The 118960-nt window shown below is 49.5% G+C and overlaps 2 protein-coding genes and 3 long non-coding RNA genes across 12 annotated transcripts; 2 read left to right on the top strand and 3 right to left on the bottom strand.

Moving 5' to 3' along the window:
• Positions 1–4281: 4281 nt before the first annotated feature.
• Positions 4282–64941, bottom strand: F5 (coagulation factor V). 3 transcript variants are annotated; one of them, XM_073221537.1, is made up of 25 exons: positions 64786–64941; positions 61203–61294; positions 54826–54948; positions 45119–45331; positions 43731–43886; positions 41549–41770; positions 40146–40311; positions 38918–39095; positions 34785–34884; positions 34191–34402; positions 32949–33099; positions 30939–31151; positions 27137–29807; positions 22503–22677; positions 21538–21774; positions 20530–20746; positions 19421–19600; positions 17547–17663; positions 16615–16686; positions 15613–15716; positions 15010–15165; positions 12064–12208; positions 9989–10140; positions 7165–7347; positions 4282–5538 (listed from the first exon to the last, which is right to left on the bottom strand). In XM_073221537.1, exons 1-25 carry the CDS (start codon positions 64935–64937, stop codon positions 5392–5394), a joined length of 6534 nt encoding a protein of 2177 aa, XP_073077638.1. In that variant the 5' UTR covers positions 64938–64941; the 3' UTR covers positions 4282–5391. The 3 variants fall into 3 exon arrangements, with proteins under 3 accessions (XP_073077638.1, XP_073077639.1, XP_073077640.1); XM_073221538.1 differs by lacking the exon at positions 43731–43886; XM_073221539.1 differs by lacking the exons at positions 45119–45331; positions 54826–54948; positions 61203–61294; positions 64786–64941 and having other exon boundaries at positions 41549–41685; positions 43731–43870.
• LOC140846105 (uncharacterized) lies at positions 4681–6029 on the top strand. Its single transcript, XR_012125002.1, has 2 exons — positions 4681–4815; positions 5624–6029. It is a non-coding gene; the product is annotated as an uncharacterized lncRNA (long non-coding RNA).
• LOC140846107 (uncharacterized) lies at positions 62648–64408 on the bottom strand. The gene is made up of 2 exons (XR_012125005.1): positions 63509–64408; positions 62648–63366 (listed from the first exon to the last, which is right to left on the bottom strand). It is a non-coding gene; the product is annotated as an uncharacterized lncRNA (long non-coding RNA).
• A 359-nt stretch (positions 64942–65300) lies between the features above and the next one.
• On the top strand, positions 65301–71875 carry LOC140846104 (uncharacterized). 4 transcript variants are annotated; one of them, XR_012124999.1, is made up of 4 exons: positions 65301–65678; positions 66685–66787; positions 67121–67273; positions 71477–71875. It is a non-coding gene; the product is annotated as an uncharacterized lncRNA (long non-coding RNA). The 4 variants fall into 4 exon arrangements; XR_012124997.1 differs by having other exon boundaries at positions 71474–71875; XR_012124998.1 differs by lacking the exon at positions 71477–71875 and adding an exon at positions 68210–69240.
• On the bottom strand, positions 66893–101477 carry SELP (selectin P). 3 transcript variants are annotated; one of them, XM_017679353.3, is made up of 15 exons: positions 101357–101477; positions 92856–92946; positions 90865–91251; positions 87974–88081; positions 87388–87573; positions 84895–85080; positions 82637–82822; positions 79565–79750; positions 75085–75270; positions 73999–74208; positions 72416–72601; positions 71449–71568; positions 69248–69278; positions 68158–68213; positions 66893–67631 (listed from the first exon to the last, which is right to left on the bottom strand). In XM_017679353.3, exons 1-14 carry the CDS (start codon positions 101438–101440, stop codon positions 68159–68161), a joined length of 2202 nt encoding a protein of 733 aa, XP_017534842.3. In that variant the 5' UTR covers positions 101441–101477; the 3' UTR covers positions 66893–67631; position 68158. The 3 variants fall into 3 exon arrangements, with proteins under 3 accessions (XP_017534842.3, XP_017534843.3, XP_073077641.1); XM_017679354.3 differs by lacking the exon at positions 90865–91251; XM_073221540.1 differs by lacking the exons at positions 66893–67631; positions 68158–68213; positions 69248–69278; ... (2 more) ...; positions 73999–74208; positions 75085–75270 and adding an exon at positions 77875–78239.
• Between the last annotated feature and the right edge of the window lie 17483 nt (positions 101478–118960).

The following is a 118960-nucleotide window of genomic DNA, read 5'->3' as shown; positions in this document are numbered from 1 at the left end:
CCAGTAATTCTTAAAGCCCTGTCTGGCCTCCATAAGACGACCTAGCGTGCTGACACTTCGTAGTTTAGTTTCTGGCGCCACCTACTTAAATCCCCGTTTCAAACCTCCTTCCTACACAACCAGTTGTTTTTTCTTGTAAATTTTTACTAAATTTTGCTCACCCATTTTGCCTGTGGGTAGATTACAGTGACTTCTGAGTCAGAGAGAGGCCTGTGGCCTCAGGCTGTAAACAAATGTTTAATAGTCTCGGTCCCTGAGCGAAACGTAGGTAGGTCGGTCAAATCCACAGCAAATGTCAGGGCGAGCTGTCCAGTTCTTTGCTCAGCCTGGATGACTAAGGCTCGCCTCTGTGCTGACGTCCTCGGGACCCTGACTAGCCTCTGGGAAAAGCGTGGAGTTACAGTAGCAAAAACAGAGGCCATAAAAATAATGACGGTTGTACAGTAGTGTGAATGTACTTACTGCCACTGGACTGCACACTCACACATAACAAAGTGGTTGACATGGTAAATTTTATATTTTACCACAACTTAAAAAACGTAATGAGTTGCATAAAACAAGGTATTCAACACAGCAGAAATCAATAACAATTTTTATAATACCATTATGTTGATGTTATAGTATATCATGTTTATATTCGTTGTTAATAATCATACTAATCAATACCTGTATGCTGCTTAGTATGTGCTGAGTATTAATGTAAGCACTTTATATAGAAATAAAGCCTTTGTCTCTGTTTCCCTGTGCCTACTCAGAAAACAGTCACAGTCTTGAATGTCGCGGTGAAGCCGGTCGTCCCCCAGGCTTCGGGAACACCTCCTTAGTCAGCCAAGAGGCGCTTCAGGAGGCAGTCAGGTAGAAGCGGCGTCCGCACTGCCAGGCCTCACGCCAGAGAAAGCGGGGAGGGTGTGAGGTTGCCTGCACGTCACTGCTGGGGGGGGAGAAGCAGCCCCTTGGGGTACAACACGGACATGCAGGCGGCCCAGGTGTGGTCTGCCAGCGACACAAGGACGAGGCGGAACACTGACCTCAGGGTCCCCATGTGGCGGACTCCCCTTGCGAGGGCTTCCTGCCCCCTGCAGGTCCCCCTGCTCCAGCGCCATCCGCTCTGATCAGCAGGCCCTGTGCTCTCCCCCCGAGCATGTCAGAATCCTGTCCGACGTCGGCCTCCCAGGGACAGTCCCAAAGGTGACCGTTTAGTACGATGACCACCATCCCCGTTTGGTTCGCAGTAGGGGTATCGCTCACATCTGTGTGTGTCTCCCGGGCCCTCAGAAAGGCCCTTCAAGTGGCTCTCGTTTACATTTCTGTTGCTCTTGTGAACACGCTGGACTGATGGGCGTGGCGCAGGGTGGCGGGAGGTAGACGGGTCAGCCCCAGACTGTACCAAGGGAGTAGGGAGAACAGGTGGGTGTGCGGGGGAAAGCTCCCAGAGCCCTGGATTTAAGTATAAGCTCTCATACATCCTTGATTTTTTTGGACGTTAACCCTAATCTGGGATTCTGCACAGATTGCCCTAATACACACGCAGTATCTCCAAAATCTGGGATAAATCACCTCTAAAAGCTCTCACCGTCTGACTCATCCCACAGGGTCCTCCTCTGACCGGCTCTTTCCTACTCGGGGTGCAGTCTACCCATGGTCTGTATTCGCTTCTTCTGTTTGTGTTCCTTGTCCAACTGGATGAGTCTTCAAAGAGCCAAACATTCGCTTTTATTTTCTCTGTATACTCTCCCCTAGAAGGTCTACCACGGTGCATTGTTGTATAGGTTGTGCTCAATAAATATTTTTTAAGAACAAATAAAATGCTGGTCCATCTGGGGAGGTTAATATTATTTTTTCTTTCCATATTCCAAATGCAAAAGACATATATGTCTTGGTGAGGCCGTTTCATGTAACAGAGACATTACATTTTGAAGCTCTCTGGTCTCAGCACAGCCTCTGGGTAGGAAACACATTCTGGCTCCTGGGCACTGACAATGCGAATGTCCCCCCACACAAGTCACTGGCCGCTCTCCCTACCTCTTGTCTACAAGAATGTAAGAACTTGGGAGAATCAGGCATTGAGAACTTTACATAAAATAACTCTCTATTAGGAAAAAAAAAAAGTCAAGAAAAATGGTAGCATGGAAATCACAGGCTTTTCTTTCTTCATTTCAAGCATGTTCATTCCATTTTGCAGCTCTGGTTGCTGAGGTCCAGAGCGCCCTAGAGGAAGGCCGCCAGTGTGGTTGAGTAGATGAAGTGATTGCGTGAAGCTGCACACCTGGCCCACTGCCCAGCACCCAGCAGGGGCACAGGAGTCCACCGTTCTTCCCTTCTTTGGAAAAACTCTCATCACCAGTCCAAAGCTTTGTCATGTGTGAGGGGCATATCCAACCCTCAACCAAACTGGCACTCTCTCCATTCCACTGGGGGTTCTTTTTCCTTCTTTCTAAAGTGAAACATCGTTGATACACTGTAATGTTGGTTTCAGGTGTGCAGCCCAGGCACCCAGCGAGTATGCGCATGATGAAGTGCTCACCAGGATGAGCCGGAGTCCCTGTCTGTCACCCTCCCATGTTACCACGATATCATTGACTCTGTTCCCTGCGCTGAACTTCCCTTCCCATGACTAACTCACTTCATCATTGGAAGTTTGTCCCTCTTTATGCCCCCTCCTATTTCACCCACCCTGCCACCCCTCCCGTGTGGCAACCACCAGTCTGTTCTCTGTGTGAGTCTGTTTCTCAGGTACTTTGAAGTGTGCGTTTCAGGGCATGTGCCAGTCGCAGAACAAAATCCGCGGCCCCATGAATCGCTCCTTCTCGGCTCATCTGGAGAAGTGACAGTGAAACAGCTGTGGCTTTCTGGGGGCTCCCAGCTGTTCGGGCAATGCTTTACCCCGAGTTTGCCAAGGTGGTCGTGAGCTCAGGTAACAGTGATTCTTCAGCGTTATCTTGAAAAGTGGCAATGTTTGTCGTTTAATAACTCAAAAAAACCCTGGAAAAGTAATTGTTTCTCCTGACCCCTTCATGTTTATGATACAGTCACAGCCCCTGTTTGCCAGCTCTTAATTACAATGACTAACAATGTTTAGCATTTGACCTGTTGCTATTCAAGTCCTGGCTCTCCCGGGGGTCATTCAACTCCTCTGCATGGCAACCGATCATGACAGAGTGAATGGTGGGTCATGTTGCCAGTGGAGGATACATGCAATGGAAGTCGTAGTCATTTCCTTTGAATGACCTCAAAGAGTGCTTTTTATTTCAAAATAAGAGGGGCTTTACTATTTCTGAACACCATCAGATATAACCCAACCATCTCACCCCCGAACAAGTATTTTTCAGATCAATTAACAGTCATTATTATTAACATTCATGCCTACCGGTCTGGGGGTATGGTTAGTAAGTGTTCCGTTTCATGGAAGAGAAACTAGATCGCAAAAGAGGCTGGGAGTCTAATCGACTGGTTTCTGGTTTCAGCTTTGATGCAAATAAGCAACAGCCTCAGGCAATTTGTTTGGCCTTCAGGACCTTATTCTTCTCATACGGAGGAGATCTTATTTTGTCCTCTTCTGTTCCCCTACGTGTCACTCCACATTTCTGGTCCCTTTTATACTCTAGCAGATTCTAGATGAAGAGAGCTTCTGCTCGCTTCTTCAGTAGAGGGACTCGGGGTCTAATGTAGACGATAGCTGATGGAAATTTGCTGAGAGTATCTCAAGCATTCTTATAAAAAAGTGAGGTGATAATGCTTTCATTGATAGTAGGAACCCTTTCACAATGTGTGCACATATATGAAATCAAGTTGTATACTTTAAATATATTAGTTTTATATCTCCGTAAGCTGGGAGGAAATAAATGCCAATGTTTTGTGGATTTCTGAAGCTCCAGGAAGCATTCTCAGGGCTCACCCCACCCACAGCACAGTGGGTGCCTGCAGGGAGTAGCCAGAGATGCTCCCAGTACCTGGGATGCACAGCCTTGTGTCAGGTGTCCTGCGCTGAATTTAGGCTGGCCCGGGACGTGCATCAGCCTGTAGAACCCTGCAGGAGGGAGGCTGCCCAGCTCAGAGGCCGGCCTTCAGAAGTACCGCCACTCCCCACCTCCTGAGCTCTTGCTTTGGGGAGCCTGGACCTCATCCTGAGTTCACCCCTGTTGGAGACACCAAGCGGACAGGCCACGTGGGCGCGGGGTAGTGGGGAGGGGCAGCTGTCCCAGCATCCAGCTGGGCCTTCTTGTGCGTCTGGCTACAGCCGTGGACTGAACCCTCGCTGCAGACCCCATATGAGGCCAACGGTGAAGCCACCCGGCTGAGCGCAGACATCCCACAGAATCACGAGAGAGCATAAATGTATTGTGATTTTAAGCACTAAGATCTGGCGCGGTTTGTTCCACAAGAATAGATGGCCTCCCCAGTGACTGTCCCTCCCCTGTGACCTGCAGGAGCCAGAGCTCCCCAGTCTCACAGGGCCTGTAGGATCGCTGGGCACCAAGTCCCCAGGGGAGGGGAGCGCTGACAGGGAGGCTGGGGCCGGAAGAGGACCGTACCGCTGGGTGGATGGCCAGCTCAGTGTGGGGGCACCAGGGGTTCCGATCCTGTCTCACAGGTTTTAGCCTTGGCGTAGGCGAACCTGTGTTTTGCAAGAGTGCGTTACAGTGTCAGTGGATCAAAGCCCAGCTGACGTGTCCAGTTCTCCTGCGTATTTTGGGACACTTTGTTCCCTGTCTAATGACCCCAACACTGAATGTCAAAGCAGGCGATCACTCCCAAGGGAGACAGGCTGGACTCACAAGCCCAGCGGGGCTGCTGACACCTGCTCACTCACGGAAGGTCAGTACAACCAATGCCACGTAGGCAAGACCTCATTTTAAGCACGCTTGGTTTCCTGCAGTAAGACTGTTTTCCTCTCACTGTTGAGAAAAATGAACCGCTTAAAAATCAAAATGTTTCCTTTTCTCTTGAATCTTGTTTCCTTTTCTCTTAAATCACAGTTCTTTTAAAGAAAAATATAGGAGTGAAAGCTCTCCACTCCTTACAAATTGCTTAAAAAAGTATTCTCTCTTTTATTGATGTGTATGGGGTTTAAAATATTATAACAAAGCATGTTAACTACAGGAATATTACCTTATATAGCATTTTTAATAACTGGGCAGCATTAGCCATTTTCTTATTAGTTCCTGATAATTTCCCATATATATTTGAATTAATGCAAAAATAATAGCCACCTTAATCACAGAAAGGAGTTAGTTATATTATGAAAGTCTCATATAAAAATTCTATTCTCTAATCAAACAAAAGGGAAATAGCAGAAAATTATTAATGCTGAAAATACCTATAAAGTACATTGCCCAGTCTAAATGGTTTGATATCTTTAAGAGTCCCTCCTTTCTCCTTGAATATTCAGTTTTAGTAAATATCACAGCCAAAGAGTTCTAGGCGAAGTGCTATACTTTGATTCCATGTTTTAGGAATGATGCGGATAAACCTGGAAATAATCGGCGGGTTGAAAAAGTTCTTCACATGTCCTTTGGTGTTATCATTTCCTTCGAAAATCTGAAAATGAAATATAAGAAAATCTTTGATGATGGTATAGTGGGTATAAACATCCACAGATTTTTTTCTATCCTTTCCGTTCAAGCTGAGGACATCGAAGAACACATACAGCATTACCGGGTGATCCCCAGTGAGTCATGAGATCACAGGCCAGACAGACTGCCTTAGGGACCTCGCCTGACCAGCGATCTGCGCTGAGTCGGGGAGAAAGAGCCGTGTGCCGCGGTGCTGTGGGGCGCCTGCCAACCGCCTCTGCTTCAGCTCCTCATCAGCCGTGTGACACTGAGCGAATGACTTTTATTCTCTGGTTCTCCGTTTCCTCATTGGCAAAATGGGAATAATAACATTTTGCCCAACAAAATTGTTTGGAAAGATTTAAGAAATGCATGTAAACATAGGACAGGTGCCTAGGAAGTGCCAGACAGTGGGCACCATAAATGGCTTGCTATTGTTAGCATTTAAAATAAAATGCAACCATGTGTTTGTATTTATCCTTTCTGGAATATGCCTTATAGCCTTCACCAAACTGTTTTATACCTTTTTTTTTTTTTTATCTTTGTCAAGCTCCCCAAGGTTTACACACAGCAGAAGCTAAATCACCATTTGTTGTTTCCCACGATGCTCCCCCAGCTACGAGGCTGTCCTGGGACAGTGAGAGACAGACCAAGGCAAACAGCCAGACGGACAGCCCGCGGGTTTAAAAAGAGAGAGGTTCAATTTCGTGGGTAAACGTCCATCCCTTTCTCCCGCACCGCCTTCCTGCTGGCTTGCTGGCTGCCGCCTAATCCCCATTCCTGGACTATCAGGCTCATCTCCTTAGTTCTGACGCTGGTTGCATTTTAAAGCCACGTCACTAGGAATTAAGAAGTGTAACAGAGTAGTTCGCCTTGCGGGAAATTAGCCTCCCCACCAGCAAAGGCTAACACCGGCTTCTAACAAGACAGCTGTGTGGCCGTGGGTACCTGATGGGTCCTGAGTCGTGACCAGTGTACCCAGCGACATGGGTGCAATGCTATTTCACGGCGGAAGGCTTGCCGGGGCCGTTAGAGACCGCATGTTTGTGTCCCGCTCAAATTCCTCTGCTGAAGCCCCCACTGGAGGGGGATGAGGAGGCGGGGCTTTGGGAGGGGATCAGGATTAATTATGCCTCGAGGGCTGGGCCCCCACCAAGGGATCAATACACTTAGAAACAGAGGCGACACCAGGTCTGTCTCTGCGGGCGCCAGGGAAGGCCATCTGAGGACACCACTGGTAGGAGGGCCCTCATCAGGAACCTGCCCGCGCTGGCACCCTGATCTGGGACCCCAGCCTCCCCCGCCGTGAGGACCGGGGCTCGCTGTTTCAGGCAGGCGGTCTGCGGTGATTTACCGGCAGAAGCCCACCGCAACACGCCCTCCACCATCGTCCTCAGCCAGAGCTAGTGAGGCTGGGCCCCCGCCCCCAGGGCTCGGCTCCGGTTCCCACTGGCCCAGCCAGACCAGGAAGAGAACGTGCGCGCGGTCCCTGCCCCAAGGGAAGTGTCTAAGGGCTGGAGGGTCACAGGCAGACTATTCGCGAATGCAAGACAGTGCCCCCAGCAGAACATGGCTTTCAAGTCACTCTCTTTGGGCTGAAGCCAGCCTGTACCTTGTCCGTCATGGAGGGCCCCTCCCTGTAGGGCTTCCATTCCGCCCCCTGGTCGCTGTAGTGGATGGCGAAGCTCTTCACGTACATCTCAGAGGACAGAGACTTGCAGCCCTGAGTTACAATTGCAGTTATCTTCTTGATTTTGAGCAGATCGATCTGCAACCATTGCTTGTTGTTGTTCGACTGGAAATGATGAGAACATGCAGAGAAGGCAAATGTTAAACCGCCGCTTTTTTAGATCCAGATACTGAGAGATGCACAGCGCTGAGAGGGATTTCTTTTCTGTCTCAGCCCTTGAGATGCCCCGTCTCCTACAGGCCTGCCCCCCCTGTTTGTCCTCCTCTGCGGTCACAGCACATATATAAACTCACTCTTTCAGTTTTCACACATTGGACGACAGTTATTTGTTAACGAGTTTGTATGCCTGTCTCCTGGAGGGCACAGACCTACTTGATTTTGTCTCCAGGTACTTACCATTATGCATGGCACACAGTTGGTGTTCAACAAGTATTTGTTGAATGAATAAATGAATGCATTTTACTCAAGAAAAAGCAAATGGCTAAATCATCGGTAAATAGTATTCTCTTAACCAAGCTTTAGATGCTATAATGATACTGCTGATTATCTGGGAAAGGACTGGATAGCATTCTCTCTCTCTAAATAACTTGTTTCAGAAAAGCCCCACTTCCCGTTGCTTATGTCAAATACAAGAAATAGTCCAATTTCTTCTTCTCTGTCATTTCAAATACATGTAACTGACAGGCCTGATAAAGCCATCCTTAGGGCTTGACACGGCAAAGTGCCCGTCCTGTCTCCAGCCACGTTGGCGGTACGCCCTCGGAGGAAGGACACTGAAACGACTGAGGGTCCTGGGATGAACCTTTACCCCTGGGAGATTCATCATGCCCCAGGGTCTCATTCAGTTCATGCAAAGTCATGAATATTAATGGGTTTCCTCACCATCACTCATAGGTGTGGGTCTGTACATGTGTATACATGTATACACATAGGTGTGTATGTTCACGTGCCATATGTATTTTCAAAGCAAATTAACTTAAAATTATTGTACTGGATACTTTTTGTTGATTTTGTAACACCCTCGGGTGGTCTCCTGGTGTATCTTCAAATTGGGTATATCCAGAAATGTGCTGGTGATCAGAGGACAGACGGCGAGAGGGTCTCTGTGGGCACAAACACTTCGGCAGCGTCAACAAGGAGAGGCCCTGCGGTCCGCATGCAGCCTGAGCGCCTCGGGCTTGGTTTTTCAGCCTCTGTAAATAGCCCCTATAAACACATCTGATGCTAGTAGCTTAAGTGACACAAACGGTTCTGATGTAGTTAGAATTCCAGATTTTAAGGGACAACATTAAAAATGAAAATTTGCATTTCATCTCTGGAGTTTTTACTACATCACAAAGACTAAGAGCAGATGTATACAGAACACGTTTCTTTTAAGGCTATAAAATAGAGGGCAGGGTGACAAGACTGGACCCATGAGCAGGTCCAAGGGCCACGTGTGGAAGAATTGGGTGACATCCTCTCTCTTTAACTTCTTTCTTTTTCATTTCATTTGTGCTGTTATATCAGTTACATAAATATAACATTAGAATCATTACTTTTACTTTTATTATTTTAACTTCTCTGGGTCTCAGTGTGCCCCTCTGCAAGACTGCAAACTGAGGCATTTGGGTTCCCACTGACCTGTTTGTCGGGAGAATGGGGGTCCCGATTCATGCCTAGACTCAGCCACAGGGGTTCAGTCTCCTTCGGGTCTGGGCCTGAAGGGGGAAGGCTGGATGCTCTGTGGGACCCCTTCCTGTTTTATCCTGTGATGCTAAGATGGGCCAGAAATGAGCTCCGAGGCCCAGCCGTCAGTTCCCAGAACCATCAGCATGGGGCCACATTCTTCTCATTTCTGGTGGCCTGACTGAAGGACAGGACCTGGGATTCCGCAGAGAATCCAGGGGTTTGGGGTGTAGATATCGTGAGAGAGGGATGGGGGAGTAAAGAAAACGGGGGACTTGGAGCAGGTTGGCTGACCAACCATTTTGATTTCTCAGGTCATTTGAAGGGTGTGACAACAATGAGTCAAGTTACTCAGGTATTGCAAAACTAAGTCACCTGAACAACTCAGTGGGCTGATATCAGGGGCACTATAACTCTCCAGAAGTTGTTTATTAAACTTATACCACTGATTTATAACCCGGTTTTGCAGCATTTTATTGTGCCTCCAGTTGCTTAAGGGAACGTCACAAAGTTCTCAAAACAACAGGCGCAACAAAGTTTAAATGGCACTATTAAGGAGAGGGAGAGTATCACTAATTTGTGGGGTGGGGAGGGGGAGTGGTGCGAATCTAAATCGTTGTCACTAATGCAAGTTTTCTCAACTAGGAGTTGCTGAACTGCAGCCAAGGGCCCAATTCGGCCCCGTCTGTGTTTGTAAATGAACTTTTACTGGAACACAGCCACCATCATTCATTGACATACTGCTTATGGCCACTTCCCTGCTACAGAGGCTGAGCTTAGTAGTTATGCTCACAAAGCTTAAGATATTTACCATCTGGCCCTTTGCAGAAAACTTTTGCCCACCCCTGTTCTAAATCAAGAGCAAGAACCACAGAGATGATAGGTAACTTCTCTCCCAGCCAAAAGGTTAGAGCTAAAGCTCTCCAGGCGACAGACTTCCTAGACTCTCAGGTGGAGGCTCATGACCTGCAGAAACCGGAGATGATACTCCGGCCACCCCTGCTCCCTGCAGAGAGGGCCTCTGCTTTCCCCTGAAAGGCCGAGAGAACTCCGCTCCGGGGGGCGGGGGGCACCTCACCTTGGCTTGCCAGGCGTTCACGCGTCCCTGGGCGTTAAGACGGGCACGGAAGGGTTCCCAGTAATCTCCCCACCAAGACTTTCTGAATGAGGAAGCCGAGATTTGCCTGTTTTCTATCTTCCCACTTTCCATACCAAGTGGTGTGGAGCATCCTGTCAAGAGAGAAGTGATGTGATTGTGCATCACCAGGATTGCCTGCGAGGCACTTTGCACTGCAGGGGACACAGGGTATGATATTACCACTAAGTAACAACAAGACAACCGTCACAACAGTGCCATTTATTGTCCCCATGCCAAACCCTGTTTTCAAGCTTTCTGGGTATTATTAATGCTAACTTTCTCCAGTCTGCAAATGAGAAAACAGAAGTGCAGCAAAGAGAGAGCAGCTTGCCCGAGGTGACGGCGCTGGACAAGCCGGAGACTGAGTCCGAGCCCGGGGAGGCTGGTACCAAATACCTCATCCAAACGCATCTCCCCCCTGTGGAGACCCGCAGCATCTGCGGTCTTCACCTTGAGCCAGACAATAGTCCTACGCTGTCTATGACTGTAAAAATATACTCTCTTCTTCTACCCAAAGCCACAAAGGAGAAGGTGTGCTGGACCCTGGGTAGTCACATTTTCTGTTTTATTTTCAACTGAATTTGAATGTCATGGGCATCAAGGCTGATCTGTGAATGTAAGAAATGCGGCTGCGCATGTGTGCCTGGCTGACAGCCCTTCATCTGTCACACTGAGCTTGTCAGTAAATCATGCAGATGTTTTCTTGAGATAGCTGACCCCCTCCATGAAAATAAGGAAGGCTTAAGAAGAAGAAAGCCTGCTAATTATACCGCGATAGTGAAGAAATGTTTTAAAAGCAATGCTTCTTGTATAGAAAACAGATGCTTTCAATAGATAACAGTTAAATGTCACATTTTGGAGGAGCCTGAACTCTGTAGCCTGCACGAGCTGCTTTTTACATCACACACTGTATGGAAAGAAGAAACAGTGATTTTCAGAGCTGTTTCAGGGGCGCTCCTGCCCGGACAAAATGCGCGTGGAGTTGCACGTGGAGTCGTACACACTTGCTAACTGGGCATCGGCAAACCACCGTGCCCATATCCCTCATGAGTATCAAGTACATATGGCACCATTATCTGCTCAGGTAGGAGTCTCATTCTGAGGTTCAGTTGCTTTCTGCACTGTGAGCCGTAGCTCCTCCCTCCACACTGAGCCCGTGAGCCAGTGAGCAGGTGCCGTGCCCAACAGGTGTGCCACAGCAAGTGAAAGCGGGCCTCTACCTCGATCGCCCTCCCCGCTCAGCCCGTGAGCAGCCAGGGGTGCCTGGATCAGCCAGGCCCTGGGTCGATGGCTTCATTCTTTTACCCCAGGCTGCTGGACAGATATTATTTTGTATATGTGCTTCAAAGTGACAGACTTTTGGAAAGCACTACTTGAAGAGTCAGAGAAGAATAACTGATAAGACCCTTAAACATCCTTGTTACATATTTATTATATATATTAAATATCCTTGTAGAATTTTAGTGAGACTGTTTTTGATTAGCTAATTGATTTATACCATGGGTCGTATCTTATCTCCCAGAAGACAGCAGCTCAGAGAGAAGGCCTGGGTGCTTACAGAGGGTGCAAACAGGACATAGAGTGCAAGGTTTCAGGAAGTTCAGAAGCAGAAACAGATTTCAAAAGCATTCACTGAACGCCTAATAAGTGCCAGGACTGGAGGCTCTCACCGCACTAAACGTGAGTGGCCTGCTGGACTTCGGGAGAGTCGGGCCCAGTTTGAATCTCAGTTTTTATTGAGTTTGGGCTGATGGGGTGGGGGCGGCCATTCTAAGCTAGGGCCCCTCCCTGGGAGGGTCAGGTGGTGTCCACATCACCCAGGCACTGTTCAGAGAGATGGGACCTGCCCCTGTCTTCCAGGAACGGTCTTGGTCTGAATGACAGCGAGGTTTTACCTGAGTGGAACCCATTTCACAGACATTTTCCCAGGAGCCTAAGAAATCGACGTGAGCTAACATCTCCCCATATTCCTGTACCTCCCAAATCCCGGCTCTCTACGCGTCTCAGCTCCTTACCGTTAACCTCGCAGCCTAGCAGCTCCAGTCGAAGCGCAGGTTTGTTATAGAACTGCGTTGGAGAGATCCTGACGTACCTAGCCACGATAGGTGGGTCAAACTGGTTCTCTTTTACTGTGGAGGCATCCGAATTGCCGTTAAAATACTACAGGGAAAGAGGGAAACTTGGTTACATAACAATTCTCTGTAAAATGGTTTTACAACAAAATTTTGGCCCATTTGAGTATTTTAGTATTGTTTGCATGTGCCCTGAACCAAATCAATTTGATCTTAAAAAATAAAAGTGGATATTTCTACTCAAGAAGGTGGTACTTTCCCCTATTCCGCCTCCTCAGAAGCCTGAGGGTGGGGAGGGGAAGGCAGCCTGTCCGGGCTCCCCGGGACCCCAGGGACAACACGCTGGACCCCCTGGGTTTTCTCTCACTTCATGTGTCTCAGACTTGGAAGTGAAGAAGCCAGCGGCCAGGAAACGCAATGGGCACAGATGAGCCCCAGCAAAAGCCTCCCCACGCTCAGCAAAGGCCAAGCAGAAGGATTTCGTGCCCTGAGGCTGTAGTGAGGCACCCAGTGCCCTCACCAGGTTGGGTCCCGGAGGCCAGAGAGCACCCCAGGCTTTCACCCCCCACAGGCCTCAGTAAGATGCCCACCCTGCGGTGTCGGCCGAGAGCATCCCACCTGCCCACTGGCGAGGAGGACCAGCCCCCGGGCGGGTGGGGCCCCGGCCTTGGCCTCCCCACTGCCGTCCCCAGGCTGTGTGCCGTCCCCTCCGCCCGCCCGAGCAGCCCAGGCAGGAGCAGACATCAAAGAGGCTGAAAACAGAAAACCTGTAAATAAAAGCAAGGAGACGGCCAGTTCTTTGAAAAGATTTTTTTTGAAATGGCGCATCTCTAGGCAAGACTTAGAAAGCACACAGAGAAGAGACACAGATTCCCAGGGTCAGACATGGAATAGGCGCTGCCACGGTGACACCGGGGGTGACAAGGGCCCTGCAGATGGCGCCACATGACACTGAGCCGCGCACAGGAGACGACGGATTCTCTGTGAGCCACCAGCCCTCCCAGCATGAAGCAGGGATTCAGACAGCCTGGAGCTATTTAAAAAATTGAATTTGTAATTTTACAACTCCTGGAAAAGAAATCTCCAGACCCACATGGTTTCACTGGTGAATTCTACCAAATGTGTAAAGAATTCACACCAACTCTAGGAAACCTCTTCCAGAAATAGAAGAGCACATTTCCTAATTCATCTTACGAAGTATAGGTAACAGTCTGGAAGAATATATCTGTAAATGATACATCCAATCAGGGTCTAATACCCAAAATACAGAAAGAACTCATCAATTTGACACCAAAAAATAAAAAAGCAAATAATCTGACTATCAGGTGGGCAGAGATCCTGAATAGACATTTTTCCAAAGAAGATATACAGATGGCAGACACATGGAAAGATGCTTCACATCACTAATCTCTGGGAAAATGCAAACCAAAACCACAGTGAGACATCACCCCACACCAGTCAGAATAACTGATATCAAGAAATGACAAGTGTAGGTGAGGATGTGAAGGAAAGGGGACCCTCTGCACTGCTGGTGGGATTGCAAATCGATCCAGCCTCTATGGAAAGCAGTGTGGAGGTTCCTCAAAAAACTAAAAATACCATATAACCAATCAGTGCTGTTTCTGAGAATTTGCCCAAAGAAAACAAAATCACTTCTCCAAAAAGATATATGCACTCCTATGTTTATGACAGCATTATTTACAGTAGCCAAGATACAGAAACAACCTAAATGTTCATCAATAGATGAATGAATAAAGGGCATGTGGTACATACACAATGGAAAAACAGGTGTAAAAAGAATGAAATCTTGACATTTGTGACAACATGGAGGGAGCTAGAGGGTATATGCTGAGCAAAATAAGATAAAGACAAGTACCGTATGAGTTCATTTATATGTGGATTCTAAAAATACAGAGCAAACGCAACTGTAATAGAAGCCTGGTGGTTGCCACAGGGGAGGCAGATAAGTGGATGAATGAAATAGGTGAAGGGGGGGGAAAGTAGAATGTTTTTTTTTAAAAAAAAGTACCAAAATAATACAAAAACCAAAAGTACACACCTATATCCCTCATGAGCATAGATGCAAAAGTCTTTAAACTCTGGACTCTAATCTGTGTTCTCTCTCCCATACTGATTAGTAAGAGCCACAATTTAAGGTTTTCATGATCTGTTCTAAGGAATAGTGCAAATAATTAGAAATAGCTGAAAGATAGAAAGAATAAAATATGTAATGATTTATGGGAAAGATGGAACTGACTCGAGGTCATCAGCACAGTAGCGGCAGACTGACCCCTTGCACCCCGACAGCTTTCCTTGGGGCCGGGGCCGGGGCCAAGGGAGGAGGGGAGAGTCCTGGCTGGCACAGTTGGGACCCTGGGAATGACCCTGGCTGAGCACCTGCAGATCCGGCGGGACGGGCACTCCTCGGCACGGCCGCAGCACATGCCTGAGAACCACACTGCCTCAGAGCGTCACCAGTATTAACACTACGACTTCCTCCAGGGACAGTGAGGTAAAGGGCAAAATAAAACACAGACATTAGTGAAATCAGAACTCTTGGTTTTAGCACAAGCTCCTCAAGGCCCAGGAGCAGGTCGTCTGCTCCGCTGTACACCATCTGCCAAGCTGAGAAGTGTGGGTGTTTAGTTTGAGGACAAAGTGATGTTTTAAAGTTTTGTGAAGTTTTGAAATTCTGAAGTCTGGCTTTTCCTTTTTCATTCGTAATATACTGACTTATCATTTTACCAGATGCCTCCATTAGACCCCAAGAAAGCCACTCATATTTCTAACACCCAGAGAAAGGCACTTCTAAAGAAGACCCAGCCACAGACACGGTCACAGTCACATCGGCGCAGGTCTCGAGACTGGGAAGGGGCGACGCGCACAGACCATCACGCTCCTGGAGCCGCTCCCCTTGAAGATGTGCCAGTTTGTCCGGTCGGAGCTGTAGGCGACGGAGAACTCGGTGGTGTAGTAGGACTTCAGGTAGTGCTTGGCACCTTGGGTCTGGACCCCCGTGACTACGACTTCCCTTTGCATGTCCACCTGCAAACCAGCAAAGCCGTCACACACCTGTCCTCGTCAGCGAGCCGCACACTGCCTTCGTGCCGGCTGTCCCTGGACCTGAAGGGCCGGCACCTGAGGAAACCGATGAACCGGCTCTTTGCGGTTCACAGGTGGGCACAGACACCTGGGCTGCATCCAGGCTCAGCCCCTGACCGGCTGCGTCCGGCTTTGGGCAGCCGAGGAGCCCCTCTGTGCGAGTCTGTACAGTATGGAGCACCTGGCACCTAGCAGGTGCTCTTTCCCTTTGTAGCATTGCAGGAACAACAAGAGAAATGATCAAATCACAGCCTTTTTCCCTGTTATTGACTATACTCCTTAATGCTATAATTTTCATCCCCATGACTTGTTAATTTTATAGCTAGAAGTCTGCACTGTCATTTTTATTATTACGATAGCAGTAAATATTAACAGGGTAGTAAAACATACCTGTATCCAAGGTTTAGAGCTGAATTCTGTTGGGACTTTTTCTGTGATCCAAGCATTATATGATCCGCCGTTGTTTAATCTTGCTAAATGCGGCTCCCAATAACCTACATCCAAAGGAAGAAAAACAATTATTCTGAATTTTAACAGTGTGCAATTACGTATTTCCCAAGTAACCTTCATCTCCATGGAAAATCAGGTCCCTGGAGGACCTTGTGTCGCAGTCAGGAGGCCGAGCGCTGCCGTGGGCCTCGGCTGCTGCATCCGCCCCCGGGGATGAAATGCTGGTTCGGGGGTCTGGCTGGTCAGCTCTCAGCCACCGCTCACCTCCTCTCCTGCACACACGTTGTGTTTATCTTTTCTCGGTTACACTGTTGCTGCTGAGAGCGCCTGCCTAACAGGAAGACATGGAGGGATTTATGGGGGCCCCACGACCCCTCACATTGACCTCTTGACCTTGGGAGGGGCTTTGAGGCAGCGTAAGGAAACTCAGAGGTGTTCCTGACACACAGTAGGTGATCAGCAAGGCCTCCTGAGGGCTGGCATAGCAAAAGGCCCTCTTAATGGGGCATGTGATCCTTGGCCGGTGTGGTACAGTGACACTGGGGGGAATATTACCTGTGTGACCGGACCCAGCATGGGGATGCAGCAGGGGAGGCTTGGACACGGGCATGTGGCTGAGAGAGTGTTATTCAGCCTCTGCCCAGGGCCTGCCGTGAGGACCGACCGCCTGCGTGGACGTTCTGAGGACATGTGGCTCTCGGTCCACAGGGGAAAGAACTCTCTGGGCACATTTTACTCTCAGAGGGCAGAGGGGCCAGGGGGTGCCACCATGCTCATTCCCCTACCAGGGGAACACCCCAGATACAGCTGGTGTATGGGGTAGAGAGGGCCAATGGCAGGTTGCTAAGCGTGGTTTTGTGGCCCACGGATGCGGGCGGGGTTGCCATGCGGGGTTTTGCAGCGGGAGGAGGTGCCTTCACGGAACCTGAGGCTGCCACTCACGCATGTGCTCAGAAGCCTTGATCTGTGCATCAGCGATCACACCAGTGCTTAGTCCCATTGGCATCTTGCATTCTATAAAAAGAGAACACGTAAGTTTTGTTTAGAAAATACATCTAAGAAGTGAAAGCTCTCTGGCCAGAGATGATATACCTCTGGTGGGTCAGTCATCAGGCATTTGCACCTACCTTGCATGGCACTGACTTAAATATGTCGATCATGAAATGGTAAATGCACTAGAAAGACTGGTGCTTTATAGAAACGGACACTCTGGAGGATGACAGCTGAAATTCTGAAACGCAGTCTGTTTTTAAACTGATTTTCATCTGCTTGTATTCTAAAATAAGCCATTTTACAACATTAAGTACCACTGCTCATAAGACTACATTCCCAAAAGTTGACCTACAAGGTACAGGCTGCTGTGCATCCGATCACAGTCACAGGAGTGGTGCCAGCCTGGCAGCCAGGGACGTCCACGTGTTGACACAGTGCTTGTTACTCAGCAGCTGCTTAATAAATGCTGGCTGGCCGGCTGGCCGGACAGATGGGAACTGTCTCTCTTGCATGGTGAAATGTGACTATCTCGGTCATTGTGGAATTCCTGGGAACTTTTCCCTCCTCCATTTCAGGAGTCTGGAGAATTCCTTACATGCACTTTCCCACGGATTGTGCATCCTGAAGGAGGATTGTTGTGTGTAGGTTCCCCAGTTGAGAGGAAGGCCTTTGGGCTGAGCTGTCTGGTGTACGTTTCCTAGGTGACTGGTGTTTGCAGTATAATCAGACGATAGGACAGAATAAAAGCAATGACAGCTGCAGATTATGCCTCTGGCCTCTGGCCTGCAGCGTTCTTAGCTCGGGTATTTCCAGTGTAAGGCTGCGAATGCCCTGGCAGCAGGCCCTCTCTGCTAGCGGTGTCTGTGGCTCTGAGACGGTACCTCTGTCAATGATGAGAAATGGAGTCTGCATCCCTGCTTGCTGGCTTTCTCCGACCTCTGAGTCTAGGAGCCACCAACCAGGTTTGGATGCCTTCATTTCCAGAGTTTTAAATGTACCTAAAATAGAGCGTGAAGGACAGCGTTACACACCCAAAGGCTGATGAATCAATATTGGGTGATAGCCGTCCCAGAATCCTAAAGGGCTCTCAACTCCAAACCCACAGGAGGCGTTCGAGTTGCACATTTCCCTTTGGCAGGACTGGAGGTGCCACAGGTCACAGGGCAGAGCAGCCACCGTGCACACGCGTCACTAACATAGATCGTCCCGGGATTTTAAAATATCTCCAGCACTCTTTACTAGAGAGAAACTTTCATTTGTCTAAACACAGCGTTGACAAGTTCACCCACGCACACACAGACGCTTCACCGTCCCGGCACCAGAGCAGCCTTGGGTAGCCTGTCATTGGAGCTCAAAAACATTGTCTGTTTCCTTTTTCTCTCTTCATTTCGCTCATTTTTTGTTTTTATATAAGAAAACATCCCCTGTGTTTTCACATTTTCTAGAAAGTTCACATGTTTGGATAGACACTACATGAGCTGTTTCAGAAAATCATGGAAAGAATGAGATTTCAGAAACCTCTGGTCATCCATTCTGGTGTTTAACATCGCCCCACTGCCAGCTGATACTTAAATTCTACTGCCTGTGAGTTGTGGCCGTTTCCCAGGTTGTGAGTAAACCTTAATCGCGGATGCTCATCCTCCCCGAACGCGCTAGAACAGTCCCCCCGCCTTCCACCCTCCAGGGCAGATGTTCAGGGCGGAAGGTTCAGATGGGCCGGCCTGGCCCAGCTTCTCAGGGACTCTCCCAGGCGCGTGGGAAGGATGACTGACCTGGAAACACTGGGTAACAAGTACGGCGTGACTTTGACCTGATGCCCTCTGCTCCTGATTTTAATAGGGCGGTGCTATTACCATGTTAGTAGTGAGTCACTGGCGTGTTTAAACAAACAGGAACACTCTTTCCCGTCCCAGCCAAACCGGGCCATCTGGACCCGATGCCAACATCGAGGCTGGCTCCCAGAGCCCCTGCCCCACCCGACGTCCTGGCAGGCCTGCCCTCACCGGCCTCCAGAGCATTAGGAGGAGATAGGCTCATTGAACATGCAGACTCCCGGGCCCCTGCCCCAGATCTACCAAGTCCAGGCCTCTGAGAGCAGAATCTGTGCGTGTGTGGCGTCTGCATTTTAACCGGGTTCATTACACCCACTGCAATTTGAGAATCAGTGGCATCTGGCCCTCAAACTCCCATCCCCACACACAGCCAGCCCTGCAAACCACGGGTGCACAAAGACCCCCCTTTTTGATGTTTGTAGTTTGTTTAAACCTTACTGTTTTGCACATGAGAAGCTCTAAATACCGTTGTTATTCTTCAGCTTTTATTATCATTAAAAACAGTCTTTTTTCATGAGTCAGCTTCAGATTTCTGTAGCCACTGGCCCAGAGATATCAGGCTGGGACTAGAGTGAGGAGTAAAGGGCAGGAACTCAGGAGTCCCAGCACACCAGTGAGTTTCCGAGCTCTCTGCGGAGGGCAAGCCTTAGCTGCCCGAGCCCGGAGGGGTTGGTCCTGTGATCTGCACACCTGGCCTGTGTGTAGCACAGGCTGGAGGAAGCGGGCCGCGTGTTTAGCCTGTGTGGTGCGGCAGACAGCACGCCCACGGCTGGCACTGGGCCCTGTGTGCAGTCTGGGGATCCAGAGCCCATGCCCGGCCCCTTAGGAAGCAAACACGCAAGGAGGGAGGGAGTCACCCACGCTAAGATCGCCTTTTCTGGCCTCTTCTCCGCAGACCCCTCTTCTCGCCGCCCAGGCCTTACCAGGCAGAAGCGGCCAGACCCCGAGCTGGTGCTGCTGCGTGCCGTTCTCCAGCAGGGTCTGGCCGTGGAAGCGCACCACGTGCATGTCCTGGGGGCCGCCCACGTTCAGCAGGTGCAGCCGCACCCACTCCTGCCCGTACATGCTCAGGCCGGGCAAGCTGTAGATCATCCCATTAATGGCTGGAAGGACAGAGTCGCAGTCAGTTAAAAACCTGTGTCCACTGGGAGGGAGGCTGGTAGGGAAACCGAGGGGCCGCCACCCACTCATGCCCAGGCCAGTCCCGCACGGTAAGGGTGCCCCGTGGGTCACAGTGGATGCGAGGCTGGGACGGTGCCACCTGCCTCTCCTGCCCCCGTGCACCGCAGTGGGGGTCAGCTCCCTCTCCAAGCTGTGCGCGCCTCTCTACCCCGGACTTACACCTGCTCTGTGCTTGCCGTGCACCCTGTATGTTTATGGCATGAAGTTTCCTGTGCTATGAAAGGATAAAGGCTTATACGGGCCAGGTAATGAGCTCCAGCGGTTAGAGGAGAGAGTGTACATTGGGGGGTGTACCGCAGGCCATGCTGAGGGCTCCTAAATCCAGAGAGCTTCCCCACATTGCCCACCAAGGGCTCTCTGGCCACTGTCCCGTTATCTACCCACCCAGTGCCCCACCTTAGCTGGTTCTCCCGCACTGTGGACGCCCCTGGGAGCTGCTGAAGGCTAGAACGGCTGCCAACACTCTTATTTTGGAAGGTCAGGTGGGTGGCCACTTCTGCAGAACTAATTGTTCCTTGAGAGGTCAAGAAACAGCTCTCTTAGCTGTTGAAATTGTAAATAATGCTAATTCCTTTGCAAGCTGTGTGGCAGTGGAAGCCCTCCGCCTCTGTGCTTGTGGGTGGGAGTGGGTCCCCTCTGCCCTGGCCGTGGGGCTTCCTCGACTGTCTCGACAGCCCTTCCCTCCCCGCGTCCCTGCTTCACCCCAGCAGCCCTCCGGGACCCTTAGGGGCCTGGTTTTAGTGGCAGCTCCTGGCTCCTCAGAAGCACCTCAAGTCCGATCTTGTGAGGCCCTAAGGGCAGGAATCCCCCGTGTGGTCTGGCTCAGAGATCAGATCATAAAGGAAAATACCGGGAAACTTGTGCGCGTTCTTCGTTTCTGAGGATGCGGGCGTCCAAAGCCTAGGAGACTGATGCTTCCTTTGGTAGTACCAGCTCTTCCTTTCATCAAAAACCATGAAAAGTAAGACGAACTCCCTCATGTCCACAGGCATGCTGCTCTCCGCGTGGAGCGTCCCTTTCTGGCAGATGAGGAGGGGGCCTACCAGGCCCGAGTGGATGTCCTTCTCCTGGAGGACAGAGCAGACAGCTCGCAGGCCCTCGGTCTCTTTGCTCCGACAACCACTCATCCCATGGAAAAGAGACCTTCCTAGAGGCTCTGAATGTGAAGGTGATGATGGACAGCTTCATGATCCCAGATACTCGTCATCTAAGCTGTAGCATTCATGTTCCCTACCTCTGATGAATCCCTTCCTCAGCGCAAGGATAACAGTGATACTATAACGCCATTTATTGAGCATTTACTACTGTTTGCCTGTAGTATCTTACGTAATTCTAAGAGATGCCCCACATGGTAAAAATAAATCCATTCATTGGACATATACTACCAAGTGCCTACTATGTGCTACCACTGTCATCTCATCCTTCTCTTTGGAACCGGAGCTGAGCAGGGCCTGGTAGCTCCCCTAGCCATGCCCGAGGGGACAGGATGGGAGCTGACACCTGGCCTGTACCCTGTCCACAAGCACGCCCAGGAGGAAGGCGACTCGACTTTGTGGTTCAAGAACAGGAGGAAGCTGGGACTTGCTTGGATGTCTGCCTCTGCACAGGCATCACTCCAGCCGGGGCCGACCTTTTAAGGGATCCTCACTCCCCGCCGAGGGGCAAACATGTCTCCCTTGCAGTCCCAGGAGGAACTACGAGGCGAGCCCCTGCTTATGGCAGCTGCTGGCTGTCAACCATGGGCCTCACACATTCCTCGCAGACAGCAAGACAGGCATTCAACAGGGAAGCAGCCGGGCCTTCTGTTGGGAATACATACAGCCTAGGCAAAGACAGACCTTTACACGCGTGTGCCTACCGGGTTCACGGCCGAGTAGTAGGCCCAGGCCCGGCAGGCGGAGCCGGGGCTCTCGGGCCCTGCCCGCTCAGTGACGTGCCACACATACGTGTAGCTGCTGTTTGGCTGGACGGCGTTGTCTTCCTGGAACCACTCGGGAGACTCATCTTCGTATGTCTTTCCCTCTGATGATTTTTCATAGAAAAGCCCGTGGGCATGAAGAGAATATGGTCTGGATGCTAAATTTTTGAAACGAACCTAGAAAAGAGAATAACCCATAGACGTACATAAGCACAGCAAAAGCCCAGACCGAACCCTCAGCATTTTGGGCTAAAGTAGATGGTATTACAGGAGGCCCTGTGGCACAGGCTGCCTCCTGCTGCAAAGGGGCTTAGGTATGTCACTTCATCTGACTCTATGACTGCCCTGGGAGATGGGGCCCCAGTCACTCACCCCAGAAACACCAAAACACATTTGTTCTTAGGCTCAAAGCAAAAGTATTGACATTATCTACAAATGAAATGACAGTGGTAAGTGCAGCCGCTGGGAGGAGGACTGAGGATTGCCTCGTGCCCCCAGGAAGCTTCCAGACCGCTGGCAAAGAGACCTGTGCCCGCGTGGATTCGGGTTAAAAATCTGGAGACTCAAGGTGCTGTAGGTAAAGTGTGACCCAGGTAGACGGGAACGCCTGGGAGGCGCGAGCTGGGTGAATGTCTAGAAGTTGGGGAATTAAGAAAGTTTCCTCGGGGAATGGAATTGGCCCTGAAAGAAAGAACGGTGCTCAGCAGAGAGGAATATGAGCATGAGATCATTTTTTTCTTGAAGATGGTTAAATGACTTGGTTTTCAATCTCTGAAAAGAAATGTAATTATTTGTTAATATGGGCAAATAAGCCGTGGAGAGCTGTCCTGCCCCTCCGCCGTTACAGCCCCCTGGGGCTGGGGAAACTCGGCTGCCAATCCTAGGACGCCGGAAGGGCGACTTACTTGGATGACATCGCCCACTTCCGCTCTGATGACAGGACCCAGGAGGCCCAGGTGCTCCTCACACTCCCCCCGAGGGTCACGTGTGGAAAAAGTGCTGTCGAGGTACTTTCGAAACACGACTTTCTTGTAGACGGTGTCCTCCGGAACATCATGATGGTCTTCACTATCCATTTCACTGCAACGATAATACGGCGACCCCTGAGCAAGGGTGTTAGGAGAACCGACTCCCCGCACAGTGGGAAGTCCATGTCTGACCTTTGAATCTCCCAGAAGCAACTGCTAACAGCCTACTGTTGACCGGAAGCCATACTGATAACATAGACTGTTGATTAACACAAATTTTGTATATGTGTTAACATAGTGTATTCCTATAATAAAGTGAGTTAGAGAAAAGAAAAGGTTTTTTGCAAATTATTGCACATCTCCAAAAGATTTTCCAACAGTCATTGAAAAATATCTGCTGCTAAGCGGACCTGTGCAGTTCAAACCCATATTGTTCAAGGGTCAATTATAATAGAATTTGTTAAAAAAAAAAAAAAAAAGACCATTCAAAGAATTTAGGACATCATCTCTGCTTCTGAAGATAGTATCCAGCATAGATATTTAATAAATATTTGATGAACAAATGAATGAAAATATAAATGATTAAAAGCACAAGCCAGCAAATAGCTTGCATATCATTTCTTAGGTAAATCCTCTGATCCTTTAATTAGGCCAAATCTCTGTATCTTTCCTTATTTCTATAGTATATATAGTAAATTATATGTCACTTATTTGTGAGATTATTGATTAATAACTGACTGTGCTGCCAGAGTGAAGGCCCTGTGAGGTCATGGGTTATACCCAATTTGATCGTAATTTTATTTCCAGTGACTAGCAAGTTATCTGGCACATAGTAGGCACTTAATCCATTTTTGTTTAATGTATTAACAATCCATGATCAAATACAATCACATCCAAACATAGCGGATCTCAGTCTTGCCTATGCTGAGATCACATTATCCCTCTTACAGTTCACCAGCTCAGTCTGAGGCCAGAGCACATCAGATGTCTCCCACTGACCCTTAAATTTCCCAAGCCCATGGATATAGGCCAAAAGCTCGTCTGTCAGTCTCGGTGTTTGTCATTTACCACAGACCATTAAAAGAGAACCCCATTCCGCCTCCGTCCGGTCTTTCTACCCTACTAACCCCACCCCTCCAGACTCTAAGCATAACATGCAGCCCCACAGAACACACGGGGACAGGCAAAAAAAAACCCACTTTGCCTGGCATAAGAGTTGGTTGCATATCTGGAATGAGATTCAAGATTCTGAAGGAACTGACTCCATCCCATTGCATCCTGGGAAGGCCCGACATTCCTGCTCCTGCAGGACCTCGCTTAGAAATCCCCAGCTAGGATCCAGCCCCATAGGGGGCACCGCGGCCCTGGGCATGTGCCCTGGGAAGACAAGCCACCACAATGTCTGGCTTTGGAAACCAGCAGGCTTAACTTGGGAGAGAGGGAGGCTCCAGGAAACGGCCTCTCCACTCCTGAACGGCTGGTGTGCCGTGTCGATCGGTCTGAGACCCGGTACGGAGGCAGCAGTTTGAAGAACACCTGGGTCATATGTGAAGGAGATCTACTGGCCCATCCTAGGACCTGCGCTGGGGGGGCAGGGGTGAGAGGAGGGCTCTCCAGGAGCAAGTGAGCCGCCAGGTGCCGCTGTCCTTACCCACCTTCAGCCGTGTGGGCCAGCGTCCCCGGGACGCAGCTCTGACACCGTTGATCTACTGGGCCAGCACCACTTGCCCCTCCATGCTGCTCCCCTGCAGACCTGCCCTACTCAACGCACCTGCCCAGTGGACTTCCCTCCAAAGTGACTCCTGCCCCACCGACCCGGAGGACAGCCTTGGTTGGGGCTGGGGTCTCACCAGAGGGAGTCTCACCCCACCCTGCCTGGCAGGCAGCCCTGGTGGGAGGTCGCCCCTGCAGAGCCGCTGCTGCCCCGGTGGTGGGGGGCAGTATCCCCTCACCAGCACACCCGCAGAAAGTCCCCCGGGCCTGTCAGGGAGCCGGGAGTAGCATCCCCATCAGGGCACCCACGGGACTAGTGGCTGGTTACTGCTGACAGCTGGACTGAAGGCTGGCCTCACCAGCACCCCTGCAGCCGTGCTGGCCCAGCCACAGGAGGGTGTGTGCAGCCACACAGGGGACTGGAGTGCCTGGTTCTGGCAGCCAGCAGGTGTTGTCCGTCTGCGCATCACAGGACACCTACTACATAAGGCCGCTGCTTCCAAGACCAGGTGACAGAGCTGAGCTCCCTAACACAGAGGAACAAAGAGAACCAGATAAAGTGGGGAAGCAGAGGAATAGGTTCCAAACAAAAGAACAACACAAAACACCAGAAAAGGAGCTAAATGAAACACATAAGCAATGATAAAGAAGTCCAAGTGATGGCCTAAATGTATTAGACTTGAGAGAAGAGTGGATGAACTCACTGAAATCTTCAACAAAGAGATAGCAAATACACAAAACAAATAACAGAGCTGAATAGTACAACAGATGAAATGAAGACTACCCTAGCGGTCATCAGCAGCAAATCAGAGGACACAGAACTGTCGATCAGCGATCTAGAATACAGGATAGTGGGAAGCGCCCAAGCTGAATAGCAAAAAGAAAAAAAGTCCAAGAAATGATGATAGGTTGAGTACAGACAGCCTCGGGTGTACTGGCATCTGCACTGTGACGGTCCCGGAAGGAGAAGAGAGGTAGGGGCCAGAAAGCTCATTTGAAGAAAGAATAGCTGAAAACTTCCCTAACCTGAGGAGAGAAGCAGGTATCCGGAGACAGAGGCACAGAGAGCCCTAAGCAAAAGGTACACCCCAAGACATAGGATAATTAAAATGGCAAAGATTAAAGACAAAATCTTAAGCAAACAATTATGTATAAGGGAATACCCCTAGGCTGTCAGCTGAATTCCCAGCAGAAACCTTGTGGGCAGAAGGACATGGCGTGACATATTCAGAGTTCAGAAAGGAAAAAAAACTACAACCAAGGACACTCTACTTGGCAAAGTTACCCAGAATTGGAGGAGAGAGGGGGAATTTTCCAGTCAGGCAAACAAAAGCCATAGGAGTTCACCACCACTAAACCAGCCTTATAAGAAATGTTAAAAGATCTTATTTAAGAGAAAGGGAAAAGCCTGTAACTAGAAGCAAGAAAATCAGGAAAAGTAAAAAAATTTGGTAAAAGCAAATATACAGTATAGTAGCTCAGTCACATAAAGCTGGGATGAAGTTCCAAAGACGAAAGTATTAAAATCAACTGTAAACACAAATATTTGTCATGGAATAACAAAATAAAAATGTAAATTATGATATCATACATAAAACAGGAATGGGGAATAAAAAAGTAGTGCTTTTAGAAAGTATTTTAAATTAAGCAGCCATCAACCTAATATAGACTGCTATGTCCGAACCTTAGGGCAATCAGAAACCAAAAACCTATAACAAGCAAAAAATAGAGAAATCCAAGCATAACACTAAAACAAGTCATCAAATGGCAAGTGAAAAGAGAGAAAAAAAGAACAGAGAAGAGAGCTACAAAAACAACCAGAAAACAGGTAACAAAGTGGCAATAAATACATACGTATTGATAATTACTGTAAATGTACCAATTAAAGACATAGGGTGACTGAATGGATAAAAATACGAGACCCATCTATACGCTGCCTACCAGACTCACTTCAGACCTAAACACATAGACAGACTCAAAGTGAAGGGATGGAAAAAGGCATTCCATGCGAAAGGAAGTGAATAAAAGCACGAGTAGCAATACTTACATCATTATGTAAAGAAGGGCGTTACATTATGGTAATTACGGATGAGTATGGACCAGTCTAACAAGAGGATATAACAATTATAAATATCTATGCAGTCACACAGGAGCCCCTAAATAGAGCCAATTTCAATAGATGTGCAGAGAGAATTTGACAGTAATACAAAAATAGTAACGAACGCCAACCCCTCACTTTCGTCAAGGGCCTTCTCATCTGGACAGGAAAAGAGTGAAACAGTGCCTTCAAAAACACAATAACCAGACGGATTTGAGTTACATACAGAACATTCCATCCAAAATAGCAGAACACACATCCTCGTCCGGTGCACACGGAGCCTTCTCCGGGATCGATCACATGGAGGCCACAACACACGTTTCAATAAATTTAAGAAGGTTGAAATCATTCATCTTTTCTGACCACACAGGTGTGAACCTAGAGCCAGCAGTGTACAACCTGCTGCTAAATGACCAGCGTGTCAATGAACAAACCGAAGAGGAGATAAAAAAAAAAAAAAAGAACCTGGAATCAAATGAAAGCAAACCACAGTTCAAACATGTGGCCAGAAGAGAGGGGAGGGGGCTTTTTCATGATAGGCTGTCACAGACGACTTGTAGGGATTGTTCCCATATCCCCCAGGTGTCACCTCCAGCAGGAACACTGGCCTTGGAAGGGACAAAGGAAAGAGTACAGGGCAGGCTGCAATAGGGCAGTTAAATCATACTTAATATGGTTTGCCCAAATTTATCTCCTTGGATTGCTGTAATTACCTTTTTAGCACTAGTGGAAAAAGAATATAAAAGAAAACCGGCCGAACCTTTTTGCAAGTTTTGCATAATCCCAGGATACCTCTTCAGCAGCAAGGTAGTAGTGTTTTCTGTTCCCGCTGTTGCTGCGGAGGTACCAGGCCGCGATGCTGTCTGGGTTTCTGGACAAGCTGATGTCTGTCCTGATGTCGGTCTGGTAGGGGTCGTCATAGGCCACGTAATCGACTTCGAAAGAGTATTCTTCACTGGGCTCCTCCTTCGGACTCGGAATGATCTCAATGTAGTCCCCATCATTTCCACTGAGGCCAACGACAACTGGCGGATTGAATTCCCTCGGTATAAGAGTGTTATTTAATGGAGGAGTGTTCTTTAACGGCCTCTGACCACGGTCTGCATAAGGGAAGGTCGGACCAAATTCTGGAGGAGGCACTGAGTGATTAGATTCAGCAGCAAAGGATGTCTGGTCAAGGTCTGGAGGAGGTGATGTCTGCCTGAGATCAGGAGGAGAGGTTGTCCGACTGACTTCTGGGGAGAGGGGCCTCTGGCCAAAGTCTAGGGTTGGGGGAGCCTCTTGGGTCCCATCTGGGGAGAGGGGCCTCTGGCCAAGGTCTGGGGATGGGGGAGACTCCTGGGTGCCATCTGGGGAGAGGGGCCTCTGGCCAAAGTCTAGGGTTGGGGGAGCCTCTTGGGTTCCATCTGGAAAGAGGGGCCTCTGGCCAAGGTCTGGGGATGGGGGAGCCTCTTGGGTGCCATCTGGGGAGAGGGGCCTCTGGCCAAAGTCTAGGGTTGGGGGAGCCTCTTGGGTCCCATCTGGGAAGAGGGGCCTCTGGCCGCGGTCTGGGGATGGGGGAGCCTCTTGGGTCCCATCTGGGGAGAGGGGCCTCTGGCCGAGGTCTGGGGATGGGGGGGTCTCCTGGGTGACATTTTGGGAGAGGGGCCTCTGGCCAAGGTCTGGGGATGGGGGAGAATCCTGGGTGCTGTCTGGGGAGAGGGGCCTCTGGCCGAGGTCTGGGGATGGGGGAGCCTCTTGGGTGCCGTCTGGGGAGAGGGGCCTCTGGCTGAGGTCTGGGGATGGGGGGGTCTCCTGGGTGACATCTGGGGAGAGGGGCCTCTGTCCGAGGTCTGGGGATGGGGGAACCTCTTGGGTGCCATCTGGGGAGAGGGGCCTCTGGCCGAGGTCTGGGGATGGGGGAGCCTCCTGACTGAGGTCTGGGGAGATGGTTGTCTTCCGGACTGCAAGTTCCAAGAAAGGGAACATCTGACCAGTGTCCGCAGGGAAGGACTCATTTCTTAGCTCATGGCCCAACACGTGGCCAGGCCCTGCAGGGAGAGATCCGTGCCTGGGGTCCGGGGTGGAATGCAGTTGATCAGAGCCTTGAACGGGGAGTGTCTGATAGCGCTCCTCTGGGGACACTGTCTGAGAAAGACGTGGCGGGGGGCTTGTTCGACTGGTGTCATTTGGAGGATTCTGAGCATGGTCAGGAGGCGAGGCCGTCACAGGGGGAGCCACAGAGGGGGATGTCCAACCCAGGCCTGTGGGAAGGGAAGCTCCACTGGAATTGTGCAGCGACAAGGAGTGATCTGGTCTCCTGTCTGAAAACGCGGTGTTGTGTCCCCGAACGGGGTGGAAGCCCCGTGGAGAGAGAGAACCACGGTGTACAAACTTCTCCTCCTTTTTCTTTTTTCGTGTCCTAATGAAAAAAGAGCTTTTCTTCAATTGACCACTTCTTCCATCCTGGCTAATGCCAGAGAATGTCGGGTGGCCGCTCTGCCCTCCATGCCTGTCTGTAAGAGGGGTGCTGTCCCCCCAAGTCCTTGAGGAGTTCTGGGTGCCATTCAGTTCATGAACAGTCATGTCTCTATCAGCATCTTGGATTATTTCATAACTTCCTTTCTCAGAAACCAAATGCCATTTCCCATTCAAAATCTTAGATGGATTCTTTTGTTTAAAGAGCAACGGATTGCTGGGAGGATGCTGCCAGCGCCCCATTCTGGAAGGAGGAGATTTGCCTTGGCTGAAACGCCTCCCGGTTTGCCGTGCCGGCGAGTCCATCCGAGGGGACCTGTGCTTTGCCGCTCTGTCTCGTCCTCCCTTGAATCCCTCACGCGTGGCCCGTCCTTGACTTCTGAGTCCTGCATTGAGCGGGAGCAGATGTATCGCTGTGACATCTGACTGCATAGCATCCTCTGTAGGGTCTTCAGAATAGGGACTGGAATGCTCTGCTGTGGACAGGTTGAGAATTGAGTTCTCGTCTAAGCCAGCATGTCCCAGTGGGGCACCAGCTGTGGTGGCTTCAGGGTGAGAAAGAGTTTTCTTGGGTTCTGCAAAGTCATTGGTGGTAAGCCTGCTCGTGTTGTTTAGGGGAGAAGAGTTTGGACCAACAGTGGCAGCGACACTTGCAGGGGTGGATTCGGGGTCGCTCTCCAGAGCCAGGGCGGTAAGATTGAACCCGTCTTCCTCCCCATTGAGCGACGCGTTTCTGAAGGACCTGATTCCCAGTGAGGAGGCCAGCGTGTCCTGGTACTCGTACTCATCGTCCCCTACACTGTCTTCGGAAGAATCACGCATTTTCCGTGTCGTCATAGCCGTGGGTGCTGCAGGCTCATATATGATCTCGTACGAGTCCTCGTCGTCGTCACGGATGCACTTAACATCCCTGAATCTCAGCCTTAGCTTTTTGCTTCTTGGATTAGAATTCATGGTAGTCAGCATCCAAGTTCCTACAGAGGAGAGAAAACAGAGCTGTAAGTCCAGGGAAAGATACGGAAACCCTGGGGCCCCCTGTGGCAGGTGGTTGCCAAGGTTACTCAGGTGTGGCCTGTGGGCCGCTGCTGGTCTGTGAACTGTTGATTATCATTCTGGTGATGTAAGGAGAGAAACTGAGAGTAAAGTGCTTGGGAAACGTTTTAGCAACCTGACATCCAAACATGTGATCAGCACATTCTTCTCGTTAAACAACATAGATCAGAGTATTGGCCAGTGAAGACCAGGGAGAAAAATAATTTTAGCAAAGATAGTTGCAGAGGCACTGCTGTAGGATATATTTTAAGAACAATGAATCAAGAATAAAATAGACCTTGAATATGATAACTATCTTGTTAGCTGCCCGTGGTGTCTGAGCACTGGGGCTGGGGAGGATGGCGTTGTTTGCCCCACTAGAGACATGTGGCTATTTCTGAGTGACAGATAATCTGGTGGGGCCAGGGCTGCTTTGAGTCTCTCTGGCATGGCCTGACGATCCCCTGGGAAGTCGCCATGGGTCCCTGCTTGCTCTGTGTCTGCCCACTGCCCTGTGCAATCTGCGATAAATGTGACTCTGTAAGGTGGTGTGACTCTGTTTATCAGATGAACAAATGGAGGCTCTATGGGGTCGGGTGACCGGTTCAAGGTCATACGGATTTGAGTGGCAGAGCAGGATTTGAACCCAGGTCTGATGGACTCCAAAGCCCACGTGCTTTCCATGGCTGCAGGCTGTCTCTGCAGCCGGCCTCGGAGGCACCGCAGCCGATGACCACCGGCTCTAGGGCACAGCTATCTTAAAATGGAAAAGGGCGTCTCAGAAAAAGAAATGCCCTTTTGTGGGTGAATGCTCAAGCGTCCGTCTCAAAGTCACACTGCCTCTTTCTGCTGTGTGGGTCTTTACTTCTCAGTTAGCCCAGAGAAGGTAAATGGAACCTGCGTTAAGCTCTGAACCCTTTTAAGTGATTCATTCCCCAGATAGAAACCATGAGAGGTACTGAAGGGAGAGCCTGCAGGGGTCAGGGAGAGAAGCCCAGGAGCCACGGTGGTCTGGCGAGCCGCAGCGGCCCCGGGCGGACCCCAGCTTCCTCCGCAGGCGTCCAGGCCCTTACCGACGTTGTCCATGGTGACGGTCACAGACTCCCCACGCATGGGGAAGAGGGTCAGGGTGTCCTCGTGCCTCTTCCCGTAGATGAACGAGTGCCCCGTGAAGTGAACGGTCAGAATGTCGTCCTGGGTACCCACGCTGCAGAAGTGCCACTGCACGGTGTCATCGAAGCAGAAACCCAGTGTGGCTATGCTCTCGGGCACGTAGCCATTGATAGCTGGAAGGGTAAGGTCTGTTCAAATGCCAGGTCTGGGCCGAGAGAGGGCACAGACTTAGTCAGACCCGAGATAAATGTTAATTTGGTTGCTCAAAGCACCGATTATCTGGGATTGGCTTTACCCGGTCTAACATGTGACTAGATCCAGAGCTCTTTCTGCGGTTAGCCGAGGCGCTGTGTCAGCGTCACACAGCCTTATGACCACATCGCTCCGTTCACTCATTCATCAGATGTCTATTCAATATTCTGTGCTGTACATTTCTGCTTTTAAAGATACTCTGAAGACCAATTTAGAATATTATCTAGAAATGATTCTTCCTGGAGGAAAAACATAATCTAAGAAATTCATCTTCTCGACACATGAGTTATTAAGAAGTAATGTCCCTAAAAATGGAGCATACTTAGCACATTTTGTACCTTTTATTCCTCCTTCTTAGCATTTATATAGTCCATACTGTTCATTCCCATATCAAGGTCATGTCAAGTACACACATTTGCACTGTGTTTCAAAGGGCCGCACGCAGTTCTAGGCGGTATCTTTATTTACTTATGTACTAAGCATGGTAGTAATGTCACAGTAGGACTCCTGCGAGGGTGGGGCTCACGTGACCACTGCAGCCCTAATCCTGGGGCAATCCTGGCACTAGGGAGGCCTGACTTACAACTGACATAATGTGCTTCCAGTCTGTGCCTCACTGAGGAGGCTCCTCTAGATAAATGGTCCATAGCTGCATGACCGTGGTGGCCACCGGCTCCTGGCTCTGGGGCACTTTAAATGCGGGTGATCCGGAGCGAGACATCTTGTAAGCACGAAATTCACACCAGGTTCCAAAGACTCAGTAAGAAATAGATCTCACTAATTTTTTATATTGATCATACATCAAAATGGCAATGTTTAGGATAACTGTATCAAGTAAAAGACATTATTAAAGTTAATTTCACCTATTTCTCTTTTAGTACGGCCACTAAAATTTTTTAAATTACGTTTGTGGCTCCTACAGAATTTCTGATGGACAGCATTGTTCTAGAACTATGACAGCATCACTGCCAAAATGAAATTATGCAAAGATGGCTGAGAATAACTCCCTGTTCGCAACGATTTCCAGGGTGCCCACGGCTGTGATCGTCCTCATCTGAAGCTACAGGGACAGACCGTGGAGGAGTCACCCCCTGTGTGACCACCTGTCAGGGGAGGTGATCGCGGGGGCTCTTCTCTCTGGGGAGCAGGGCAGGCACCCACCATGGGGCAGTGTCCCCCACCCGCTCCGTGCGGTTTCTCTCTCACGTCCTGTAGCCAGAACCCGAAACCTGCAGCAGCGCCCGGACCTCGGCTCAGGGAATCCCTTCCGAGCTTGCTGCCAGGGCAGTTGCTCCCTCTAAGCATTTTGCCTTCCTTTGATTTGATAATCCAGGTTCCTAACCATGTCTCTGCCCTGGCTATAAAGAGATTCACCTTGCACCTGGTCTGAATCCCCAGATGCCCCTGACTGGGGCCTGCAGCCCCTCCCTGCATGGGGCTCCCGCCTGTACACACACACACACACACACGCACGCACGCACACACCACCCACCCCCAACACGTCTGGAGCAAGAGACCAAGATCTCCGAGGCTAACGGGCCCTGACCCCTCGCTGGGAGAGGGCTGCTCCGGTGTCGCCCAGCGAGTCCCTCACCCAGGCCCAGCCCGCAGACGACGGCAAGGGCTGAGGGGCCGGTGGCTGCCGCCGCCTCTAGGCGACCCACTTCACAGGCGTGAGAAGCCGGTGGGCAGGAACAGTGCCCCGCGCCCCCACTTACTGCTCATGACGTTTGATTCATAAAACTTGGGGTCATCGCGTTTCACCTCGTCGGGGTTCTCGCAGAACTTGCTGATGTTGTCCTCGATGTACCAGCTCTTGTTCTCGTCAAACACAGCGAACACAGCCTGCTGCTCGATGTCCGCGGCCCTCTGGTGGGTGAAAGCGCGGTGCTCGGCGACGGAGGCCCCAGCCGACGGCCTGCAGCACCGAGTTCCCGGAAAGCGAGGGGCACAGGCCCCAGGCCACCCGAGCCGCAGATTCAGGCGTTTCCGAGAGCCCATTGTGTGTGACACCCTCGTTAGAGCCAAAGGTGACACGCAGACAGGGCAGGAAGGGTCAGGGAAGTCAGGGACTGAACCGTCCTACCAGGAAAATCCCATTTCCTCGCGGCAGCTCTAATTCTGTTTCTCTCTCTCACTGGCCGCCTTTCAGCCTGAAGGCCGGACTGGCTGGGCTCCAGAGAGTCGCGGAGGCTGGCACAGGAGGTGGCAGAAGGAAAGCCCCCTACCTGCTGCTCCCCTCCTCAGCTCAATAAATCAGGGCTTTCCAAATGTCAGTTTAGGATTTTTCTAGGCACATATTTATTTTGTATGCCTTGGGGTAAGACTGCCCTTGACTATCGCTTAGCCTAGTAGTCTGGGAACTTCGAGTTAATAATAGGACATTATTATTCTTCAGTGACGATACAGCCGGAGGGCCCATGTCTTAGTTCACGCTCCTCTGTGTGAGGGAGCCTCGCTAGAGGTGGACCGCTGTCCAGGTCCAGCTTCGCCAGAACCGGTGCCCCCGAGCGTCTCTTATCGCTTCCTAGTATAGGTCTCTGAAAGTAGTAAGGATTGGATTGGCACAGAGCTTCCCACTTCCGCTCGGGGGCATCTCACTGAGCCCCAAGACAGCCCTGTGCGGTTTTAGGAGGGGTGTTACCCTTTTGATAAAAGGAAGAAGAGGGGCTGAGCTCATCCTACAGCCAAGCAGACCTGGAGCAGGAAACTGAAACAGAATCCGGTACCACCCCGTAGACCCGCCTTCTGCAGCCGGAGTCCAGATGAAGGCAGACAAGACAAAGAAGTAACCAAAGGAACAAACATTATCACATTCATGCCAAATGTTGCTTCATATTAAATATGAGTATTTTCTGTTCTCTAGAAGGAAAGCCCCGTTAGTTAGCAAGGAGACCTAGTCTTTTCTTGGCAGGAGGAAGTCCTGGAATTTCTGAAAGCTTGCTTCAGGGGCCCGTTACCTGTATGCCTCGCTTATCCAGGGATCTGCTCTTGCAAATGAGCAGGAGCCCGATGAGCCCGGAGGCGGTGTCCCTGGTGACGTCCACGTTGCTGTAGTAGGGCCTGGTTAAGCACTGGGCGTCGTTCTCCGTGGGCTCGTCCGACTCCAGGATGTTCCACTTGTACGTGTGCGTTTCCCCTGGCTGCACTGCCCTGATCATGGCGCTGTTGCCTGAAGGGAAACATGCTGAAAATGGTTTTCACTTTCAAAATGATTTCATGAAAATAAATGAAATTGAGCTCTCCCTGGAGCCAGTGAGCTTGGGGAAGGGAGACTCTTCCTCTGTGGAGCCCCACTTCAGAGGGCCCCGGGAGCCTGCGGACCATGCACCGCAGATGCCAACAACCGGGCTGTGCCATTGCCAGGGGAGCCGCGTCCCTGAGGTGCGCAGGGCGTGGCTGTGGCTTTTCGGGGACCCCCACGTGTCTACCAGGCAGGGAGGCAGCGCAGAGGCGTGGCAGCCTCCCAGAGGTCAGGATCTTCATTCAGACACCATGATCAGAAGAGATAAGAGACACTTGGAGACACTTAGAGGAAAGTGGGAGATGCAGACCTGAGGCGGAGGAAGCGTTGGCGTCGTCGTCATAAGGCGAGAAGGTCACTCCATGGGGGTAGATGCTGTACGTGCGGCTGGCCATGTTTTTGAACACAATCTGCAAAGTCAACTCGAATTCATTATTTCAGGACTTACAGTCCATCCCGAGAATCAGTACAGGACGGCAGCCTTGGATGTCCTCTCGCTGGGGGGGCAGGTGTGTGTGCGGACTTGTCTGTGTATCTGAGCAGCAGCCTCTCCCATCACCTGATGGGGCCTCTGAGGGGGTCTCACCCCCCAGTGGGGTGGACAGGGAAGAAGCCTGAGCCGAGGGGCAGCACCCTCCTCATGGTATCACCCTCTCGGAGCCTTCCCCACCTGCCCCACCCTGTCAGCTGGCACCACACCCACCCTCCCGCCTGCCCCCTCTCCCAGCCTGCCAGGCCTCCTGGAAGCCGTCTCCTCGGGGGTGTGACGAGCAGCCAGATCCTGACTCACCAAGAGGCATATTCCCACTTGTTAAGAGCCCTTAAAAGGGGTCCGAGTGGGGAAGGGAAAGAGGAACAGACAGAGGCTCCTTTCTGTCCTTTGGTTCTTCTTGAACAAACAGAGCTGCCTTGTCTGCAGGTACCCTCCCAGGTGAGCCCCCTGAACCGTGCAGAGAGGAGCTGGCGGGTCCAGGGGTCCTGGCGAGGCTCCTCGATCCTCCAAGGAGAGCCTCCATCCTATCTCCGTCTTGGCTGGTTGCCAGAGCACCGGGACCACCCCTAACCTGGGGGCTGCCTGCGCGCTGGACTCTTGCCAAACATCACAACCTTCATTTCTCTGCTGCCCAGTTCTTATTAGAAGCTCAATGATGTGACGCAACATTTAAAGAAAACTGTCCGAAAAGACTCAGCGCTCTTGATACACACGGGAGTTTGCCTTGATCAGAGACCAATCAGAGGGCTGTATACTGAGAACACATCGAAGAATTCTTTTTACTCAGTTGTGTTCACTGTTATGTTCTCAGCTATAACAGGAAACATTATTTTAAAAAGCTATGCAACTTGTTAAACTTATTGTGCCAGCGGTAGGGATTTTATCAAAGACTCCACCCACCGCATCCCCTTTTTAAGGATCCATGGATAACTTCCTCTCAGGTCTGGTATCAGGGGAACCTGCTTTTTTTCTTTTTTTAATTGAAGCATAGTTGATACATAGTACTATATTGGTTTCAAGCATACAACATAGTGATTCATCAATAATACATATTACTAAATGCTGACTGCAAAAATTATAGTTAGCCTCTGTCAACACACAAAGATATGACAATAATATTGACTATATTCCCTATTCTGTACTTTCATCCCCATGATTTATTTTATAATCAAAAGTTTGTACCTTTTGATCTCCTTCAACTATTTGGTGCACCCCCCTCCCCACCTCCTTCCCGACAGGAAGCACCTGTCTGTTCTCAAGAAAAGAGAGTCTTTTCTTTTGTATGTTCATTTGTTTTTTATGTTCCACATATAAGTGAGATCATATGTTATTTGTCTTTCTCTGTCTTGACATATTTCAAGTAATGTAAAGCCCTCTAGGCCCATCCATATTGTCACAGATCACAAGATTTCATTATTTTTATGCCTGAATAATAATCCATTGGAGTAATAATTCAGTATTTTTATGTCTGACTAATAACCCTAAGATGGACCACATCTTCTTGGTCTGTTCATCTATTGATGGGCACTTACGATGCTTCCATATCTTGGCTATTGTAAATAATGCTGCAATATACACAGGGTTGCATGTAACTATTTGAATTAGTGTTTTTATTTTCTTTCAGTAAATACCCAGAAGTGGAATTACTGGGCCATATGGTATTTCTATTTTTGATGTTTTGAAGAACCTCCATACTGCTTACATTCCCACCAGCATTGCCCGAGGCTTCCCTTTCCTCACCAACACTTGTTATTTCTCTTCTATCTGGCATAGGCCATTCTGACTGGTGTGAGGTGACACATCATTGTGGTTTTGATATGTGTTCCCCTGGTGAGTGATGTGGAGCATCTTTCATGTGCCTGTTGGCATCTGTATTTCTTTTTTGGAACAATATCTATTCAGGTGCCCTGCCCATTTTTTAATTAGATTATTTGGGGGTTTTTTTGGTGTTGAGTTGTTTGAGTTCTTTATGCATGTTGGATATTAATTCCTTATTGGATAGATCTCGTGCAAATACATTCTCCCATTCAGGAGGTTGCCTTTACATTTTGTTGATGGTGTCCTTTGCTGTGTAGAAGCTTTTTGGTTTGATGTGGTCTCATTTGCTTATTTTTGCTTTGGTTTCCCTTGGCTGGGGAGACATCTAGAAAAATAGCTAAAGCTGATGTTTTAAGAGTTTACAGCCTGTCTTTTCTTCTGGGAGCTTTATGGTTTCAGATCTTACATTTAGATCTTTAATCCATTTAAAATTTATTTTTGTATATGGGATGAGACAGTGAGCCAGTTTCATTCTTTTGCATGTAGCATCATTTTTTTCCAGTGTCATTTATTGAACAAGCTGTCTTTTCCCCACTGTATATTCTTTCCTCTTTTGTCATATACTAACTGATCATATAAATGCAAGATTATTTCTGGGCTCTCTATTCTGTTCCATTAATCTATGTGTCTGCTTTTGTGCCAGTACCGTGCTGTTATATCACTGCAGCTTTGTAGTGTAGTTCAGAATCAAGGAGCATGATACCTCCAGATTTGTTCTTTCTCAAGATAGCTTTGGCTACACTGTGTCTTCTGAGGTCTCATACAAACTTTCAGATTTTTTTGTTTGGGTTTTGTGAAAAATGCCATTGGTATATTGATAGGGTTTGCAGTGAATCTGTAGATTGCTTTGGGCAGGATAGCCATTTTACATTAATTCTTACTTTCCATGAGCATGGAATAGTTTTCCATCTATTTGTTTCATCTTCAGTTTCTTTCATCAGTGCCTTAAAGTTTTCAGAGTATAGGTCTTTCATCTCTTTGGTTAGATTGATTGCCAGGTATTATATTCTTTTTGATGCAATTGTAAGTGGGATTGTTCTCTTAATTTCTCTTCCTGCTAGTTTGTTATTTGTATATAGAAATTGAATGGATTTTGGTATATTGTTTTGTATCCTATGACTTTACTAAATTCATTTATTAGTTCTAATAGTTTTTTGGTGGAGCCTTTAGGGTTTTCTGCAAATACAGTATCATGTCATCTGCAAATAGTGAGAGTTTTACTCCTTCCTTACCTATCTGGATGCCTTTTATTTCTTTTTCTTGTCTGATTGCCATGGCTGGCACTTCCAGGACTATGTTGAATAAAAGTGGTAAGAGTGGGCATCCTTGATCCTCATCTTAGAGGAAAAGCTTTTAGCTTTTTAGCTTTTCACCGTTCAGTGTGATGCTGGCTGTGGGATTTTCAAAGCCAGACACTATGGGGGCTCACCTTCCTGGCACAGATCCCAAGACGAGGCATGCCAGGCGCAAGGGTTCATCCATCTCCACTCTGTTTCTCATTCCCTCCTGCTTATGGGTTGAGATGGGGAAGCTTTTAGATGCCAGCTGACTGCAGCTCTGCCCCTTTACCCTTCTCAGTGTGGCCTTCTCTGTTCTGTTAGCTGAGGGAGGTCTGTTCTGCAATCTTCAGGTTATTTCCAGAGTTAGTTGTATTGGATGTACCTGCTGCCTTGGTTTGTACACGAGAAGATGGTACCACAGTGACCTCCTATATTCCATCATCATCCCAGAATTTTAAACTATGCTTTTTTTTTTTTTATGACTGTGAATCTTCCCCTGACATATTTCCTTTTTACTTTGGCTGCTAGGGAGCTTAAGGTAAAATTTGCAAGCAACCTTAAAGGAGCATATGGTATGTGTTTCATACTTATCCTTGATTTTCTTTCCTTTGTCCCCATAGTATCTTTCACCCAATTACATTGACTCTTTGTTTATTCCTTTATAATTCAACAAACTCTCAGATTCTTTGTATTATGAGGCAAGCTATAAATAAGCACAAATGCTAAATAAAAAATAAAACTATTTGAATGTAAAATGATATGAGCACATTTTTCTTTTTAAAACAAACAACCAGTAATTATAATCTGTCTTTCACCATTAATTTCCTCCACGGTTCTGTATTTCTTACTTACTTTGAGTGTGTCTCTGACCTGGGCTCTGATAATGGGGCCCAAGATCCCATCTTCTTCAATATCGGAATTCTCCAGGCGTTTGGTGAAGGACCCATCTTGATACTGTTTATAGACAACCTTCTTGTAATGTTTTCCAATTTGGTTTGAGAAATTATCCAAATGCAGAGATCTGTATTTTCTTAAAGTGAAATGAAATTTAAAAAAAAATTAAGCCATTTTTCTCAAGTAGCCCCCCCCAGAAGGATAGGGAAACCCTTTGCTTAGAATTTCTCCTCTTGGATTAGCTAAAATGCTAGTTTTCTAAAAAAAATTCTTTAGGTGACTTGCCAAGTCCCAATATCCTCTTTCTAGTTGGAAAACTGAAACCTCTGCTCTGTCTCTTCCACCATTAATAAAATTGTTAGAAACAGCTGTTTAGATCTTCTGGCCACTCTGGTTGCTGGAGTTGACGTTCGATTATCTCTGGGAAAAGGTCTACTTGGATGAAAGGATAAGATGCATTATGAATTTTCTTAAGTGTTTCTTATCACTCAATTTATGGTGCCATATTGGCTTTCTGGTTATTTCTCAATCTCTAAAAACATTTTCCCACTCCCGGAGGCTTTTACTGTGTTTTACTATATTGGACGTATTGTATTGAATACCAATACAAACGATTTTGATTACAGTGAAGTTCTCTTTCACATACCATATCCCTTCAACCCCACCTCTCTAGCCCCCCTGCATTTTCTAAATATTCAGTTATATTAATTTAGACATAGTTCAGTGCTGTTGGGCCGTCCCTTCTACCATTCTTCAATAAATCTTGTCATCTGGAAAGTAACCACCTCCGCCCATCTTCGGTAGCCACTACAGTAAAGGATTTGGAGGCAGCTTTGCCCCTTGGTCCTCTTCATCGCCTTAGTTCGCAAAAGCAGAAGCTCAGTGAGAGTTTGTCCATTTATGTATTTATTTTACACAATAAAAAGCACTGATTATTGCCAGAGAGACCTGGGATCCTATTTCAGTTCTGTCAGTTATTATTAGATACACAAAAGAGAAGGGGCTAAGGCACAGCACAAAAAAGATGGACTTTATTGCTCACTCAGTGAGTTTGGACTAATTCCAGATTGATCTGGACAAGAAGATCTGAATGGGATCCTACACATGACATTTGCCCCGTGCATCTAGGACCCCTCTGGGGCATACCTGAACCTTTGCTCAATAGTAAGAGCCCCCAAAAACTCACTTGTCTATATTTGCTGGTATTACAGGCGCATAATCCCAGATGACTTCCTCTGCAGCGATGAAATATTCCCACCTCTTAATGTGCCGCCTCTGGTCCCGAGTTAATGTCTTCGGATTTCTGGTTTTCTTTGCACAGTTTTTAATGTCTATGTAAGCCTGTATCCCAGCTGAGTTAGGACAAAAAGACAGTGAAAGCATTTGAGAGAAAAATTTAAGGCTGATAAAAGTGCGTATCTTTTAAATACATTTATGGGAACATCAAAGAATAACAATGAAAGTAATGCTGAGGCAATTTTAAAACATTTTCGTTTGGAGCTTTTTTAGTGCAGTAGAGAAGGGGTAAGAATAAAATGCCAGAGAGGATGGGCTGGAGGGATTTCCTTTGTTTCTTTCAGAGAAGGAAAATTCTTCCAATTTCCAGATACTTAAAACCTTATGCCTAAGGTCTGTGGATTTTTCATTTTTCCTGCCCTCTGTTCCTTTATTTGTTCAATGGAGCTCATACTAGTACTTACTGTATTAAATTGCTGTTAAAAATTAAAGTTAATACACAAAATACTTAACCTTAATAATATTAGTTTTGTTCTTTGTGTCCATTTTATTTTTATTTGGGACTGGGTCTTTCAGGGATATTGTGACAGTTTTCATTGCCTCAGATATAATTTTGACTGTTCACTGTGAACAGAAAGAAGTGATCCCATAAAAGTGTCTTGCTTTTATACTCATTATTTTGGTATGTTATTTTCTATAGTGATATCATTCGCTTATATTTTAGTCTGTTTACACAAACCCTGCTTCCAGCAGTTTTAAAGCAACAATGTGTAATAGAATAATACATTTTTTTATTTATGATACCATGTAACAACCCAGGCTGCACCTATGTTCTCTAGAGCCTACCACTCAGCTGCTTAGGTGCGATGTTGTTCCCACTGGACACCCATCCACTGGACTCCTCTTTGTACCAGGCTTTGCTCATCTTGTAAAAGACAATCTTCATGTTAAAACTTTTACTCATCCTGTAACTTAGAGCTTCTACGATCGGTGGGTATTTGGCTTGTTCGACCACTCGGTCTTTCCCTTCGGCTGCATCTTAAATACCCCAAGAAAAAACACTTCTATGTATCATCAGTTTCCTTCCACCTTTCACCTTTTGAGGAAGGAGAGACCACCCCAGCTTTTACTTCATTTTGAAAGGTTTTTGTCAATTCCCCCACTTCCTCATCCTCAATTAATGGGTTATAAGTATCTCACTCTTTTGAAATTCTAAACAGCAGAGTATCTAAATTCTGATCTCAGGGACCAAGGCATGCAGTGTGGGTGGCTTGAAAGGGAGAATGAGGAGGTCAGTCCCCAGGAAGAAAGGACCCCACATCCGTAAGCAAGACCGTTGGGAGAATCTCTTGCCTTGAAAGTGCCTTGGGATGAGGGACGACACGCTCCACCTGCCCTCCGGGCTCACGGTCATGTTCGCGGTCGTGGACGTGGCACTGACAAGGGTGACGGCGGAGATCTTATGTTGGTTCTGCTCCAAGACTTGGCCACTGAAATGAATGGAGAAGAGTTCTGGCCCAGAGCTCATCCCGATCAGATGCCAGCTGACTTGGTCATAGGCACAAACCGTAATATCTGAGGAGAGGGAGAGATGGGGGTCACAATGGGCAGTTGGCACTGTGATAAAAAGTCCTCTCACCCACATATGTACTGGGCACTTGCCATGCATCAGGCATTGTGCAAGGCTCAGGTGGCACAGACACGCCAACTGTGGCTCCTGCCCTGGGAAAGCAGACACCCAAGTGGCAGGTAAACACCAGTCACAACTCATTGCAGTAAGTGGGACTGTCGAGGTGAGAACAGAGCCCAGAGCGGGGGCTGTTAGTCCAGAAACACAGGGAATGCAAAGGTTTACCCCAAGGAGGGAGCCGAGTAGGTAGCCAGCCATCCTGGCTTCCCCAGGACCGAGGGTTTTCTCAGGACACAGGACTTTCAGTGTTAGAACCAGGGAAGTCCTGAGAAGGCTTGGGTGGTTGGTCAGTGTAGACCTGATCTGGGCTCAGGTGGTCTTCTTAAAATGCGGTGGACAGGTCCTCATTATGCTGGGCCTCTGGGAGCATTTTCTGGATGGAGTGATGAGAACTGGGAACAAAAGTGGAGGTGTGTGCCCTGTGCCCGCAGTGACTGCCCTGTGCCCGCAGTGACTGGAAAATGCTAGTTTGTTCCATGGGTGAGTCCAACCCTGGCTTCTATCCTTGGCTTGGTTCTTAAATTTCAGATCCATGGTCACTAGGTACTGGATCGTAGGGCTAAGAGCCTGTCCTTTTCCCTCAGAGGGGCTGGGCTGAGGGTCTTGTATTCTGGGGGATGGTCGTATCATGGCAGGGATTCCTGGTGTCATGGTGGGAACAAGAAGCCACAAGGTAGGAGGCTTTGTTGGAAGCATTTATTCACCCCAAAGAAACGCTCACATTGAGTTGAGCACGAATACATCTGTATTGGCATTTATAACACTTGTTTGGTTCATACTGCTCTATAAGGCAGTTTACAAGCGTTAACGTTTCTCAGTTCCCACTAACGGTGTTTCCCAGCCCCGTCTATCTTAAGCCCCAACAACTCTTTTTCAACTATTAACTCACAAACTCTGTGCCCTGATCAGCTATTACTTTCTGGTTTTTGCATATTTGGCGGGGGTGCATTTTATATATTTACACAGATGATTCCCTCTGCTAGGGCACAGGTACAACTTTTCTTTCAACCACTCTCCTGAGGCCCACAGCACTAGACATGCAATCGTACACGTGAAAAATTCTCACACACCCTCTGCACCCAGACAGAAGATAAATCCAAGTTTGTAAATAAGCACATTTAAGACAGCCAGCTGTCGTGGACCACATAAGGTAGGGAAGCGAGCGAGGTTCGAACTCAGATCTCATTAAGGTGAGCGTTTTGAAGTATGGCTTATTGAAAAAGTGATATTTCCATTTCTTCATTTTTCTCCCTCAGGATCTTTGGCTCTAAGTAATTTCTATCAGAGAAGTGGAGAGAGCCTAGGTGGGAGTCAGTATTTATTTTCTCTCTTAACGGTTGCTATGATTTTGCTTTTTCGCAATAGCGCTCATGCAAATAGAAAGAGCTAACCTCGCCGGCGTATTGGATATCCCTCACTTGAGATGCTGGCGGCACTTCTGCATGTGGGTGTTTCTCCTAGTCTCTGTTCACCCTCACCACGAGTGTCCTCGCTGCATTCCTCCTGTTGACCATTCCTGCTGCTGGGTGGGGTTCCTGTCCTGCAGGGCTCCCTCTACGGGCAGAGCTCCCTGGAGGAAGCTGGGCTGACGTCCTGGCGTCCACCCCGCAGGTGCAGCCAGAGTGCCCTGCTCAGCGCACGCAGCTAGGAAGGCTGCACACACCTTCCCTTAGGGGCTTCCGACTTGTCCGTTGTACTTACTGGTTAAGAAAAAAGATGATAAAGTCGAGAACCACTGAACTACATCACGCTGCCTTGCCTATCGGCAGTTGGAAGCCGCGAGCATGGATGGTCAGCTCCCCTAACGCCTTGAGACAGTGGCGGGACCCCAGGGCCGCGAGTTACCTGGCATCGTGCCATTCACGTAGCCGTTGACGGTGTACATGAGGGAGGGTGACGGCGACGATGGCCGCCTCCAGCTCTTGCTTTCATCAAACACAGCGAACATCAGCACGTATTGCCTGTCAAACATCTTCTGAATGCCGTCCTCGGTGAGGGTGCCTGTGAGGGAGAGGCATGCATTCCCAGCACCCCGGACAGAAGACTCTCGTGAGCTGTTCCTGGACAGCCGAGAGTGTCAGGCAGGCCACCAGTCATAAAGATGTCAACTTGGAGAGGTTCTCATCTTAAAAAACAGTGACTTTATCAAGTTGTGTGACATGGGACTTACTCACATCCTGCTGCCACATGAAACATGTTCTCTGGCAGCTCAGGAACTGGGGGAATTCCTTGAGGAATGGGGCTTTCAAGGTAAATTTGATCTGGCACAGAGAGAAAAGGTTTTGTGGCTGTGTAACACAAGGCTTTGGTAAAAGTGTTCATCTCCTCCAGTGCTGCTGGGGCAGCACACGGGTACACCCCAAGTTTGACACAGCCACCTTGCTTGTGCGTGTGATGGGGTGCCAGAGAATTGGCTGAGGGGGTCAAGATGAAGCCATTCTCTTATGAAGAAAAAAATGCAGCTGATAGCAAAATGAAAGAAGAGCTTTTGGTAAGTTTAAATTGTTTTCAACGCCATCATACTATCTTCACATACCTGGTGATGAAAACACGGACCTGTAGAGTGAATAATGAATTAGGAGAGAGAGAGAGAGAGAGAGTGAGTGTGTGTGTGTGTGTGTGTGTGTGGAGACGGGTGGCGAGTCCGTCACACTACCCCTCTCAGTGCCGTCACTGCAGTTCGCTGGTTGTTTTCACACAAGATGAGCTAATTCTCTTGGGGCGAAAGGAAGGCTTGAAGCCTGCCCGCAGAAGCCCAGCTGAGGAAGTTTCCTATAACGTTAAACCGACTTTGTTTGGAACCGATGCCCCGAAGTGTCTGGCTTGCTTATAAGAAAGGAAGTTGGAGTTTTGTGTGTTTGGAGACAAAAATTACCGACCCAAACCTCAGGTGTTGGTGCAAGTGCTGCCCAAGCACTCCCGGCAGAGAGCGGGCTGCTGTGTATGTTCAGAAAGGGCTCCCCCAGGGGGCGTGCTGCAGAGCTTAGGGCACTGCACCAGGGCGTCTCACACGGGTTTGCTGAGGAGGGGCTCCCGGGACTGAGCGGAAGGGGGGATCAGAGGAGACAGAGGCAGAATCCAGACCCTAGACGCCAACGTCAAGCAGCCATCTGGCTTCCCCCCCTTCTCCTTCCGCTTGCTCTCCCATGGGTGCCGAGACTCCCCCTGGCTTATTCTACCCTAGTGCTTCTTGCCTCCCTAACATCTTTGTTGCTGTGGATTTTTTTGCTTACCTTTCTTACAAATAAGCAGAGGTCCGATCAGCCCAGAGTTGAAGTCCTGTATCAGGTTTTCATAGGAGTAGTAGATGTGCGTGAGGCACGAGGGGTCCTGGTCCGTGGGCCCGCTGTCCTCGGTGATGACCCACTCGTAGGTGTACTCGTGACCGGGGGCTACTGCGCCGTCCATCCTCTCTGCAGGGAATGTGTGGTCGGAGTAAGAAGCCCCTGGAAGAGTGGAGGCCATTCAGCATCTGGAAGCTCCCGAGGGCCTCCTCACCACCCCCAGGCCCGTGGGGGCACCGTCTCTACAGAGACCAGAATGCCTTTCCACGGTGAGCTTTCATCGCCTGGAAAGACTCCCTGGTCTATGTCATTATAAAGCTTTCAGTCCTTGGCGACCTGGGTGAATAAGACACGTTCTAGTGCATTAGTTACAGGTGAGCAAGTTAATTTCCCAGGGTGTCCGAATGATTATTATTTAAATATAGTCAGAGAACTGAATCAGCTTTGATCACTAAGTCATCTCAGGACGTGGGTTGTATTTTCTCTATGGTGCTTGACGAGACATCTTCTATTTAACCGCCTGCTGCGCAGGGCGTAAGAACCCTCAGAACTGCTTACGTGTTGCTCTGTTTCGCTCTGTCTTTCATATCTTCTTTCCAGCTGCTGTCGCCATCAGCTCTGTTTTTTGCTCTGTCACCACCTGATCATCCCGCTCTTCCTAGAGTCTTGGGGTCCAGCTCCCGTGCGCTGTCCAGCTTTCCTTGTGGGTATGCACTGTGTCCACCCTCTGAACTGTAGATGTATCCCTTCCGCCCTCTGTGTGCCCAGAGGGCCTGTTAACATTTTCCTCTACGTGCAGTTTCCCTGCAGGTGGGGGGCTGGGAGGATGAAGAAAGTGGCCTTACTTACAGAAGAGAGGGGACAGTCATGCTGGTGGTGTGGGGCTTTCAACAACAGAAGGAAGACGTTGTGAGCGATGGAGCGAGCGAGGCCAGGAAGGGGAGGGAGAGGGCAGCGCCGCAGAGGGTAGGGTGGGGGGCAGTTCTCCTGCCTGAGGCCCCCCTCAATCAGGGGAGCACCCCAGTGTCCTCAGCTGGTGCCAGGTTTCTCTGGGGGATACACTTCTGTCTGTTCACACCAAGGCTTGATAGATTCCTTGGGGTGGCAGGGGAGGCCATGGGGTGTAGACGCAGGCAGACAACGAGATCAGGGCGTGGGGCCTAAAGAGCAGGTCGGCACGGAGGCGCCTGGAGACTGTTCTTACTGAAGCGACTCTGCTTTCTGGAAACAGAAGTGGCTCCTTCCTTCCCTTCCCTCGTCCTGTCCCTTTTCTCCTCACTGTTCCTCCCCCACACCCCCTCTCTCATCCTCTTTATTGATGTATAGATTGCATACAATAAAATCCGCCAATTTTAAGTATACTCTGTGCTGAGCTTTGACAGATGTGTGGAGTTCTACAGCTGCCATCACAATCAAGGCTCAGAGCGGTTCCCTCACCCCTAAAAAGGGTCCTGCAGTCTCCAGGGGGGCAGAGCTCCCCTTCCTGGGCATGGGAGAGAATACAGCCAGACTTGAAGTAATAGTGCCGTGGAGACTTAACTGCCTGACAGAGGATGAAGGCGGATTTCAATACTCTCAGATGCCAGCAGTTCGTTGTTGCCAATCAAGCTGGTGGCACAGGGTAAAGAAGTCTGGTTATGGTTGAATCATAAAGTCTTGACTGAAGACAGGAGACTGAATCAGTCATTAGCTCAACACAAATTCACCCATGTCAGCTGCTTCCCTGTGCCTTCCAGGGCTCTGTCTCACCCACGGGGTGAAGCCCCAGCTCATGGCACGGCAGCCGAAGCCGTGCATGTCTGCCGTCCGCCGCCACCCCTCTCTGCCACGTGCATTCTGTACTCCAACAGCGACGTACGACCTCCAAAATCTACCCCAGGTCTGCACTCTTCTCTGTATCTCTGCTGCCACCACTCGGACAAATCCAGTGCCCAGAATTAGCCCATTAGCTGGTCCACGGGATTCTGGCACAGAACGGCCTCCCCGTCCATTTCCCAGGCTGGAAGCAGAATGACCCCTGCAAACCCCAGACCTCACTACTTTGCAGGGTTTCTGCCCACAACCCTGACAAGGGCTTCTTACTTCACAAAAAGCCCTAACGTGGACCCCAGGCCCAAATGTGACCCACCCCTATGTCCATGTGGGACTTTCCCCTTGTTCACATGCGTCATTCACTTGAGCCACCTTTTAGTTCCCCAGACATGCCGAGTTCGGCTCCAGCTCGGGGTCTTGGCAGACGCCACCCCCTCTGCCCGGGGGCTCCTGTTCTTCCTCCGAGCCAACGGGTGCGCACCCTTCAGAGGCCAGCCTACTTGCACGCTTATTCCTCCTCTGAGCTCTAATTTTGCTATGCATTTTTTTCTTTTACCGCACTCATCACAACACCTCATTAAATATGTGTGTGATTATGCAATTAATCCCATTTTCCCCACTAGATAATCATGACTCCATCATGCATATCTGTCGCCAGCATGGGGGCCCCTCAGAAGCAGGTGCTGGGCTGTCGCGGTTTCTCCCGCAACTTCCTCGGCGCCTGGAAGGAGGAGGTGCTCGGTGCCCGGGGGTGTTCCCTGAGCTCTTAGGGCTGCAGGTTCTGTGGGCTAGACCCAAGGTCAAGGCTTAGCTCCTGGGCGCATCCTGTGAGTACTGCACGGCGTTTAAACAGACTAAATGCCAATGCTAACACAGAGATATGCAAAGAACCAGTATTGCCAGCTTCTCTTCAAAAATCAAAGCCTGGAGATCTGGGGTCATTGGATCAAAATCCTGCCTGGACCTGAGTCCTGGCCGCCCCTTCGGACAGGACACTGGCTGGCTGATCACCAGCCCCTCTGGACTCCATTCTCATGGACTCGCCCTCCTGGCTGCTGCAGGCACTGGGTCTGTGACCCATGTACTAGTGAAAAGCTTACATGGGGCTCTGTTGTACACCTCCCCCCCCACCAAAATAGAAGATAGTTTGACACTGACAGCCAATGTTTGCCATAGGTGACCTTTCACCCTGTTGATCAAAGGGATTTGAGTGTTAAAATTATCAAGAGCCGAGAAATGTTAAAAGCTTAAATAACTGGAACAATATTATTCCAGTCTAAATCAAAAGAGATAAAGGAGTTTATGAGGAAGCGTCTTTGCCAGTCAGGAACCGTCATCTCCGGAGTTACACAACGGCCTTGTCGGACGCACAGACAGGACTGACGAGGATCGCTGCCCGGCAGCCCGGCCTCCCCTGCCGATGGGCACCCGCAGGCCAGGCTGCGGGCTGGGGCTCTGGAGAGCCGAGCCCCGGCCCCCGCTCGGCGCTTCGTGCCTCCTGGCCTCACCAGGTTAAAAACAGATGTTTCTGGACACGGATCTTCCACTGTTCCGACTGCTAACACATCCCAGGGGATTCCTAGAGTAGAAAGTGGCATTCTTTCCATTGCCTCGCAAGCTCTCAAAAGGACACGTGTATCATTCTGTGGAGAGTGAGAACTAACTTTTGAAGTTCTTCCTCTTTTTTTGGATAAATCCATTCTCACCTGTCAGACACCAGCCTAGATGTCAGCACTCATTCCCTGATCCGCAATCCTGAGCTACATGAGAGAAAAGCATTGCTAACTACATGTAAATTACAGTATTCACAACCTTTAATCAGACATTTGTGAGACTATGCAACCATGACCCTTGTCCTGCCGCCTGTGGGGGAAAGTACATGAGTCTGGTGGTCGGAACTGAGATTTCTTGGTTGTATCGCTTGTTGACAGTGTGAATACGGGAGTTTCTTTACCTTCCTGTTGGCCTCTTTTCGCATTTGTAACAAAGAGGATATCATCCTTTTACCAGCGGTAATGTAATGATGTACCATTTCTGTGGTTGTGAGGGCTGGAGAAGATATGTGGCCTGTCTGGCACCTGCGCAGTGCCATGCAGCCCGTGGAAACGTGGACACGCACCCTAGAGCTTCAGCCGTGTCCTCTCCCAGCCGTGCTGTGGCTGATCCAGCCTCTTTCCTTCACATTTCAATTCTGACGAGATGTACCTGGCGTTCTCTCAACACCCGTGGGACAGTGAAGGTGGCGACGTATCTGTTCTAAAGGTGGTAAAACTGGTAACACGATTAGGTAACTGCTCACGGTCACCAGCAAAATTGACACATTTCAGAGCGAGGGAAGATCACGTGCAGTCTCCTTCCAGCCTGTCCCTCAGCCCCTCAGTCGAGTTCAGTGATGACGGTGATGCCGCCTCATTCCCATTGTGTCCGGGGCTCTGGGCCAGGTGCACGTACAGCCCAAGACCCTGTAGGGCTCACAGCCCAGCGGACTGGGGTCCGTGCTGGTGCCCTAGGTGTGATGAATCTCACCTCTGAGTTTCTTCTGGGCCCACGTCAGTGGAGAAGCGACAGCCAGAGCACATTGTTCATCCACACTGAGAACCAACCAGGATAAACATCTAAGAATCACTGAGTGGCTGTAATGCCGGCTGGATATAACAGTGAGACTGCTAATATCTAATAGTATCGAACTCATTTTTAAATGGCCAGCACTTCATATCCAGATGTATTTGAGCACATAGGGGTTTTTAAATGTCCACTGAGCTGACCAAAGTAAATTGAGAGTCTCACATTCTTATGTGAGTTAATTATAAATTTCAAATTATTAAATGAATGTTTTTAATTAAGTTTATGCCACAAAAAGATGAATTATGGGCATCTTGAAACAAGTAGTGTACAATACAGATTTGCACATGGGGATATATTCTGTAACATACGAAGTGAAGATTACCAATGAGATAGTTTGGGGATGATTTATCAAGGTTTTTATTCTTTTCACCTTGAAGCATTTTATTTTGCATTCAGTCTGGAATAAAATAGGCATGTTGTATCTTTGACCGGTGGCCTACATAATATGAGGTATGATATATAAACAGTTATCTAGAGGAAGAAAGCATTAATGAATGCATTTTTTTTTTGGTGAACCCAATTTTGGCTTTGTAATCAAAATAAAAAGGTAAAACTTAAAAAAAAAATTGAAGTATAGTTGATATACAAAAAGCTAGAAGCCTTAACTGAGAAGAGGAGAAACGGCCAGAAAAGGTGATTGTACGGAGCACAGAAAGCCCCTGTTCAGCTTCTCAGCGGAGCAAATGCTTAACACAGCACGGCCTTCATCGTACATTTACTTAATTCCGTTCACTTCCTGCTCCGTCCACAGTGGGCTCTGTAATTCATTTACTCTTGTCACGATGAACTAATTAATTGCCAAAAGGGTCTCAGTACTTTTGTTCAAATGTAAAATGGTGCGTGGCAGCCTTGGGAAAGGGGACTTGATCCCGGGCGGTTCTGCTCAACCCTTAGGACGCCGTCTGGGAAATCCTCCCCCGGGACGTTCTTTGAACAGCTCTTTTCCTCTCCATTTAGTAAACTTAGTGAATGTTTCAGTGTGGATTCAGAGATTCAGAACATTCCTTCAGAAGCTGTACTTGGGCAAATTAGAAGCCCAGTGTTTTGTGAAGAGCCGGCTGTACGGCATAAGGCGTGTGAACCCCTGGAAGGAAGGCTCACATTTTTGAGATTTATGAGAATTATTATATTAGCTATTACAGTTTATTTCAGGTGTTTCTCATACACTCAAAGAAGTACTTATATAAAGTCAAAATATTCAGATGAGAAGAAAAATGTAACTGCCTACATTATGTCAAGCACTGGAATATTTTGGAAAAACCTGGAAGACTAAGTTCTCATAGAGAATTTGCAACACCACTTCGATGCAAAGAACAGTCTCGGGTGGGAATTTCATTTATTTTTTTATTCAGAGGCGGCTTGCTTCCCAGCAGACACCTAAATATCACAGAACCGATTTGGGGATGTAGTATTCAAAATGCAACTCACATTTAAAATGCAAGACTATAAACCAAATTAGAGAAAAATATTAAAATTCACCGGGAGACAAACTTTTAAAGGTAATTGACCAGAACAGCTTCAAAAATCTTAGTGAACCACAAAATTTGCTCAAAATCAACACTACAAACAGGAAGCGCATGCTGGGTTCAGAGTTTCTGAAATTTTAGCCTCAGATTGAAGCTCTTCTTGTGATAGATGTTTGTGACAGTTCCGTTGCAGATTTTTATTTCCTGCTTTAAAAACATCCTATTATATACATTTCTAAAGGAAATGTTCTCGTAAGCATTTTTACAAGTCACAATTTGTCCAGTGTGCTGAAAGGGTCACTTACACTCCCTGGCCCTCTGTGCGATTAAAGTTTTGCTCACGCACACCTGGGGAGGTCCTGCAAACTGGGAGGAGGCTGGAAACACCAGGCCACAGCTTGGCGTTTACGTCAGATGCTGTCAGATTGTGGGGACAAGGCCAGCATAGGGCTTCACAGTAGGACAGTTATGTCTTTCCTGGCCAGAACTCAGATTTCCAACCATCTCCTAACGACAGCATGACCAAGAATTAAGAAAGTGAGAAGGTTCCTGGATGACCAGTGTAGGTGTCACAAATCCACGCGTGAAGGCTCAGCGTCTTCCCCTGCAGACGATATCGTACACCTCATAGGCCTTCATTTAGAGTGTTTGCTCGCACACTACACACAATGCTGACGCTGTAGACGCTTGTAAAATCTCACAGTGGATTGGAAATAAAGGTGTAGAAATGGTTTAGGAAGACTTACTTCTCAGCTCCTGTTTTTAAAAGGGCCTGGAGAAGTTATAATGTTCAGAAAGATTTACATCCAAAGTGATTAAAAGAAAATAGCTTAGACACTTAAAGAAGAAAACCTAAAATGTAATTATTCAAAATGACTTATTCCTTCTGCGCTCTGGATAACAGACTTTTCTTTGCCATTTTAGTTTCTTTTGGCATCTATATCCTATGGGAGAGTTGATTTCATCTGAGCAGAAATAAAATGATGAGCGCTCCCCAGGGCCGAGGCTTTCACTCAACCTGAGCTTCTGGAAACAACATCTAATGCCTGCACTACAAACGGCCACAAAGTAACCATGGCAACAGCTATCGTTACCGTGTGCCAGCTTTGTGCCAGGAACTTTACACGTGTTAGGATTAATCCTCACAGTGCCCTCAGAAGGAATTACTTTGCCCACTTTGTGGATATAAAACCGAAGGTTAGTGGCAAAGGAAATCGCCCAGGTCCCCCCAGGGTTCAGAGGCAGGCCCCCCACCACCGGCCCTGAGGCCTGCACTCCCCCAGAGCTTCCTTTTCCTTCAGGCTGATGGGAGGGGGTCTGCAAATCCTAGGTGGGCTCAGGCTTCATTCCCAGATAAGGGCTGCAGGCTGGGCTGGCCGTTCACTGGTTAGAGCAAGCGGCCACTGGGCAGGGGCGGAGCCCTCTCCCCAGCCCTGTATCGGCCTCAGCCCGCAACCATCACCCCTGCTCTCCCCCTCCGACATAAGGGCAGCTGGACTCTGTGAAGCTGGCTCAGCATGGGGTCAGTTTATCTCCACTCCTGGAAAACTAGCTCAAACCACGGAAGGAAACACGGGCAAGGGTGCATTTCAGACACGAGAAGGTGGTGTTTTAGTCTAACACAGAGGCACAGTAAAATGGACAGAAGGCCTGCCTTTTACCGTGAAGGACGCTCTATCTACTTGATTGATTGGCATCTCCTTTTCGAGATCAAATGAACTCCCCCACGGACCTGCGTTTCATGGGTTTTCTCGGTTTCATGGGACCTGGGGCAGTAACCAGGTGACCAGTGGAAGCGGTGGGAGCGTTTTAAACAGTTGCTCATGAATGACTGCTGGCTGTGGGGAAGCACAGAAAACAAGTGCAACAGGAAGGGGGACGAGGTCGCAAGGTTCAGTCCCTCTGCAAACAGCCAGCAGGGGCACAAAGTCCACAGCACCCACCTCCGCCCATGATTAGAACGGAGCTTTCTGAGGGGTCTGTCCTGCACTGTGCGCCGGGCTCGTGCGGCAGCCTTCTGCAAGTGCCGTAGCAGGGGAAGGGGTTGTTTGCAAGTCACTGTACGATTCAGGAGCGACCCCAAGCATATCACCTCGCTCAGCGTCTTGCCCAGCTGGCCCTTTAAGATGCCTGAATTTCAGTTATCATTTCAATGTTTTCCTCAAGCCGAAGACGAACGCCGATACTGACACCCTCAGGCAGGACAGTCCACTGACCTGCTTTCAGCCACTTACACCTCGGTCAGAATGAGTCTGACAATTTACACGGGCAATAATACATGTGAAAGTCACTTTCTAGCCCACAAATTATCAGATAAATATTAAATTATTTGAACCCATTTTTAAGAAATGTTAACTGAGATATAACTGACATAAAACATAATCTAAACACATTTAGATGGAAGAACCGCCTTTACCATTACAGTTAACACTTATCGGTCTATTGCATGCCAGGCACTGTCCTGCGATTCCATGACAACTGAACTGTATGAGGTGGGAATGATTATCACACCTTCATACAAATGAGAGAGACGAGGCACAGACTTTCCAAAGGTAACACCCGGAAAGCGTCTGAGCCCAGATTTGCACCAGGCAGTCTAGGTCCAGAACCTGCATTATAAACCACTCTTATTACTCTCATCAAGGGTATGGTGGCTGGGACATGGGGAAGGAAGAAGAAGACGTGTGAACTATTAAAAGTCTGAAGTCACTTTTAAATGTTATTATACCAACATCCATTGCGATACAGGTATACTTCCCTTTTATCAGTTCCTGACAGAACTCTACTCTGCTTATTATGGTGGGAGCGTCAGCCTAATGGAGACAGTCAGACCAGAATCAGTAGGTACTTACCACCCTCTAGCAGAAGTGAGCACGCCTACCCCATCACCTTCATGATCTGACCCATCCATCCCTGTCATTGCTACCATCATCATTTCCTTCCAGGTTCCAGGAACCATGTTTAGTACATTGCCTAAAGGATCTCACATAACCTTCAAAGCAGAATCTCATGCAAAATCTCATTTTTGAGATGAGAAAACCGAAGCTCCAAGCTGCTGAAGTCATGGAGCCCGAAATGACGCAGCTGAAGCTTGGACTTAAGTCTGCCTTCAAAGCTTGTGACCAGAACCCTTCACCATGTCCAAAATGTAGCACTACTTCTAGTACGACCACTGCCACAAAATGCCACTTATTAAGTGTCATCTCTGTGTCAGGCTATCCTTAGGTCAGCCTCGTCCTGCGTCACTATTTCAAGCAATGGCTCGTGGGCCAAATCCAGCCCGCTGCCTGGTTTTGTAAATAAAGTTTTATTGGGACACAGCCATGCCCATTCATTTACAAATAGTCTCTAGCCATTTTTGTACTAAAGATAGAGTTAAATACTTTTGATCCATGGCCCACAAATAGTTACTATCTGGGTCTTCACAGGAAAGTTTGTGGACCCCGACCTCCAACCATTTTGCAATGTGCATATTGTTTTTCTCATTTTACAGATGAAAATATTGGAATTCAGAAAGATTAGGTAACTTGCCTATCCAACTATCCAAGAATAAGAACTCAGCCAAAAAACCGAGGTCTAGATAACTCCGGAAAATTTTCATTTTCCTCTCTGAAACTTACAAAGGCACCAATTTTTATAATTACCCATTGCAGGAAAGGAGATTTCACTTAACAATGTGGTCTTACGTGTTTGACACTGGTGTTAAAGAAGAAAACATTTTCCTTTATCAGAGGGATATTACATTCCTCTTACCTTCTGCAAATTTACTGTATTTGATTCCTTGAGGATGGATGCTCAAGGGCTTGCTTGCCTTGTTCTTAAAATGAACTTTCATGGTGTCTCCAACCTCAGCGTATAGAGTAGGCCCAAGAAGTCCTGTGGAAACAAGGATTTACAATAGGCTGTGGTCAGGATTTCCAAAGGCAGGGCTGCTAAGCAAGGAAAACAGGCAAGAGACCCCCCACACACCCGCCGTCCTTCCTTCTGGTCCTGAGGCTGACCTGCTGGCCTTCCATCAGAAAGGCCCGCCAGCCCATTAGCTCCACACGCATGTGGTCAGGTCAGGACGGGGAGGCGGCACCAGTTGGCTTGGGCCCAGAGCAGATCAGAGACTGGGAGTAACAGTTCCAGCCACGTCCACCCCACGTCCACTGTCATTTCTCAGGGACTGCCATCTCTGGTCAGCAAAGCCAGGGGTCCGATTTCAGTGATACAGAGAGATGTGGGGGGCAGGTGGGAGACCTCAGAGACCAGCTGAAGTGAGGGAGCAGGTCATCCAGCTCCCCAGCCCTGAGGCAGGGGTGAGCCTGACGGCTCCAGAGGCCAGCACACAAGCGGGGTGGGCGGAGCGGGAAGGGGCGTGTAGATTGTGAGGGACCCGGGGGTCACGGCGAGGACTTCAGCTTTCCTCCTAAGTGAAACGGGAAGTCCCTGGACATTTGGGCAAGAAACACAGGGCCAGGAATGTTTTAAAAGTTCCCCCAGCTCTGTGTAGGCAGCAGTCTGGTGGCAAGGGTGGAGGCAGGGGGCCGGGAGGTACAGACAGGAGGCGGTGGGCCGTGTGCGTGGCCGCAGAGTGGTCAGAGGTGGTGAGAAGGGAGAGAGCCAGGAGAATTTGCTGACGGGCTTGTGTGGCACGAGAGAGAGAGTGGGGACAGGGTGTCCCTGAGGGTTTGGGGCTGAGCAGCTGCGTAAATAATACCAGTTGCTTCAGTAGGGCACACAGCAGGGACAGCAGGGTAGGGGGGCAGAAGTCAAGAGTGAGGAGTCCCTTACTACACGTCAGGAGCTGTGCCAAGTTTGGAGATGGAGACGTGGCGGCAGGGGCCGAAGGGCCAGCTCTGCCTGGGAGAGAGGGTGGAGCTGCTGTCGGAGGCGGGGTCCTGTAGGGTCACCCTAGAGTTTCCCAAGTGTGGTCCGAGGTGCCAGGCCTCAGGACCACCCAGCGCCTAAGGAAAGGTTCATCCCAAGTCCTGGCTGAGCCCCGGTGACTCCAGAGGCTGAAGTTTGGGAAGCTGAATCTTAACATGTGCTGCTGCCTGAATCTGAGTCCTGTAAAGCCTGAGAACCTGTCACCGGAAGCCCTATTTCAGACAAGTGACCGGAACTGACTGCCCTCACTTCCAAGCCCTCCCCAAGCCGGTGGGGGGTTGTACCTACCCGCTGGGGCCACAGGAGCTGGAGAAGCGAGGGCAGCCATGCCCAGGGCACTCGCTGGCAGCGGTGAGGACTAACGGGCCTCCCACTTAGCGTCCCCGATGAACGGAGCCCTCGAAGTCCCTGCTTAACCCTCCCAGCATTCCTTAAGGTAGATATGAAGATCCTTATTTCACAGATGAGGAAGTAGCTTCAGAGGGTTTAAAAATCTTTCTCAATACTCTACAGTTGATTTGAGGCAGATCCATGACTGAAATGTAAATCTGACTCCAGATCTGAGCCTCACCCACACCCCTTTATATTACACCCCCACCTCATTCAGTCAGCAAACGTTTAGAGGGCCCACATCATCCCAGGTGCCAGAACTGCAATGGCGAGCAGAGGAGAGGCACTGCCCGCCTTCAGAGAGCCTACAAAGTAGTGGGAAACGCAAACTTTCAACAAATGATCACCCGAATATCTAACCACAAAGCGCAGTATGACGGAGAAGCGCAGGACTCTGACGTGCATTTGACGGGGGATCTACCGACTGTGGAGCCAGGGAGGGGGTCACGATGGAAGTGCTTCCCGGAGGAAGTGGTTCTTTAACACCCAGAAGCAACGGGTGGGCAAGGGCGTTCCAGGGAGCAGGCTGAGCCCTGCAAAGGCCCTAAGGTGCCAGAAAATGACTATTCAGGAAACTGACAGACCCGTGGGGAGGGGAGAGCTTAGTGGGCAAGAGAGGCGGCAAGTGAGGCCGAAGCCATGACACCGAGCAGGCACGGACGCTTTGTCGGCCTCCTGCAGTTCTTCTGCCTTTAACCTGAGCGCGTCCCAACGCCATTAAAGAGCTTCTAGCAGGGGTGCAACCTGGACCCGATTCTGGTTTTTACATCTCTGGCTGCATTTGTGCAGGATGGTCCGGGGAGAACGCAGAGTGGACGCTGAGAGCACAGAGGGGGGTCCTGGAGGGACACAGTGGTGAGTCAGTGTAAGGGCTCGGCAGTGGGGGTAAGCAGGGGATGAGTTGGACATGGGCAGAGGCGGGAGGTCAGGGTGCTGCGGATGGCTGGTGGGGGTCCGGCCCGGGGGGCTTGGGGCACAAGGCTGCCGTGCTCTGACATGGGGGACACTGCGGCAGGTTTCGTTTGGCGGGTGTGGTGGCAGAGCGATGGCCCCCCAGCGGCATCGGTGTCCTGATCCCTGGGCCGGCCGATACGCTGCGTCATGTGGGAAAGGGGGGCTCTGCCAGTGTGAATGGCACTGAGATGGAGAAAGCCTCCTGGCTTACCCAGGCGGGCGCAGAGCCATCACGGGGTCCTTACGAAAGGGGTGCAGGAGAATCTGAATTAGGTTGGAAGATGCTGCCCTCGGCATGGCAGGTGAAGGGGCCATGAGCCCACGAGTGCAAGTGGCCTTTAGTAACCGGAAAAGGAAAGGTTGTCCCCTAGAACTCCCGGGGAATGGAGCTCTGTCAACACCTTGACTAACCCACCGGGACCCACTCTGGACTTCTGACCTCAAGAACCGTGAGGGAATAGATCTGTGTGGCTTGAAGCCATGACACAAACAGGAAACCAACTTCCCATCAGCAACAGGCAGACATGGTCCCTGGGACAGAGGGCCTGTCTGTCCGCTCACCATGGTCTTTATCCTGCCACTGAACCCCGTCACGCGTGTATGCTTGTGCTGTTCCCGACGCTGTTTGAAGTCCGCTCTGCACGGGACCATGGAAGTCACACCGTTCAGCCCTCATTTTAGAGGTGGTCACAAAGCCCAGGAGTGGAGGCAGAGAGGGCGGCTTACCCAAGGCCAGGGGCTACTGGGCGGCATTGCTGGGCCTGGAACCCAGTTCCCAGGACCCCGGGGCCAGAGCTCTCTCTGCACCTCCCACAGCGCAGGCTCAGACCCCCGCCTTCCTGGAACAGCTCCAGGTCTACACCACATGGGACTTCCGGCCACCCTCCACTGGCTGCCCCCTGTGTGCCAGATGCCACCCTCATCCTTGCTCCCGTTGGAAGCCCCCACAGGCTGGGACACCGAGAAGCCCATGGGGCACAGGTGACGCTGTCACCTCGTCCACAGCATCTCGTCGCCGTGGCTCCTTGCAGGAGGCTTTGTCTGTCAGCGTCCACGGCTGCAAATGCCAGACGCCCACAGTGAGTCTCCTAAGCCATTTACCCTAAGACAGCCTTTCACTGCAATAAATGGCGTGTTTATTCAGCCTCCCTGTCCACTTCTTAGAATTAAGGCAAAACAAAGGGCTGTTTTCATAAACACAAGCCAAGTGCCTTTGCACATGCAAGCAAATCACGGCTTACGGTGGATTCACTGCTTGGTTCTTCCCCAGCCAGATGGCCTGAGACCCTCCCAGCCCTCTCAGGGGTCCAAAGCCAAACGGGGGGAGGGAGTGGCCCACCGGGGTCCCAGGAACACAGCAGCATGTGCCCAGTTGCAGGCGGTTTGGAGCTGGAAAGGACGCCCGAGGTCGGCTAATCTAACCCCTGCCTTCAGGTGAAGGACGCATCACAGAGCACAGGGAGGCCCATTGTTGCAGCTATTTTAAAACACCTCTGGGGACAAACATTTCGCAATCTTCCTTGAGAAGATGCAGAGACTCAAAACTAGCCATTTTAAAGCCCAGGAGAGGATCTGAAAAGAAGCCTGGGCCCTCCACCTGCCCACATATCTGCGAACCTCACTGGATGGGCACCTGCAGACCTCCAGGCCTGCAGCCAGACCCGTTCCGTCCTCAGCCCAAATCTTACTCCAAGTCCAAGCCTTTTCCTTGACCCCAGATTTGCCCCCTCTGTCAGCTACCACAGGGACCAGATAGGTGAGTAAGCTCTCACCCCTGCCCTCCAGGGGTTCCTAGTCACGCAACAGTAGGAGTTCTGGTACAGGCTGCATAAAGATGGATGTTAATGCCTCAGAGTTCACGTAATACAAATATGTTAGGAGACACCCGGGAGTAGAAAAGCAATGTTTTAAGTGCACAAGGCTTAAACCTAAATCAGCCATCGAGGTCTACTTTGGGAATTCCCCACAGAAAACCATCTCAAAGGATTTTGCTCATAATACTCTGGTCTTCAAAAACCGACCAATGCCTCCTTACTGCTTGGGAGCAGCCTCGGCCTGGCACGGAGCCCTCTTCTTGGCCTCAGCACAGTGGCTTATGCGGTGCCGACCTCCAGCACCGGTCAGCTTGGCAAAAGCCGCAAAGAGCAGGGCTCCCCCTCCCTGCCCGGCCTTCCTTCCCGGGCCCAAGGAGCGTGTTTCCCAGTGCGTTTTCCTTTCGCCCACCTACGCTTTGATCTAATTAAGTAGTTCTTAAATATCAACCGTACACCCTGAGCTTGGGGAAGGAGCTATGGAAGTGAACAGCCTCTGGGACAGAGGACGGGAATCCTTTAGCCTCCTGCCCACGGCTACAAATGTAACTTCATTGGTGACCTTACTGCCCAGCCCTCCCAGCCCCGGGGGAGGAAGCCTCTCTCCTGCCCCAGGCTGACCCAGCCCAAGCCTAGAATCCCACCCCTTCCCATTTCTTCTGAGTCTGGCTGTTGATTAGCTTCTTTTCTCTCCTTATCTATTGGGTTTTTCTCTTGAGCACTTAGGTGTTTTTAGCTGTGGGATTCTCTTTTTTATACAGCTTCAAGATGTCCTGACGCCCCTCCTTCCCTTCCAGAGCCAGCCTGTCTCTCCCCCCACTGAGCCAGGCATGGGGGAGGCATTCTCTCCCAGGCCCCCTGCCCCATCCTCTCATCTTACATCTGCACTTTGTTCCTTGGGAGGGGCTCCGAGGGGCCAGGTAGAGAGTCTCAAGAAGGGGGAGATCAAAGTCCTGCTCGTGGGAAGTGGGAATGAGGCATGGCTGTGGGACCTGGGGTCACAGGTGCCCTTCGCTGGGAGTGGTGTCAGTGGATACATACGAGAGCGCATTACGGAAGGAGAGGACACCGTGTCACAGAGAATGGGGGGCTGCTCGCAAGGGAACCGGCCATGAAGGGAACCAGAGGAAAGGCAGAGACAGGAGAGCGGGGGCGGGGGGAGACTCGACAGGATGGCCCGGACACAGCTGTGGTCTGTGTTATGGCTGATGACTGACTGCGCGCAAGGCTCTAGGAGGGAAACTGAAGATAAAGGGAGCTCTGAGGAGGCAGGGCAAGTGGGGAGAGTGAGAGAGGTGGGGGTTGACCCTGGTTAGGGGGAAGGACGGAGACCTCCTGACCGCAGTCCTGCGGGAGGAAGTTCTCCATGGCCCCTGTCATCCCTGTGAAATACGGCCCCATGTTTTAGATTCCAGAAACGCACCCAACCTACTTTCCTTGACTGAAGAAGAGAGGAGGAGAAATATTTTTCTTTAAAAATGATAGCTCTCTTGTGCCAAATAAAACAGGAGGGATGAGAAAGGTGGATGCAAGAGCGTCAGCCACAGACACACCGACCGGGCCTGGGAAGCACGGTGGAAGCAGAAGCTATTTGCTAAGCCTGACCTGCAAGCGTAAAGCAGACCGCAAGCTCTGGGAAGGCGGCGCACGGCCTGTCTTGTCCACTGTGCACCCAGGGCACCTGGTTCAGTGCCCGGCCCGGATCAGGCGCTCAATGATAGTGTGTTAGAGGATGAATAAAAACTCAAACACTTAAAGGTTTTGTTTAGCTTTTTCAGCAAGGTTAAAAACAGGCAGCCTCATGGGTGTGTGACCTACGTGTCTGTACCTGGCCCTGTGCTCAGAAGGGCCCTTGCACAGGTTAGTGACCTGCTGTCACTGTTTTGAAATTCTCCATAATGTGTATAAAGGGTCCCACATTTTCATTCTGCGCTGGCCCCACAAATTATATAGCCTGTAAGTGTTAAAAACAGATTTCTATAAAATGTCATTGAATGGATATTTATATATATATATACACACACACACATACACATATATATGAATATCAAATTATCCTTAGAGCTTTATCTTTAAAATTAAAAACATATATTTCAGGCTTACCTGAAGTTTTAGGTTGTGGTTTTTCATTTTGAAAATATGCATCATACTCTCTGTAGACAATTTTCTGAAACAAAGTTGCAGAAGAATTCAAACTAGAAATAAAATATAAAAATTAATTTGAAAGGCCTAGAGGAGAAATAAATCTCTCATGTTCTCAGACTTGTAGTAGGAAAAAACAGTATTCTAATTGTATTTCAGAAACCTAAGGTTTTTATAAATATGAACAGTAAGTGAAGAGAATAAAATAATTATTGGTCTCTTCAAGAATGTTCTGTCATTATCATTCCTTCACAAATTTAGTCTGCCCTAATTCATTCACTCAGAATCAATTTTTTAAAAAACCTAAGATCATAGCATAAACCCAAACTTTAGATTTTAAATGATTAAAAATACCAAATCCCTTATGAACAAATGTGTGGGCTATTGATCCAGTACAATTTTAAGCTACTGGGGAGCATTTTCAAAGACTATGGGTGTGGGGGACCCTATTTCTAGTTAATAAGTTGGAGATGGTTGATGGAATAAAAGCTTGGGGTTGGTACTGGAAACAAGAAAAAAAACCTGAGTCTCTGGAAGTTCAGTAACTTGTCTGAGGACAGGTGATAAATGGCAGGACCAAGGTCAAAAAGGTGAAGCCATTGTATCGTGGTGAAGACCTGGAGAGGGGCAGGCAGGGGTTATGGGGTGACCTGCGGTCCTTCCGAGTCCCTGAAGACAGCACACCGTTTCTCTCCTTGTCTTAGACGCAGAGAGGAAGGTGAAAGGGAAGAGAATTGGGAGAGGTTTTCAGAGATGTCTGAGCTAGCTGACCAGCTCTGTTAAGCTTGCGAACCCAGAGAAGGTGGCCCACCTTAGTGAAGGCACAACAGGGTGGGATGTTAGGCCCACAAGCTGTGGTTTCTACATAGCACGGTGGCTGAGAGAGCAGGCTGTGGCTTCAAAACATCTGGGTTCAAATCCTGTACCTACCCCTTATTAACTGTACAGCCCTGGAACATATGTGCCTTGATTTCTGTAACTGTGAGGTGGGAAGGGTAGAACCCCTCCTCCCCACAGAACTGTTATCAACATTAAATTAAGTTGATGCCAGCAAAGGGCTCAGAGCTGGCACTCCATACATGTTAGCGAGTTATATTTTAAAAGCACAGTAACAGTTGGTTTTTAGCTTTCAGGCTTATTCTCACAGTTTTTACGAGGTGGGATACAGGAACTGGGCCAGCGTTTGGGGGCAGAGGTGAGGCATGAGCTGGCATTTCTGGGAAGGCTGGCTGTCGAGGGCAGTGGGTGCTCAACACTGGAAACACTCAAGTAGAGACTGCACAGCCACCAGGTAGGGGTGATCGTGCTGGGCTGCGGGGGTGGATAGGAGGCTGAAACATGGAAGTTGGAAATGAATTACATGACCTCTTAGAGTTCTTCGAGCCCAAGTGGCTTAGGATTCCATATGCTGGTTGCATCCCTAGTGTGCGGTTCCCTTGTTATTTATTTTTCTCATTGAAAATCAGTTGAGAACCAACCCCCACCCCACTCCCAGTCCTAGTTCTTTAAATACGGAAGCATAGATGATGGCGTGAAGTCTCTACTAAGAAAAACCAGTCTTTCATGTGGAGTAATTTTAGAAGTGTTTTCCTAACATTTTATGGTACGTTTTGTGTGTACACACTGAGGTGTATCTGTTTTGATTTTGAACAATTGCTATTGAAAAATAACCTGAGCAGAAAGTTTAAGATGATAAGAATCCAAGCAATATGCATGATGGATTTTTCCATTTATGAGGATTTCTTAAAGATGATTTATTAATAATTAAAACCACATAAAACTAGAAGCCTAGAGGGAAAAGTATATGTGTATGTTTTTTCATATCTGTTACTAAATCCATGTAAGAAAATGAATAAGTTACCTTAGGGAAATTTTCAAAAACTCTCACTTCAGACCTGGTATAAGAATAATAGATGTATTTCATCTCTAAAAGGCATCGTCCTGCTAATGTCAGATGAAATAAAAGGGAAGATCTTTGCTTTGTGCGAAAATAGTTTGGCAAGGGATGGAGTCGTCTGCTGATTTCCTTATAGTGACTATCATTTGGCTCTGGGCGCAGGGCAGTGGATACAAGTTCTTAGTTTAAGCAGCCAGATATACAGGTCGGCTCTTTCATATGGAAGTACTAAGGAGAAATGATATGATCTGAAGTTAAAAATATTGACAGCTGGCCTGGGTCACCGCTGGATTCAATAACTGACACCGCAGGAGAGTCTTCCTACAGTTCTGGAAACCCAGCTTCATAATGGGGCTCCCGGAGGACTCACCCCATGAACCTGGCTCTCGCCCTCTGTCGTTCTGCCCCCCTGGATTCTGCTTATTTTCAGCGTTAACTGTGGACGGAAGAACAAACTCTCATGGGGAAGCACCGAGTGCCACGGGAAAGGCAGCAAATTCGTGTTCTACCCACGAGCAGGAAAGCCTCACGTGGGAAAGGCTGTTATTTATCTTTGAGGTTTTAGTTCATGGCAGCCCCCCAAGGGGCTGGGTGTGACCTAGATCACCACCTTGCAAACCAGTATTTAAAATATTTTTTAAATGGAAGGATTTCCTGTTATCGCAAGATCAAAACAGTGTGCAATGCCCTCCAAAATAACCCAGCTACAAAGCATAGTCTTGAAGGGTTAATGTCATCCACTAAAAGACTTAAAACATTATTTCTTGGCCAACCATTTTGGTTTTGTAATTGCAAAAGAGAAGCACCTCTTTCACAATCCTCTCAACTGTGATGTTAAGAAAAAAAAATTGAGTCACACTCAGAGGTTAACCATTAAAACAAAAATACAGCTAACTGGAAAGATTGGGTAGATCGTATGATTTGTTCAATTTCTGGGAAGTCTTCTTAACATTTCAATTGGGGAAAATAATTTGCAACTCAAAGACGGCTTTATATTTAAACTCCCTCTTAGTTTGGCTTTTAATAGCGACTCTACCGAAAAGGCCAGGGTTGACCGAACCCCCGGAGGAAACGAGAGTGTAGAAAAATGAAGGGTCCCACGAAGCAGGAAAAAGGTGAAAGAACAAAAATGTTGCCTTTTTATGGACTGAAGATGTTTTGAAAGCCATTTACAAGAAAGCAACAAAATCATGGCACTTGTCATTGAATAATCTGCTTATAATGGAGGAGGAGGTGTACGACGTCTTCAGGTGCAGAAGATGAAGCTACGGAGAACGGGACAGACTGTGTGGATAGAAGCTCGGAGAAGACAGGAGGTCCTGGACGTCTGCAGAAGGGGCTGCACAGCTAGGGGTGGGGGGCTCGTGAGGGCGCCGCGCCTGATGCCTGTGAATCAACCCATACGTTAAAGCGACAGCAGTCGTGCGAACAGAACTCACAACAAACTCTTGAAAGCGGCACCTGTAGCCAAACCGAGTCTTTTCTGCACGGTCAGAACGATACACCGTGTCACTGCGGGAGGGTTGGCATCCATCAAATGTCTCCCGGTCACCTTACTCTCCCACTGATCCCACTTACCTGAGGTCTAAACAAACAACAAACAGAGCCACCGACCGCGCCGGGGGAGGGGGGGGGCGCCCCGCTCACCTGCGCTCGGCGGGCCGGTAGCTCCAGCCCAGGTGCTGGGCGGCCACGAAGAACTGCCGCAGCCGCGCGGCCCCGGCGCCGGGCGCGCCCCAGGCCGCCCACAGGGCCCCCAGGACCAGCAGCGCCCGCAGGCCTGGGCCCCCGGGGCCCATGGCGCCTCCTGGCCGCCCCCGGGGCCTCGGGCCGCCGCGACCACCGGGCCCACCGGGTCCCGGTAGGGCTGCCAGCTGCCGATTGCGCCGCGCCGGCCGTGCGCTCCCCGCGCTCCGTGCGCCCCGCCGGCCGTGCGCCCCCCACCGCGCCGAGCCAGCGGCGGCCGCCGTGCTCCTCCCCTCGGCCCCCCGGGCGCCGGCCGCGGCCTCGCCTGCCAGCCCCTCCTAGGCTCTGACGGCAGGGATTGGTTGGGTCACTGCCCCGGGGCGCGGCCGGGTCAGTGACCGTCTCCGCAGGTGGAGGGAGGGCCGGGACCCGCGCGGCGGGGGTGCAGGGCCAGCCCCTGGCTCTGAGCCGCCAGCTGCCCCCGCGCTTCCCTCCGCTGGGGCCGCCGGCCAGCAGCCCTCTCCACGCACAACTGCCGCGGCAAAGCCGGCCCTGGGCAGGCCCTCTGCCACCCCCAGGGCCCTGGGACCCTTGCGCGTAACCACACGCCTCTCCTGATGGCAGGGAAGGGGTGTTCTGCCCTGGCACTGGGCACAGGGGGTGTATTTTCGAGTGCTGAGGAAGCAGGGGGTGAGCAAGCACGTGGACAGGGCCGCATTCCTGACTCCTGCCAGGCACAGCTCTGTCTTGATGAGGCGGGGGCCGGCTTGGGGCCGCGCCCAGCACAGGCTTAGGGGCTTGGCCGAGAGAAGCAGCGGACCAGGTCTGCATCCCCCACCAGCGGTGTTGTTCGGGTAAGTTAACCTCTGTGGAGCTCAGTTTTGACATCTGCGGAACAGGCCCGATAATAATTTCCCTGATACGGTCGTTGGGAGGCAGAGGTGTGTAATTCTAGCAGTTGGAAAGCACACGGCACCTATTTGCTTCTATGATTATATTTTTCCCGCCTCCGGGGCCCCCTGTGTTTCTCAGAGGATATGGCTGTTTCACACTGCCTTCAGATCTTATTTTGCTATTCACAGAAAATCTGAGAATTACGTTGTCTGAGCACCGATATGACCTGTCTGGGGTTCCCTGCATCTACATGCCTTCAAGCTTGTTAGGATTTGTCTCAATAGAGTCAGTAAACTGTGACCTGGCACGTCCCATGAGGTCTCAGTGACTGACGTCAGAGTCCTCAACAACCTCACGTCTCTATGCACAATCTTTTGTCTGCTCCTTTGCTGACATTATTCTATTGGCCTAGAAGGTCCACTGTCCCCTTTGCTGTCCACTCTTGAAAGTCCAATCAGAGTTCTTCCTATCTCCCTGATTTGGGGCTCAAGTTGACCTTTCCATTTTACGAACTCCTACAGCACTATTCAGATAATGTTCTCTGGTTGAGCACGCTCTGTTCTGTCCTGTGGACATCTGTTGTTTTTCCAACTGGATCATAAGCTAGCCGAGTGCAGGAACAGGGCCTTACTCCTCTGCGTCTGTGAGGTCGGATCGGTGGTTTGCCAAGCTGGTAAATCACCGGACTTCCCTGGGAAGCTTTCACAAAATGTGGACCCTGGCTCAGGAGACAGCGCCGAGAACCGCTGCCCTGTAATGCCTAACCTAGTGGCCGCATAGCCGAGAAACTTTTCAAAAGCACTGCGTCTCCAAATCCCAAGGTTTCTACTGAAATGCTCGCTAGTTCTCGTAACCTTTAGACTATTTTACCATCTTTATCTGCATGTTTACTTGTGTGCCATTCAGCCCACATAACATGCTCATTGCCTCACATTTCAGAGAAAACAATTTTGTTTGTCTCTCTAGGTTTTGAGTCAGTTCCAGATAACCACTGTGTAACTTTCAACAACCTATTTAGTAAACAGATGATTCAACAGAGAACATCTGTTCTTCCAAGAAGACCATTCAGGTGATAAAGACTTTCTCTGCGTCTCTGATTTTTTCCTTGCACGGGGGTGGGGGGCTGGGGGGGTTGGGGGGTGTGTTATATATATTTGATTGACGGGGCCAGCTCTAACTGGGACAACTGTAAGTGTTTATTATACTGATGCAAACATAGTGGTATACACAGACTTTATGGAACAAAACATCGAATGATAGGACATGGGCTCTGAGGGGGGAATCCTTTAAATTACACATTTGAGTATTGGTCTTTGGGTCCTTGGGCGGAGAGTGACTGCTGGAGGGAGGGCAGCTGTACACTGACAGGGTCCTTTCTGTCTTGGTTCACGGTCTTCTGCAGAAGGGGCTGCTCTGGAAGCCTCGCAGCAGAGTCCGGAGGCCTCAGTAACAGCAAATACTTCTGCAGGAGGCTGCGGATGATCTTAGAGAAATCCCCTCAAGTCAGGACGCCGCCTGCCTTCCAGCATGGAGGATGCATTCCTCCAGTCTCAAAGTAAAGAGGCATTATTTTTCCGTACTCTGATCTTCTGATAAGCCAAATGACCCAGTCTCTGGCTGATGAGTATTTCCAGGGACAGCCGGGCAGAGCCCACAGCCCACAGCAGAAGCATCCAGTCCTGGCTCCTGGGGCTCATGTTGGAGCAGGACGGGTGCTGGAGGGGAGTCTGAGCTCCTGGTACAATCCTGCTCTGACCCAGAGCTCATCCAGACGAAATTCCACATCGTTTATTTAAAGTATTCACAGAAATCTCAGCAAGTACACCGCAGTTAAAGTCAAATCTAGCCGGAAGCCTGTGTGCAAAAATAGGATCCTGTGGAGGCTTAGATGACCAAGAGGAGAGGACAGGTCTCTGAAAATGAGACAAAAGAAATTAAAATAATTATACTGTCATCGTATCCATCCCCTGAAGTTCTCTTTCTAGATCCCAGATATCCTGCCATCTTGGCTACTTTTCTTGGGAAACTCAACTACTCACTGACCTTCTTGGGGAGGCAGATTATTTTCATTTCCCCAGCAGGTGGCACAGAGTTCCTAAAATTTTCCCAGCAGCCGTGACTTCTGGTTATCACGCAAGGCCACGGTGTGAGTGCCAGCTAGCGGCCACCCGTGGGAATGCCACGCCTCCTGAAATAAGTGTGTCTTAGTGGGACGTGTCCATCCTGGAGGAAATGGGAATCCTCACATGGACTTACTTTTTATTGTCACTCTATTGCTGTTTCTGTCCCCTTCTGCCAACGCAATTTCCGTCATGGCTTGAAAATTTAATACATGCTTAAGACTTAACTCATGACGACAGAAAGAAAAGTCAAGCTTTATATTCTTCCTGTTTCCCTACTGGTCTGTGTCCTTCTGAAATATCTTCATGGGTAACGTACCTCAAGGGCTCGGGTCAAATGCAGCATTCGTAAAAACTCCATATGTTCCTAGGTGGCTAAAGAACAGAAACACAGAGATGACCTGCTGTGTGGTGCTGAGTCCCTGACCACAGTCCAGGGGCCACAGATCACCACCCATCCCTGGAATTCTGCTTTGAAACAGAAAGAATATCAGCCAGGTCTCCGAGATCCCACTCCCCAGCCCTTGGTCTCTGCATTGCACTTAACACCCACGGGAGGTGATTATTGGTGCTTTTAGGTTCTTAGTTCCCGTTATGCCCTCTTCCTGGTGAGAGGGCACCCTTACAAAATCCCCAGCCTTGACCCCTGCCCACCTGGCAGAGATTTTCAGAGAATGGTGGTGCTGACCCCTAAGGGGGGACTTTCGATTTTCATAATGACCAGGAGAAATATGGACATTTATTGGTAGGGGTCGGGGGTGCTAAAGTTCTAATAGGTACAGGATGCCAAAGAATTGTCCTACACCCCATACAGCTTTAGGACATTCAGTCAGTATTCCTGTTGGTGAAAAACCTCTGAGACTGGAACTTACTGCATGTAAATATTAAAGTTTTTTGTTTTTATCTTTTAAAATGCAATTGCCATGTGAATTGTGGGAAGATTATAACATTTTTTCCCAGCCCCCTACCAGAGTTGTTCACCGTTTTAAAAAATGAGGCTGGTGTTAGCAAGTGCTCTGATGCTGTTTGAGTCCCTGATACAATCTTCCTGGCAGGTGGCCTTTATGGCCGTGGCCTCCATGGTGACCCTGTTGCAAGGCCGGGCCCCCGGTGACCTCAGCATCCTCAGTGTGGTGCCCCCATGTTAGCATCTGTTTCCGTTATAAATCACGTTCCCTTGATCACTTCTTTATAATTAGGGTAATTACTGACTTTTAAAGATGTTATGTATGTGTAGTTAGGATATATTATCTGTGTCTTTTACTTCAAAATTAGTAAAGAGGACACTGCAAAAGATTTGTTGCAAAAAGGGGGTGTTATGTATTCCATAAAATCCTTCTGGAATATTACACTGAACTGAAAAATCAAAGTAGAAAACTTTAGACAATCATAAAACATTTCCTCCTTACCTGTGAGGGTTCAAGGGGCTTTTCCCATCATCTGAAATAAGCAAGGAGACAAAATTGATTGGTTTAAAAGAAAATGGGAACGAAGGAGAAAGGTGGTCGGTGAGAAGGGCCGCTGGGAAAGGTGGTGGGCGGTTTTCAGGTGGTGCCTTACAGGGACCCTCCAGGAGCGGCCCCCCCAGGAGGCAGGACGGTTTCAGGCTGATCACACATCTGACAGCACAGCACAGGCCGTGCGGCCTTCCTTCCATCCTCGTCTTCCCGTTCCCTGACGGCCCTTCTGCCTTCATCAGGTCCCTGCCTCTGCTGTGGGCTCTTTGGCTGTTCCCGTTGAGATCACTGCTTCTCGAAGTACATTTCTTTGGCACTTGAGGCCCCAGTCCTGGCCCCCCTCAGCCACTGGTGGGACAAGCTGGTCGTGGGCACGGATCTGCACCAGCATGACAGAGGGCGTTCTCCCTCCTGGTGCCCTGGGGGCTGGGGGCCTGCTCCCATAATTAAATAAGGGACTCTGATCGTGGAACCTTGACACATGGCGTCAGGCCTGTCAGTCATCCCACGGGCAGTTAAAGGGGAAAAGCATCTCCTGGCAAAGTAAGTTTAGATGTTAAGTCGACTGAAGGTGAACAAGTAAACGTATCCCAGGGCATCAGGGTGCCTCCGGCAGGTAACGAGGGTGCAGTTCACATTTGCAGAGAGGGACATAGTACACAGCCTTTTCCTGTTACTTGAGCATAGAGTAGAACCCTAGAAAGTTTAAAATCCACCTGGGACAGGTCAAGGAAAAGCTCCCCATCCTCACAGATGAATTTATTTATTATTAAAGATATTAGAGGATGGGCAACTGCCAGTCCCTCCCCATGGCTCGGAGGGTTCCCTGGAAATGTCTCCAACCGAAGGAAGAGCGTGGGAAGATGCAGGCACAATGATCCCTATGTAGGTATGGAGATGGGTGTCCAGGTATGAGGGGTTCCTGCCTCCGCCCTCTGGGTGTCATTGAGCAAGCACGGATGCTGCCTGGAGGGCTGGCTGTGGCTCTGGTCTTTGGCAGTGGGTTTCTCCTGCTCTGCCACCCTGCCCATCCTGGCACAGGAGAGGACAGGAAGGAACCTCAGGACCCGGCCTCCAGGCAGTGTGAGCCGGGACCCCGGGGCTCTGCTGAGCGGTGAAGAGCGGGCGCCAAGCCCCTCCTACCTGTCTGCTGGGCACTCTTAGCACAGCCGCCTCGAGCGGCCTGGACTTGAGCGTACCTGCCCGCTGGTGCCCCCGCTCACTGTCCACAGGGAGTGACGAGGAGGGGCCCCATCGGCTCACACAGAGGGCTTTCTGAGCTGTTGGGCAGCATCTGGGGCAGAGAAAGGTGTCCAACCCTTGAGGGCTGGTCCCCTGTCATTCCTAGGCTGCTGTTCTTGGCTGAACCCTCTGATGAGCCATTTTCCCTTTAAGAGGTTTATCATTTTGGCCTCTTCCTTGGTTGTGTCCCTCATCAGCACCCCATTTCTCATGATAAGCGCACACCCCTGAGCTCCTGAACACCGAGGCGTGAGCAAGAGCCTCCTCCACGGGCCGCTTCGGGTCCAGATGCTCTAAACGGCACCGTCCCGGCAGCTTCACCTCTCCTGGTCTTTTCACACATTATTCTCCCTGCAGGAACTCTATTTCCACTTTTTCTCCCTTGGCAAAATCCCTTTTCCTCCCCAAAATTAAGCCGAAAGAAGACTTGCTGGCCTCTCAGTCTGGTTGGGACAGGACACCTCTGTTTTGTGCTCCAGTCACACTGGGGTTGTTTTGTCCTGACACATGGTATCAGCATTGAGTCTACTTGTCTGTCTCCCCTAACTTCCTTAATATCATTCTGGGCCCCACTGCCAATCCCGTTGGTCAATAAATGCCTCTTGCAGGAAGGAATCATGGAGAGAAGTGTGAAGCTTTTCCATTTAGTTCTGGTGATGCCAACAAGCAGCTGGCCCCCCTAGAACTGACGGGGAGGGCTTTCAGAAAACACGTATTTCCAGGCGCATCTCCAGATCACCCTACATGAGGGTCTGAGTTTTTAACAGGTGATTCTGAAGGGCGGTCAATTCTCAGGGTGTTTTCTCTGAATGCAAATGTTTTCCAACAGGAGCTACTGAAGTGGTGGTTTCACCGCCCCACCCCGCATCACAGGGAAAAAGAAAATTAGGAAAAGATTCTTTCTTATTTACCGTTCTGTCTGAAACGCTTTTTTAGCAGAGCCAGCAGTGTCCCACATGTCACCAAACCTACTGTAGAAGCCACCGCTCCACCGACGTAGGTCAGCGCTTCCTGGACGGTCAGCGGCCTCTCTGCAAAACAGATACATGACCTCACAGGTGTACTGCGCCCTCGTTCTCCAGAAGGGGCCTCAGAATTCAAAGAGGTGAGATCAGGTGGGGTCAGGGGTCCTGGTGGTGCTGACAACCCTGCACAAGAGACCTGGAAGCCCTAAGACCACAGCATGGAGCATTGAGCAGGCTCAATTTTATCCCTGGTACTTAAATATCATAGTTTCCAAGGAGTCAGGGTAAGGACCTATCAAAAGGAACCAAACGATTAAATGGTGGACAAAAGAAATGGAAGCTTGGACAAGTAAAAATAAAAAAATAAAACCATGCTGTGATGTTTTGTTTTTGTATTTTTTTTTTTTTTGACAATTGAAGATGCAATTGTGCAACAAAAACTAATGATAAGTTGTAGAGGAAAAAAAAAAGAAAAAAAGGAAGGTGGATGAAATAAATTCTACAAACAGATGGAGCTTAAGTAAGAAAGATCAGTGGTATTTTTAGAGGTATGTAGTAAACAAAGGTCTTCTGAGATAATAAATTAGGGTCTGTAGGAAATAACCTCCAGTTTAAAACATTTTCAGACTTCCAGATGTATTTACATACAGATTATGAGGAAATGGGAGGGTTCACTGCACAGATCTGCGCTCTGAAAAGAGAGTGTGATCGTCTGCACAGTGTCACCGGATTTAATTCTCACCGCTCTGTACAAGGCAAGGTGATTGTGTTGGATTCACCATGAAGCATTTTCTTAAATGCAGGGGAAGCCCAGAGATGGAAAGCTGAGACCACCGTCAGAAGTACACGGGAGAAACTGATTTTGTTATTTTCCATATCAAAGTGACTTCCTAGCCCATGTGAAAAAATATACCTTGGCAGGTTGGCACGGGAGTTGCCCAGTGGCCATTCTCTTGGCACACTGTTCTTGCGGAGCCATTGAGTGATTGACCTTCTGGACAATGGAAGCTGCAGGCAGATCCATAGCTGAAGTTTGCCCAGGGGTTGGAGCAGTTCATTGCGACTGGCTCACCAATGTGCAGCTCAGAGCACTTGACAGCTGCAGAAAAAAAAAAAATGCAGGGAAAACACGGTGAATGAAGGTAAAAGAGATCGTGGTTTCATTTGTAACTGGCCTAGCTTTGTCAGTAGACGAGGTGGACTATAAAAAATCGGGAAGCAGATGAGCCACTCTGACATCTACACTATCTCAGCCAACATCACCCATCCTAACCTATCCACTCAGAGAATGAGAGTCGGAGATCTAGGACGGGCACAGAGTAGAATTCGGTAAGTACCTGCTAACCCTTACCTAAAAAAATTCTGCTTACAGAAGTTTGCTTCCCAAAATACTATTTTAAATGCTATTACTACCGCTATTGGCAATTAGCTGTCATGCCAGTACATGTTTATTAAAATATGTGTTCAGCTTAGCTGACCTCTGAAATGTTGAAAGAAGTAGAGACTGCCACCCTCCTTAAACTATTTTTCATGGAGCTTCAGGATATTCTCCCTAATCTGTGGATAGGAAACTAAAGCTCAGGAAATCAAATTTAACTCAAATAAATGTTATTGAAAATTGTGGCATTTATAAAGCTCTGTGCTGTGCTTCGTGGGGATACACGAAGGATGTAGAGAGAGACACAGCTCCTCATGTATAGAGTGACAGCTCTCCAAGAGTCATACGTTATTTTTTTAGTTAGGTTCCAATTATAAAAATACGTAATGTTCATACTGTCACATATTAATAGAATTGCAACTTATATTTCACAGTTCATGTAACTGGTTTCGTGTTTAGCATGCTTGTTCTGTACCTTGTGGACATTTACTAACGTTTCACCCCTTAGCTGTTGAATAGCAGAGCATTAGCTGCCGCCCTTAGAAAGATGCACCTTATTATCTAGTGGGTTTGGCATGGGTCCCTGGAGGAGCCAACATGTGAAGTAGTGGTTGGGGTTGGCTGGGACATCAGCGGGCAGGTGCAAAGACTGGCTGGAGTGCCGGCATGAGAACTGCCTGCACCCGTGGGAACCGTTCGCCCCCACCCGTGGGAACCGCGCCCGCATCCGTGGGAACCGCCTGCCCTTTGGGAACCGCCTGCTCCATTGGAACTGCTTGACCCAGTGGTTCACCCGCACCTGTGGGAACTGCCCACTCCTGTGGGAACCACCAGCATGCCCACTCCCGTGGGAACCATTTGGCACCACCCGTGGGAACCGCCTGCACCCGTGGGAATTGCCTGTTCCGCTGGGGTTAACTGCCCACCGCCTGGGAACTGCCGAGCCCGTGGGAACAGCCCACTGCCCTGGGACCTCGCCCGCTCCCGTGGGAACAATTCACCCACCCCCTTGGTGTTCCAACCACCTGCAGCTATGGGAACCGTTCGCCTGCTCCCATGGGAACCGCCCTTTCTCATGGGAACCGCCCCCGCCGTGGGAACCTGCACCCTAGCTTTACCCCTGCACGCGGGAGCTGCTGCTGTCCATTGTCCTGAAGGTCTGCATCTGAGAGCACCATCTCCCACGAGCGTGAACCCAGCATTGCATCCGAAATAACAGGTGTTGTTCAAGCTGAAAGGTCCCAGACGAGGCCCACAGGACACTGTTCCCTGCCCTGGAGGGTGGAGGGCTGGGCAGCGCCCCTCTGGGGCAGGGGCTGGTGCTACACCTGGGTGAGAAAAAGCTTCAGTTTTCAGAGTCCCTGATTAAAAGGAGCGTAAAGGAGTTGAAAGTGACACCGAGTAGCTGCCTTCCACTCCTTCCGTCATAAGGGAAACCCTGGCAATAGCTCCTTAAGGAACTTAAGGAAAACATTAGTCTCAGGTAGCGAAAACCAGATGAGAAACAATTATTTGAATGTGTCCCTGGAGAGATGATTTTCCTGGCCAGGAGAAGAAACTGGGGTGGGGTGTCAGTGTTACTAATATCTAAAATAAAACAAAACAAGACAAAAACCAGAGGCATTAGTGCAAAAATATAAGAAATTCAGCAGAAAATGAAATATGCACAGGCCAGTTGCCTGCCCGTTGCTGCTGTACTGGGAGGGGGAGCTGTCCTCTGACCAAAGGTCAGCATGAAGTGTGAGGTGTGCGTGACACCACTGGCTCTGTCACCAGCTTCCGTGCGGCAGGAAGATGATGTCAACCTCTCTGCGCCTCATTCCTTGTTTGGAAAAATTAGACCAGTGACTCCACCCCTTGTACCCCTCCTGGCCAGGAGGCAATGGAGACCATTCCATCAGCTCTAAAAATCTCTTTGAGAAAAAGAGGCCAACTTTATGAAAGGAAAGTTCTGCCTAAGAATCAGTATGTCTTTTATTCATAAATATAGAAAAGTTCCTTCATGCCTTATAAATATTTTAATCCATGGGCTGTGTTTCCTGGACCCAGTAGATAATCCTTTCATAACAAAAAGTAAGGCTTTCACAATAATGATATAACGTGTACCTGTCACATAGTAAGAACTTATATAAGGTTGTTATTTGTGTTGAAGAAACTTCGGGAGGAGGGCTGCGTGCACGTTCAGCAAGTGTGCGGCATTTCACCTTTGCAGGTCGGCGGGGGTGCTGTCCATCGCCCAGAAGTTGTGCATGTGGCATCGCCGAGCCCGTCCAGTTCAAAGCCCTCGTTACAGGAGAAATGGCAGGTGGAGCCAACACTGAATTCTCCATGAGCGTCAGCACAGGCCAGGCTTCCCTGCTCAGGGGCAAATAATTCTGGGCACTTGACGGCTGGAGAAGAAAATCAAGAATGTCACCGTCTTCGAGCTTATTCAGAATCTCTGTTTAGCCCCAAATTCATTTGTTATGTTTTCAACAAATATTTATGAAGCGCCTACTATGTCTGGGGTTTGCAAGGCTACAGGCATCCCACAGCACGCGTGACGGGTCGTTTACTATGGGGCGGTGGGCAGATGGTGGGCTTGCAGACAGGAGCGCAGCCAGAGGTCACGGAGGCGAAGAAGCCGAGGATTCAAGCGGCCCGGCCCTACGCAGGGCCTCCGGCTCCACTTCCTCTGCACACCCTCTTGAGAGGCCTCGTGGCCCGCCACGGCTCTCACGCTGCTACCTGCCTGGGTGTGGTCCAGGACTTCACTTCTGCCCTTTCCTGACTACCTCCTCTTAGATGCCCTGCCACCTCCTCAAACGCAGCACGCGTAAAACAGCGATAATCATGTTCTGTCCTAAACCACTTCCTCCATGTGGACCTTCAGACTGTTTTCTTACGGCCATGGTCCAAGCCCAGAAAAGCTCAAAACCTCCTGGAGAAGCTAGATTGCTCTCTGGGATTCCCTGAACCGACCTCGCGCGTTCCGGCCTGTGGTCCCTGGCCCGCACTGCCCTGAATTCCTATTTTCACTGAACACAACTCACCCATCCTCTAGGACCCCAGGGATCCCAGGCTCTCCGGAGCCTCTGCAGAACACCACAGCCCGAACTCTCCTCTGAGTGTGCCAGCTTTTCGTTTGAATTCAGACGCCGTCACATCACATGTCATATCGCCCCCCTCCTCCTGGACCCCAAGGACCATGAATCTCTGTGTCTCCCACAATTCACCCTGCAGGATCCCAGGAGGTGGTGCTCGGTACCATTTTCCAACTGAATGAATAAGTGAATTTTTAACTTACGATTACCCTCAAAAATTGCTTTTATAAATTATTGCAGTGACACATTTCTCTTAGCATTGTGTCTTTCTCCCCATTAAATTCTCTGACATAAGACTATTATTTATCAACAATGGTGGGTTATTGACACACTGAACAACTATTTTTTCTTTAGATCCAAGGCTCTCTAAAAGCAATGCCCTGGCCAGGTAAGCTTTCAGATCCTTCTGCTTAGCTATTTTGCTTTCTAAATAAACCTCTTGAAGTCCTATGCAACGCCTCATGTAAAAGTGATGTGTCTGCCTTGTGCATGCTCGCCCACGTGTTTTCCAGTGACCAGCTGGTCACTGAAGGATTGTGGATCCTTAATGCATGAATCCATTCAGCCAAAGCAATATGCTGAATTCAGTTTCGAACTCTCAGATTTTGGGGTAATTAATAAATACATGCCTGACAGATCAATTCCATTTACTAAACATTTACTAAATATATCTATTGATGTAAGTCAAAGATATTGAGTCATCTTTGAACATGCTCACTAAAATAACTTTTTCAGAATCTCCCAGGATTTCATATTTAAGCCCAAGAAAATGCATAACATTAGCTGTGTGAGAGCAGGACTTGGACATTTCTTTTCAAAACTGTATCTCAGGGAACTGGGCCTGGAACATTTGAGGGGCTCTGAAAATATTTGTCAAATGAACAAATAAGTTACTAAGCAGTTTAATTTGGATGCAGTCTAACATGTGTTTTTACATGATCTAAAAAGAAACAAGTGGAGCTATTTTTTAAAAAATGATTCAAGTGATTCATTGAATCTGTGTGAATCAAGTGTGTTTGTGTATCTATGTATCTTGTATCTATGAAAGTCTCCCAACCCTCTTATGTCAAAATGAACCTCCCCAAAGCCCTCGAAGTAACAGTAGCGATTTGACTGCATCGTGAAAGGAAGCAGATTTTCCCCGGGCGAGGGGCAGCCTCGATGAGGCGATGGCATCTAACCCAGAGCCCGCCTGCGGTGAACGCTCTGCAAACACGGGCTGAGTTACATTTGTGGGGTCACCGAGGGTGCTCTGGGAGCAGAAGGGCGCAGGGCCGATGCTGAGAAAGAGATTTTTACTGAACAACAGACTCTGTGAGTAACTTTCAAAAGTAGTCATATTCTTAAGCTTACTAAAAACTTTACCAAAACCTGAGTAATTCCAAGAAGAATAGAACACAGATAAGGGTTGCTTTGGTCACACGCTGAATGCTCTGTTTCTGGGCTTCAGGGCAGTGCTGTCTGCCATCGACGCCTTCGCTGCTGTTTCTCTGTACCCACGAAGTGGGTGCATGTGGCTGCACGTGACCTCGTGAGCAGTGGGTTTCCCGGCACTCTGCCCTCAACCTCAGTGTGTTGGCTTCTATTACTCTGAGCAAATTTCACAAATTCTTCTCTGTTTGTATCATCTCTTTTTACCTGTGTTGGACGTAATTTTGTCAAAACTTCTTGGGAAAGAAGATAGACTATAAATAATGACTTTATCTGAGTTGGCTGCCGTAAACTAACAATTCCTGGACTCAGGCAATGTGGGAAAGAAGAGGAGCTATTTGCCTAAATCCAGAGAATAAAATTTGGAGGATGAGGTAGAAACACAGGTACAAAATCCAGAGCTCAAGATTGGACTCAGATGGGGATGGCAGTTCTGAGCCCCGCAGTTGGCTGGGGCAGTGCTCCGACAGTGAGCGGGACCGGGCCTGCACGGTGGACCCCAGTGTCTCCACGTGGGGCACAGGAGCCTCAGAGACGGCAAATTCAGCAACCATGCTGGCTGCGTAAATGATCTAAAACTTTACTGAGATAATTCCTAGGGCATCTTATTCTTTAGCCTTAAAACAGAATGTGGAAAAAGAGCCCCTGATAAATGTTGCTGGGATAGTGAACGGGGAATGAGGGAGGGAACGCACGCCCGGTGCTGTCCCGGAGATGCTCCGAGTCCCCCCACGGCTGGTAGCGTGTCTTCCTGACGGCAGATGGCAGCGTCCCATGTCCTCCAACAGCAGTCCTGACCAGGGACCAGACCTCAGACATGATCTGTCCACTCCTCGCCTTCTGGACTGGGGAGAAACGAAGCCCAAGGGTGTGACACGGCCTTCCGAGGAGCGCCCGACTTCCAGGAGGAGTCTCGCGCGTGTCTTTGGATATCGGCCGAGCGCTCACGCCACCAGGGGAATAAGTGACTCTGTGGCTTTCTGCATGTAACACTAATAGACTCCTGTCAGTCTGGGGCTCTCATCTGGTACCAGGCCCTGTCCTTTCCAAAGGCCATTCCAGCTGTTGTGGCTGCAGCCGGGGCAGTGATGCGCACAGGTGACTGACGCAGTTAGGAACCCACCACGGGGTGGCAGTGTAGGGTAGCGCTAGAAACACCAGCCCAACGATCAGGTGGGGCCTGGGTTTGAATCCCAGCTCTGGACTCTGTAATTAGGCAACCTTTGCCAGCTATTGACCTTTTCTCAAAGCCTCCGTTTCTTCATCTTTAAAATGGGGATAATAAGCACCACACTGCAGACTGCTGTGTAGAGGAAATGTGAGAATGCATAGGAAATAGCTGTTACTACACAGGCAATAAATATGAGCATTACTACTGGTTTTATCATTACTGGGTGCCCAAAACGGTAAACTGCAACAATGGTGCCTTCTGCAAGGAAACGTGTGCCGTGAGTCAATTAGCTCAGGAAACTTCTGTTTTAGAGCGTACAAGACGCTAGGTACTGGGCCAGGGAGATGTTTGGGGGAATCAAAGGCAGGTAGGATCCGGCCCCGCCTCTGGGGACCCACTGATCTGCTGTTAACAGGGCTCATGCTTCAGTGAACTTAACTGGGAAACGACCACATCAGTCCAGCAGATGCTCGTCACCCACACTTTTACTGTCGGGTGGAGCTCACAGTCCACACAGCAGTGGGAGGGGAGACGTACGTGCACAGACTGCGAGGTCCCAGAGGGGCTCGGGTGGGACCGCACCCATGCTGAGTAGCTCAGGGGTGCTCAGTGAGTGAGGAGTGTGGGAGAAAAACACTTGGTGCGGAGAGTCCCGGTGGCATCACTGAGCCTCATCACGCACAGCGGTGCGGATGCCCACAAGTCCTCGCCCTCCCTGAGCCTCCAAGTCCCCGTCTGTGATGCAGAGATGCACTGCCTGCCCTCATATTTCAGAATCACAGAAAGCATGAAAGGCTGTAGTGACATGGAAACATTTTGTAGGATTGAACTGTTTAAGGTATTGTTACAAGAATATTCAGAGGAAGAGGAAGAGAAATGCTTTGGTCTAGATCACGGTGCTCTGTGGAGAGAGAGTGTGATTCCTGTGGCTCGAGTGACCCCCTGCGGGGTCTGCTGTCTGTGATGAGCAGCCACAGGGAAGGGCGGCTATGATCCTACCTTCGCACGTGGGTGGGGAGCCTGTCCAGTGGCCAGAAGCAGCACAGGCCAGTCTTCCTGGCCCGGACAGAGAGAATCCCTCATCGCAGGTGAACCAGCACGTGGAGTTATAGCTGGAATCTCCAGGTGGGTGGACGCAGGACATGGTTCCATTCTGAGGGCTTAGCAGAGGCGAGCAGGTGACGCCTACACGGGCACAGCAGAGGGGAGAAGAGATGGTTTTAGGGCACAGCAACCTGAGGTCTGTGTGTGTGTGTGTGCTTAACACAGCACTGGTTAGAAATGATTGTCTGATACTCGTGGGTGTGTAAAACCACAGCAGCTTATATTTGATGGGCCCCCAAAAGCCACCCATGAGGAGCTTCAGAGGTGATTTTAAAGGGAGCTGGTGCTTTGTTGGGAAAGAGGCTAATACGTCTCATTCCAGTTGCCCTGATGGGAGCAGAAGTGGCTGCTTCCCTGACCTTCAGAAACAGACCCAGTGACCTTGTCAGAGAACAAGGACAAATGACCGGAAGCAGGAAAATGGAGTGAGAGGCTTTCTCTCCCTCCGCAAGCTCCTCGCCCCAGCCCACTGGTGGAAGGAGTCTGGGCCCCCGGCCCGGCTCTGTCACTGACTACCAGTTACCTCTGGGCAATAAACTTTCTGGACCTCAGTTGCTTCATCTGAGAAATGGGCAAAATAATAATCTTGCCTTGCAGGGATCCTTAGTTGTATTAGTAATAAGTTGATTAAAGCATGCATAGAAATTACATTTTAAAATACTGAGAAACTCCTGGGCGCGCAGCAGGCGCATGATGTCACTCTGTTCCCCTCGGCGACCAGCCCACACGAGCCAGCTCGGTCACTCGTACAGGCGAGTCGGAGCTCTCGGCTCCTGGCCGCAGTTCACACACGTGGTGTTCGAGCTGCCGGGGGACCTGCCTGGGGTGGGGATTATGCTCTGTGGCTTCTGGCAAGCCACCCTGAGCCTCAGAGTCTTTGCCTTTAAAATGTGGCGAATAGCATTACAGGTTCCCAGGATTTTTGCAAAGGTCAAAAGTGAAAACACTCTACATGCACATGTTGATAGCTGTCAAGACGTCCCTTTGTCAATTAATGAAACAATAAAGCCAGATGGACGTGTTGGCACTGAGAACAGGGGCAAGGGGGACACGCGGCTCGGGGTGTGTCCCCCTCGGCCGGGGTGCTGCGCCGCTGGGCCCAGGCTGTCCTCCTGCCACCGACTGGAGCTGCTTGGGGTGTGAAGGGCGTGTTCTATGTCTTTCTCCTCCCCTCGCCCCTGCTCCCCTCCAGCTACATCCCACCAGCCTGACCCATTGTCCGAGGCCCTCGTTGTCTCCTGCCCCCTGGAAGGTCTACTGGACTCGGTGTGTGGGGAGGAGGCGAGCCTCATTGCCACCGAGGTGGCCGCGGGCCGCCTGCCACTCTCTGTGGACGTTCCTCCTGGCAGTCGGGGTGGGACCCAGGGCTGGGCCACAGCGAAAAGGGGAATTATCTGATGACTTTTAGAAGTGTTGCGACAGCTTGTGGATTGCGTGTTTCGTGGCACCTTCCTGCCCAGCCCAGGTTTGGGTATCTTACAGAGAACGTTCACAGTCAACAAAGCCTTCAGAGCAGAAGGGAACGCAAGGTCACAGGAAGCCGCACTGTCAGCCTCCTTGAGAAACACCCGCAGGGATGGTGTGGGGTGGTCAGCTCTCGTCTGCCCTCCTGCCCAGGACTGCCCCAGGGTTCCAATCAGAACCACAGCCCTCCTCCATGGCTGATCCTTCCCCAATGCCACGGGGACTTGGCGATACTTCCAGCTTCCCCGTGGCCAGGATGCACGCGGAGGCCTCGAGGTCACAGCCTGACCCCAGTGTCCCCAGGACCGCTCAGAGGCTGTGCTCCAGCCCTGCGCCCCTCTGGTGCTGGCGATGAAGGACATCCGATTCTGCCGGGGTCATTCGTTCATTCGCTGACCAGTGACCCAACTAAACACTGGGGTGTGTGGGTGGGTGCAGCATGTGTGAGACCCGACTAGTCCCTGGCTCCCTCCTTATCAAAGACACATCTGCCGGCTTCCCCTCGGATGCTGAAAGTCCGTATGGAGCAAAAGCAAAGGCAGTGGATGCAGAATGATCTAGTGATTTACTTATTTAATTTTATTATTAAACTTCTATGTGCATATCATAAAAATACTAATAGCACAGAGGGAAAGAGGACGGGGTAAGTCCTGGAAGAATTCACATGTGACTGCAGACAGTGTCTCTTTTAGGGGAGACATGTTGAAGAGGATTGTTCCTCTATTTTCTTATTTTTCTGGAGCTTTTATAAATGAAAATCTTGCTTTCTAAAAGCAGCATTTGCTATAAATGTAACAAAAGGCATTAGGCACATTGAATGGAAAGGAATGGGGGAATGCACAGCACGCACCCGTCTTCCCCAAATGTAGGTGTTCACCAGTGCTGTTTCATCTGACTCACACGGACCACCTTGGCTTTATTTTAGATCAAGTTAAATGCACAGAATTTGCATGTTTCTTCTGAGAATCCTGTTACCTCACCTTTATAGCTTTGTTTCTTCCTCTTTCCATCACCCTGTATCTATCTGAATGTGTTTCTCCAAACTTCCACAGGTCTTGGGCCATATCTGCAGCCAGGCACTTGTAAGTTCTGCCCCTCACATTATGCTTCCCCCATGGTTGCCTCCCATTCTGCCAGTAGGAGGGCTCTGAGGGGTGGAGTGCCAGGCCAGCCTCAAGACAACCCTCCTAAGGCTGGTTTTCCCTTCTTTCCATAGACTATTTTTTTGCTGAGTGAGAACAGTGCACGTGGCTCATGATAGGAGTCTCCAGGCCCAGGGAGAGACCTTGTAAGGAGATGGCGGATCTCCTATTGCCAGACGTCCCTCCCCTCGCCTTACTGTCTCTGCAGTCATTGGCTGCTGGGTTATGGGATGCAAGCGATTGTTAATTTTCCAGTCCATTTCAAGTTACTGGTCCCCCAGACAGTGACTGCCTCTAAACTTTAGCCTTGTAAATACAGCCTACAACTTATTTCCAAGATGTCGGAAAGAACGACCCTTACCTTGGCATTCCGGGGGGGCAGCGCTCCAGTGCCCAGTGTCCAGACACTGCAGGGCACTCGCTCCCACCAGGAGGAAGCCGTCCTCACAGGCGAAGCTGCAGGCTGACTGGTACCTAAAGGCACCAAAGGGGTGGGAGCAGGTCACCCGGGCCTTGTGTGGAGCCGGAAGGTCCTGGCACTGCACAGCTAGGGGAGAAGGAGGGAGGCCATTAGGAAGCTGTGACACCCAGGGACGCATTGGTCTTAACCCTAATCCTTTAGCTGCAGGAACAGGGGTTTCTGAACTGGGGGTGAGAAACGCCTCACTTACTCACAGCGGCACATGAAGCGTCTTAGAGTGAACAAGCCGAGCCTTTATTGCACATTTGAGCAACATGATTTGATGATGTCTAAACTATCATACTTTGGGACCCAAGAATCTATCTGTGATCAAGATGCACATCAAGAAGTTAATTCAGAAATTTTTTTTAACGAAACATTATTTGTATGAGAAAAATATTGAAAGCAAACATAAATGTCACTGATCAGAGGCTGAAAATAAATTATAGCAGATCCATGAAAGGAGTAAAGGTCACTAAAAATGATACGTTTCACCTTGAAAAGATACAGGGTGTGTGTTGTGAAGTGTAAAAGCAGAATAGAAATAATGAATACACCATGATTTCAATTGTACGAGACATGTGGTCGTGGGTGGCCAGCACACACATACTCTATGTATGTGTGGGCTTTCCGTGTCCTTAAAACGGGGGCAGTGTTGTCACTGCCTTGCGGAGTCAGGCTAAGAGCCCAGTAAACACCCCCTGCAGAAGTGGCAGTGTGGGTGGCAGGGCCGTCGCTTCAAGGAAGCAGTAATGTCGCTGAAGCTGTGCGTCAGATGCAGACCCAGCTGTCAAAGCAGAAGGCACCCGGAGAGCCTGTCAAGGGGGCCCCTGCGGCCACACCTCTGGATGCCTAGCAGATACCAGTCACCTCTTCTGGTTACATCGGTACCTCACGGGCACGTCCTCCGCACCCCACAGGTGCCGCCTCAACATCCCGTCACCCCCAGGAATCTCACCACCGCAAGGCACCACAGCCTGGTGACCTCACAGCTGCCCGTTTTTTACCGTGGTGGGACACACAGCATAAAGCCTGAACCCACTTCCAGTGCCCATCTGTGGTGGTCAGTCCACACACATTGTTGTGCAGCCATCACCACCACCACCACCTCCAGAACTTTCTTCATTGTCTCAAACCCAACGCCCAGACCCACTGAGCGCTAGCTCCCTTCCCCCCTCTCCCTGAAGCCCCCCGTCTGCTCTGGGCTATTCTAAGCTCCTCACGTAAGTGGAATCACATGGCATGTGTCCTTTTGTGACTGGCTTATTTCACTGAGCATGAGTCCTCGGGGTGCATCCAGGCTGTGGCAGGGGTCAGAATGCCCCCCTTTCCAAGGCTGATGATATTGCACCATACGCACAGACCACGTTTTGCTTATCCAGTCATCCACTGAAAGACTCTTGGATTTCTTCTACCTTTTAACTATATCACACCGCTATGAACAAGGGTGTGCAAATCTCTCTTTGAGACGCTGTTTCAAGCCACGGCCTCATTTTAAAATCAGAGCATACACAGAGCCAGGGATTCGCATAATTGCCCAGGGACCCAGTAAGTGGCCACACAAAGTGCTAGTAGTGCACTTCTGGGCAGGGTGCCCCTGATGAGAACGATCCTGTAGCTCCCCTACGCTTTAGATGCCCTGTAAGAGCAAAGTACAGGAAACATGGACTATGGAAAGGAGATGATTTTGTAAAGTCAGACCACAGACAGGATTTACAATATAAATATGTATATATAATAGAACACTGGTATTATTTCACCTGCATCTGTACAGCTCCCAGCAGTTTAAGCTTGTTTTACTCACCTGGGTTCACAGCCGCTAGGGAGGCAGGCATGTAAGGCAGTTAAGAGCCCCGAGCCCCCGAGGGCCCCGCGTTGGTGCTGGGACGTGACAGCACCAGACTGGTGCCTTGCCTGCACTCTGCCCCGCGCCATGCGGCTCCTGCACTGGCCCGCCCTCCAGCCCCAGCCTATACCCACCCACCCCATGTGTGGGCATCAGTGCCCCTCCTTGGAGTCACAGCACGCTGCAGTGAATGTGTGCCCACCATGGGCTCCCCAGAGCTGGCATGAGGGGGTGGGCACATGCCTGGGATGACCAGGCGGCACTGCTGCCTCTGGGCCCGAGGGCACGGAAGGAGCTGTGGGGTGAGTGGTACCTTGGCAGACTGGGGCCGGCGCGGTCCACTCTCCGGGGCTGGCACACCGGACCGAGGCAGCTCCTCTCAGTGCGAAGCCCTCGGTGCAGTGGAAGCTGCAGTTGGCCTGGTACCAGAACGTTGCCGGGGGTGGGGGGCAGTCCAGGCTGCCGTGAGCAGGACCCTCCAGCGGCTGGCACGTGATTGCTAAGTGGGAGAAGTTGCCGTCTGAAGCTGGGCTGAGGAGGGCTGAGAAGTGCCCCGTGTCTCCCAGCCCGGTCACCATCTGTTCAGAACCAAAACCCTCGCTTTCCCCAGAGGGAGGCAGCCTGAAGCAGCCCCTGTGCCCCCTTTGCCTGCATCACCCCCTGCCCTCCGCCCGTGTGGCGTCTCCCCAGCTCGGGGCCCTGCCCCTGCAGCATCCATGTGGGGACTTCTGCCCACCGGCTGCTGTGCCCTGGGGGCTGGGCTGTGGCTCAGAGCAGGGACCCAGAGCCTGGCAGCACCTTCAAGGCCCTGCTTAAATAAATACGAATACGTGTGGGCAATATTTGTGTCCAGTAATTCACAAACTTATTGTGAATAATGTCACAAAATATATATAACTATATCATAATATCATAAATATGAAGTGATTCACAGAATTTGTGTCTAAGGTGTTCAATAACTGAATCTGGAAAGAGTAGATACAGAACAGGCCGGACTTTAAAGGCAAAGGGGAGAGGCGTCGCCCGCTGCTGAACCCGCTACCCAGGCTCCCGAGCCGCCCTTGGGCCTCGTCTCCAGGGCCCAGATGTCGTGCTAATCGGGCTTCCACTGCGGAGCCAGGCCCAGGGGAGCCCCTGGGCAGCTCGGCCTGGTGACCTCCGTCCTGGGCGCTGGTTTCCTCCCGCGCTCCCTTGATAGAGCGTTCCGCCTCCAGCTGTTCCTGTGCGTATCTGGGGTGTGAGGAAGCACCCTCACTGCCTGGGCTTGCACCTCTGGTTTTTACAGAAGCGAAGCATTTAAGAACTAGATTCTCCAGTGCTTCTCTCTGACTTTACAGTTCGGAAACTTTAATGACTCCCGGGTCTCGCGTCTAGACGGCAGCAGAGCTGGGCTTGTAGTCCAGCCTCCTGGGGACTCGCTAACACAGCTCCCGTCTCCCCTTAGGTGAGCTGAGGGTGGGAGGCGACTGCTCAGAATTCAGGGGTCGGGGGTAACTGCCCAGGACCCCGCGGCTCCTTTCCAGCCAGCACCCCTCTGCTGCCCTGCAGAGGCGCCCCCAGGCTCCAGGGAGGGGTCTCCCCGTTTGTCCTAACAGTCGCCGGGCTGACTTCTGGGCAGGCACCGGACGCTGCCTACAACTTGTACATACCAAGGAGGGAGAAAAGAGGCAGAAACGAAGGCTGACGGGGTGCCCAGGCTATGCTAGGTACTTCGTATGTGTGGTTTCAGATGCTTCATCCTCGCAAAGCACCTTGTGGTTCTCAGCCCACCTCCTGGCGAGAGCAGCCGTGTTCCAGGGGCAGAGCCCAGGGAGGTCGCCCTAAGCTTAGCAGCCCATCCCCTGTGCCCTGACTCCCTCCGGTGTGGCTGGGTGGCCGCTAAAGGGAAACTCTTCCCTCGCAGGCTGGCGGGGGTACAGGGCGCTGGCTAGGGCCGGTCAGGGAGCACGTGAGCCAGGCTCACACTCAAATCTGGAGCCGGAGCCACATGCAGAGGCCGTTGGGGGATGAGCACAGTCCGTGGGTCCATCACCAGGGGCTTCCCAGAGTGGACACTGCCCAGCTGGAGGGACCCGCCGAGGACAGAGAGGTGCTGAGAAAGAAGGGCAGGGGTGGAGCCCCCCTGGAAATCAGGGCAGCCGGGAATCTGTAAGGTCAGGAGACCCTAAAGATGCCTGTCCAGGCTTGGGGTACCAGTCCTCTGGGTGGCTGAATGTCTTAAAAACAAAAAGACTCATTAAAAAAAGAGCTTTTCTCATGTCCTTTACGCCCTTCACCTCTATAAACCCGTCCTGGCAGGTCTTCCAGTATCTGCCTAGATGGGCAGATCCCACCCGTCCCCAGGGGTGAAAGTCATGAATGAGGTCATTCTGATATTGCTTGAGGGTGTGAGGGTGTGAGCGGCCGAAGGAGGACTTGTTAACTGTGTTTGTGGTGCAATCGGCCTCTTGTTTTTCTAGGGCCTGACACCCTTGTCCTATCCCAGAGGCACCCAACCTACTGGGCGGCAGGTAGAAGGTGAGGCCCCACTAAGTCCCCATTATTCCACCTGCTCACTTTGTGGACTTTGTGGTTAACAAAGGGACAGGGCTCCTTCTGTAATGTTTTTGCCTGAGAATCAAGAATCAAGCTGATTCAAATTACCATGAACACCAAAATTAGTGTTACTCCGGTTGATGGGAAAAAAACCAGAATTTCCCATCTAGCGCAGGTCCTCATTTTTCTCATGTTTCTTAGTGGAGAAAGCTTATTTTCACCTCTGAAATTCCCCTTGTCAGAGAGGATGGGAAGAGTAGGGTCTACATACCTACACACTGCGGGGGCTTATGCGTCCAGTTGCCAGAAGCCAGACATTCCAGCTGGCTGGGTCCGTTCAGCAGGTAGCCTTCCGCGCAGTAGAAGCTGCACTGGGACTTGAACGAGAAGCTCCCCAGCGGATGCCTGCAGGTCATGAGCACGTGTGGAGGGAGGTCAAGTTCTCCGCACTCTCTGACTGCAGGACAAAGGGTTCACCTGTCATTGCAGGGCTTGGAGACGGTGTCAGGCAGCTGGACCTATGCGTGCGCCTCTCCACCCTCATCTTGCCAAGCTTCTAACCCAACCTCATCATCTTCACTTGGTTCCTTCATCTTGGCTGCATCTAGGGAAATAATCACTCTTTCCCTGGTTTTTATTTCAAACAAGTAAAAATAGCTTCTGTTTTGCATTCTTTCCCTTTGACCTTTTGAGATTTTATGAGCAAATGTTCTCTCTGAGAATGAAGTGTCTACTCAGGGTGTGTGTCTAGGGACAGTCTGAGTGGGGCCAACTGGCAGAGGACAGAGGGCCAAGAGCCTCCCACGTCTAGGACAAGACCAGGGTGCACCAGAGGGTCAGCACAGTGGAGGCCTCACCGTGCTCACATTCGGGGCCATGGAAGCCAGGGTGGCAGGAGCAGGTGTGGCTCCCGATGGTCTCGATGCATTCTCCTTGCTCGCTGCAGGACGTGTTGTGGCAGGAGGCTGCGTGGACACAGAAGGGTCAGGACCACAGGCATTCCCAGGAAGTGGGAGGGAACAATGATTCATGTTCTGAGCCACAGGCTCAGCGCCTCTGGGGTAAGACTGAGCCAGACCAGGACATCGTCTGCAGAGCTGCCTGTTTCCTGCAAAGGGCGAGGTAAGAGCCGGCTGCAGCCTGGCCTGGCTGCATGTGAGGCTCTGGTTAGCGTTGCCTAAGGAGGGATTGTGATGTGTGGACACGCAGGACCAATGGACCTACTGATACGTGTGTACACAGAGAAGCTCCTCAACGGCACAAAAGACGCTTTGTACCCGAGAGCATTCACAGAGTTGTTACCACAGAACCCCTGTGACGGGCATTACAGCAGTAGGTCAGGACTGGCGAGGGTCCGACACTGCTGGTCATTACCCGCTCTGCGGCCCGTGATCACAGGTGCTCCCTCAAGGTCTATGGCTCGACCGTCCGGGGCGTTGCCTCTGTGCGAGCCCTGGCCGCACGTGGCCCACTTTGGGGTCTAGCACAAGAGGAGGCCCGTACGTCACAGAGAGAGCCGTGCCGGGCCATCCGCACGTTCCCTGTCAGCCCTGAGGTGCTCTGATGCTATGAGCGATGGAAGGGGTTCTACAGGAGGAAGCCCCCGGGTGCCCGTGATTCGGAGAAGCCGCCCGGAGGCTCTGGGATGGCTTCTAAGTGAAGAGAAGGTGCAGAGGCCGCAGGAGCTGCCCACGGATGTTGGGTCCGCACCTTCCATCTGCTCACCTGGCCCTCACCAGTGCCCTGCCCGCCCTAAGGGCTCCGCGCATGCACTTTGTTCTGACTGCAGCCTCCTCAGCACCTCAGAGCTCTGGGAACCAAGCAGCAGCCAACGTTCTGTATTCACTCTATTTCAGGGTTTCTGGGCACACCAGTACCTTATCTGTTCCTTTGGATCTTCCGGAAAGAACACAATGATTCAACGGGTAAATCATTTTCTATAGCCTCTTCTGCAGCCTAACAAATCCCAGAGTTTAGGGAATCATTCCGACTTAATTTCTCATTTCAGTATCTGTATCTATTTCTCATCTTTCTGCCACAGGGAACTGACCGTTCCTTCCCTGCACCCTTTACGTCTTGTATGGCAAAATGCCCATCAATGCTAGTGGCTGCCCGGCCCTGAGTTGGTGGGGATGGAAGCCAGGTGCCCAGATGAACCTGGAGCCATTAGTGACATGCCTGCTGCAGGTCAGAGGAGGGGCACCGTCCATCCCAGTCATTTCTAGTCTCTCGTGTAATTTTTCACAAGCCTTACTGGGAAGACTGTTCTGCAGACGTGGGTTGAAGGCTGGCAGGGAGTGGAGGCAGGGGCACACTGGGACAGCCAGGGGCAGCCAGGACGATCTGCCTGGGGCAGCTCTAGGGAGGACGGCCCGGGGAGGGCGGGGGGCACCGAGAGGGCGGCAGGACGAGCTCGTATTCTGGCAGCGTCCACCCTGGCCTGTGAAGAGCTGGGCATTATTTTATTTGTTTCTCCAATAAGTAACTTAAAAAATGAGACCTGACTACATGCCGTGCATAAGGATATGTGTTCCCTCAGCTGGGGGCACGGGTGAGGGGAGGGAGGGAGAGGGAACCCCGCCGTGTGCTCGGTTCCCCGTTGCTGAGGGCTTGCGAGGGGCCGTGTTTATAATCTAAAGAACTGCGAGCATGGACAGCAGAGTGCGGCATCTGCAGGAGGGCTTACTGAAGACGAAGCTTCCGGTGGTGCCTGCGGGCCCTCAGGGCGGGGGCTCCTGGAGCTGGGAAGCCCGTCAGGCAGGCAGAATCGGTTCTGGCAGAGGTGCAGGGCCATCCCCGCTCCTTGCCATACTCCCACTTCACCACGACCCCTCCTCGCTTCCCAGACCGTCCCGCCCCGTGAACCTCCTTGCTGCAGGGCCACAAGGTACAGGGCGGGGAGGCCACGATTTGGTGGCCTGCTCACTTTGGACCTCGGAGGGCTGGGAATCCACTGTGCCCACAGGCCAGCACCTTCGGTGACCTCCTCCCTTCCTTGCCCCCCCAGAGCCCCCACAGGCCAGCGCTCCTGGAGCGGGCTGTTGTTGCAGGGAGCCTGCCGCACCTGTGACCCTGGCCGTGTGCTCCGTCTCATGGGGGGCAGAGCAGAGCGTGGCACCGTATGTGGCTAAGAGGCGCCGACTCTGCAGGTAACAGGAGGCTGAAACTGGCTCCCGTCCTCAAGCAGATTAGACCCCCGTGCAGATTCCTGGGCGCTCCAGACGGTCCCTCACCAGCAAGACGGGAGGAGGAGGACCTGCCCCAGGAGCCTCTCGTGAGGACCGAGTGCAGCCTACACGGATCGGCTCTGTGGCTCGGGAGCCGGTGACAGTGCCTGGGATCCCCTGGGGTCCTGCAGGTGCTGGTCACAGCTCCCCGAGGGCAGGGCCACGTCCCGGCTCCACCCACACCATCTCCTATACAAGGGCTCAGCGGTGCAGGAAAGCTCTGGGTGTGGAGCCACAACCTGCTGAGCATCCCGTCTGTCAGTTACACAATGAGACGCGTGGGCTGGACGATACCAACATCTCCTTCTAGCTTCAAAGAGCTGGTCTCCTCTGGCCCTGACCTCATGTGCTCAAGGTGCCCAGGAAAGCCGCGTGACTGGCATTTGCTCTGCTTTCACATCCCTGGCTTGGTGGCCCGACACCGCTGGCCCCGTGGCCCCGGTTACCATCAGCTCACTGATTCAGGGAGCGGGGACGGCACCCGTTTTTGGACCCCGGGCCGCAGGGTGCAGGAGGCCCACCTGTGTAGCACAGGGCCCGCTTCCTCTTTCCGCAGGGCTCGTCGTTCCACTTGCCGGGTGACAACGAGCTCTTGATGTAGATCTCCACGCAGTCCTGGTTGTTCCTCCTGTTGTTGGGCTCGCCCTCCGCCCAGTTCTCGGCCTCCGCGGTGAGGGTCTTCCTGGTTCCCACCCAGGTCCAGCTGCCATTGATCTTGCGGATCCCGATCCAGTAGTAAGAGCTGAAGCGAGGCAGGGCGTCGTTGAGGTAGGCGATTTCGTCTTTGTTCTGGATGGCCACCAAGTCCGTGTAGAGGCTCTGGCAGAATGCCCGGGAGTTGTCCCACGAATAGGCTTTGGTGCTGTAGTGGTAGGTCCACGCCGCCACGGCCTTCCGGTCCACAAGCTCTGAGTGAGAGTAAGGACCGGGTTAGCAGCCCTGAGCAGAGGGGGCCCTGAGCACCCGCGTGTGTGAAGACGGGTGAGTGTCTTGTAGAAGACAGGTCCCCCAAACGTGACTGTTTTATGTCTAATCTTGTTGTTTTAAGGAAAAAGAGTGGTTTTCACCTGTCATGTAAAAGTGTACATGGAGGCAGAAGAGGAGAATGTCCTCTTCTGAGGTTCCTTGGTATTAAAGATTTGACACCCTAAGATACCAGACTTGGAGGGAACTTGAAGGCCATCGGATCTTCTCTCCTTTTGTAAGTGGAGGAGACGTTAAGTAACGTGGCCAAGTCCCAATCGAATGACATGTAAGATGTCTTAAGGGCTGCCTCCCATCAGCACGTCCTCTCTCCCCGTGTAGACTGAGATGCTTCAGATCAGTGCCCACCTGCTGGCGCAGTCTCAGCACCTCCCTTATTTAATTTCTTAGCCAAGCAGAGCCCCACTTCCTTGGGGTCACACTGGCTCTTCCGGCCATTCTGCCCCCTGTCCCCCACCTGTGCCTGGCGACCTTCCCTCCCCACCTTCCCGGCCTTCCCCAGCCTCCCTCTGCCCCATGTCCGCCTCCCTTCCCTTGCTGCCCTGCATTGTAAGGTGGGTTCCTGGGCCATTCCCACACCTGCTAGGCTGCGAATGCACATGATGGTCTCTTTTTAGCTCCGGGTCCTTAACGCCAAGCGCAGAGCTTGGCACTTAACGGTTGTTCAATAAATCCTTGAGTGGAGCGCAGCGGGCTTGGGCAGAGGCAGGTCAGAAACCAGATGTGATTTGCTGTCTTACCTCCTCCCACGGCTCTTGGCTGTTTCTCTTTGATAAATGACTCTGCATCCTCTCTCTCTGCCTACTCAGTCCTCACAGTAGGGCTTAAAACAGGCCTTTTAAAGAACTGTTGGTGGATCAAGTTAAATGAGGAATGTGCCCTTCAGTGCCCACTGTGATGGGAGGTGCTGTGGTAGGGGGACTGCCAGCCGGGGGCCAGCTCCGTGTGCAGAGCTGTGCAGGGAGCTGTCAGGCCTGGAAACGGCTCTTTCCTGTTTGTGAAGTCTTGTCCTGCTCGGCCGTGTCCTCGGCTGCTGGCAGGAGGGTCAGTGCATTCGTCTCCACTGCCAGCGCCTCTGATCGCATTGTTTGGCCATAAGGCTTTGTTCTGGTGTCTCTAGGGCTGTGGTGTGACTCACAGACTCTGAGCCTCCTCCTCAGTAATTATCTATTAAAAATTGTATTTCACAACCACATGGTTTTATGAGTATAATAATGTGGTAAATACTAGAACATTTTCTTTGACCTGGAAGGAAATGACTTTGAAAAAAACTGAAACATTTTTGTAGAAACAATGTAGACCTGACCCTCAGTGCCCGATGCATAAACTGGTCCTGGGTATATGGGTTCACATTCTCCCTGAAGCCTTTTACAGCATGCCTGGCGCTGGGCGCACCTGCCTCCCAGGAATCTGGGTGTGGACACTTCCCCGAGGCCTCATCACAGGCGGCTACCGTTCCCCACTCCTCCCCCTCGGGGAAGGAACCCCCGTGACTCCGGGCCAGGTGGGGTGTTAGCAGAAAGCTTACCAGCAACCAGGACACCAAAGCAGAGGAGTTGGGCGGTTCTGAAGACCACGCTCTGAAATCTCCAGTTCCAGATGGCTTCTAGGCAGCTGGCCTGGAACAAGAAAGCCCCTTTTAGAATCCGTCTGCAATCAGCGTGGCCAGAAAAATTCTAGCTAATAATCACCGTATTGAGCTCTTATCCTGTCTGTTTCCATTTTGGGGGCGTGACTCAAGCCCTCTGTTCCCTCTCTGCTGTGCTTCTGAGTCCTGCGCTGGTCAGACCCTGCACGGCGGCTGAGGACAGACTCATGCCTTCATTCAACAGCAAGTTACTGAGTATTTTGTGCCACTAATGTTTCTCTTTTATGATACATCTTCACAGTATGTAAGAAAAATACTGTCATTAAAATTATGCAGTGATCTCCCTTCCAGATCTGGCGTGCTAGAGAAAACAGCAGGAAGTGTCAGGAGAGCCCCTGGTCCACGCAGACAGTGTCTGACCAGCAGTTTAATGAACGGAGCACCAGCTCACTGTGTGCTGTGCCATCTGTTCTGTGTTACTGATTTATTTTTCATCGTCTTGCTTCACGTTTCAGCATGTATCTATAATATTATTCAACATTCTCTCTCTCTATATATGTGTGTGCACATATATATTTACTATTTATTAATGTAGATATAATCTCACTCCCCTTGGATCTACAGCCAAGTCTTGTTTTTCACGAGCCCCCTTCTGTTGGGATTCCATCAAATCTATTCATGCTTCTGAATATAGTTAAATAAGTGAGACCTGGAAATGCTCTTCCTGTCCCGCTCCCAGGCGCTCGAGGATCCCCGAGGCTGGCGGGTCTACAATAATGGGCTCTGAACGACAGCACGGAGTCTGCCTTGGACCGGGATGCTCTGGCTGCCCTTCTTGACCTGGTTAAACCTCAGGCTTCCGCATCCACACGCTGCTGCATTGTCATGACGATTGAGTGTTGGCATCGCCCAGCCTGGCACTGGTGCCCCTCCCAGGCCACCCAGCACAACCAGCAATGTGAAGGTGGGGCATTCACTTTGCAATCGAGCTTCTGTCACCCTTCCAGCCTGAGCACCACCTGAACACCCTCCTGTACAGAGATTCTGACTGGCCACAAACCAGGCTCCAGTGGGGGATGGTATAGGGTATTTGGAGTGGGTGGGGGTGTGTGTGCATGTGTGCACAGGCATGTGTGTGTACGAGCATGTGTGTGCACTCACAGACAAATGCACTGCTGACTACAGCCTGACCAGAGAGGGAGGCAGACATAAATCAGTGCAAATGTCCCAGGTAACAGGTTATCTTTGTATAAAAAGACTGGCATTTTCCACTGAGGCGTTTCTGAATATTGGTTTTGACAAACAAGCCTATTTAGCATCCTTATGAGCTAGGACACTGATCCGCTGGCCTCTGCAGGACATGGGGTCAAACCCCGAGGGTATCATGATGCTGTGGCTTAAGGTGTGATTTATTTGCACAGGAAGTGTGGCGATGATCCCTTAGTGAGGACAGAGTCCTACTGAGGTCTCTCTGGATTTTGTTGTATCACCAGCTAGTATCAATACCACGTTTCTATTCCATACCCATTAAAGTGCCATGCCAGGTGCCACACCAGACATCCTTAAACCAGGAGGAACCTGACTCTCTGAGGATATACAGCAAGGAGACTTTAAGTAAATCTACGTTCAGATTCCCAACTTGCACGTGCACTTTCCTAAAAACGATGTGCTCAAGAATGCGTCCTCTCCCATTTTATAAAAGAAATCACCTCTTTTTCTAATCTGATTCTTCCTTATTATGGGGCCATGGCCCTGTATGTAAAGACATCGTCCTGCCAAACAGGCAGAATCCGAAACCTCGTCACAGGTGTGACTGCCTCCAGGGACAGTGCGACACATCCTTCCCAAGTCCGCAGTTTCCGTCTCTCTCCTTTCATCCCCAGGACCTACGGCCCAGGGAAGCCCTCAGGTGTAGACAAGGACTGGACGTTGATGTGATTTACGTTATGAGTGAATGTTGGTGATCGATCACTGTGGAATCTTGGGCATATATCTTAGAAGGAGTTCAAAGAATTTAGAGACATGGCTATAATAAAATGTCAGCTTCCATTTACGTATTCAGGGGAATGAAGTTTCCCAACATTTAAAGGTTTAAAAAATGAAATATAGAAATAGGATAGTTGCTGAAGTTGGCTGATGGTATTGATAAATAGTATCCATGTGGAGTTACAAGAACAAATAGGGGAAAAAAAGAACTTCTCATTTGGAGATGCACCTTCAATAGCATTATAAATCTAAAAGTTTAAGTTACTTATCAAACTTTGGTTGCTATTTATGCTGTTTTATTTAATTGCATATTAAAAGCAGTTGTCATGCTAAATCATAAAGGGAAAAAATTAACATGTAAAGACTTATGGTTTTAGAAAATTAAAATCTTTGAAATTTTGATGTAGTTTAATTTTTATAAAGAAGTATGATAGAGTGATCAAGGAAAAACCTTAAGCTTTAAAGTGTATTACATTTGGTTAAAATTCTCTAGAGAAAGTGGGACAGAAATAGGTATTAATGATAAGAAAACGAATAATATAAAATTTCCTATTCTTAGGAGCTTGTTTATGATTTTTCTTTAAATGAACAGGGTTATCAGATGACTATGGTACATCATTCCATTTGGTATAGTTTAGGAACTGATGTGACATTTATTTATTGTATTGGAAATCCCATCTTTTATGACTTTAAAAACTTATGGTGAAAAATTTTAGCTCTCCACTTAGAAAGGTGTGAGGGACCATAAATTCTTTTGGGGAGCCTGCCTTTGAGGAGCACAGTAATGTAGCCTTCAGGAGGAGGACCCCAGTATTTGCCTTTGAACCTGGGCTGGATTTCTTCTCGGGTGGAGGCGTCCCCTCCTGACACTAGTGGGGTAGGTGGGGTGCCCCGTCCGCTCACCTGGGTACATGTTGGGTTAACACAGTGACTTCTGTTCCTGTGGGGCTCATGACTCCTTTGAAAGTCTGATAAAAGCCGTAGTCAGGATTCTTCAAACAGGGCACACTTGCAATTTTTCAGGCAATTTCAGAAGGTTGTGTGCCCATGTTTCAAGGACTCTAGGTTCAAATCTCTGTGTTGTGTTCACTCTCAGGCAGCACGTGGACCCCCTGGCAATCGAGAAGGGCTTGTGTGGGTGTGGGGGTGGGCGATGCCTATGAACATTCCTTTGCATGGTAACGTTCCTCGAAAGCTCCTTGGCTGGCAGCCTCCCACCTGCTCCAGCTCTACAGCACCGTCTTCAGAGGGTGCTGACTCTAGGCTGCCAAAGAGTTCAAGGCTCTTCCCTTGGGTTGCTAGGCAAGCTAAGCGTCGGAACAAGAGGAAATGCCTATCCAGGAGAGGCGGCCACGTGCTCTGCTAATCTTTAATGTTCTCTGGCAGCCCCTCCAAACTGGAAGCCCCTGGGAAGGGGTCTGAGCCTGGGTTATCAGAGGAACATCCTGTCCTGCATAAATCTTCATCAAGGCCCGTTCTCAGGGTGGTTATCTTTAATTTGACTTTTCCAAACAAATTAAAGTGATTGCAGGGTGAAGCGAGGGCAGGGAGAAAGTATTTTCCCTCGACCTCTCTTTGTATAGGAAGACGTCCTAGAGACCAGGATGAGGCCCAAGCGCCAGCATCCCAGGCGGCCTGCGAAGCTGGCAGAGAGGGCACCACGGAGAGGAGGTTCTGTCCCCATGGCCGTGTGCGGACCGCAGCTTTGGACTTGAGAAGCAGAATGGAAGAACGCCCCTCCCTAGACCTTTGTTCTCTGCCCAGACAGCCCGATTTCTATTTTCCTCTCAGCTCAGCTTTCTTAACTCTCCTGCTGCCCCTCTATCTGCAGCCCTGCCCCAAAGACAGCCTGCAAAGCAGCTCTTGCTGACTTTACCACCGGCGTCCTGGGCACCGAACCGTTACCTCCTGCAGTCTTTCTGCGGCCACTTTAATTCTTCTCTGACATCTTGAGCAATTTTCTGAGTCTTCCTCTGAATCCCCCTCAACCCTCCGCTCTCACTTGCAGAGGCAGGGATTCCCCTAGGTCCCTGCCCCCATGGCCCTGTCCCCTTGTGGCTGAGCTGCTTTCCTGGCCTCTCCTCACGGTCATCTGTTTGCCAGCGGATGCCAGACGGCGGCATCCCCACCCCTGATGCACCAGGCCTGCCGTCTGACGGCAAAGCAAACGCGAACGCTCCCGGCTGGAGGGGCTGCTGGCAGAGGCGGCTCCGGGGCCGGGGCTGGGCTGTGATGTTCAGGATGTTCAGTGGGGTCCCTGGCCCAGCAGGGGGTGGAGGCTTCATGCTCAGTAAGTACCTCATGAGCGAATGAATGAACGAGTGAGCCACCACGGAGGATGGCCGGCAGTAAAAATGTGTGCTGAGTTGGAAAAGTGTGTGATGATCGCAACTAAGCGTGTAGGGGTTACGGCAGCAGTCGCATCACATTGACAAGCGTGTTCGGACCAGGCAGATCACGTGCAGAAACACATGCTCTCCTTTTTTGCCCCATTCCTGAGCGTGAGGGAAGCAGGCAGCCTGGTGGCTCACCTGCGGGCAGGACTCAGTGCCCCGCCTCCATGCTGGCGGCAGCGGTAGGTGGTGCAGTGAGTGGGGGGTCAAGGGCTATTACCATTGGCGGCCTGTTTCAGGAAGGTGTGGAGGGGCATCAAATAGCAGCAGCTCTTAAAGCAGGGGAGGAGAGGTGAGCTTCAGTGGACGGCTGGGGTAGGCGTGACTCCGAAAAGCACCAGCTCCACGGGGCCTCATACAAGGGACATACGTTCTGACTAACAGAGTCACTACCCGAGCCCGTCGTCCCCCCGCCACAGGGACCCTGAGGTTGGCCAGCAGGTGGGGCCACGGACACCTCTGTGTCCACACTCTGCACATCAACCTGCCGTCTGTTCAGCTGACTCTGCCTTCTGACCAGACAGCTGGCTGTTGTCCACCTTCCCACCGTACTGGCCCCGACTAGTTCAGCCCCCCATTTCTCTCTGGGGCCGGGGCAGGCATCTTCTGAGGGGTCTCTGTGCTTCAGGGTCGCCCCTCCCCTGGTCCTTCTCTGTCAGGCAGTCAGAGTGGTATTCCTAACACAAAACTCTGATCACACCGCCGCCTTGCTTAAAATCCAGCAGCTGTGCCCACTCTGAGCAACACGTCCACACTATTCAAGATGCCGCACGCAAGGCCCTTTAAGACACGGCCTCATCCTACCTGTCAGTCCCTCTCCTGGGTGGGAGCCTAAGTCTGTAAGTCCAGCACCTGCCTCCTCAGAGGAGCCTTGCGGCCACGCACCCCTCCTTCCCCGCGGTCACCGGGGAGCTCCCTCCGGGCGGCCTGTGCTCGTTCCCGTTACTTGTTCCGAGAACCATTCATTTGTCACACGCCTAGAACGTATCAGGCACTGTTCATGACTCCAGCATTAAAATGATAAGACAGACAAGATTCCTGTCTTCACGGAAGGGGCCATCCATCCAGGGGGACAGACAACAAGACCAGCCCCGACGATGCCACATGGCAGCACTGAGCAAGCAAACGCCCGGAGGGGCAGATGGCTCTGAGCACCAGGCAGGGGACTGACATGGGGCCGTGAGCCAGAGTGGCTGTGAAGGGAGGTCGGGAGGTGTGTGGAGGCGAAGGGCAGGGTGACCAGGAGAAGCCACCCAGTGAGACGCAAGAGGAAGCCGCTAAGGCTGGAAGGAAGCTGGTGTGCGGGCGTTGGGGTGGAAGCGGGTGGAGTGTTCTGGGAACACAGAGACATTGGGGTGGCTGGAAAGGATCAGCAATGGAGAAGAGCATGAGAGAGAGCTGGGGACGGGTCCCTGGGGCTCTGGGAGCAGAAACAAGGGGGTGAGATCTCGGTCTCAGTGCCACGAGAAGCCTGGGGTGTCGGGGGAGGGTGTAAGAGAGGGAGTGGCGTGGTCTGACTGAAGCCGGGGGTCCTAGAGGTCAACTGAGCAGAATGGCTGGGGCCAGATCTTGCGGGTCTGAAATGATGGTTGGCAGAAGGGGTCCACTTGCTGGGCTTCTGGATAGAGAAGCATCCTGAGCAGGTGCGTCTAACATGGTGAATTAGAAATAGGGAGGCTGAACTTCAAAAAGAGGAGGCTACCCTACGAGTCCCAGAGGGGCTGAGGGGGCCTGGCATGGGCTGGCTCAGTGGGCTGCAGAGCGGAAAGGGAGATGTGAGTTGGCGAAGAGGCAGAAATGTGCAGTTTCTTGGTGGCACAGATTTAACAAGGCGCTGAAACTGACAAAATGTCATTTCCTGAAGTTTCTGGGTGGTGGTAGCACAGCACAGATCTTAGTGACCCCTGATCACAGGTAGAAAGTGAAATACAGTGGGAAAAAAGGTCTCTAAGCTAAACAGCATGTTAGGAATACTTATTTATGTCTTTAACACTAAGAATCAAAGCACGTATTTAAATCAGACCACCAATCACCACTACTGAGGGTGACTTATACCATTGAAAATAAAGTAGCAGGCCTAAACATTTTTTTAAAGCCCATGGATATGAATATAAAGGATTCATTTTGTATTTGACTTTTTAAAACATGTTTTGCTTTTGAATCAGAGAAGTTGGGCACCTAGAGGACAATGTCACAAATGTCACTTATGAAAACACCATGCGTTCACTCTTGGGTTGGGTCCTGAATCTTTTCTTAGTACCACCTGCTCTGATTTTTGAGCATCTGATTAATAAGCTTCCATGTACAGAATTCTGAAGCTGTGCATTCTAACAGCCGGTGCCCGGCCGGGAGAGTGTGAGCAGTTTAGGTGCATTTTGAAAAACAGGTAATGGAAAGAAAAGTCAGAACTAGAAGCCACAGACCTAAGGTGGTTGGTTAAATTGTATAAATGGAAGAGAATCCAGGTCCGCTCCTTAGCCCCCTGAAGCCTTCCTTGACTGTTTACCTGGGTCCCCAGCCAAGAACTTCCCCTCTGGGACCTGACCATTGAAAACATCCGCCAGATAAACTTTAGCCTCTTTCTTTGGGTCCTAGAGATGAACTGAAGCCAAATTACACAGAGTTTGAAGTTCCTGAATCCCAAAAGTTGAAGGTCTTGTCTATGGAATACTTGAGCCCAGGGAAGGGCTGGAGTCCTCAGCACTTCCCGGAGGTTCCCACCTGAGTTCAGGACTCCAGCCAGGAGCCTCCGGGCATAAAGCACGGGGGCTGCCCGAGGGTCTTGGCTGGGGACTCACTTGGTCTTGGATCCCTGCGGTTGTCCCTAAAGCTCACTGTTTATGTGCATTTTCATCTGGGACACGTGGTAGTGCCTTCGGAATCTCAAAGACCTCCATGACATCTGGGAGGACCCCAAGCAGCAGAGGGAGAGGGAAATAGCTGCTCATTCAGGAGAATGACACACAGAAGATAAGGCAGAAGGGACCCGCCTCTGTGTCACTGGGTCCCAACTCAGGACCCACTCGGACCCCGCCCTCCTCTCACCCTTATCTTCATACCCCACTGTCCCCACCACAGAATAGCCCCGTTCCAGGACAGAACCTGAGCCGCGTACTCTAGTCTGAAGTGAAGAGGTGGGCTGGTCGGATGGGGTTCTCACTCTGGACTCACAGGAAGTCTGGGACCCCCGCAGTTGTCCATAAAGCTTCCCACAGAAGCTTCTCACTGTTTGCCTTCTTTCTGGACACAGACTTCAGGATCTTGGACCCTGGGTCTGTGAGATGCTCCTGCTAGCTGGGGGTAAAACCGTGTGTCTCGTTTGTTCGTAAGCTCAAGTATACTTTGTTTTTCTCAGATCTTCCCAAGTCCCGCTGACCCCCAGGAGTCCGCTCGTTACCACAATAGGAGCTAAGACTTTGGGATCAGTGACCGTGTGCCAGCCTCAGATCTAAAAGCTTTTATTTAATTCTCGTAATGACACTCCTGAGTACTGTTGTTATGTCCCTTTTACAGTCACTAAGAGAACTGAAACTTAGGGCAGAAATGGAAACAGGAGGGCGTCAGTCCAGAGACCCCGGGGCTCCGAGAAGGGAACAGGAGGCGGGGGTGAGGAACCGCTCAGCCCCGGGGCTGGTCCCCGGGCAGGGCTCAGCCTTCTTGCCACCCAGAGGGGAGGGCAGTCCTGGAGAAGGGGGCCCGGGCTTCAGCAGGACCTGCTCCCAGACAGGCCCTGTGAGCCCTACTCGGGGAACAGTGGCCGTGGGGCGGAGGCCAGGGGTCCAGATCTAGACAGCGTCAGGCCTAACGCGGCCAGCTCGGGGCGCATGGAGCCTCTGTAAGGAACGGGCTTCGGGTGTCACAGCAAACAGCAGCCTTAGTGGGCAAGGGTGTTTGTGGCGAGGGTCAGCGCAGAGGCAGGCTTTGAAATGCCTGCGAATTCTAAAGGGTGACTCGGCGGAACGCTCCCCATCCTGCCACCGCCCCTTCCCAAAGCCTCACCTGCCGCCTCAGCCCTGAGCCCTCAGCGCACCCACTTGCCATAGAAAAGGGAGACGGACTCACCATGTCCTCTGGCTCTGCAGGCTGGCTGCCCTCTGCCCAGCCCAGCTCCTTATAGCCCTGCTCCTGCCCTCGTGTCCGGCCCATGAGAAGGCAACTTCCTATTGCCTTTCCAGAAGCTCGCCACAGCCCTTCCCAGGAGGTGACAGCGCGTGACCCTGCTGGCGGCCCGGGGGCAGCATCACAGGGGCGGGCGCCTGCTCCCCCAGCCCTGTCCGGGGACAGGGCTCAGTGACTCACCTCGGAGTCCTGTCCCCGCAGAGCAGGCGGGCCCCGCGCCCCCCAGGAGCCAGGTTTCCTCTGATTGTCTGGGACCCCCAGCTGGAGGTCACGAGCCTGGACCACAGGCCTGTCCTGTGCGCACGCCCTCCAGCAGGTGCCCCGTGTGCTGAGGAACCTCAGCGCAGCTTCTGCCCCAACGGTGCCGTGAGGTGGGGTGCTGGGGACGGAACTCGCCTGCGGGTCAGCACGTGGCGGGCTGGGTGTGCGGACCACCGGGCCGGGACGTGTGCGGCGCGGGGCACCAGTGGGCGCCATTCCCTGCACTCCTGTTGGTGTCGGTCCGACAGCCTCGCCTCCAGGAGGTCCTAGCTTTGCACGGATGGGGCCGCACTTCACTGACTCCACATTGGCTGCAGCCTGGAGGTGGGCATCTTGTGGATAGGCCACAGCGGCGGGGGACGGAGAGCTCTGGGGGAAGGCCGAGGACAGGGTGGCCTAAGGCTCCTGGGTGGAGGCCCCAGCCTGGCTCCACCGCCCGCTCACCTGGGCACCACTGCCCCCTGGGACGCATCCCCTGGGTCACATCAAGTGGGGCACGGAAGTGGCAGGACACTGGGTGGGCTGCCCACAACCCCCTCTCACAGCACCTGGTGGCCATGGGGCAAGGGGAGGGGGTCCACTCCCCCAGCCCCCGTGTTTGTCAGGCCCGCCTCTGCCCCCTCGGCCTTATGTCCACTCTCCACTCCCCAGCACCTCTTTTTGGTGTTACCTCATTTAAGAAAAGCCCCCAGGGGGGTGTGAGGGCAGGCGCTGTGGGGACCCCAGGCCCTTAGGGCTGTGTTTCAGGTTGGATGCATTCCATTCAGGGAGTATGGGAAGTGCAGCAGGACTCCTAGGACTGGGGTGGAGGGGGGAGGAAAATACCACTGACTCTATTTAAAAGCTGTTTCGGTGAATGGTCTGTGCAGAAAATTCAGGTGGTTTGGAATGTTGTGGCTGTTAAAAAAAGTTTAGTTTTACAGTTGATTAGTAGTGGTATTTATCTGTTTCATATGTCTTCTCATCTTTTCGTGCCACACTGTAGATCCCCAGAGGGCAGGGACCCCCTGCAGCCTCACCTCTCCCATGGGATCCAGCGGTGGGCAGACACCTGGCGATGCAGCAGTTAGATGGGGGCCTGCACGGTGAGAGCGCCCCTCCTGTCAGCTCTCTGAACGCAGTTCCCTTCAGCACAGAGGCGCATCGCATACACAGGAAATGCCGAAGGCCCTTCGAGGCTCCAGGCGGTGGGCTGGCACCGGGTACTCAATGCTAAGCAGATGCCTCGTGGCACCCGCATTGTTTGGGGGGCTGTGGGAGCATGAAGACACGATGGGCACTGGACCTGGGGAAGGTGTCCTAGTTGGACTTCAGAGCTGAGGTCTTGGTTTGAATAAGCACTGGGTGGGAGGACACCCTGGCTGGCACCCTGGGCCGGGCAGCAGCCTAGGGACTGCCAGACTGCGGCAGCGGCTGGAGCAACGTGAGGGAGGTGGGCCAGGCACGGGCTCCTGCACCCAGCCAGTCTTGCAGGCCCTGTGTGGGCTGCACCTGTGTGGGCACCGCCTGGCATGGGGTGGAGCAGACGGCAGCTAAGCCCTCGGCAAAGCTCTCCTGCCAGCTGGTCCTCTACTCAGAGGGACTGGGGAGTTCTCCATAATAGGCGGCAGGATGACGAATTAGAACTTAGAAAAAGAACACACTGTAACGCACATTCATGGATAAGGAAAACAATAAAAATAAAATTCAGAAAAGCAGAGAGAAGGGAAAAGAAATCACCCATAACACCGTCCTTGGATTGGAGCCACCTTGTGCATTCAGGACAGTGCATTTACTCTGCGTTTGATAGCATGTCCTTAACCTACTGATATTTTAAGACCTTGTTCTAATCTAGTTACAAATAAAAATCCCCACTACATCAGTAGATAGAAGTTCAGCTGTAGCTACACACACAGGTGGGGATGAAGGATAAACCCAGTTCCCCTCCACCGGCTTACGCGGCCTTACCACGACTTCCCAGTGGAGCAAGCTCTTCGGGCCTATTCGCCTGAAGGGCTGCCCTCCCCCCAGCCCTTGGCTGACACTGTCATGGGCAAAGGCGTGGGCGGACCCCGGGTGGCTTTAGGAAGATATCTTCCCCAACATCCGTGACCTCCCAGCGCTTCCTGCTGAAGTGCTGCCTGAATCGGTCTGCGGGTCTCTGATGAGGCATTCCTCTGCTCTATCTTTGCACTCCAGTTTTTGAAAAGGAAGGAATAGGAAAAAAATTGGTCATCCTGGCAAAGGCGTCCGACAGCAGACTTGCACGGAGCGGTCCAGCCATGCACCGTGAATGGGAACTGGGTGCGGGGCTCCACATTGCCACACTTATGCCCGCCCGGCCACGCCCGGGGCTCCGTTCACGCAGCCTCCTCAGCTCTCTGAGGACCTGCTCCCCTCGGCTGCCGCAGCCAGGCTACACTCTGGAGACACAGACATGAGGGAGACCCCAGTCCCTGTCCTCAGGAGGCGCGGGGGCCTGCGCAGGGATGGGCGCAGACACGTGAGTGCAAGCGAGCCCAGGGAGGAGGCATCGTATTATCTCATTCTTGTGCCAGCCCCAGGAGGGGACGGTGACCCAGCCCGATGGCAGCGGTGGGCGGCAGTGGTTGGAAAGGGCGCCTGGAGGAGATGAGGACCCCTTAGCCCAGGGGAATAAGCAAGCTCAGGAGGACATGCACAAACAGAAAATACTCTCCCCTCAGCAGATGAAGGAGGAAGTGATTTTCTGCATTAAAAGTATTCTTGACCTTCCAAAGGCACAGTGCATTTGTGCCTTTTGAGCCAGGACGCCGTGATAAGCGCAGAAGGGCTGCAGCCCACACTCGAGCCAGGAAGCAGTGGACTGGGTGGCCTGTTCATGCATGAATAGACCGTTCAGACGTCCCCGAGGAGTGAAGCTGAGACGGCGTGTTTATGGACTGTCCTTTCCGAGCACTTGCTGGACCAGACCCTGTGCAAAGCGTTTCAGAAGCTGTATCTCATTTAATCCTCTTGCCCACTTTATGAGGCAGATTTTGTCTGCTCAGAGATGATTAAGGTGTGCGTTGCATGAAAAACTAAACTGAGGTTTGGAGGGCCAACTGCTTTGCTTGAATGACGCAGCTGATAAATAGAAGGGGTTCAAATTCCATCCAGATGAAACAACGCTGCCCTAACATCTGGATTTCTTTTTGTTAAACTCATTTGAAAGTGCCTCCTGGAAAGAGAGTAAGAGGTTCTCCGACCCCCTTCTCTTCTCTGGTGGGTTCTGTGCTCAAAAGCTCTGCTAGTTAAAGAGAATCATGAGTGAAGATAAATCAAGCATCTCTCGCATCCAAGCCAGGGCACAGAGGTGCATCCAGGACGAGGCCTCTGCTACTGGCCCGGCACAGGCTGAAACGACCTGCATCGCAAAGGGAAGTCCTGGTCGGTTTTGCTGAGGAATATATTTTTTGTCTGGAAATGTGGGGCAAATGTGAAGTCCCAATTCAGAGGAAAAAGACAAGATTGGATAGGCAGCAGAGCCGGCTTATTTCTAAGTACCCCCAGCTCAGTCATCAAAATTAAGATTATGCAGTTAGGAGTTTTTATAGCATTTCCTGCAGCCTTCCTCGACCTGCCCTGTTTCCCGTGATCAAATGTAACAAAAGATGATGGAGCTGCTCACGTTTGCGCGGCATGGTGCATGCGGAGGAGTTATACCTGTTCCCTCATTTGTTCAGTCACTCATTTTTTTAGGGATACATCTCTGAAATTAGAAATGGATATTGAATTTGTAGAAAGCTACGTAACATTTTTTCATTACAAAGTTTTACCCAGTAAAGCTCATTTGATGATCTAAACTGTTTTTCAGACAACCCCACACATGCTCCAGATCTGTGTCCCCTACAGTGATCTAAAGTCAAGGCAGGCAAACATGGCATTAAAAATACAAATTCAGCATTCAGAGGCACCTCCTGTGGTTCAGGAAAGGTCTTCTGGTGAATTAAACTGTGCCTCCCACAGCCCGAGGGCCCCTGAGTGACTCCTACAAGGGACAGGTGATTTTGAACTTTGTTTCAGAATTCACATATATGCTTAGAAACTGCTTCATTTTCTTGTAAATACCTTGGTTATCAAAATGTATAATTTACTGAAGTACACATAAACTCCAGCTGTGACACTGAACAATAGTTTATAATAAAATAAAGAATCAGAAAAATAGCGGCTGTGTAAATTCACTTGGCTGGAAGTAATCAAATGAAGTCCAATTTTTTAATCCTCAAGTAATTCTATGATCCTGGCTCCTGATAAAAGGGAATTGTCTTACGAGAGGTATAATGGTCTCTTAGGGATTTGCCTTCCTTTTAACAGGGAAGAGACAGGAAAATGCACCATTTGAGATTTTAATTTGGGGAACTTGTTTGTACTTAGACTGCATTTAATAAGTATTTTCTTTCTACAACCAGTTTCTTATTTCACCCCTGGTTATTAAAATAAAACTTAAAAATTTTATAGTCCCTCAGTGTAATTAATAAAAATAAAATTCCATAAGAAAATAGTGTTTTGCTACATGAAAATATAAAAATGAGATATTCTCTTATAAAAGGTCTATACCATATGGACGGGCAAAAAGAACTGAAAATGGAACATTGTATCACCCGACCCAAAGACCACCTTTCAGAATTATTTAATTCATATATTCACAGATACATTTTCAACAGAGGTGGATGCAGGTTAATTCTTTGCATTTTGGCTTTTTAAGCAAAACTATATATTAAGGACATCTTTTCATGTTAATAAATATAGGTCTAAACCATCCTTTATCGTGGCTGTATAATATTCCATTGAATAATGTGCCATAATTTATATAAAATATCCAGTCTTATTGCAGTTTTGCTGTTCATAATTTCTTGCTACCATAAACAACAGTTTAAGACATCCCAGGAGACTTATCTTTGCCTGTATTTGTCCTGTCATTTCTCTAGGAAAATTACTAGAAGTGAATTTACTAAGCCAAAGTATATGTGCACCTAAAATTTTGACAGATATTATTTATCCTCTAGATTAAAGTATAAATTTGAACTGTCACCAACAGTGTGTGAGTGTGCACTCCTGCTCCAACACTCAGCTTTGTCAGTTTTAAGAAATTTAAGAAACAACAAAAATCTCATTTTCCTAATTTTGGTGGCTTGGATATCTACCTGGTATGTAATGTTCTGGGAAGTGACACAGCAAACGAGGATGCTGCACAAAGACGCCTCGGATGTCACCTCCCACTGCTGCAGCTTGGGGACATTGGGGCTCACATGAGCAGTGAGGCCTGAAACGTGGTAGGCTCAGCAATGTGAAAAATAAGTGAAAAGTGTCCAAGACACAAAGGAGACCGTTCCCCGGGCTTGTGGCAACTGCTTGCAGTGGGTCAGCCTCTGGCTGCCCGCCTCCTGCAGGCTCGGCTTGCAGAGTCTGCTCATTTTTAGGAAATTAGGCTGTTTTGATCACTCTGTGTGCTAGGGGCTTCATCACTGGAAACCTGGTAAACACAGAGAGGGAAATTCTGGTGAACATGTGAGCTTGAATAATCAAAAAACAAAAAACCTGCGCGTGGACTTTGGAACAACTCTTGTCCAGGTCTCTTGGTCACTGAAAAAGGTCCTTGAATGGAATACATTTATACTCCCACTGTGCCCTTAAATGGGGTACAACATAATAAAGAAACAGAAATACAGCAACTGCCTAAAGTCACAGCTGGAAGCAATCAAATCAAGTCTGATTTTTTTTAGTCCTCAAAGAATTCTATGACCCTGGCTCCTGGCAAGAGGAAATCGTCTAACCCAGAGTTTGAATAGCCTCCCTGAGGATTTATTTCAGAGGTGATGGGGACCCTGCATGACCTTCACTGTAACCTTGGGATCCCAGAGACCAGTCTTGCAAGGCAAGTTGGGTTCATTTTCCAAGGGGTGCAGAGTGGTTCTTTTGAATGAAGTGGTCCCGGTAATCTCTGAGCACCTTTAGGCTGACCCCATTTCTTCTGGTCTGCATTACACAGAATGTCAATGCTTCAGTAATCTGATTTTTACAAATATGTGGGTTGTATGGCCTCGGGCAAATAGCTCAACTTTTCTGAGTTCAATTTGCCCTGCATGACCCCTGTAAACAATGAAGGGGCTGGATGGTGCACCGTGACCAATTGGGATTTATCCCAGAAATGCAAAATTGATTTAACATTAGAAAACCAGTTATATAATTCTCCATATTAGCAGATTAAAGAATAAAAATGTAATCTCAATACACAAAAAATGTTCAATGAAATTCATGATCGATTCATTTAAAAACAATTAGAACAATAGGGAGCTTCCATACTGTGATAAATGACATCTACAAAAAAAACTACAATAAGCATCATACTTACAGGTGAATCACTGTGAACCTTCCCCTTTACATCAGTAAGATGGCATCCCCCTGTTTCCTCTCCTACTCATTGTACTTGATGTCTTAGACAACACACTGAGAAATAAAAGGAAAAAAGATACACAGATCGGAGAGTAAGAAATAGTATGGCCTTTAAATGCAAATGATAGGATTATCTGAGTGGAAAATGTCAATGAATCTACAGATAAACTATTAAGGTGAATAATTTAAAAACTAAAAAATGTGGCTCAATAAAGAAACATAGAAAGTTAGTTGCAATTCTAAATATCAACACAGAAAATGTGATGTTTTTATAAAAAGATTTTTACAGTATTATCAAAATTGAAGATACATAGGGATGAATCTAACAAAAGATGTGCCATGCTTCTATAGTAAAAAGTTACAGAATTTTATTGAAAACACTACAGAAAACATAAATACATATATAGTATGTTCATGAATCATACAAATAGAAATACTCCTAAAATCGATCTAGGAATTTAATCAATTCTAATAAAAATCCCAATAGGGTTTTTTCCTAGGATAGAGCTTCTTATTAAGTTAATAAGTGTTTATGCAGCACCCAGTCCTTGCTGGACCCTGTTCTAGGCATGGTAAGAGGGGGCAAGGCTGGAGTCCACTCCTTAGGACCTTAGTCTGGTGGGAGAAACAGATTTCAGATCAGTATTCACTAGTATTGGTTACAGGCTGTGTGAGTGACCGTTTACAGATGATGAAATTGAAGCCTAAACACTCTCGTCCAGGACCACTAATGAATACTGCTGATTAGAAATGGGCAGAGGATCTAAATAGACATTTTTGCCAAAGAAGACACACAGATGCTCAATAGGCACATGAAAAGATGCTCCACATCGCTCATCATCAGGGAAACACACATCAAAACCACAGTGAGACATGACCTCACCCCAGTCAGAATGGCCACTATCTGAAAGACAAGAAATAACAAGTGCTGGTGAGGATGTGGAGTAAAGGGAGACCTCCTGCCCCCGTGGTGGGAATGTAAATTGGTGCAGCCAGTACGGAAAACAGTATGGAGGTCGCTCAAAAAATTAAAGAAAAAGAAAAGTACCATGCAATCTAGCAATTCCACTTCTGGGTATTTACCCAAAGAAAATGGAAACAATAATACGAGAAGATATATACACCCCTCTGTTCATGGAAGCACTATTTGCAATAGGCAAGGTACGGAAGCAAACTGAATGCCCACTGATAGATGAGTGGATAAAGAAAAGGTGGCACGTGCACACAATGTAATATTATTTAGCCATTAAAAAGAAGGAAATCTGCCATTTTTGACAACATGCATGAACCTACAGGGTATTATGCTCAGTGAAATAAGTGAGACAGAGAAAAACAAATACCATATGATTTCACTTATATGTGGAATCTAAAAAAACAATAACAACAGCAAAAAAAACCAGAAACAGATTCATAGATACAGAGAACCAACTGGTGGTTTCCAGGGAATTAGGGGAAATGGGCAAAATAAAGGAAGGGGATTAAAAGGTATAAACTTCCAGTTATAAAAATAGGTAAGAAATAGAGATACAATGTACAGCATAGAGATACATGTAACATTTTGTCTGGTGACAGATAGTAGCCAGATTTATTGTGGGAAACTCTTCATGTATGTAAATATTGAATCACTACATTGTACACCTGAAACTAATATTATAATAGTGTATGCCAACTACACTGTAATAACAGAATAGGGTTGAAATTTCATAAAATATTAATAATAATAAAAAGAGGAACCAAGCCATGAGCTGAAAAAAGCCTTTTTCCAGAAAGGGGTTAGTTGATGAATCTGAAAAATCAGACGACTGGCTATTTTCTCTGCTCAGTGTGATAAAGGAGGATGTGGCATCTGAGACAGGTTTGAGAAAAAACAAGTTTACAAATACGTGATGATAGAGCAAAGAAAATAATAGGCAGTAAGCTGTAAAGAGCAGAATTGTTACCATGGAAAGGGAAATGCACAATACAGGAGCGTGTCTCTGTTGTCATGATTGAGAGCTTGGTTCGTGAGTCAGACAGATTTGGCTCTAATTGAATTACAGTTTGGCCAGATATCAGCTATATGACAGAAAATTATTAGGGTTGTATGCTTCATTCGTAAAATGAGGGTAGTGGGAGGATTTGATACATTTATTGTATTAAACACAGTACCTGGCACATAGCAAATACTTTGTAAAACAATGTGCATTGTTATTTTCATTCTAACCAGTAAATCTGATATTTATTTGTTAGATGTAGGAACTCAGGATCCTCTATTAAAATGCCCATATATCTGCATTGCTGAGTGGGCATGTGCTTTGTTTGAGGCAAATTTATTGAATAATTACCTAAGAAAAGGGGAGAGATGACCAATATTTCAAAGAGTGAGGCGAGCTGAGTTTCCTGGGGATCAGCGTGGAACACCAGCTAATGGAGGCACGGACAGAAGCACAGAGTTTTGGAACAAATTCATTCCCAGGCACAAGCCTGGTTGCACCGTTTGGTAAGCATGCTGGTGCTATGGCATTACCAACTGCTTTCCATGGCCTGTAAAGAGTCCTACTCCTGCTAGGGTGCCCCACATCTTACTAGGTTGGTCAACTCATTCCTGTCCTTGGGAGATACTTCATCTTCAAGTTATCTCTGATGTAAGACACACTTACCTACCAAGGGCCATGGCGTTGTCTAGGAAAACTGCCTTTTTCATAACATGTCAAAGATCCCAGGTGGGGTGATAAATGAAGGGGAAGCAATTGCAACCCCTGAGTTAAATCCCTTCTAGGGGGTGTATACCTCTTGAGAAGAGGCTATATGCAGGCTCCTTAAAGAGCAATAGGAGACTGCAGATGGTGATAAGTGGATGGGCCAGAGACAGACTGAAACAGCTGGGGCTGGGCCCAGCCACTGCGTTGGTTCGGGCAGCGCGGGGGGAGTGACTTCCTGTCTTCAAGTGTGGCGGGAATTACACAGGAAGTCCTTTACACTGAGCTGGCGAGCTTGGATGGTGAGCGATGGAGGCCTTTCCAGGTAGCATTATACTTCCCCTGCTAAAACCTCCCATTGTGGAAAAACCTAAACAAACCAGAATTAACGGGAATCCAGCATTTTCCTTTCTATACTGAAAATTCCTTGCTGAGCTCTTAGGGAATTCCATTTTGAGGGGCTAGGAAATTGGAAAGAGAAAGCCTTAATGTGAATGCACAACTACCTTAGTTTTATATGTTGAAACGAGTATCTGATCAAAAATCTTTATGCATACAACAGGTTTCTATAAAGCAGTGATGTGAGCGATCCATCTGCAGCACAGATGAATCTTACAGATAAAATGCTGAGTGAAGGAAGCCAGACAAAAAAAGAGGGCACATTGAAAGATTCTGTAGGTAAAATTCAAAGACAGATGGGACCTAAAAATAGAAATACCATATGACCCAGCAATTCTGTTTCTGGATATTTACCGGAAGAAAAAAATCACTACTTGAAAAAGACAGATGCACCCCAATGTTTAGCGCAGCACTATTTACAATAGCCAAGATACGGAAGCAACCTAAGTGTCCATGAATAGATGGATGAATAGAGAAGACGGGGTGCATATACACAATGGAGTAGTATTCAGCCGTAGAAAGAATGAAATCCTGCCATTTGAGACAGCATGGAGGGTATGATGCTAAGCAAAATAAGTCAGACAGAGAAAGACAAGTAGCATATGATGTGACTTAAATTGGAATCTAAAACACAAGCAAGCAAAAAAGAAATAGACACATAAACACAGACAACAGACTGGTGGTTACCATAGGGGATGGGGGTTGGGAGTGGGTGAACAGGTGAAGGTGATAAAGAGGGACAAACTTCAAATTATAAAATAGCCACAAGAATGGGAGAACACAGAATATAGCTAATAATTTTGTGATATCTTGGTATGTGACAGGTGGTAACTACACTTATGTGGTGAGCATTTAGTAATGTATGTAGTTGTCGATTCACTATGTTGTACACCTGAAACCAATATAATATTGTATATTGTATCAACTGTATTCCAATTCTGAGTAGTTAAAAAAAAGAAAAAAGCAGGTGGGTCCAGTCTATGCCAATAGAAATGGGGAGGATGACTACTGAGGGGGGCCAGCTGACGCCCGGGAGAGGTAAATGGGGGTGGCTTCTGGGGTATGGCAGCCATCTGTCTCTTGGACTGAATGCAGACTGCACAGATGTGTTCAGTTCTTGAAAGTTCCTAAAGCTGTGTTTTCTTGATGTGTCCCCTTTCTCATGTGCATTTTAAATATTCTATACTTAAAAAAGTTCAAACAGTAATTAGCAGTAAAGACTAACTATGTTAGCCTCAGCATTCTGGGTTCAGCTTTCCAGAAAAGAAGCCAGCAGTCGTATTAAGAATGGGCAAATTTGGCATGAAAGTTGGAGGAAAAAATCCAGAATTCAGAACTGAGGTCACCAGGGTTGGTGGCTCCAGGGCTTACCCTCCATGTGCCACAGTGACATGGGCTTATTCCCAGACGTCAGAGCTGTCATTGTCTTCTTCCAGAAAGGCCTGTGTCTCCAACACCGGGTACACGCATTTAACTATACTTGGCAAACAGAGAAAAGGCGCTGGCAGTAGAAATGCAGTTCTATTTCCTAGCAGAGGCAACGGAAAGTATTTGGAACTTCCCAGGGGAAAGTAGTGTGAAAAATGAATACACACATGTTGTCTGATGGAAGCTGCAGGCTTCTCTTTCTTGGGTCTCAAGGTCTGTTCCTTAAGCCGTTGGGGACTGTCCCATCTGCGCCGCTGGGGACTGTCCCATCTGCTGCTGCTTTATCCCTCACCCCTGAGCCAGCCCCGAGAAGAGCAGACTAGAGCCAGGAGGGGCTCCCTGAAGATGTGCAGATAGAAGTCACCTTAACAAGAATGCATTTCCAAAGACCACTTGACATGCTATCACCCAGAGATAATAGAAGAGATGGGATATGTAAGCAAATGCATAAATGTATGTGTGTGTGTGTGTGCACACACACGCACACACACACACATCATCCTAGACTTCTTTTAATACCCACTGCATGTTGCTTATGACATTTCACTCAAAAAAAAAGGGCAGGTTTGAAATGCTTGGTGGTATAAACCTGAGCATTTGTATTAAAGTGAAATTTGTATTGGAGAAATTAACATTTATTGAGCAGTGCCAGGTACCTTACATACGTGATGTTTAATTTTTAATTCCACAGTGGACCTCAGCCTCCTAACGACCCTACAGTACTGACTTATGCTCCATTTTACATCCTTGTGTGGAAAGAGAGCCTTGGAGGGGTTAAATCCGTGGGGAGCGTTTAACTAGGAGGGGATGAGGCAGGATCTCGGGGCATTTCTGGGGAATCTGGGAAGCTCTGTTCTCCCTGGGTTACAGCCTCCATCCCCCCGGGACTAGGCTCTTCCCTGGATTTATCTCATCTGATTGAAGCCAAGCAAATACTTACTTAGATGTCTGAGATTTACTGTTAAATGTTCAAAAACTTAGACCCAGCGTGAGCTCTCCTGAAGCCAAAAGAGTCTTATTCAACATTTAGTTGAGAAACATAGTGGACGTAGTCCTCAGCTTTTAGGTATTTTCACCCCAGAGGTAAGTCAGGGAATGGGTCCTTGTGATTATTTTTCCCTTTGTACATCAGCCTTTTTCCCCTTCATCCCTACTACAAGATCATTTTTAAAATCAAAACCTAGTTTTTATAGCTCTCGGGAATTTTTTTTTTCAAAATGAAAATAGCTTTATCATTCTTTATAATGGTAAAATTAACACATTGTTTATAAAAAGCATTACAAAAATCATAAATAATAAATTTTTAAAGCTTGCTTGAAATCCTACTACCCAGAGACACAGTGGCTAAAGAATTTGATATAAAATACATACATGCATATGTACACACACATATTCCTAGACTTCTTTCTCTGTATAAATCGTATATAGACTTTAATATAAATGGGAAGATTAATAGCCTTTGAATAAAGGTAAATAAATACAACGTTATATGACTTAACACTCCGCCTGTACTTTACAGCCTTCATCACAGCAGTCGTGAAATAATGATCCGCGTGTTCACTGTCAGTGCTGCCAATCACCCCGTGTGCATCGTAGCTGGAGCTACACCCCCCGGATTTGATCTCAGATCCGTCATTGATCAGCTATGGAATCCCAAACAAGTTACTCTTTTTCCTTCGTTTCTTCTCCATCTGTTAAATAGAGACAAAAATAATACCTTACAGGGTTGGTATGAGGATTAAACAGCGCATATAAAAATACACAGCACAATGGGTGCAGTGTTGCATATTAAGCCCGAATGCATTAGCCACGGTCTTGTTTGCCTAATGTGTTTCTTTCCACTAAGCTCCCTGCATGCAGGGAAAATGGCCGCCTTGTCCCACACGGTGTCCTCCACCTGGTGTAGAGTGTGTGTTCAATAGTTGTTGACTACTATGATTAGTCTGTTAATAGGCTATTAATCATTATTAACTATTATTATTCAGTAAGTATCTGTTGAATGGATGAAGGGCTATCCATTTACTGCTAAGGTATTTGATATTGATAGAAAAGTGGGAAATGTCCACATTTCAGAATTAGGCAAACAGATTTCAAAACCATATTTCCTCATCCTCAACTGTTGACTCTTTAAGTGCTGGGGGTGGGGGGTCAACTTATTGATCTTTTCTGTGCCTCTGACTTCCCATCTATAAAATGAAGGTAACAGTTCCTTCTTGCAATGTCATTCCATGGATTTGAGACTATTGTGTTAGGTTATCAACAAACAGTAGCTATCTTCTGCGCAAATATTCCCTTACAGTATCCAGAGCCACTGCTGTGCACAACCCAAGGGGCACCATTCTTATAGAACACACCACCCACGTCCCCTGGAATGGGCAGTGCAGGAGCCCCAAGGGCACCCACAGTGCACTTCACGGTTCCTAAAACTACAAATAGCCCTTTGTCAAAATCTCTCAGGGGTGGATGTATTTCAGGTTCATAAGAATGGTTTAGGTTAGTATTAGCTGTAAGGACCTTCTGCCACTGCCACTCCCTTCAAAGCCGTGAAAAATGAGGCAGAGCTACCAATTCGGGACCTTGGTATAAGCACAAGCCTTTTAAATTCCAAGTTTGCTGTTCCCTAAGACCCAATAAATACAGTGACAGAGGAGAGGGTGAACTCTGCGTAAACAAGTTAGTGTCAGTGTCTGTCCTACGTGCTTATTTATCATCCATGCGGTGTCCCCCAGATGCTCTGGAGGTGGGCGATACCAACCCACCCTGCACCCATCTCTCTCCTGCATCCTGGGGTGGATTCAGGTCAGCTGGTCTCCGCAGTCAGGGTGGAGGCACAGAATGCAAACAGAACCTTCTTTCCAATCAGAGGAACAGGATATTTGGCAACAGCAAGTTGCTTCTGAGGAAAAGTGAGTTTCTTGGCATGTTCCTTATCAGCATTACAAAGCTGAAAGTTAAATTTATCTTCATGTATTCCAGCCCACCCTGTTGCCTAAATGTCTTATTTGTTTGTATCTGTGATTGTTGCCACCCTTGTGTGAATCAGAACCCCAGCCCACAGGTTTTTCCAGGAACTTCTTACGGGCATATCCGAAAGTTATGGGTTTGATGAGTAGTCATAGGTTGGTGCACCAAAGGGCCAACTTGGAGGCTGGCTAGGGCTTGGCCAGGGGGGCTGGCAAAGCCTGGGCGCTGCATTCATAAGGCAGGAAGGGGAAGTGGTGGCTTGTAACCTCGGGGACCCCTTCCACATGGCCCGCCCTCGTCTCTCTCCTGCTCTGAGGAAGTGGACCAGCCTTGACCAGCACCACACATGACAGAAGGGCAAACCCTTCCCCGGAGGTCAGAGTTAGGAACCCCACAGGACTCTGTTAAAAAGCATTCATGTCGGCATAAATAAATGATCTTGGGTTAGCTGGAATATTTGCTTTCCCTTTGTGGAAGAGCCAGCCAAACCCATCTGTCTGCACCATTTCCCCCAAAGAAGAGAAAATAAACTGAGGTGGTGGCCAGAAGAGTTTAAGCTAGATATACAGAGCCTCCTGAATACCAGCTTAGTTATATTTTGGAACTATTTTTCCAGGGAAGAAGTGTGCAGGGTCCTTCCCGAAAAAGAAGAGCTAAAATGGCCTTGCAGCTGACCAGAGCTCAGCAGGTTTGGGTCCACGCTGATGTTTATCCCCTGGAGCCCATAGTGTCGTGGAGCAGGTGACCTATTTTGTACGGTATGTTTTTATTCTTGTGTAAAAGGCACAGACAAATACATTAGGTTTTGATCTTGATTAAATTCTAGCATTTTTTGAGCACTACACTTTGAGCAGTTTTCAGGAGTTAACTATCTGGTCATGACCAATATTTTAGGTGTTAATCATCTGGAGGAAGAATTACACACCAACAGGGTCGGTGTGACAGATGGCGAGCAGTTCTATACTCTCACAAAGTGCTGCTGAATTTCCATAGAGGAATAGATCACCTCGATTTGGAGATTTAGGAGAAACCCCCTTCGTGAGCTGGGTCTTGCAGGGTGAGCTGGACTTAAATGGAAATCGGGGAAAGAGGAGTACAGATCAGTAGAGATTTGGGAACAGAGAAGCAGGGCGAATTCAAGGAACGCAGCCACTCTGGTGCGTCTAGAACCTAAGCCAAGGATCAGAGGCTGTGCTGGGCAGCACTCCAGTGCACGGTGGGTTGCAAATAGCGCTCGTGACCCCCCCAGGACACAGTGAATGGTGAATAGCGGTGGTTTTTGTTGTGTGTCTGCTCAGGTTCTCCAAGGAAATGGCACTTTGATGGGTAGACATCCAGGTATTGTGGTGGGACAAACACCCTTGCGGGCTAAAGGGAAGAACGCAGAGGAGGGCAGGAAGAGCCTTCAGAGCGGGGCGCAGGCATGCCACCTCGAAAAGCAAAACAACGAAGGAAGAGGGACGTGCAGGGAGTCTCCCAGACTGCAGCGCAGCCCCCAGAGACGGCCTCCGCCAGGCCCTCGCGAGGAGTCCCTCACCCGTCTCGTGGGCTTGCAAGTGTCACCAGTGTCACTCATCGCTGGGAGCAGCTGGAGGGGCGTGTAGCTTCAGCACAAAAGGCGGAGGATCCAGATGGGCAGGAGCTGGCATGGGCAGTCCGCTGTGCCCCTTAAGCAAGAGACCCGAGCGAGATTTATTTTGACTGTTGCTGCTCCCCGTGTGTCAGTGTCCCTGCGTGACTCCCGATTAAACACGCCCGGCTTCCAGCACGAACATGGTTTATAGTTAGTGATTTTCCAATGGAAACTCTACCATTGTATTCCAGAAATAAACCTAAATTAAGCATGAGGTTATATATTCCTTTCTATTTTGCTATATGTGGCTTGCTAATACTGTTTAAATTTTTCACATATAGTCAGGAGTGAGATGGAACTATAATATTTCTTTCTTGCAAGATCTTTATCTGCTTTTTGAATCATGGTCATTGGGGAAAAGTCCCTTCATTTTTTATCTCTAGAAAATGTTGAATATAATTGGAAAAATCTGTTGTGTTTTTTTTAATTGGTAGAACTCACCTGTAAAACTATCTGAGCCTGGCGTTTTCTTTGTGGAAAGAGTTTTAAGTCCAAATTCTTTCATGGTTATAGGAGACCATTCAGGCTTCCTATTTCCTCAGGGGTAAATTTTTTTTTCAGCAGATTTATTTTGACTGTTGCCAAATATGTTTTCATTAAATTGTTCTTAGTGTTTCCTTAATTTAAAAAAATCATGTGGACTATCTACAGTTACACCCTTCTTGCCCTCCTCGTTCTGTGCGTCTAGGCCATTTGTTTGTTTTCCTGTGATCACTTTGTCTACTTTGTGACCCTCTCTGATCTCTATTATTCTTTGTTTCTATATATTAATTTCTGCTGTTAGATTTATTACTTCCCTCTTTTTACTTTATTATGATTTATTCAGTCATTTTTCCCTGTCACATCTTAAGTTAGGTGTTTTATTTTCAGCTTTCTTTGCTTTTCTAGTATAAGCATTAAAATGATAAGTTTTCCCTGACATTCTTGGGGCTGCATTCCACGATTCTGGATTTGTAGTCACTTTAATCATTTAAAAATCATTTTTAATTATAATCAAACTTTTCTTTGTGATTGTTCTGACTTATGAGTTTTTTGAACATTTTTAAGTTATTAGGCACCCTGGGACTTTTCAAAGTTATCTTTGTAGCGGTGTAACAAATAGAAGAGACTTTGATCCGTATGGTCCCAATTCTTTGAAGTTTACTGACACTCGCGCTCCCACCTATCATGTGATCATTCCTGTGCGTGCCCTGCGTAAAGTAGGACTGGCTGGTGGTCAAGTGAAGGGTCCCGTATATACCGTGAGGTCAAGGATAGGTGTTTTTGCACAAGGACTGCAGGTAAACACACCATCTGGTGAAGATGAGGAGCCTGGTATGCGTAAAGCTGGGCTCTTTAAAGATATTGCGGGGTCTGCTACCTTTCCTCTGTGCAAGGAGTCTTATTTTTTAATCCATATATACATCTGTATTTTCTCAATGAGTAGCTAGTAAAGTGACTATTATCTTGCAATTGTTTTTATGAGTGTTCCTCATAATAGAAAAGTTTAGAAACTACTCTGTGGTCATATGCTTTCTGAAGAGAGGTTGAGTTCTCTAGAACCTTCGCACGACGCTCCACAGGAAATCAGCGCCTCTGTGCGAGTCATGTGCCCATCAGACTTGCCCTCTGCCTGTGAGCTCTGCATCCGTGTGAAGCTGGCCACACCAAGGAGAGCCCGTTTTTGGAGATATGCCCACACTCTGGGACAGGGCCGGCCAGTCTCCATCAGGGTCCCTGTCCAAACTGTATTTCTGAAACCAAATGCCGGTTGCTTTCTTTTAAGGGGTCAGAACTGTTTCCAACCCACAT

This window comes from Manis javanica, chromosome 14, assembly GCF_040802235.1.
Source record: "Manis javanica isolate MJ-LG chromosome 14, MJ_LKY, whole genome shotgun sequence".
NCBI lineage: Eukaryota > Metazoa > Chordata > Mammalia > Pholidota > Manidae > Manis > Manis javanica.
The sequence above is the reverse complement of the archived record's forward strand: the minus strand, read 5'-3'. Positions and strand labels throughout refer to the sequence as shown.

Coding starts and splice junctions, on each gene's coding strand:
- SELP (XM_017679353.3), bottom strand. CDS start 101,440: ATGGGCCGGACACGAGGGCAGGAGCAGGGCTATAAGGAGCTGGGCTGG. Junction 74,209..75,084: donor ACCCCCGCCGACCTGCAAAG/GTGAAATGCCGC, acceptor TTTCTCACCCAG/GTGTAGCACCAGCCCCTGCC. Junction 72,602..73,998: donor AGCAGCTCCCGCGTGCAGGG/GTAAAGCTAGGG, acceptor TTTTTTCTGCAG/CTGTCAAGTGCTCTGAGCTG.
- F5 (XM_073221537.1), bottom strand. CDS start 64,937: ATGGGCCCCGGGGGCCCAGGCCTGCGGGCGCTGCTGGTCCTGGGGGCC. Junction 22,678..27,136: donor TATGCAAAACTTGCAAAAAG/GTTCGGCCGGTT, acceptor TTATCGTTGCAG/TGAAATGGATAGTGAAGACC. Junction 7,348..9,988: donor TGAACGCCTGGCAAGCCAAG/GTGAGGTGCCCC, acceptor CATCATTTCCAG/TCGAACAACAACAAGCAATG.